This window comes from Canis aureus, chromosome 8 (assembly GCF_053574225.1).
Source record: "Canis aureus isolate CA01 chromosome 8, VMU_Caureus_v.1.0, whole genome shotgun sequence".
NCBI lineage: Eukaryota > Metazoa > Chordata > Mammalia > Carnivora > Canidae > Canis > Canis aureus.
The window spans coordinates 648,917-793,095 of NC_135618.1; the positions used below are offsets into that span (position 1 = coordinate 648,917).

A 144,179-nucleotide genomic window follows, 5' to 3' on the forward strand; every position below is an offset into this window, starting at 1 on the left:
ACTTTACATCAGTATTGTCTGCATTTTCCTAAGTTTCTGTTACCTTCATAGTCATCATCAAAAGCTACATAACAGTAAATTTTATAAATGCACAGTAACTTTCTCAATCATTTCTCTTTTGTGGGAAATTTAAGTCATTCCTAATACTCCACTATAATAAAGTCATTTGGTAAATTTTTTAAAGACTAGATTACTTAACAGTGGAATAAATGAATAAGTTATTAATTTTCTGATTTCTCTTGATACATTTTTGCAAATTGTTTTCAGAAGGTTTGTACCACTCTCACCTGATACCTGATGCCAACTTGCTTTAATGAGAGGTATGCCTATTTGTAATTCTTGCAAAAATATAGGACGAAACCAGTTTCATTAGATCCTTGCCCTCGCTGGGTACTATCATGTTTTTATAAGTTTTATTTTACTGTTTCATAAGATGAAGTCTTCAGATTTTGATCTTGAAGATAAAACAATCTAATCTTAAGGCCTGAAAAATAACATATTTTGTTTGTTTCTCTCAATCACTTTAGCAGTGTGGTATGTGGTTATTGTGTGGCAGGAGCTGCTTACATTTCTAGCTTAACTGAGGAATAGATTGTAAACAAAATCAGTCTTTGTCCCTAGCTGGGCCTGCTCTAGTAAAAGCTGCTACAAAAGAAGATGTCTCTGTTGAAGAACTGGGAGGAGCCATTCTGTATGCTTGGTAGGAAAGGAGATGAAAAGCAAATTAGTTGCTCTCCAGGGTGGTATTCAAAAGCCAGGGTAAACTGCAGGCTGTTCTCAGGAAGATTGAGTAATTATAGTCTGAGGATTAATTATATGGATGAAGCAGGTTTTTTTTAAAGATTTTATTTATTTATTTTGAGAGAGACAGAGAGAGAGGGAGTGGGGGAAGGGCAGAGGGAGAAGGAGAGAAAGAGGATCTCAAGAAGACATCTGCTGAACATGGAGCCGGATGTGGGGCTTGATCTTAAGACCCTGAGATCATGACCTGAGCCAAGATCAAGAGTCAGACACTTAACCAACTGAGCCCCGCAGGCGCCCTCGGAAGGATCGGTTTCTTCTCATCAACTCAGGCTGGGCATTATGCAATGACTATAACTTAAGTGATCATCCTTGCTTAGGGATGTGACTGGGAGCTTCTCAGACAAAATCCAGAAGATTGCAGTCATCATACAAAGAATAGTTTAAGGTGTTATAAAAATACCAACAAATTGAAAACACAATAAGCCAGAGAAAGAAATAAATAGAAGCAGAAAATATTGAAATGTAAAACAAATATATAATAAAGAATTCAAGAGTAAAAAATTATCTCTCTGAAAACAATAATAAAATTGGCAAGTATCAGATAAAAATTATCAAAATAAAAAGTGAGAGGTTAAAAAAGTGAGAAAGAATGAAAAAGAGGATGTTGAAAAGATCTCAGAGGTGCATTGTGAACAAATTCATGTCAGAAAACTTGAAAATTTAAATAGAATAGATAAATTTCTAGGAAAATAAAACACCAAAAGTAACAAAAAATACAAAATCAAGGAATTCTGTAACTGCTAAAGAAATTTAATGGGTAAAAACACCTTTCTGTAGAGGAAACTTCAAGTTGACATAGCATCAGCAATGAGTTTTTCACAACATGTAAAGGAAGAAATAACGTATGTCACACAAGCTTTTTTAGAATATAGACAAAAAAAAAGAACCCTTCCCAATTTTTTTTGTAAGACTTGCATAACTCTTAAAACAAAGCCCGACAAGAGCTTGAAAAACAAATAAGCAAAAGCCCCTCAGGCCAATCTTTTTTATTGAACCTAGAATATAAAAATCCTAAATAAAATATTAGGACACCAAATCCAGGGATTTATGAAAGGAATAATAAAACCAAACTATCTGGGTTTATTTCTGTTAATGCAAATTTGGAAAATCAGTGAAATTCATCACATCAACATAGAGGACACATAGATTGATAGATCCAGAAAAACCATTCGATAACAGTCAACATCCATTTATAATAAAAACTCTCAGGAAATGTGAAATAGAAAGGACTATCCTTCATCTGATAAAGGGGATTTATACTAAAAAAAATAAATAAACAAAAGTGTTTCTGAAAGCCACCTCTCTGAGATCATAAATAAGAATATTTGGCATTGTGATGCCTGGGTGGCTAGGCCGTTGAGCGTCTGCCTTCGACTCTGGGCCTGATCTCAGGATCCGGGATCGAGTCCCACGTCAGGCTCCCTGCATGGAGCCTGCTTCTTCCTCTGCCTGTGTCTCTGCCTCTCTCTCTGTCTCTCATGAATAAATAAATCAATCTTTAAAAATTCTTAAAAAAAAAGAATATTTTGTATCATTGCTTTAGCCTGATTCTGAGCATTCTTCCTAGCATAATAAAGCGAGAAAAAAATATAAAGGTTGAAAAGGAAGAAATAAGTTATTTAAAAAAGCATTTTAAAGCAGTTTACTAAGTTATTTGAAGTACAAGGAATAGTTAAAATGAAGAGAAATGAAAAGAAGATGGCAGAGAGGTGGGTATAAAAAATAGAACCAATGGCGAGCCCATAAAAGACATGTACCTCAGCATCACTGGACATAAACCCGGTTCTAACTTTGTTAACAACCAGCAGCAAAAGGAATTTGCATCAATTTTACAAGGCACACAAGGTAAAAACAGTCCAGTTGACCAGAGAAACACGATTCTTTCTGATGTCAAGACCAGGTAGGATTTTTTCTGGATGTAAAATATGTACAAAATATGCACTGCATATGTGAGAATATAATGATTTTCTAATCTAAGGGCTTACATTTTTATGTCTCAAATTGTGTTTTTTTCTGTTCATACTTTTATTTGGTTCCGTTTAGAGTTAGTGGTGATATTGACTATTTTATATCTACTGAAGAGGACGCCTACAACCAGGTTAAAAATATTTTTCTCAAAAAATTTTTTTAAAAATATTTTATCAATTTATTTGAGAGAGAGAGAGAACGAACATGAGCGGGGAGGGGCAGAGGGAGAAGCAGACTCCCTGCTCAGCAGGGGCGCTTGATCCCACGTCTCTGAGATCATGGCCTCAGCCAAAGGCAGGTGCTCAGCCCACTGAGCCATCCAGGAGCCTCTCAAAATAATCTTTTTTTCGCACATTAAATTAGGGATATCCACCTGAAAACCCTATGAAATGTAATGACCCTTTATATAGCCCCAAATTGCTAAGCGGACTGCAACTCAGGATTTTGAGTCTCGCTACAGCTTAAATTGGTAAGAGAAGAAAAGTAAACTTGTTTTTAGATGGATTGCATAGACCAACGACTAAACATTTTCATTAAAAATTAGGATGCATTTGGGGCACCTGGGTGGCTCAGTTGTTTAAGTGACCAACTCTTGATTTTTGGCTCAGGTCATGATCTCACGGTTGCGAGGTGGAGTCCTCCCTGGGGCTCCATACTGAGCGTGGAGCCTGCTTGAGATTCTCTCTCTCCCTCTACCCCCTACCCCCGTCTCCTCGCCACCTGCTCACATGCCCCCCCCCCAAAAAAACCCCACCAAAAACCAAAACCCAATTATAGTGCATTATTTATTCCAAGTATTTAGAGGAGTTATAAACTGTGGCACCAGAAGTTAAAGCTTAGTGATAGGGAATAATTATCCCTTTTATAAAGACACGATATAAATAAATTTTTGTATTTAATCAACTAAAGACTAACTTGAGTTATAAGCCTGATATATTTTCAAGCTCATGCCAATTTCATGGGATTTTTATGACTCCTACAGAAATGTGACTTTTATATTTAAACTCCTAGTACATTTTAAATTCCTGGGCAAAATAAACCATTAGATAGAAAAGTTTGAGAATCTATGACTGCCTGTATAGAGTTAGAGGATTCCATAGGATTCTATGGAAGTAGAGAAATAATGTCAGGAAAGAGAGCTTTGAAATGTAGGAGTTCTGGGGGGATTATCAGGCAGGGATGAGCTCTTAGAAAAGCCACGAGACTCACAAACAGCCTTTGGAATTCAACGATCCTGGTTTTGAATCTCCTTTCAGCCACTTATAACTGTTCACCCTTAGTAAGTTCTTTACTCTCTAGGTCTGTTTATCTATAAGGTGCATCCAATAGTAACATCTATTTCATAAAGTTATTGTAAGGAATTAATCAAATATTTGTGTAAATTCCCCAGCACCATGTTAAACCACAATAGCTATTATAAGTGATGGTGAGGTACATGCGTCAACCCTCAGGCAGGGAATTGCTGTTATTTATAGAGCAAGAAAGCAGAGGACATGGAGATTAACTTATTGCTCTAAGATCTCTGTCCTTTGGAGGGACTAAAATATATTTGTTAAGTAAATGAATGAATGTCTGGATACAATGAGTTTTTAAACTGTTTTTTACTCGATTCATAATTTCCTCAGCAGACAATCATTGAGCACCTACTGTGTGAACTGACTTGGCAGGCGTCTTGGTAGAGGAGGCACACATTAACTGAACTAAATTACACGTGAATTTAAAACTATAACTAGACTTCTGCAGAGTGCATCGCAAGAACATTTAAATTAGTTGAGCTATGAGTGCATCTCGTCATGTGTCTTTTGTAGATTTTGAGCTGGTTGGCAGATGGAAGTTGATCCCATAGTTCAAAGAAGAATACTGGACAACACTTGTAACAGGTTTTACTCATCCGGGAGGGTAGGATTTACTTCTCTCTCTCTCTCTCTCTCTCTCTCTCTCTCTTTTTTTTTTCTTTGATAGAAAGAGAGTGAGAGAGCCAGCGCACACGCCATGTGAGCAGGAGGGAGGGGCATGGGGAGAGGGAGAGAGAGAATCTCAAGCAGGTTCCACAGCCAGCGCAGAGCCCAAAGTAGGGTGATCTCCCAACCTTGAGATGGAACCTGAGCTGAAATCAAGAGTCGGACGCTAAACCAACCACGCCCGTCAGGTGCCCCGAGGGAAGGTGAGGTTCACTTTGCAGGAGCACGTCCTTCCCGTGAGCTAGGCTGCAAGAGGACCGAGCACTCTCCCCTTCTGCTAAAGCTGATCTTTTCAATCGTAATCTAGGTCTAGTTCTTCTAAATCCCGTCTTACCAACCATGTGAGAGAACTAAGCATCTTTGTGGATGAAATAGAACCTCAGGGAAAGTCCCATTAGAGAGAATGATACGATGAATATTAGTCCCATTCGCGGGGTTTGAGAACATTCTGCAGCCGGAAACATCCTGCAGCATCCAAGTATTCAACAGCTCAAAGTAAAAATTTAGGCTGCGCTGAGTGCTATGCCAGTTGCTTCATAATGCTATGCTTCTCTTCTGTCGGGCAAACTCATTTTCTCCGGAGGAAGCTCATTGTTTCCTGCTTAAGTTAAAATTTTTCACAGTAATTAAGAGGCAAATTATACTGTATCATGTATCATCAGCCTAGATATTTAATGAGTATCTACTGGGCATGTTTCAATATGCTGGACACATGATCAGTGTTGAGTTTACAGAGAGGTGTAAGAACAAGTGGTCTAATAAATCCAATGTTTTTATGTAAATATTTCATTGCTTATGTTATTTTGGAGGGACACCAGAGCCTGTTGGATCAAGAATTAATGATTTTCCCTGATCGGATGTTCCAGGAAATAATTGAAACAGATGCCATTAAAATAAGCTGCAAACAGATTTTCAGATGACTATATGAATTGCCCCAACTGAGATGGTAACAAAAGAACATATATTGAATTCTTACTGTGCCAGGACCTGTCATTAATGCTGGCTGGCTATCTGTCTATCTATCTATCTATCTATCTATCTATCTACCTATCATCTATCTTTATTTAATAATCAGAATAGTCCTATGGAGCAGATATCACAATCACCCTCATTTTATGGATGCGACTAAGGCACAGAATAGTTGAGTAATGTGCCAAATCAGTACTAGTGAGTGCTGATGTTGGACTTTGCGCCAAGTCAGTGTGACCTCAGAGACTGTGCTTTCACCCCGAATATTGTAGAAGCAGTAGGAGTGGAATGTGGTAGAAGGAGGAGGAGGAGGAAGAGACTAACCGGAGGTAGAATTAGTACAACAGTAGCCGCTGCTGGACACTGAGGAATAGTGGGGCTGGTGGGTGAGAGTGAGGACTGCAGCCAGCCTGCCTTGGTCCGATTCCTCACTTCCATCCTAACGAGAAGGGAGACCTTAGGCAAGTCATATAACATCTTGGTGCCTCTGCTGTCTCACCTGTGAAATAGGTACTGGGGAAAGATGAGATGCTACGATCCATGTACTTGGCATAGAGCCTGGCATGCGACAAGTGCTCAACGGATGTTAATACTCATATTATTGCTAATGTTACGCACCTTTAGGAAAGACACGCACAAGGAATCCTTATTCCTCTTTTTTCTCTGCTCATCTTTAAAATCCCATCACATGATCCTTCTTAGTATAGCATGCTTCTGTTTCTCTTCATGCTAGGGTGAATTTTTCAGGACGATCTGATTTTCTGGTTCCTGGACATTTATGCCTCACCTGTCTAGATATATTATAAATTTCTCCAGAGCTTGGTCAGCAACACATTGGAAATATCGAGTTCCGTAGATGAAGAGACAAACCAGTCTTGGTGTAATCCTAATCTGGCGCTAGACATCTATCCTGGGTGGACAAGCAGAGTTCTCTTAGGGGTATGATGGGAGCATTTTCTCAGCTAATTAGAGCAAGTTGGCCTTCCATGGGGACATATGAAAATTAGTCTAAGGCAGAGAGTGGCTTCAGGGCTGTGTCCTGACCCTTGAGAAGAAAGGGTAGGGGTAGAGAGAGGCGACTTCGATGGAGGCAGGGGATGTGGTTTGGAGACTGGGTTTCCCTGTTTACAGACAAGCCAATTAAAAATTCAATTCCTTAGTCACATGGACCACATTTGAAGTGCTCAGTAGCCATATGTGGCCATTGGTTACACTATTGGACAAGATAGAATAGTTCCACCATCGCAGAAAGTTCTACTGGCCTAGAGAGTACTAGGAACACAGTGGTTACCCAGTACATAGGAGCTGAGTGAAAGGCATGCATGAACAAAAAATATTTACCTTGCCTACCTTGCAGAGGTTTTTGAGGATCAAAAGGTCTTTTCAAATGGTGAATGATCTGGGCACATTGAACGGCTTTAATTGCTATTATGGCCTCCAAGCAACTACTGCAATGGATGACTTTTTGTTCTATGGATGTATGATAAATTTTTATTGTTGGTTATGTTTTAGGAATGGTGTTTCCTTATGGCCACTATTCCTGCAATTAAGCAAAACTTCCTTTTTGACTGCAGGAAATAGGGTGAACTTGACATACCTGGATGGCCCTGTTCTTCCCTTTTCCAACAGGCCCCCTCAACTTTTCGATTCTCTATTCAAAGCCCCTTTGGGACCACTCCTAGGAACATTTTGTGAAGTGAGTCTGTGATAGGAAGTATTATGAAGTGTGTGTGTGTGCGTGGGTGGTGGTGCTGGTGGTGGTTGTGAGCAGAGCCTGGCAGTCAAGGGATTTGTAGTTTGCTTACGGCGGTTTCCCAAGCAACCTGTGTGGATAACAAAAAGTCATTTTAAAAAAAAAAATTATTTATTTATTTATTCATTCATTCATTCATTCATTCATTCCTAAGAGACACAGAAGCAGGCTCCCTGCAGGGAACCCCGATGCGGGACTCGATCCCGGGGTCACGCTCTGAGCTGAAGGCAGATGCTTCACCACTGAGCCACCCAGGTGTCCCTAAAAAGTTGCTTTCAATAATAGGAGTAAACTTGACTTGACTTCTTTGGTATTTGCCTTTAATTTTTCATTAAGCTTTATACTTAAACTTCACTCCTAATGGAGACATTTATTACTCTCAAAATTCACAGTTGTATTCTTTGAGTCAGTGCCTTAGATCTTCCTCAGTCACCAGAGATGTTCATGTGTGTCATCTTACGTGTCCTACAACAGTCTTAGAGGCTGATAGGGCAGACGTAATTCTTCCAACTTTGTGGACAAACTTCAGAGCATTTTGTGTCAGTGGCTGACTTCAGATTATGGGGCTTATAAGAAGCAAAACAGGTGTGGATCCTACAGCCTCTGACCCTTACTCCTTTAACTGTGCTGCCTAATTTACTTTATGGGGAGATGAAACCATTGATAGGCTTTGCAGATGTAGACACTAAGGTGATCCATTGCAGTTTCTTCAAACACCCTTTTAGCCGGGTTCTGATTTTGCCTTTCTTTTATCTTCACTTAATGTAGATGCAATGAAGGATGATAGAAAAGGATGGACTTTGAAGTCAGACAGGTTTGACCCCTCCACTACTCTCTCCTCCACTACTTACTAGATGAGTATATTTGGGCAAGTTACTTACATTTTATAAACTCCGTTTTACTCATTAAAAAAAATAAAGAAGAGGCATCTGGGTGGCTCAGTTGGTGAAGCATCCAATTCTTAGTTTCCTCTCAGTGGTGACCTCAGGGTCCTATGTTGGCCTCCATGCTCAGTGACTCTCCCCCACCCTTTACCTCTCCCCTCACTCTCTCTCTCTTTCTCTAAAATAAATAAATAAATCTTTAAAAAAATAAAGAAGCAAATAAAGAAATTAGGGATATTATCTACCTCACCAGTATATTGTGACAATCATCTCTTGAAACTTAGCCAGCTTTTCACAAATACCGTAGTCGTTCTCCCTCCTTAGAACTAAAAAGTGAATGTAGATCTCAGATAACGTGTAGGCAGTGTACAGGCTCCTGAAAGATCTTAGAGTGAACATTTAGAATAACTAAAATCCCATTGAAATCAATAGGTATTCATTAAGCATCGACCCTTTGCCTGGAAATGTGCTACACAGAGCTCCTTGGAATGTAGTCCTTGTGCCCCATCTTTTGAGATTTTGAGCACAGTCTATCAGTTAGTAAATAAATATTATTTGTTGAGAACTCAAATTGGGCAGTGTGTCAAGATGATATGAAAAGAGTAAGATGTGGCCATCTCTTGAATGTACTTTACTTTCTGGAGAAGAAAACAAGGTATTTACCACTATTATTCCCATTTCACAGATAAAGATATTAAATAAATTGTAAAGGTCACAAAGACAATTATGTGGAAGAATGTGAATTCGGATCCAGATCACCTGACTCTAAAACCCTCTCTGCTGCTTGAGAGAATGTCTGATACGACTCGAAACCAGTGATCCCAACATGAGCCAGCATCTGTTCAGCACTCCCCAAGTTCGAGATACTGCACTTGACCCTTGACGTGCTTTGTCCCCTTTTATCCTGACAGTAGACAAGTGAGGTTGGTACTTCCCTTGGTCCCTTTCTACCAATGGGACACCAGGACTGGCTCGGAAACGGCACAGGCAGTCTTCAAACCCAAGGCTATCTCCAAACTCTAACACTTAACCACTCACTGATAAAGAAGTTGCCTTAGTTTTTTTTCTTTTTTTTTTATCACCTTGCACACTTGGCAAAGTAGCTCCCTTACATTCTACGCGCTGAGGCTTTGTGTGGATGACAACTGCTCTCACGCATAGTTCAGAATAGCATTCCTTTAGATAACCGAAGAATGCTGCGTGAGCTACTATGCAGGAAATTTAAATTATGTTGCTGGACAAAGCGTTCAACCCGAAGCCAGTATTTTGGGTTTTTATAGATGATAAAAATCTGGGTTGCCAGAGAAGCAATGTTTATTTCCTATCATGCCTCAGTTATATGGATGTATTCTTGATACTATGGAAATAGGAATTTTCAATGCTGTTTGTTAGCTACAGGACAGGTTCAGCTATGCAATTTCACCTGTATTCTTTTCTGTCAAAAAACAACTAGTTGGTAACAGTTCCAACCATAATGAAAAAGAGACTAGACTGAACCTGGGCTGATACTATACAAATAATGTGATTCATTCATTGAAGAATCAATAATGATTCTCTATAGCCTAGCAGATAAAACCCCAAATCCTCACCCAAGTCCGTCTGAATTTGTCCAGATATTCCATTACTGTTCCCTGTCATGAGCCCTGTTTAGGCTTCTCAATATCCTCAAGAGGATACTGAGCCTGGATTTCTTGCTTATAAAAATGCCAATTAAAAATTCAGTTCCTCACACACTAGCTACACTCAAAGTTGTTTTGCCAACAGTGACATATGAAATGACTGACAGTCAAGATTTCAAACCAATAAAGGATAATCTTGCCTCATTACACATGGTCATATATTCCTGGAGATTTCTGTGTATATTCAAATCAAGAAAAAAATATACTAGGTTTTTTTCTTTGGTAAGATTGAGTTATGTTCCAGGCTCTGATAATTATGAGCAAGTTTTTCACTCACTAAGTGTCAGGATATTTGGTTATAAAGACTACACTGCCCCTTATATTACACGAAAACTGGATGGGCTTTACCTGTCATCAGTGTGTCCCTTTTCTGTCTTCATAATGACCCCATGTGTGCCACATAGTTCCAAAACCCCCCTGAGGTTGTCTCAGCCCCAAAGAGACTTTCTGCTCTGGAGTATTTTGGTCTCTGAGATCATGAGTGTTTAGAGGATGGCTGTTTGGCTCTAGGTGAAAAAACAACAGTCTGGGATGGTTCCACCACGAAGGCTGTAGCTGTAACCACAACGAGAAAGGGCAACAGCATGCTGACAGTTAATTTGCTTCTTAGGATGTTTAAACCTTAACCTTTTATTTTCTTAGATGCTACTAGCAGTACTCTAACGCCACTTGCTTAGGAACTGAGGACTCCTTTAAGGATTGAAAATATACTGAAATATGGATTATCAGCAACCCTCATGACAAGAGAATAGCAAATGGAGACTGAGTCTATATTTAGAAAATTATGCCGATAACCTTGCAAGTTTCTTACACATTTATTTGGCCTTTGGAAATAGTCAAGTAGATATTTAAGGTCAAGACACTTACATTTAAATTTTTATATGTGATTTTTCTGCATGGGTACAAATAGCAATTTGGTTTTCATTCACTTTTCATTTATGTACTCAACCAATGACTCTTTAGGTCCTTATTAAGTACCATCCACTGCGTTAGCTATAGACACACAAAGATGAATAAAACATGGATCCTCTTCTCAAGATATATATATAGTTTGGCGGAGAAGACAGAGAAACGATAAAATAGTAGGTAAATGCTTTAGCGTAAAGGTGTGTGGAGCATGTGGGGACAACGAAAAGCCTCATCTACTGAGAGATTGTGTGTGTGTGTGTGTGTATGTGTGTGTTGTGGATGGCTTGTTGGGTAAGTCACAGATGACTTGGAGAAGGTGATGTTCATGCTGAATTTTAAAGGATGAGTAGAAGTAGCAAGGGAAATGCATAAGGTTGAGTGGAATTGGGCTTCTCAGGCACGGGGGAAGCAGCATGAGCAATAGCAAATGTGATCAATAAGGGAAACTAAGAATTATGATGTCACAGCAAAGTTCAATTTTGAGGTGAGAATATGGAGGTGGCTGTGACTGAGATTATGAATGATTGAGAGTCTTGAACTTGATCCTGAATGCAGGGAGGAACCATAAAAATTTTTAAATGTGGAGTGACATAGTTAGGACCAACAGTTCACCATGTTGTGAGAGCAAAAGACCACTTGGAAGGGGGTCAAGGCTAGTGTGAAGTTAGCATGTTTTAATTTACTGCACAGTAAATACGGACAAGGATTCTATACCAGAAGTTTAAATGAAAAGTTTATCCACATGCACATTGTGCTCTTGATTTCTGGAACATAAATAAAAAATTAGTTGTTCATGAAAATATTCTCCAGCCCATAAATTTCAATCTTTCTGCTTCTTATCATAATTTTTTTTGGATCTGAAGCTTAAGACAGTTTTTGGTAAGTAGGCAAAAAGTCACATTACTGTTACTGTAGCATTCTTTGAAAAAATTAAATCATTGCGGTAGTTGGTAAATAATTTTGTCATAACCAAAGCAACAATGGCTTTATTTTTCCAAAATCATACTTAATCTTCTTAAAATCAAAGTGATCATACACTTCAAAGAATCTTGAGTTTATATTTCTGAAGTAATTACTTTTATTTGAAAATAACATTTGACATTGAATATTGAAAATAATATTTGATCTTGCTCGTCAGATGGGTTAATTTACATTTGTTGTTTATATCTTTGAAAATATCAATTTGACATTTGATAAGCACCAAAAAGTAAAAGTAGAATGACATAATGATTGATTACTGCTTTGACAATTTTTAATATTGGATGTATTAATTTAAATTAATTTAAACATATTCTCTTGGAGAATAAGATGAAGCAACAAAATTACCTACCACTGTCTTTCAGACACCATCCCTGATTTAACTCTACTGAATGTCAGTTCCATTATTGAAATGTCTAAAAATATTTTTGTTAGTATTCAAGTTCTTTTTTGTGAAAAAAGAATTATATATATATACATATATATATATAAAACACATGAATATATATGTATCTATAAGTATATACTTACATAAAAGTATAAATAATACATTACGAATATCAAAATAACCCTGGTTCTCTGGAGCCTAGGCCTTCAGGTGATGATCTGGCACTGGGGACAGGCCTAGAGCCTGGGACCATGAGTGCCAGCTTAGAGGCTGGGTCTGCAGGGGCTGGTGTGGCTCCTGGGACTATAGGGGCTGAGTTTCAACATTGTACTCACTCTTTTTCCATATTTTTCTTCCTTTCTTCTTCTTTTTTTTTAAAGTAGATTCTATGCCTAGCATGGAGCCCAATGCAAGGCTTTAACTCACAACCCTGAGATTGAGACGTGAGCTGAGATCGAGAGTTGGATGCTTAGCCCACTGAGCTACCCAGGCGCCCCTATTTTTCCATCTTGTTGTTCCACCTGGCCTAGCCTTTGACCTAGTGCCAAGTGTCTCCATGCCAGGCCTTGACTGGAGATAGTAGGAAAGAAAAAAGAGGAGGATGAAGATGTCACTTACTTTTTCTGAAGGGCAGGACCTAATCTCATACTCTGCTCATGTACCCTTATTGAGAAGTTAACAAAAGCTGGAAGGGAAGCTGAGAATTGTTGTCATTACCTTGGGCGACCATTTACCTCCAACTTTCAGAAGTTCTGTGACTTTGGCAGAGACTCAGAGACATATGGAAATCCATTATTTTTTTTTTCTATCTTTATTGTGCCCTCTAGCTTTCTTCTGAATTTTTCTTGTCTTTTAGCAAGATTTTATTTTTTATTTATTTATTTTTTTATAAATTTATTTTCTATTGGTGTTCAATTTTCCGACATATAGAATAAACACCCAGTGCTCATCCCATCAAGTGCCCCCTTCAGTGCCCGACACCCAGTTACCCCCACCTCCCCTTCCACCACCCCTAGTTCGTTTCCCAGAGTTAGGAGTCTCTCATGTTCTGTCTCCCTTTCTGATATTTCCCACTCATTTTTAGCATAGCAGGATTTTAAAATAGTCTTCATGAAAATCTCACATGTTTCTTGTTAATTGTGTTTTACTCTGTGGTACCTTTTGTGTGAGTCTTTCATTTCTTGGCAAAATTTTGCTATACTTTTCACCTTTTTTTTTTCTTTCATCAATTTCATCAGTGTCTTTTTTTTTTTCTTTCATCAATGCTAGTCTCCTCTTAGGATTCATTGTTATGGATTGAATTGTATCGCCTCAAATGATATATTGAAATCCTAACCCCTATACCTCTGAATGTGACCTTTTTTTGGAAAATAGGGTCTTTACAAGGGGAGCAAGTTAAGGTAATTAGAATGGTTTTTATTTCAATATAACTGGTGTTGTTATAAAAAGGGGCAATTTGGACACAGAAATGGACATGCATAGAGTGAAGCTAATGTAAATACACAGGGAAAATGCCTTCTGAAGACTGAGGACCCCAATTACAGTGTCAGAAGCCAAGAAATGCCTGGGACCACCAGAAGCTAGGAAGATGTGAGGAAAAATTCCCTTCATAGGTTAGAGGGAGATTGGTCCTGGTGATACCTTGATTTCAGACTCCTGAACTGTGAGATGATAAATTTCTATTATTCTGAGTTACCCAGTCTGTGGTACTTCGTTATGGCTGTCCTAGTTGAGTTTGATTAATTATTGCATTGGATTTTCCTGGATTAGTAGTTTTCAGAGGGTTTATTTTTGTGTATTTGAGGAAAGTGGGCAGAGAGCCAAGGTAACATGCCAGCTCCGAGCCCTAATGAGACTCTTCTTTGCTGCTCCTTCAGAGACAGATAGTTTCCACAACTGTGGCTTGACTGTGCATGTAGCCCCAGCTTTTCACCTGATTTTTACCAAATAAATCTGGGAAGGCTTAGGTTGCCAGCCCTTCTTACCTTAGGTTTTTCACTGGCTTTTACAAGTTCTGTGCTTGCTATACAAGAGATGGTAATGGATATGTGATCTTTTGAATACCAAGACCTCTTTCACCTCTGCTTTTTCTTTTACTTCTTCCCTTATGCTCCATCTCAATGGCTTTTGTTAGCCCTATGCTTATTTTGGAGTTTGCAAATATATTGATACATTTTACTAAAAATGCAATATAAAGGATTTTTTGTTGTTGTTATTGTTTACCTGTTGCTTTTCTATGATTGATAGAAAGGAGAATGCAGATTTACACACCCTTGTTCATGGGTGAAGACTCGGCATGCACCTTGAAAGCTTTTGGCAATGGTAAGAACAGAAATAGAAATCGCGTAAGACTAAGGGGTGATTTTGTGTTTTTCTTTTACCAGGCAGCAGATTGGAATCGTGACAAATAATGGTGGCATCCCTTAAAGGGAGCAACTTTGTCAGTTTTGTGTAGTCACAGAAATATCCTGATTCTGTTTCTCCCAAACACAACCCACAGCATCAATATGCAACTGGTCTCTCACAGATATGTCACTTTAGATTTTTAAAATGCTGTCAGAAAAACGCTTGGGTCTTCTCAGTGAATGAGGTTTCTGTGTTTTCTATTTAAAACTTCAGCAAAATTAGTGTTTCTGATTCTTTTTGACTTGGAATCCATGGAATATTTTAGCATTCTTTCCTTCAACAAATATTTACTAAGCGGTTTCAGTTTACTTAGTTTTGTGGCTGGAGTGGGAGATAAACAATGAACAGATGAGATATTTCCATTCCTGCATGAAGCTCAGTTTAATTTCTTTGAGAAGGAGTTGCATAAAAAAAATTCCCTGATGGATATGTCATCAGAAACATAGGTTATATTTATCTTTTAGGTCTTTTTTATTAGCTGCATCAGTAAAATAGTGTCTAAGTCACCCTAAGTCACCTTGTTACTTAGTCCCTGGAAGAATTAGGCATGTTCTTAACTAAAAGTAATAAAGAAACCATGATAGCACTGTTATATTAAAGTTTTCACTTTTTTTTTTTCTCCGAAGAACATTCTTCATGCTTCAGGGAGGTTAAGATCACAAGGTTTGAAATGGGATAGACTCGGATTCAAACCCTAGCCGACCGCATAACTGGGAAGTTACTTAGGCTGAATGAGATTCAATTTCCTCTGCTGGAAAATGAAAATAATAATCCTAATCTCTCTAGTTTGTTAGGAGTATTAAACACACAAAACAGTATGAATCTCTTTGCACGGCACACAGGAAGAATAGTCTTATTGTTGGTATAGTTATTTATGGCACTGTGTTAAAGTTCATTGTCTCTTACACACTCCAGGTATGGCCTCCTCTGTATGGTCCTCTATTGTACAGAGATTTTTATTTATTTTTTATTTTTTTTCTAATAATAAATTTATTTTTTATTGGTGTTCAATTTGCCAACATACAGAATAACATCCAGTGCTCATCCCATCAAGTGCCCCCCTCAGTGCCTGCCACCCAGTCACCCCCACCCCCCACCCTCCTCCCCTTCCACCACCCCTAGTTCGTTTCCCAGAGTTAGGAGTCTTCCATGTTCTGTCTCCCTTTCTGATATTTCCTACCCATTTCTTCTCCCTTCCCCTCTATTCCCTTTCACTATTATTTATATTCCCCAAATGAATGAGACCATATAATGTTTGTCCTTCTCTGATTGACTACATTTCACTCAGCATAATACCCTCCAGGTCCATCCACGTCGAAGCAAATGGTGGGTATTTGTCATTTCTAATGGCTGAGGAATATTCCATTGTACAGAGAATTTTAAAAATCATCTCCTCTAACCCACAGTCTTATTTACTCTGTTCTTTATTTTTGTTCTTGTTGTTGATGATGGTGATCTATTTTGCATTGAATTTTGTTTTATTTTGTTTTGCTTTTCTCTATTTGTTTTGTCTTTGGCCCAGGGATGGCCATAAACATTTCTTAGAAAAGTAAGCCTTATAGTGTTAAGTCCTTTTAAACATCTATCCTCCTTGCAAGCAGAACTTTCTGGAGGTGGAAAGACTTTTATGAAGGCCACAGTTGCCTGTGCAGTTGCACCCAAGTTAACTCTGGTCATTGGTGGCTGTTTTAGCAGCAAAAGCTATACCATGGTCATGGATATGAGATATTTCGAATACTGGGTCGTACAAGATGAGTTTTAGTGGTTTCCCAAGCACTAACCAGGACAGAAGCAACTCCAAACAGTGTCTTGATTCCATGAACAATCCAACAAAGATGATAGAAATATTAATTTCAACCTCTCCTCAGTTATGGTCCTGCACTCAGAACTACCTCTGAAATCAAAGGTAGAAGTAGATACAGTTTTAAAAACATCGTTATCAGGGAAGATAATAATGATGGGTGATGGGTAGATGATGTCAAAGAAACAAGGACTACTGAGAGTCCTACGCTCTCTTATAATTCTGACTTTTTAAGTCTGTAGGTGGACTCAAGGGAAGTGATTATATTTTCCCATTTCTTTCATCATCTGAAATGTCACCTACAGTGTGATTAGACTCATAGACTCTGGAGCCAGACTTCCTTGTTACAAATATTGGTTTTTTGTATCTACTTCATTTAATCATTAGGATATAACCTAATGATTAAGTGAGCTAATGCAAGGAAAAATGTATAGAACATAGAAAGTGAGCACATGAAAGTGAGTGAGTGAGTAAGTGAGATGACTCCCATGTCAGGCTGCCATTTGGTAGAGGTCAAGAAAGTGTAAGACCGTCATCTCAACTATCACCAGCAAACCTCAAAGAGTGTCAGTGTCCTCAAGCTAAGACTGCTCTTCTATAGGATTCCTCATCTCCATCATTAGGAGCCAAGCGTGAGGCCCTTAGTAGTTCTTGCTTCCTGTCCCTAAACACTCATGACCTTTCAATCACTTTGTGCTTTTGGTGCATCAGAAGTGAAGTCATGATATCCCTCATCTCTGTTCATACTCTTTCATACTCTGGACTCTAGTTCTAGGGTTCCAGGCATTGCCTTTTCTAATCTGCCACAGGCCCAGCTCTGAAACCCTAGAATTCTGTGTGAATTAGATCCTTTTTATCTTCAGTCTCACTTGTGAACTTTCTGTTTTCCTTTTGCTGAAACCAAAACATGGCTAGAAACAAAACAAAACAAAACCCAAATACCAAACCAAACAAACAAAAACCATGACTCTACTATGATAATAATGCATCTCTGAAGCCTTTGCAAGGGGTGAATGCTTTCTTTCCCAAGTCCCTCATACTATGGGGCCTGGAATTTTCAGGCCATCCTCTCATTCTCCTTCACCCTTCCTTGGATTTCCTTCTGATGTCCTATCCCCTACTGCAAACTCTCCATAATCTCAACTGTGCACGTTCTAGTATGCCGATCTTGTACCCTGCACCTATGTGGAACTGTTTATTAGTTCTAATAGTTTTGATAGAATTGATGGATTCTAATAGTTTTTGATGCAAAACCATGTCATCCATGAACAGAGATGGTTTTATTCTTCCTTTTACATTTTATTTCTTTTCCTTGTCTAATTGCTGTGGCTAAAAGCTCCAGTGCAATGTGAGTACTAGTGGGGAGAGAGGCATCCTTCTTTTGCTCCTGATCTTGGGAGGCAAAATTCAATATTTCATAATAAAGCATCATGTGAACTGTGGATTTTTCATAGATGCTTTTTATTTGGATGAACAAATTCCTTTTTACTTGTAATGTTTTTTTCTGTTTCTCCCACGAAGAGTTGTTAAATGTTTTCAAATGCTTTGTCTGCATCTACTGAGATGATTGTGTGGTTTTGTCTTTTACTGTATTAATATGTGCATTACATTTATTGATTTCTTTTTTAGAGAGGGAGAGAGAGCGCATGTGCACCTGTGAGCAGTGGGGTGGGGGGCAGAGGGAGAGAGAGAGAATCTTGAGCAGACTCCACACCCAGTGCAGAGCCTGACTCGGTGCTGGATCTCAAGACCCTAAGATCATGACCTGAGGCAAAATCAAGAGTCGGACACTTAACTAACTGAGCCACTCAGACCAGTCACTCACATTTATTAATTTTTGGATGTTAACCCAACCTTGAATTTTTAGAATAAATTCCACTTGATTTGGTCCTTTTTATGAATTGTTGAATTTGGTTTGCTAGTATTTTTTGACCACTTTTTTTTTCATATAAATTACTAAGTGATATTGTTCTGTAGTTTTCTTGTGATGTTTTTGTCTGGAATTGCTATCAGGGTAATACTGGGCTCCAAATGAATTGGGAAATATCTCCTGCATGTCTACTTTTTGGATATCATCCAAAAGAATGTGGTAATCTAATGTCGAAATTGTGAACCACCTCCAAGTAGTAGTTCACTGTGTCCAACAGAGACAGATAGTATTTGGAATTAGATCACCATTCTGTGCGGAAACTTGGCTAAGATATTTAACATTATTGAGCTTCACTTTCCTCACCTGCAACATAGGATTATTAAATCTACACATAGGATTTTATGGATATTGATTAGTAGAATCCCTGGCATAATAAATACTTGCTATATGGTCACTATTATTTAAGAAACATTTGTGCCTACTAATCAATAGTAAGAGTTCCTGACCAGGTAAAGATTTTATTTGCACTCAGACTTGATGACTAAGTAGTATGATAGTGGTTGTATTTGAAATAAAAATGTTCAATAAGTAGAAATATTTCAGAAGGTATCAGAAACCAAATTTTCAAGGGGAACTGTTAGGTTTAGACTTGGTTTAAGTTTTGCTTTTCATTAGAAAAGTAACTTGACCTCCCTTCCCTCATCTTGAAAATGGTACAGGAAGTACCATGATGGGTATAGCATTGGGAGTGACTTTCACTTTTCTCTAAAAGTAAAAGGCAGTCAAAGAGTGGGAGTTTCCTTTCTTCCCATCTTTCAGAGATTGTTTTCCCACCGACGCTGAATTTTACCAGGTTTGGTGTTCCTTAGGGATGTTCTTTAGAGATTCTTTAAGAGCATATTTTCTTATAATCCCTAATTATTATTATTATTTATTTATTTATTTTAAAGATTTTATTTATTCATGGGAGACACACACACACACAAACAGAGAGAGAGAGAGAGAGAGAGAGAGAGAGAGAGGCAGAGGCACAGGCAGAGGGAGAAGCAGGCTCCATGCAGGGAGCCCGACATGGGACTCGATCCCGGGTCTCCAGGATCGCGCCCTGGGCTGAAGGCGGCGCTAAACCACTGAGCTACTCGGGCTGCCCCCTAATCCCTAATTATTGATACTCTTCCTATCAAGTTTACAGAAGAAAGCACTGAATTTTATTCTTTAGCCAGACTGTGGGATGATGGAATAATATTGTCACAGAATTCTTGGAAAGTAGGCTGGCTTTGCTGTCTATTGCTATTTTCTGGTTTAGAATATAGCACAGGGACTCTGTCTAGATTGTTTGCCATACAGCATTTACCAGTTTTTAATTAGCCTTTGATGGTATTTTCAAAAGTTTTATTGACTTGACTATGACAAATATAAGATGATAAAAATGAAAAAAGTAAAAGTCTCAAATAACTTTTTTTTTTAAATAACTACTACGAACAGGTTTATTTGTCTTAATTCAGTTGATTTTTTTCCTTAAACTGGATTTATTTGTTTGTAGATGGGATATGATTCTCTAGATGCTCCAAATGGGTAGCTCTGGTTCTTAGAAAGCAGGTTCCTTAATTTTTTCAATCTGAATTTCTAAGTTAGTCCCTCTTGCCTGACCTAAATCTTCCTTATTCTGATTAAAAATTGTAAAGCCCATGTTCCATTTTTGGTCTTAAAAGTAGCTCCTAAGCCTTCTTGGCATAATATTAGCAATGATTATATAGTGAAATGATGTTGGCAGGATGTTACTTTAGTTAGATCTGCCTCTCCCCTATCTTAACAAACACTGTGGTGATCTTCACAGAGCACAGTGCTCACAATGGGATCCTGCAAAAGAAGGAAAGTTGGGCACACCAAATTGCAAGGCTTGCTTCATGGAAAATGAATGGGAAGAAGGCAGGAAGTGGCTGGCAAATGTAGGAAGGGGCAGCTTTAGGAATTCTCTTAAATTGGAAGATTTTATCAAGCACAAAACTTAGGAATTATTCAGTGATTTATCCTCTGCATTTTTAAAAGAAATGGATAAATGGTCTTCTTTGTGGAATTGTGTCATATGCCATGTCTAGGGACAAAAACTAACAGGCTGGTGTTTATGTATGGTCACCCATTCCATGTGATTGTCTGGCATTTTCTTTTCTTTGGTGAAATTTCTAGTTCTAGCTAAGAACTAGCCACAATGAAATAATGATTACATTAACTATGGAAGGAAAAAAGATGGAAAAGAATAGTACCTAGTCTTAATAGTAGTTGAGCTTAGATGGGCTCTGTATGATTCTACTTTATAATTTCTACTTTTCTGTAATTTTAAATTTTCTTTGAGAAGTGTGTTTCAATGAGTATTTATAATTTTAAAAATGAGTTTGCATTTTATCTAAATAAGGAAATCTAATGGGTGCATCAAGTACCCGAGTCAGTCTGTTCCTTCAAGTTATTTTTACTTAGTCAAACACAATGCTGATTATCTTAAATACCATGATATATGTAATTTTCTTACTTAGCATAAAATGCATACCAGGATTAAGATAGAGAATATAATTATTTGTCAATCTCCATTTTTCAACATGTAGCAATAAGAGAGTAATTTTAAAAATAAGAGTATTTAAAATGTATTAATATCTGAATGTTAATTTTAATATTTTCTCTTTTTCTGTCTTTCACTTGGGTCAGCTGGTTGCACAGTGCTTAAATATAATTAAATATGAGACAACATAGTATAACCTCCTGACATGATCTTATACTCTGATTTTAAGTACAAATTATGTGTAAGTTATTTTTTTATGTGTAAGTTATTTCAAAAATTAGTCATTACTCTGTGTAATTGCTTTGATGTTATGTAAGCTTTTAATAGATAGCTCTAATCAAATAACATCACAGAGATTAAGTTGTCAGTTGATTAGAGAGAGAGGCTTTCTTATTGTAAAATCAGAAATAATCAGTAATTGCCTATATTAAATGGAAGTGTTGAAGGTCATAAAGCTTGAGAATCTTGTAACAATAATAGGAGTGTATATATATACATATACATACACTTAGGTATATATACACATACATATACATATACTAATTACTGGGATTACTCTTAGATGATAGTCCCTGGTTTGTGAAAAAGTTTGGTCTGACATTTAGTAATTTAGCCTTTTTGCATGGTACCGCCTTGCCTCAGCAAAGCCACATACCAATCAGGTGTAGAGAACTTTGGCTTTTAAATGTTAAAAAATAATTGGAGAAGATGGGCACCTAAAATACACTTTCATAATAGGAACAAGAAAGTTTAATAAATCTACATTCATTGTCTATTAGATTGCTAAATATATAAAAGAGTTTTTAGTTATGGTCTGCCTGTATCACAAAGAAATTATGATTATCTAAATCTCATTTTTTTTAGAAGGAATTGCTTGCTACCCTCTGTGCTTTCTGTAAAATATTGCAAAATCGTGTGCATCTGCAAGTTAAAACCATGTAATACAGCAGGCTAAAATTGAACAGAATTTGATTGCAGACCTCACTTTTTCTTGACTTTGTCAATAGAAATATAATTTGCTAGAATGTACTTAGGATTTTTTGAACAGTCCATGAAAGGTGACAGGGATGTTAATCTCCACTTCAGCCCTGGCAACTTCACTCAAATCCTTGGCATTCAGAATCAGAAGATAAGCAGGCTTTTGTCCTGCCCCAGGGCTCACCACCACACTCAGAACTACACCTGTTAATCAAAAGTAAAGCAATGTTAAATTAAAATTTGAAAAAATCCCAGAACCATAGATTAAATGTCACTGAAATAATATAGGAGATATTACATTGACAAATGAAGAAAACCGTATGATTTAATATCTTGTTCTGGGTTTTCCACCATCTGGCCGTGTGACCACCTGAGGGGGTCTTTCAAACTCTTTATATTCCCTAGACTATAAACTCCAGGAAGGGAGTGACCATATCTGACTTATCCACTGTTGTATCCCAATAACCTATTATAATCACTAGGACATAGTAGATGTTCATTAAATTCTTATTGATGGGTGGGTCTGTGCTCTTATCTGTAACATAAGATTTAACATAGCTTACTGCCAAAAAAAAAAAAAAAGTATTGTGACACTCAAATGAAAAATACATATTAAAAGACCTTGAAAGCAGTAAAGTAGATGAATCCTATACTCTCCAGGACCTAGCTAGAAGCCTACTTCCTTCCAACAAAATGGGAGCAAACCTTTGCAGTTTTGTCTGGATGGGCTGTCTATGTAAAATCATGTAGCATGAAATGGCTCCATAATACTTTATTTTACTCACTCCTCGGTGGTGTTCCATATTTTAATCCCAGAGGATATAATCTACCTTCGTGCCCCAGCTACTCAATAGTCAACAAAGACTGATGCTTTGTAATTGAGCTGCTGTGGTACAGGTGGGAGGTCCAGCTTGCTGAAAGCAGCAGCCCAAGGCCGGGTCACCCAGCCTCATTCTCATTTTCTTTGATCTGTTGCAATACCCCATTTCTCTCCTGAGAACTCTGTTCTTTTCCAGAAATTTACCTAGGTCAGAAAAGGCAAAACCCTACAACTCATGCTGTTCTTTCTTCATCCATCCCTCCTTCTAGAGCAACATGGATGTTCCATCAGGACACCAGATGGTGCTTTAACATTTTTCCATGAGTAATCAATGAGATTGGCCATAAGAGGACACCTCTTTTCAAATAAGTTTAAGTTCTTCCGTGCTGCATTACGTTAAGGCTCATATCAGAACAGCAGGGGGTTATCGCTGTGACTCCTCCTCTAACACACTAACATAGAGAACTCCAAGGAAAAGAAAGGGTTCAGACACATCCATTGCTTTCATTACCATCATCTTCTTCCAAGGCATCTGGGTGAGAAACAAAGATGGGTTCTGATGGGTATGAGTCGGGCTCTTGCCATACCCACGTTTCTTTAGTCTTGACGTTCAGCTTGCAGAGCTGCTTGTGAGAAGGAACAATCAACCAGTTAATCCGTCCATGTGCTTTACTTGACCAGGGTGTGACTCAAACTACTTTTCTCTTTTTTTTTTTTAATTTTTTTTTAAAAATTTTCATTTATTTATGATAGTCACAGAGAGAGAGAGAGAGGCAGAGACACAGGCAGAGGGAGAAGCAGGCTCCATGCACCGGGAGCCCGACGTGGGATTCGATCCCGGGTCTCCAGGATCGCGCCCTGGGCCAAAGGCAGGCGCCAAACCACTGCGCCACCCAGGGATCCCTCAAACTACTTTTCTAGCATTAGGTAAGACGGAGCGGTTACCCTGTCCGGAACGAAGTGATTCAAGCCAAGTCCATACGCGTACGTGTAAGGCTTCCCGCCATACTTCTGATAGTTGATTTGAGGAAACTCAAAGGCTACAAAATAGAGGATGTGCTTAGGAAAACCCAGTCAGTCTCTGGACGGGGAGGGACAGTTTTTTTTTTTTTAATAATAAATTTATTTTTTATTGGTGTTCAATTTGCCAACATACAGAATAACACCCAGTGCTCATCCCGCCAAGTGCCCCCCTCAGTGCCCGCCACCCAGTCACCCCCACCCCCCGCCCTCCTCCCCTTCCACCACCCCTAGTTCGTGTCCCAGAGTTAGGAGTCTTCATGTTCTGTCTCCCTTTCCGATATTTCCCCCACATTTCTTCTCCCTTCCCTTCTATTCCCTTTCACTCTCCCTTTCTCACATCACCTCACCTTGACGAGGCCCTGAGAAGAGAACCTCAGGTTCCAGCCAGATGGTCTCGTCGCTGCGCAGAGTTGCAGTGGCCGTCGTGTTGGGGAGGGTGACTAGGTTCTTGCCTGTGTCGGCCTAGGGAGAAAGGAGGACAGAAAGCTCAGTGAGAAGGAGGGGAAAGTCTCTCTGAGTGTTGTCTCCCGCGTCCGTGCCTTCTTACGTCCTTCCGACGAAAGCTATAGGAAGGCAAGCCCAGCAGCTAGCGCGGGAAAGCCTCCTGAGCCCCTGTCACCGGCTGTCCCGTAACCTCTAGGCCCTCACATGGGGACAACGAGATTGCCCTCAAGAAAACGTAGGGCTCTGAGGAGGGGCTTGTGTGGAACAACGGAAGGCTTCAAGCTCGAGGGGTTCATTTACAGGGTTTATCTCCTTTAGAGTTCGGATAGATTCTGATCTTGCTTGAAAGAAATCATACAGTTGTGTTGTCGAGAAGAAAAAAAAATACAAAGGAGAACTACTGAGTCAGATGTTGCCGAAGGTCTCTTGTCACTCCCTTACCCTGCCTGGTGGTTTTCAGATGATTTATGAAAGGAATGGGTACCATGAGCTCTTTCGAAGAGCACATTTGTTAACACCGGCATCAAATTCTTGAGTAGATGCTTTGTACTAGACTCTATGTTAGACACTTGGGATAATTCAGAGAACAGAGGCCCCGTACTCATGAAGCTTGCATTCTAGTCTGGGAGCATCAACAATAAATATCAATTAACAAAGTGTATGGGAAGAAAAAATACAGCAGAGTTAGGAGGATCAACGGTTTGAAGGGTTGGTGAGTTATAATTTCAGTAGGTGGTCAGGAGGAGGCGTGAAACCAAGACGGGAGTCAAGGATGACTCCGAGGTGTTTGGCCTGAACAATGAAGGGTTGGAGCTGTTGCTACAAAGATGGGGACGACTGCAGGTGGGCGTGATTTTTTTTTTTTTTTTTTTTTTGGCAGAGGAAGAGGAGAAATTTAGATTTCATCGCATTAAGCCTGAGAGGTCTGCTGGACACCCAGAGGGAGACATGGAGCTGGCAGGGCCATACACGAGCCAACGTTGCAAGGCACATTGAAAATGCAGACGTAGGTGGCTTTGAAGCGTGAGTGTTGACCCAGGGCATGAACGTAGGGACAGAAGGTAGGACGGAGGGCTGAGCGCTGGCGCCCTCCCCTCTGGGGGTGCGTAAGAGGAGTGCGGGTAGCCCGGGGGGCAGGAAGAGTCAAGAGAAGGATTGTGTAAGGGGGCAAAGTAATAGCAGGATGCGAAGGAGCCCACGGAAGGGAGGGGAGGTAGTGATAACGGAGAACGGGGAGCATTGCCCGCCTGGTGTCGGGGCGGGGGGGACGGGAGGAGACTGGGGAGGACCAGTTCTGGGCGACGACAGATGATTCACGCCGAGTACAGATGCTGGGGGTGGGGGCTGGAGTCGGCGGCAGACACCTGACGGGTTTAGGATTTCTTTCGGTTGTTTCCATGGAGTGGGCAGCAGAGGCATCAGCCGGGTACAGCGTGGAGGCGGGAGGTGTTGGAAGGTCGAGGCCAGGAGGCCAAGAAGCTCTCAACTAGCAAAGTGGGAGCGTGATGAGGTCGGGAATGTGGCCGTGGGCCGGTGCTCACGGGCTCCGAGATGGGCCAGTTCACAGGCTGTGTTCGGCCCTTAGCTGCACCCCGAGAGGCACAGGCGGACGGAGGCGGGAGCTGAGCCCAACAAGGGAGGGCCTGCGGGGCGGCAGGGGCGGCCAACGGCCAGGACGAGCCGGGGGACACGGGGACTAGGATCACAGCTGTTGACGGTGCGACTTCAGTGAAATGGTGAGGAAAAGTAAGTCCTCAGGGGACTGGGCCGTGTTGGGAAGGTCGCGGGGCCGGAGGGTTCTGGTGGGAGGCGCAGCAGGGCCAGTGATCTGGGGACGGGGGGACCCGAGGGTGCCCCGCGGGGAACGGAGCCGAGGGAAGAGCCACAGTCACGGGCCGTGCGGGTCAAGGGTCCAGGGGGAGGGAGTGGCCAGCGCGGAACGGAGATGAGGTCAGGGGATGAGGTCAAGGCCCTGAGAGGCCGGGTTGTGGGAAGCGTCGCCCGGGATGGGTGGGCAGAGTGACCAGGACACGGGGGGGGGCGGTTGAGGGGGGCCGGGTGGTGGTTCAGGGACCGCGGTCACGCGGGGGAGCACACGTGTGTGCCACGAGGCTGCATCCGAGGAGCGGATGGAGGGAAGGACAGACGGAGGGAAGGAAGGACGGATGGAAGGATGGACGGAGGGAAGGACAGATGGAGGGAAGGATGGATGGAAGGAAGGTTGGATGGAAGGATGGACGGAGGGAAGGACGGATGGAGGGAAGGATGGAGGGGAGGATGGACAGAAGGAAGGACGATTGGAGGGAAGGACGGACAGAGGGAAGGATGGACAGAGGGAAGGCCGGCCGGTCGCGGAGGCCCGGAGCAGGAGAGCACAGAGGCAACCCCAGGTCGGCTGGCCCCAGGCTGGGTGAGTGGCCGGGAGCCCCCACGTCCTCGGGAGAGCTGGGGTTTGGTTCAAAGAAAAAAAAGGTGAAAAAATAAAATAAAGAATAAGCTAAAGCCTGGCGACAGGAACCTCTGAGAAGAGGACAGAGCGGAGCCTCCTGGGGGGGACCGTGAATCCCGAGGAGGCAGCTGAGGATTCGCAGGACGGGGCTGGGCCAAGAGCAAGTGGGACGAAGGGGACGCTGCGAGACTTGGTGACACGGGGCCTCGAGGTGCCCTGTGGCACTGGGGGGGGGACGCATCACGTGCCTGTGTCACACGAGCCATTTACGCACGTGTGAGCTGAAGTTCCCCGTGTCACTTCATTCCCGTTCCCAGTTGGAATTTCTGGGCAGGACACGCGCGGTGTGGCCCCGGCTTCCCCTGCAGACCAGCCCCGCGTTGTCCCCTCCCGCGTCCGCTTCTCCAGCAGACACACGAGTGCCTCAGCCTGTCACTCCACCTCTGAGGACCTCGCCCTCTGGGCCCGGCCCGGGCACCACGACACTCGTCCCACGGGCCGGCCACGGGAGCACCTGCCCGCGGGGACCAGGGGCTGCACCTGCCCGCGGGGACCAGAGGCTACTGCGCGGGGCTGAGGACTGAGCAAGGCAGGCGCACGGCCGACCGGGCCCTGGGTGTGAGAGCGGCCGGTGACAGCGACGCGACGTAGGTGGTGTCCTCCTGTTTGCACAGACACACCTGAGACGCAGGAAGGCCTGAGCAGTCCCGCCCGGGCGGTGAGGGGGGGTGAATGGGGTTCACACGGCCGGGGGGCTGACACCTCGGGTCCCTGCCTTTCCCCGTCACTCTGGCTCTTGACCAGGTGAGGGCATGGCCGTCCGTGCAGAACGACACAAGCCACATCTGACAGGCGCCGCCGGTCCCAACTAGCAGCCAGGTGGCCCTGCGCCCTGTGCCCTCCAGCCCGACCCCTCCCACCACCGCGGGCCGCTCCCGCACTGCCACGCTCCCCAGCTGTGGACCCCCCGGCGCTGCTCACCGCCTGCCAGTCACTCCCCCTTGGCGCCTGGAATCCCCACTTCGTCGCCCTCCCCCTCGGCCCTGGGCCCCAGATCTGGCGGGGGCGGGGGGGGGAGGGTTCAGTCCTCGTCCCCATGCACCTGCTGGCAAGTGGCACCTGCCATCTGCGGCTCGTCCCCTCTTAGCTCCGCGAGGCCTCTCTGCCCCCCCTCCCTCTGCCCCCCCCCGTCCCCCCTGCTCCCCCCCCCCCCGGCTCTTTCTGTACGTGACACGCCCCACACTGCTGGGGCTGCCCATCTTTTCTCCTCCCGCATGTCCGGGCGCTCGGCCTCTTCAGGAAGGGGCGGCTGTGCGGCCCTAACCGTCCCGGAGCCCTGTTTGCCCTGCGGCCCCCTCGGGCTCTGCTCCCCTTCTTGAGCCTCATCTCGACGTCGCCCCTTCCACGGGTGGGCCTCACGGGGCCTTCACCGCCAGGGCCCCCTAGTGACCCTGTTTTGACGCTGACTTTAAGGATTACCCTGTGTCCAGGGCTCTAATGACTGACGTCTGTCCACTCCCGGAGCGGCCGCAGCAGGCCCGGAGGACGGATGCAAAGAGAAGGAAGTTTAAGGAGGTTAATGTTGCTCTTAATAGATAAGAGGAAACTTAAGGTGAGATCACCCAGTTAGCACGGGGCGGAGCGGAACCGCAGGCCCGGCTCCGTCTGACTTGAAGTCAACCTCACGGGGACACCGGGGTGCTCAGGGCATGACCCCGGGGTCCCGGGATCGAGTCCCGAGTCGGGCTCCCTGCATGGGGCCTGCTTCTCCCCCTGCCTGTGCCTCTGCCTCTCTCTCTGTGCCTCTCATGAATAAATAAATAAAATCCTAAAAAATAAAAAGGTCCACCCCTTCACCCTCACCGTCCCCGTCCTCACGGTCCCGCACTCCGCGCTGCTCTCCGCACGGCCCCACTGGGACCACCAGCACCTGCTGGGGTGGAGCCCCCGACGCCGGGAGGAGGCGAGCAGGGCCTCGGGGACACGAGACACCGAAGTTCTCCACGCGTCCCCGGGCGGGTCTTCCTCGGGCAGCGACCACTGCACATTTACGAGCATCCGTCCCTTTCCTTCTTGCCGGACGCGGAGAGAGCGGGGTGAGGGATATTCGAGTTAAATGATTTCATGTCCTTAATTTAAGGAGCGCTGTGACTTGACCGCCACGACTGGCCTCACTGGACTCGACCGTCGGGCGTCATGTGGGCCTCAGCCGGTGGCGGCCGCGTACCCGGTGGCACCTCAGCCCTCCCCACCCCCCCGCGCCTCAGCCGCCCTCATGCCGTCTATGCTGCTGCAGTGCCAGCCCCACCAACGACCTCGCCTTTCTCCATTAGCTCTTGCTCCTGTGACAGCTCCTGGGCCTCCTGGAAGCTCATTTACCTACTTCCCTGGGCCACCTGGAAGCTCATCTACCTGCTTCCCCGGGCCACCTGGAAGCTCATCTACCTGCTTCCCCTGGCTGCCTGGCAGCTCATCTACCTGCTTCCCCAGGTCGCCTGGCAGCTCATCTACCTGCTTCCCCTGGGCACCTGGAAGCTCATCTACCTGCTTCCCCAGGCCACCTGGAAGCTCATCTACCTGCTTCCCCTGGGCACCTGGAAGCTCATCTACCTGCTTTCCCGGGCCGCCTGGAAGCTCATCTACCTGCTTCCTCTGGGCACCTGGAAGCTCATCTACCTGCTTCCTCTGGGCACCTGGAAGCTCATCTACCTGCTTCCTCGGGCCGCCTGGAAGCTCATCTACCTGCTTCCTCTGGGCACCTGGAAGCTCATCTACCTGCTCCCCCGGGCCGTCTGGAAGCTCATCTACCTGCTTCCCCGGGCTGCCTGGAAGCTCATCTACCTGCTTACCCAGGCGCCACCTCCACGTTCACCCCCCCCCGCGACCCTGCGGAGACCTCACCAGCTTGCCTGGGAGCCCAGCGATCTCCCCCTAAACTGGGCTGCTTCTCCACCACCCCTGTGTGGCCTCGGGGACACTTACCCTCCGTGCACCTGCCTCACCCGCTTTGTGCGTGTTGTACGCCCACGGATGGCAGGGAGCGCTCACGTACCTCTCGTGAGAATCACGCCTGCCTTGGTGGTGCCTGGCCTTCTACCACTCTGAGACCTCTTGATGCTAATCCAAGAGTCTAGAGACACGGCCACTGAATACAGGGAGAGAAAGTAGGACTAGACGGTGACGGCCGAAGGCCATTGAGGATGCGCGTCCTCCACCGATACTTCTAGGAGTTTTGTCAAAACCACAATAATGGCCTGACTTCCCTGCGGGGGCTACTTTTTAACGCTTCGTTTCTTTGGAATTTCAAGTTCTTTAAATTAAATCACGTGTATCCCTGCCGAGGGTCCTAGGAATCCGTGGCCTGCGCTACTCACTGGGGAAATACGCTTTGCAAGGACGTTGCAAATGAGAGAACCGCAGATTCACCATTAAAACCCGGGTTTCCGTTGTGGCGCAGCTGCAGCCGGCTCTGGCTAAGTCGCGTCGCCCTCCCAGCCCCAGGGTCCTCGTCGTTCGGGGAGGGGAGTTGAACGAGCGTGTTTTTAAAGTTCCTTCCAGCTCCGAAATGGCAAGGTCGTACGTATGCGCAGAAGGCAGGCGGGCGGCCCGGGGAGCGCAGGCGCCCGATGGGTCTGAGACCGTGGAGAGGCCCTTACCTTGTCGATATTCAGAGGAAGCACGTATCTCCTAACTTCAGGCTGCGGAGCCTTTCTGGCATTTTTTTTCACCTCTTCCCAGTTCTCACGTAAATTGGCTAAATACAAGTAATTGTAGACGAATTCAAATCTGCAAAAATAAAAAGCCAGACGTGAGCACAGACAATAGCAAATAATCTCGGATGATCCGTGTCTTTTAAAAGAACGGGTGCCTGCTTGCTCTGGGGTGTGTGTGTGTGTGTGTGTGTGTGTGTGTGTGGTGTATTGATTTGCTCATTTTTATTTTTATTTTACTTTATTTTTTTGATTGATTTGCTTATTGTCGAGCGAGTGAGCAAGCGAGGGCAGGAGTGAGCCAAGGGGCGTGGGCAGCGGCAGAGGGATGGGAGGTCAGCGGCCTCGAGAGCAGAAGCTGGGCTGCAGCCAGGAGGCGGACCCCCACCCACTGCAGCACCCAGGGCCCAGCCCGTCTGCTCTTTTTGTTTTTTAAGGGTTTACTTTATTTATTTATTTATTTATTTAATGATAAATGTATTTTTTATTGGTGTTCCATTTGCCAACATACAGAATAACACCCAGTGCTCATCCTGTCGAGTCTGCTCTTCACCCCCCAAGCCAGACTCGGCTCAGGACGCCTCTCCAAGCGGCACGAGAACCTAGGCAAGCAAAGGACGCCGCCTCGCGGAGATGCTCAAGCGACAGCAGCCTTGGAGACCTCTGTCCTGTGTCCCTTTATCCTTTCATCTACATCACTAGGGGCCACTGGTGACTTGGTCTTCACGGGAAAGCAAGCGCGCCTCTTTCTCCCAAACCCAGAGTGAGCAGACGTCAAGCGCCCCAAGGGATCTTGTCTAGGTGCAGTGAAGTTAAGGTCACATTCGCTTATCAGGTCATACAGCACCTGATTTCCAGGTCGGGTTCACAGACCCGATCAATTTTCAATCATTAACCATGGTTTCCACGTTCACTTTGTGAGCGCTTCTGGTTACCTCCTACCCTCCCGACTGCTCTTTCAATGATACTCTGCGACCAAAGCACACTTCTGGCTTTCTGAGTTTTTTTTTTTTTTTTTTTTTTTTTTTTTTTTTTTTTTAGATGTAATTCGGATTAAATACTGAGAGCAGCATCTCCGAAAAAGGGGCCCTAATTTCTAGGCACGACCGGAGATGTGACATTATCCAATGTCCTCTCTTACCCTTTCCAGCAGCAGAGATCCACAATCAGAAACTCATTGTCTTCGTAAGTATTGATATGATGGAAGAGATTAAAGGAAGAGGTCCTGTACTTATTATTGAGATACTTTTTTCTTTTTTTGTCAGCGATGTGAAGCCAAACCTTGAAAAATGAGGAAAAAAAAAAAGTGAGGAAAAGGTTTTGATGCATTTATAAGGGAAAACAGTGCACACTATGAAACACCTTCTTCAGAATCATAAGCGTGACAAGTAAATGCCCGACTTACCCCCATGGTTTCATTGGACTCAAAACAATCCATGTAGTTGGCTCCCCAAAGACTCCACGAAGAAAGGAACTTGAGCAGGTTAATTTTGACTGGCGTCTCCACAAAAACAATATAGTTGGGAGTCAAACCAAAACTGTTTAGAGACACAAGTAGACTTGTGAACGGGAGGGGCTGATTCTCAAACCACAAAGAAATCTGTGCACGGTGGGTAGGAATCAACGGTGCCCACGTGAAATTAATTACATTTAAATCTAGGTTTCTGCAAGAAAATGTCGTGATCGGGATTGGTATCAAAGGTAGGCAAAGCAGATCTTTAAACTTGAGTTTTCCTGAAGATTCACAGCAGGGCCTTCAAGTTACCTATGGACGTACGATGGCTTGAATCGGTCGCTGCAGGGGAATTGTACGACGACCTCGGACTTGGTTATTGGATCTTCCTTGTCTGAAATAAAGCGGTTTTAAAAGGCTTCGGAAAAGCCTCTTTTTTTTTTCTCTCTTTTAATACAAAGCATTTAGAACAGCTTATGCAAGTAAAGAAAAACATTTGCAGATCTTGGGGCTATTTGTTTTTTTAGGGCTTCTTTTCATTTTCTCCATCATTGGCATTTCTTAGGGAAACTTCCCGGGAAGCTGCGGTCACCCAGGAAAATCCAAACAGCAGCAGGTTTGGAAAAGTGTGCTCAAAACCGTGTCGTGATGGGCAGAGGACAGTGGGGTCGCATCTCACAGTTGGAAGTGGTAGGTGCTGCCGGTGAGTAAGGCAAGACTTTAGTGGGGTCAAAATGCCTTTCGTGATCTCTCAAGTTGCCTGTGAAGTATGCTGTACATGGGTTTGTGTCCTCCGTTCCGTACATTCTTTTTTAAAAAAATATTTTATTTATTCATGAGAGACACAGAGAGAGGCAGAGACATAAGCAGAGGGAGAAGCAGGCTCCATGCAGTCCCGACATGGGACTCGATCCCTGAAATTTGGATCAGGCCCTGAACCCAAGGCAGACGCTCAACTGCTGAGCCACCCAGGCGTCCCGAGTAATTCTTAAGCACATTAAAGTTTGTTGACTACTATGTCAGTGGCCTTCCAACCTTAGCGCGCATCAGAATCACGTGAAGAGCTTCTTAAAATACTAACTGCAGGCCCACACCCAGAATTCCTCCTTTCGGCAACCACAGGTGGGGCTCTGGATTTCCAGCAGCTTCCCAAGTGATGCTGCTGCTGGTGCAGGGACTACACCTTGACAACCATGCTATGTAACACGAAACAGAGATCCACGTGTGTGTGTGTGTGTGTGTGTGTGTGTGTGTGTGTGTGTGTATATATATACACACACACACATATATTTTCAAATAAATCTGTTATTATATATAATATATATTATTCTGATTAATTATATATACACAAATAATTCTGTTATTATATATAATATGTATTCAAATAATTCTGATATATAATTATATATATACACAAATAATTCTGTTATTATATATAATATATATTCAAATAATTCTAATATATATATTTATATATACACAAATAATTCTGTTATTATTATATATAATATATATTCAAATAATTCTGATATATATAATTATATATATACACAAATAATTCTGTTATTATATATAATATATATTCAAATCTAATATATATATTTATATATACACAAATAATTCTGTTATTATATATAATATATATTCAAATAATTCTAATATATAATTATATATATACAAAAATAATTCTGTTATATATAATATACAAATAATTCTGATATATATAATTATATATACACAAATAATTCTGTTATTATATATAATATGTATTCAAATAATTCTGATATATATAATTATATATACACAACTAATTCCGTTATTATATAATATATATTCAAATAATTCTGATATATATATTATATATACACACAAATAATTCTGTTATTATATATAATATACAAATAATTCTGATATATATAATTATATATACACAAATAATTCTGTTATATATAATATGTATTCAAATAATTCTGATATATATAATTATATATATACACAAATAATTCTGTTATATATAATTCATATAATTCTGATATATATAATTATACACACACACACACACACAGAAATAATTCTGTTACCAAGATGGTTATCAAATCTTCTGGCAATGAACGGAGGATGAATGGAGAATTCTAAAGAGTTCTCTCCTTTCTAATATGAGTTCACAGATTTGTTTGTGTCTTTGGGAATCACACACACGCAAACCACTTAGCACCCTCTCATACCTGTGCGTGTGCTACTCTGCACACTGACACGTTTGTTTAGAAATTTACTTCTGCCTGGCATACGGAGGAGTCGGCCCTCAATAGCCACTTCCTGAATTTGAGTCTGACCCTTGCACGAGCAAGTAGTCCTATGCAGTACGTTCTCGAAACGCTGTGGAATACGACTTGGCCCCTTGCTCTCTGTATTTTCAAGCTGTCACTTTGTGCTCGGGTGCTCCTGCGCGCTGGTCCCTGGTGGGCTGGGGCAGGGGCAATCTGAGAGGCATTTAACTGCGCGTGGATAGTGCCCTCCTGACATTTCCAGGAACCCCCGCGTTTCCAGGAATTCTCTCACAGTATCGATACTCGATCTAAGACGAGTCAACTTGGTAAACTGACCTGCTTGGAGTGGAGGGATCTTTACAATATTGTAGGCAATCGAAAAATTTTTCCCAAAGCAATTACCAATGTTGTAAACAGTCCCATCATTTTCAATGTGGGGGTGAGCGGTGGCTCCATTGACAGAGACGTAGTTGCAGAGATCAACCTGCGGGAGGAGAGGAGGTGTCATCCACGGAAGGAGGAAGACTCTGCTACCCCTTCGTCCCCAGGTCTCACCGAACACGGCTTGCACCCTCACCCAAAGAGCATTTTCCCTTTCCTTCCATCTTTCTGGTCTTTACCCTCGTTCAAGGGTGCCTGAATTCCTATCTTCGGTGCAGAGCTCCCTCTGACCCTCGTGCTGAAGCCCCGCACCTCGGAAATCGTGGAGATCGTCATACACAGCTCTGCTTAGTTACTTTCCTTCTGCACATGTGGGTTGTCCTCAAACTGATCATTTGAATCCTCGGATTTCTTTCCATCCCCCTTATTGTACTAGATGAGTTGTGTGAAGTTGCTGAGATGTACAATAATTTTTATTTTTACAAAAATGGCAATTTTGTAGAGTAGTCCCTAGACACCAAATCCAGCGGCTTGCACAGAGTAGAAGTCTGGAACCGAAAGAAACCCCAGGATTCGACTTAGTATAGAGTCAACCTAAATACACTTCAGGAGAACCATGAATCTCCTGGAATTACACGCAAATGTTTGTGGAGAGAAGATTTAGCGCTTTAATTCAATTTAGAGTCTCATAAGAAATTCAAAATCACAAATCTAGCATAAATCTGTTTACAGAAAGAGAAGCTGAGGTCCGAGAGAGGTCACGTGACTTCTTCAAGGCTACAGAGCCACACGCTGCCAACATCAGTGCGAGAATCTCTCCTGTGACCTGCTCAGTACAGATTTATTGAATGGATAATTGATGAGGTGTGTATTTATTTAAACAAAATTCTTTCTATGTTATAGAGAGAGTTTGTTTTAAAGGAAAGTTTTTAGCATTCTTACTTAAGCAATAGGCAAGACATTCATTCATTCATTCATTCATTCATTCTCAAGTGCTCTTTGAGTTTCTGTTATCGCTGTGTTAGGGTCTAGGAGAAGAGGGACGGCCTTCGCTTTCGAGAACTGCAGTCTATGGGGATCCCTGGGTGGCTCAGCGGTTAAGCATCTACCTTTGGCCCAGGGTGTGATCCTGGAGTCCCAGGATCCAGTCCCACGTCAGGCTCCCTGCATGGAGGCTGCTTCTCCCTCTGCCTGTGTCTCTGCCTCTCTCTCTGTGTCTCTCATGAATAAATAAATAAAATCTTTTTTAAAAAAACCCTGCAGTCTAGACTGGTGCTGTCCAGTGTGGTAGCCATACGTAATCTGAGGTGGATTGGTTATGATTAGACAACACTTTAAATTCAGTTCCTCCATCACATTAGCCACTTTCCAAGTCCTCAGTGGTAGAAAGTTCTATCTGAGAGCACTGTTAGGCCAGTAAGCTGGTGTATAACATGCTGCATTGCTGGCAAAGGCAAAGGGTGTCTGTAGAGAAGGGTCATCTAACCCACACTGGGAGATTAGGCCGGGCTCTCAAGGGCAGTGCCCAACGGATGCGTGAGAGACGAGCAGAGATTAGCCAGGTGGAGAGGATGACAGGTGTTCCAGGAGCGGGATCCCTAATGCACAAGCATTGAATTGTGAAGTAGCAGGTGCTGGCTGGAGATGACTAGTCATTGAACGTGGCTGCTGTGAAAAGTGTGGCGGAGAAGAGAAGCAAGGACCCGCCAGCCAGCAGAGCCCGGGGTGGACTTTACCTTGGGAACCGTGGGAGCCTCGGGTAGAGTAACACATTCACACTCATCTTTTAGAAAAGTTGCTTCTCCCGAATCAGAGAAGTTGTGTTTAAGAGAATCAGGCTGGGGGCAAAGGCACTGATTAGGAGCCTATTTTAGTAATGGTAATTTTTAAAAATCTCAAAAAAAAAATCTCTAATTTTTCCGAGCATATTTTTATATGACGTCAAGGCGCGGTGATGCTCACGATGCGACTTGGCCCCCGAATAAAGGCTATTTTGGAGCTGTGCCTGAGCCTTACAGGTGCAGTCATATGACCATAGCAATGGGAGGACAGACTCACTTATCAGAGTTGAATGAGTGGTTTGGGATTCAGCTTCAGGTCTTCACGTGAGCTCACATATACGCTTATATGGTCACAAACGCACATTAAAAACAAGAAAGAGCTATTGAGAAGATATGTTAAGCCTTAATAAATAGTCTGCTGAGAATTACAGATTAGTGACCCTGAGACCCAGGGTTGGGACTATTTTCCTTTCTGTTTCTACTACACTGAATTTCTAGTTCTGGCCTTAAATTCCACCTCACCTGTCTCCAACTATCCCTTATCTCTTTCGTCCTCCCCTACGGCTTATGCTTGGCTTCCGGATCAAATATCCTAAAGCAGAGCTCTGCTTATACCATTTCTCTGAGTAAAAAGTTTCAGTAGCTTCCCATTAGCTAAACAGCTTCCCAATTTTTGACCTATCCGTGTTGTCTTACCTATTGATGTTTCCTTTGCCTTTACTAGAAGTTCTGATGCATGGAAGGGACTCCATAAATATTTGTGTCACAAATAAATGAATGAACATGTTAGGCATCTTATAAGGTTTTCCTCCAACCCATATAATATTATATTAATATAATATATATAATATACATTAATATATTAATATATAATATATCAACAATATATTAATAATATAATATATTAATATAATATTAAATAAATATTTAAAATTTTGTAGATATAAACAGTGCCTCGTGTCACATGGCTAGTAGTTGATGACAAAGCGAGGCAGCGAGACAATCTATCTGGCCCTCATGAGCTTTCCCCAAAATTGCAGTTAAATCTAAACTGCAAATTCTAAATTCTTGAGCAACGTTGCCTGAGCATTTCGTCCTACCTGCTTAATTGTCTCCAGGGTCTCAGGATTAATCTTTGTAATGAAGTTGGTCTCCGTGCAGGCGTAGTAATCTTCCCCTACTGGGTAGACGTTAACAAGGGCATTGTCAGTGACCTCCACTCCTCGGAAGTAAGAAAAAAACCTACAGAAGCAAACGGAGTTTTTCAGTCCAGTAACCTTCAAGCTGTGAAAGAAAAGGGCTAATGTAAAATGTCTTGATTCAATAACATGCAGTCAAGTTTCAATAACCTGGAAAATATATTCTTGCAGGGATCTGGGAACGCACAGGTGCCAAATTCCGTTATGACGATCCTTTTCTCGGTCATTGCCCGGACGTAAGCATCGGTGCGGATGAACCTGAAGGACACGGAGACATGGGAAAGGGTCATGGGCAGGGGCAACCCGTGTGGCCCACACGGAGCCGAGAATGGTCCTCCTGTGTGTCCTCACGACGTCGGGATCATAAATGACACCAGGAAGAATGAAGGGTGTGGTCTGGCCACTTTCTCAGGGTGACTAAGAGAGAAGGAGGCCGTGTGCTATGAGCTTAAATGTATGAAGACTTAAATTATAAGATATATTATAAGATAACTATAAGATAAATTATAAGATAAATTATAAGATAAACTTCACAGTGGCAGATGAGGAACTGGAGGCTCCTGGCTTGGACTTGCCGTGTCCGAGCGGAGAAGTCAAGTGATGGGCACATGGGAGGGAGCTGGGTTAGAGCTTCTCCGCCTCGCACCACGCAGCCTCCACGGTGGGTCACACACGGTCTCCGTGGACCCTTCCTGCGGCCTCTAACCCGTCAACCTCACACGGAAGCGAGAGATACAAAAGCTGGTGTGCCGAATTATAGTCCTTTCAACCTCCTTTATGTCACTCCTGTTTTTTCCTCATTTTGAAAGTTTAATTTTGCTAGTTTTGTCTTTTTTTTTTTTTATTTTTTTTTAATTTTTATTTATTTATGATAGTCACAGAGAGAGAGAGAGAGGCAGAGACACAGGCAGAGGGAGAAGCAGGCTCCATGCACTGGGAGCCCGACGTGGGATTCGATCCCGGGTCTCCAGGATCGCGCCCTGGGCCAAAGGCAGGCGCCAAACCGCTGCGCCACCCAGGGATCCCTGTCTTTTTATTTTTTTTAAAAAAATATTTTATTTACTTATTTGACAAGTGGGCAGAGTGGTAGGCAGGGGGCGGTGGGGAGGGACGCAGTCTCCCTGCTGAGCAGGGCTCTATCCTAGGACCCTGGGGTCATGACCTGAGCCGGAGGCAGACGCTGAACTGACCAAGTAACACGGGTGCCCCTAACTTGGCTAGTTTAACATTAATTATGTAATGCAAAATAATGATTTAGGAATTTTGAAATATTTGGGAGCAGTCCCTAAAGTTTTCGTAGCTTTATATCTTTTTCATCAAATGATTATTACTTTATGAGATTATGTATTATTTCTACTATGTAATGAACACTTGAGTATTTTTTTCTGTTACTATCTCTTTATTGCAGCATCATTTTTAAAAGTCCTCATCATTTTAACAACTGTTTGTTCTGTAATGATGTACTATTTTCAACTCCTCATTTTGATAATTTGTGACATTTCTCTTTTCTGATTGCTCTTGCTTGCAGTTTTTCAGTTTTATTTTTAAAGAACCAGTTTTCAAAAAATAAAAATTAAAAATAAAGAAAAAAAATATGTATTCTCGACTCCGGTATCTTGCCCCATCAGAACTCCTCAACCTTATCCCATATGTCTCCTAGGATTTCTCAGGTGGGAAGCCAGTTAAAATCTGATTTTGCACTTCCTCAATCCATATAATGAGATTTAAAATTTCACAGATGAAGAAACAAAAGTCACAAAAGGGAAAAAGTGCCAAGGTGTTTGGGCAACATGCGAAAGCTTTGTCTGACTTTTTTTTTTTTAATTTAAAGATTTATTTACTTATTTATTTATGATAGAGAGAGAGAGAGAGAGAGAGAGAGGCAGAGACACAGGAGGAGGGAGAAGCAGGCTCCGTGCCGGGAGCCCGACGTGGGACTCGATCCCGGGACCCCGGAGTCACGCCCTGGGCCAAAGGCAGTGCTAAACCGCTGAGCCCCCCAGGGATCCCCTTTGTCTGACTTCTTGGCTAAATTTTTGTTTGACCGGATCTATGTCTCTTGTGTTACAGTCTGAGTTATCCTGACGGCCTCAGGCCTCCACCCGCTCTCCCTTTGGGTGTCTCCTTGGAGTTCCTAACCCCTGCGGTGATCAACAAAGCATCACCCAGGTCTGATTATTAAAGCATAAGACAAACTATTCGTGGTGGTGGTAATGGGCGCTCGGAGCGATGGCCTGGGCCTTGGAGCCTTTTAGCAACAACCTCCTGTACTTAGAGAACTTCTCTTTCTTGTTCATTATGACGTAATTTGGTCCTTTCCCCTTTGTGCCACTCCTCCCTCCTTCCCAGGGACCTTTTGGATTATTAAAAAAAAGGAAAGAAGAAAGAAAGAAAGAAAGAAAGAAAGAAAGAAAGAAAGAAAGAAAGAAAGAAAGAAAGAAAGAGAAAGAAAGAAAGGAAAGAAAGAAAGAGAGAGAGAAAGAAAGAAAAGAAAGAGAGAGAGAAAGAAAGAAAGAAAGAAAGAAAGAAAGAAAGAAAGAAAGAAAAAAGGAGTCAAGAGAACCAATGGTCTAATAATAGTCACTGTAATAATAAGCACTTATTATTACTAATGCTTCCCAGGTACCTCATTTAATCCTCGTAATGAGCCCTAAAGTAGAATTTTATAGATGACAATGGGATGCCCCGGGGGGGCTCAGTGGTTGAGCATCTACCTTCGGCCCAGGGCGTGACCCTGGGGTCCTGGGATCGAGTCCCGCATCGGGCTCCCCGCAGGGACCCAGGGACCCTGCTTCTCCCTCTGCCTGGGTCTCTGCCTCTCTCTGTGTCTCTCATGAATAAATTAATAAATAAATCTTTTTAAAAAAGAATTTTATAGGTGATAAAAACGAGAATTAGAGAGTAACATCTTGGCAAAGTTTGCCCATCTAGGCAAGTGGTGTCTGGTAGGTACAGACTTTGAGGCCGGGCGTGTTGGAGCCGAAGGCCCTATTCTTGGTTTCACCTGTGCGGTGGCGCAGCTCCCGGGGACCTGGGACCATGGACTGGGCCGGTGGGTTCTGGCAGGAAGCGAATCCTAAGTCAGCTTTTGGGGTCGAGGAGTTGAGAAGGGCGTGGAAGGAGGAGCCGAGCCAGGTCCCAGCCCGGCAGGAGGAGGAGCTGGGACTCTTTACCTTCTGTGATAGGTGACGTGTCCTTCTTTAAAGTCGAACTTGTGCAGAAGGGCTTGTCCGTCAAACAGGTGGTAAAATGGTTCAGATCCAACCTCGAAGAGCCCCGGTCCGCATCGGAGGAGACTGCCCGTGAGCCAGAGCGGGATCCTGCCTGCGACCAAGGGGACACCTGGAGCGTCGCCGCTCGGCCGGCCCGTCGCTGGGCTGGGCGCTGCTCGGGGGCAGCGGTGGCGGTGGCCGCTCAGCCCCGCGCCTCGGTGGGGCCGGCGATGGCTCTCGTTGGCGGCCTGCGCCGCCAGCCCTCACTGGGTGCCCGCGGATACGACCCCCCTCGCTGGGAGACCACGCGGTGGGGGGCACCCCGGGGTGCCTGACCCTGGGCGCGAGGTTGGAAGGAGCTGAGGAAAAGCATCGCGGGGCAAACGGGTTCCTGCTCCTAACAGATTGTCCCCGATGCCAACACGTTTGCCTCTTTTGCCATCTCGCTTTTAAGAGGAATCGCAAATCTCTTGATCGAGCTGGATGGAGCGAGGGGCGGGAGGGGTGCACTGGGAGCGGGGACGGGGCGCTCGGGGAAGATGCTCCCGTAGCAGAGACCACTCGAATGGGACGAGAGGGGTGCTGGCGTCCTCGCACCGAGCTCCGTTCCTCGATCCTCCATCCTCCATCCTCGAGGGAGCGGCTCCCGCCGGGCGAGGGCGCTGGCCGGGGCCCCGCACAAAGGTCGGCCTAAGCGGTGAGGTTCGTGCCCTCCGAGCCTCCGAAGGGCGCCGTGTCTGCTTGGTCCTTACCAATTTTTTTTTTTAAACACATGGATCACCTCCTACAGTTCGGGTTCGGCGGCGGCTCCATAGGAACCTCTAGGTCGGGTGAGACCTGGAGAAGGTGAGGCCGAGCCCACGGCACATCGCTGGCCTGCGGGCCCGCTGTCACCGTCACGTGGGCCGACAGGGAGCACTGGCTCCCCCATTACTTTAGGGGAGAGGGCCCGGGGGGAAGGGACCTGCGAGCCCACGCCGCGTGTGCCGGGTGGGTCACGGGGTCCTTGGTGACACGAGCGCGTGGCCGGCGCTTGCTGACTGCAGAGCGGCCCCAGGTGAAGCCCGGGTCATCCTATGCGACCTGCACGACGTCCCCACGAGGTGAGGGAACTGAAGGTCGGCACCGTCAAGTCCCATGAGGGGTTCCCACGAGCGGGACGCTGCGGCTGCTGTGAGCCCTGCCCCGCGTGGCTAGGGGGGCCCACAGGCGGCGCGGCCCCGCACCCAGTACCCTGACCTCCCTGGACACGTGTCCTGGGTGCCCACTTGTCCCGACCCTGATGGACAGACGCTCCCAGGACGTGTCCCTGTGCCAGGCCCACATCAGGCACCGGGCTCGAACCCGGGCATCGCGGCCACACAGCATGTGTCTACACTAGGGAGGCAAAGCGAATGGTGGGAGCTGGGTTCCTGGCACAGCCGCCCTCCGTGTAGCCCCTGGGATGGATCCCCCCGCCCGCAGGTGCCGGGGCCCAGGAGTCACAGGGAGGGGCCTCCCCCCAAAGGCGCAGGTGGCTCCGGCCGGGTGAGACCCACCTGTCACGTGGGCGGTGAGCGGCGACGACAGCTCTTCCACGGTTTCAAACAGCTTCTTGTAACCGCCGGCGGGATGCTCCACTCTGAGAAGGTGGCGAGGGCGGGGAGAAGCCCACGTCGGCCCCCAGGACGCCGCCGGGCACCGGCCGGGCTGGGGGGCCTGGGGCAGCCTCGGGGTGGGTGCTGGTGTGGGGCCAGCAGCTGCGGCTGCGGGGCAGGGCTGTCCTGGGCGCTGTGCCCATGTCGGGGATGCAGCCTCCCCTCGGCCTCTGCTGTGGCCTGTGTCCCCAGGACAAGCCACATCCTCGGGACAAGCCACATCCCTGGGACCAGCCACATCCTCGGGACCAGCCACATCCCTGGGACCAGCTGCATCCCCGGGACCAGCCGCATCCCCGGGACCAGCCGCATCCTTGGGACCAGCTGCATCCCCGGGACCAGCCACATCCCCGGGACCAGCTGCATCCCCGGGACCAGCCGCATCCTTGGGACCAGCTGCATCCCCGGGACCAGCCGCATCCCTGGGACCAGCTGCATCCCCGGGACCAGCCGCATCCCCGGGACCAGCCGCATCCCCGGGACCAGCCGCATCCTTGGGACCAGCTGCATCCCCGGGACCAGCCACATCCCCGGGACCAGCCGCATCCCCGGGACCAGCCGCATCCCTGGGACCAGCCACATCCCTGGGACCAGCCGCATCCCCGGGACCAGCCGCATCCCTGGGACCAGCCACATCCCTGGGACCAGCCGCATCCCCGGGACCAGCCGCATCCCTGGGACCAGCTGCATCCCCGGGACCAGCCGCATCCCTGGGACCAGCTGCATCCCCACTGCTGAGGCGCCCAAGCCGGGCCCTCGGCCCCGCTCCCCTCTCCAGCTGGTGCCCCGCTCCCCACCTTTGCTCGGCTCTTCCCCAGCCGCAGGGGCCACAGTACAGTCTCTGACCGGGGGACCGGGGTCCTGCCTTTGTCCCCCGCCTCGTCACTCCAGGCCCACTTTGTGACTGGGAGGGGACCCTGCGCAGACTCCTCCACCCGGTGCCACACCGCACAAGGGGCAGGCGGGCCCCTAAGCTCACTCCCCCCACCCCCCGGGCTTAGTTCCCGGGCCTCTGCCGCTGCCGAGGCCGGTTGACAAAAATCCCGCGGCAACGTCGCCCCCAGTTCTGGGTATTTGCTTCAATCCATGAACAGGAGGAGAGTGTCCCCTCCGAGGCCCGAGGCCGTGAGCAGGCCGTCGCCCCCCCGGGGCCCCCCGAAGCCGCCGCTCACGTCGGCCCCCGCGGGCACTTGGAAACGGCCCCGGGCATACTCACTGGATGGACATTGTCTCCCAGGGCAGGACAGACGGTCGAGGTAGCACGAGCGGACGGAGGCAGCGAGGCCTGACAGCGGCCTTTATGCGCCCCGGGCCCCCCGCCCCCCCGACGGCAGCTCGGCCTCCCCGCCCCGGCCCAGGCGGGAACAGGAGCGGCTTTCAGCCCGGGCTGTGCCGCTCCCGTGGCGGCCCCTTGGCTGTCCTCCAGAGACCTCAATCCCTCCCGAGGAGACGGCGGGCGGGTGGGCTGGGGAGAAGGAGGCTGCGGCCCCGTTCACCGGCTCACGCGGCCTTGCACGCCCACTCCATCCCCCCGGAGGTGGGCACTGCGCTGGCATCGCGGGGGCTGTGACTCTGTGAGGACCACAGGAGGCCAGCGACTGTTCAGCCGGGTTCCCGGAGACCTGAGGTGGGGACGTGTGCAGGTCGGGGTCACACCTGCACCTGCACCTGCTCCGGGCACCCCACCGGCTGCGTGTCCCTCGGATGCGCCCTTTGCACGCCCTGCTGGGCACCTACCGGCCCGCTTTGCCCTCGGCGTCCGTCTGTCCGGCGTGTGTGCTGTGCGCAGCCTAGAGGGCACCCCGCCTTGGCGGCCGCTGACCCCCGGAGCTTTGCCAGCACAGCCGGGGTGCGGCCTGGAGCCCCTGGACCAGACGCGGTGCCCAGTGCACCAGCTGATGACCTCGGGGTTTCCTGGGACACTCACCATCCACCGCAGACGTAAGAGGCGGCTAGGACGGGCCACCCCAAGGCTCCTCCACAGAACCACTGACCCGAGCGCCCCCAAGTTAGAAAACAGGAGCTACTTTCCCAGCCCGCCTTTTTCTTTTTTCTTTTTTTCATTTTTTTTAATTGGAGTTCAATTTGCCAACATACAGCATCTCACCCAGTGCTCATCCTGCCAAGTGCCCCCCTCGGTGCCCGTCACGCAGTCACCCCCTCCCCCCGCCTCCCTCCCCTTCCATGGCCCTTTGCTCATGTCCCAGAGTTAGGGGTCTCCCATGTGCTGTCTCCCTGTCTGATATTTTCACTCATTTTCTCTCCTTTCCCCTTTACCCCCTCTCACTACGTCTTATATTCCCCGTATGAGTGACACCATATGATGACTGTCCTTCTCCGATTGACTTACGTCACTCAGCATGACCCCCTCCAGGTCCCTCCACGTCGAAGCACATGGTGGGTATTTGTCGCTTCCAACGGCTGAGGAACATCCCAGGGTATACGCGGACCACAGCGTCTCACCCATCATCCCTGACGGGCACTGAGGCTCCCCCACAGTTGGGCCCGGCCTGCCTTCCAGGGAGGGCACGGCCCCGCGACCGGCCAGCGGAAGGGGCAGAGGCTCCAGAGGGGGCACCGGCCGGCCCTCCGCCCCCCAAGGCCCGTGGTGTCCCTGTGGAGCCATCCCGCAGCGGAGCTGGGCATTAGCACGGCCTGGTACCTCCACGCCCCGCCTTTGGCCACCTCAGGGACTCCCCCAGCGACCTAACATTTAAACTGCCTGTGGGCCGTCCGCCTGAGTGGGGTCGGTTCATGGTTTACGGCCGGGAGCTCTGTGCGTGTCGACGGACGGCAGCACGGGCCAGTGGGGAGTCACGGAGGATGAGCATCATACCGGCATCTGGATGCGCGGGAGCCGTCTGGGGAGGTCTCTAAGCCAGGAAGGAGGCCAGGGGACGGGCAGGGCGGGGGTGTGCGGGCACAGCTGGCCGTGCTTGCCACGGTCGAGGCGCGACGACGACAGGATGGATGGAGGGGGCTGGGGTGTGCGGATGGAATGGGAGACGGCCAGAGAGGAGCCAGATTTGAGAGGACCCCGGGCCGGGTCCGCAGAGCTCTGTAAACCTTGTGGGGGCGCCGAGGCCCGAGCGTGAGAACGGAGGGAGCCGCGGGAAGGTGTCCTGCGGGGGAGCGATCCCACCGGCCGGGCGTTTAGTTAGGGCCGCTTGGGGCACACAATGCAACCCGCTGCAACCGGAGATGGGAGCGACCCAGAGACCCGACGAGTGGAGGTAACCGACGCGGGGATGCACCGGGGTTGGCGTGGAGTGCTCGGATCCGAGAGGAATTTCTGGAAAGGACCGACCACACTTTGTGATTGGTCAGCGCCTCGAGGCAAAGAAGGCAGAGAAAGGACGGCCGCTTGGGTTGTGGACGGAGCCACGGCACCCGCCTGACCAGTGCCCTCGACGGTACCAATGCCCCTCTCAGGTACTGCGGGGCCCGGGCCACGGTGCTCAATAGCAGGAATTCATTTTGGTGACCGCGGCATTTAATTCTGCATCGGTGGCAGCTTTTAGTCTTCAGCCTCTCTCCATCCTGGAAGCCAGCGCTCTGAGGGGCCTTTCAAAAATACAACTCCTGGGCGGCCCGGGGTGCTCGCGGTTGAGGGCCGCCTTCAGCCCAGGTGCGATCCTGGAGACCCGGGTCGAGTCCCGCGTCGGGCTCCTGCACGGAGCCTGCTTCTCCCTCTGCCTGGGTCTCTGCTTCTCTCTCTCTGTGTCTCTCATGAATAAATAAATAAAATCTTAAAAAAATTAAAAATAATAAAAATACAACTCCTAGCAACCCTTTCCTGGCAGACTTACAGGCTCATGGGGCGTGCGAGTCGTCAAGTTGGCGAACGTGACTGAAGTCAGAATGAAAGCTAATTACTGTGCGCTGCACCGCAGGGAGCCGCGAGCTCTTCAAGGTATAAAACAAGGAAAATATGCAAAAGCCTGTTTTCAGCCCCAAGTATTCTCTGTGCAGATATTCAGCGACCTTCCCAGCGCTTGTTCCTAGGGAGTTTGATTTCACGTCCAGCCTCGCAGCCAGCACCCCCGACCTCAGGGCCTGCCTACTTCTCCGTGTTCCCCTCGGTGTGAAGTCAGAGAACAGCCGCGCAGGATCCTCCCCAAAGCGTGGTCTTGACCCCCTGACCTCCCGAGCCCCAACCGCCGACCGCTTCCTCAAGTCAGTATCCTCCGGTCACCCGCTGTTACACGCTCCATCGCCTACCTGGTGCCACGTTTTCTTTCATCCTTTCCTCTTATTCTCTACCTCAATTTTTTATTGGCCGGAAAAATCGGATCCTCACGTTCAATTCATGTGTCTGCCAAACGAACTTTCGTTTTTTTAGAATTTAAATTTTACTTAACACACAGCACAACCCTGGCTTCTGGAGTAGAATTCAGTGACTCATGACTCACGTACAGCACCCAGCGCTCGTCTCAACAAGTGTCCCCCTCATGCCTAGGATCCATCTAGCCCCGCCCCCTGCCCCTTCATCAACCCTCAATTTGTTCTCTATTGTTAAGAGTCTCTTACGGTTTCTTTTCCTCTCTCCTTCCTCCTCCTTCCCATATATTCATCTGTTTTCTTAAAGTCCACATATGAGTGAGATCACGTGGTATTTGTCTTTTTCTGACTGAATTATTATTTTTAAAGGTGTTATTCATTTATTCCTGAGACACAGAGAGAGAGGCAGAGACACAGGCACAGGGAGAAGCAGGCTCCATGCAGGGAGCCCGACGCGGGACTCGATCCCAGGACCCCGGGGTCACACCCTGGGCCAAAGGCAGACGCTCCACCGCGGAGTCCCCCAGGGCCTCTCTCACTTACCATAATACAGTTTGGTTCTGCCCGAGAGTCATCGCAAATGACAAGATTCCGTTTTTTGATGGCTGAGTGATAGTCCTTTGAAACCGTTCCATTCTGATATATTTTGGTACATTTGCCAAAATGGTATTCCGTGAAATGAAACAGCAAAGCACCTTTCTTCAAGCAGAGGTTTCTTAGGAGCAACTGCTTCCACATTTCTTCGAAGAAACCGTTTTTCGAGAGTGAAGCCCTACAGGGTCCTTTTCTTTCATCTTGGTGTGAGGCAGGCCCTGCCGTGCTCAGAAGTCACGGTGAGGAGCTTGGACTAGACTCTTCTGAGGGCAACAAGAGGACATGAGGGGATGCCTGAGGCCACCTGACTTGCATCAGTCGCCCTGGTGTTGGCAGAACGGACCGGAGGGGTGCAGGTGGAAGCAGAGGACGCTGTGGTGGCTCGGCGGGGCAGGGCTGGGTATCAGGCTAGGTTGGAGCAACGCAGGCGGGAAAAGTGGGTACACGCGAGGTCTGCTTTGGAGTAGAAGTACGGGAGTTTGTGTTGCGCAATTGATATGCCTGGGATATAAGAAATTGGGGTCATGGGGCCTATCATCTGCCTACTGTAGCCCAAAACTCAAGCATCAGACCTCACTGTCCCACAACAGCAAGTGCCTGGGGTGGCAGGCGACACGGGCTTGCTGGGATTGGCTGCGCTTCCTCCCGCCACTGGCCGTGCCTGGCTGTCGGCTGCCCTCTGGGTCTCAGCTGGGGGGTTGGCTTCACCCCACACTTGTCGGGCAGGGTAACGGGGCACATTCTCCTGCCCACGGCAGAGGTGAAAGCGGGCGAGGTGACACTGTCACTTCCGCCGCCTTCTGTTACCCAGAACCAGTCAAGGGGCCCAGCCGTCCCTCGAGGGGCGTGACAACAGCCTCTGCCTTTAGGAAGGACCGTGGTGTCACACAGCGAGGTTGCGGGGCCCGGGAGGCATGAAGAATCGGGGCTGCTTTCGTGTTCAGGGGCACAGGGGAACCGAGTGGGAGTTTCAGCCACTGAGCGAGGGTCCTACTGATCAGGGCTCGCGGGGGTGTGGGTGGGGGTGGGGGTGAGGGGTGGAAACGGGCATATCAAGGTTCCTGGCGGCTCCGGGGCTCAGCCGCTCGAGGTCTGCCTTCAGCTCGGGTCATGATCTCTGCGTCCTGGGACCGAGCCCCCGTGTCCAGTGCTCTGCTCAGCGAGGAGCCTGCGTCTCCCTGTCACTCTCCCTTTTTCTGTCAAATAAATAATAAAATCTTTTTTTTTTTTTTTAAGAGCTCGTGATTACGTTTGAGACGGTAAGGTCTCCATCTCCTCCCTGGGACTTCGGCGTCCGTTCCTCTGCCTCCTGGCCGCCTCTGACGCCCTGAGGTCAGGTCCCTGAAGGAGCTTGCCTGGGGGGTGGAGGTGGGACTCAAACTCCGGGAAGCTTCCCAGCCCACTCGCCCCCAGCGTGTCCCAGCTGTTCCCCGACGGCGCTGCCGGAGGCCTCCTTCCTGGGGGAGCTAGACCATGTCCTTCCTGGGGCCGCACCAGGGGCCTGCACCACCCACCGCGCCCAGGCCGAGCACTTGAGCGCAGCCACGGGGTGCCCTGGCCCCGGTCCCTGCTGCATCCTTGTGTCCCTGCCTGCCACCCTGTCCCCCTGGAGGCGTCCCGGCTCCTGCCCACCGTGCGCCTCTCGTGCTTCCCCGGCTTCGCACCGCCTGGCTCCTTGGCCCGAGCGCCCGGGCCTCCCCACTCAGCTGACAGGTGCCTAATTTCTGTCCCAACCTAACAGCGTGAGGTTCCCGTGGGGCCTCAGGGGAGCGCTCTCTGTCTTGTACTTTTTGGGAAACTTCTATGCAAGTCCACTTTTGTACAGATCGCGCGTGTTGTCTCCTTGGTGGGCAGGGCTGCCCCCCTTCGTCTGTAGGCCCCTGGGTTGGCGCAGATTGAGGGAACGAATCGCCCGCACGCCGACGCGTGGCTACAGCACTCAACACCTGGCACCGTGGAGACTGGCAGCCACCCCACTGCTCCCCCGGGGGAAAACCAACAGACCAGCGATAGCTGCGCCCTCTTGGATTGCACCTCGTAAGCCACATGCGAGGCAACCTATCCCGCCCCCCGAGTCCCCCCACCACGGCCAAGACTCTGTCTGCCCGGACATCATTTAAAAATGTCATGGGGAAGGGGCAGCCCGGGGGGCTCAGCGGTTTAGCGCCTGCCTTCAGCCCAGGGCCTGGTCCTAGAGACCTGGGATCGAGTCCTGCATCGGGCTCCCTGGAGGGAGCCTGCTTCTCCCTCTGCCTGGGTCTCTGCCTCTCTGTCTCTCTGTGTGTCTCTCATGAATAAATAAATAAAATCTTTTTTTAAAAAAATAATGTCATGGGAAGCAGAGACATCCACAGCCCCCGAGCACACACACCCTGTCTCCCTTCGGGCTAGTGGATGTTGCCCTGAGCTTTGGCCGGAGGGTCCTGCTCCGCCCTCAGGGACTCCTCCTTGTTTGCACACACCTGTGTGAGTAATAGTTCAAATCATTTGTAGTCTTTGGCTTGGGCGCGTTTTGACGTCTGACATCTTAACAAGGTAGACTCTGTGCATCATTGTGCTCAGGGCATCAGATAAGAACTCCATAAGACTCGTTTGCTCAACCAAGTTAGTGTAAGTCACTAAAAGAACCGCCTTAGTGCCGGAGGCCTGGGTGGCCCAGGGCATGAGATCGAGTCCCGCTCGGGCTCCCTGCATGGGGCCTGCTTCTCCCTCTGCCTGTGTCTCTGCCTCTCTCTCTGTGTCTCTCATGAATAAATAAATAAAATCTTAAAAAAAAAAAAAAAAGAACTGCCTTAGTGAATTGAGCAGAAGAATAATCTTAAAATTGTGCTAATAAGTGAGTGTTTAACAATTTGGGCTTGTTTTCTCTAAAGAATTTTAAAATATTTTACTTAAAATCTCAATTGTAGCCTTATTTTAATGAACTAGCCCTTGATTCACACACACACAAAAGCACAAAAGAGGCTATGGGCCAGTCTAGTGGATTAATGGTGCCCCAGCTATTTAAGGCCTTAGTATACTTTTAAGTTCTCTGGTTCTGCCAGTTGGTACAAATGCAAAGAAGAATGGGCAGCTGAAATCTTCTAGAATGGACTTTTTCCACCCTCTCTGGGCCTGAGAACTGGCTTATTAGACAAAAGAACCTCAAACATGGATTAGGAATGACTTATCCTCTTAACTTCAGGCACATGAACGTAAGAAAAAAAAGAGCTATTCTACTAATAGCATTAGGAATCCTGGTTGTGCTAATCCAGTTTATGAAATTTCAGGGTGCTTATGGGTCATTCAGACAATAGGGAAATAGTTTTACTAACTGGAGAAAGTTGTTAACAATTGACCGGATGTTCAGATATATTTTTATTCCTTTACTTATTTTTATTCCTTTACTTAAAGGCTTTACCTTTAATACGTAAAGTGTATTATCTGTTTTTGTGTTTGTGTCCCTACTTAGAGAGCTTCTTGAGACAGTGCCTCTCTTTGTCATTGTACAGTAAAGCCCGGGACTTAGTAAGTAGTTATTAAATATTTTATACTATTGTAAATGGTAGTTTTTTTTACACTTGAATTTCTGCTTGTTAGGTGCCGGCATATGGAAATAAATTTAATTTTTGTGAATTCATCTTGTATCCTGCTTTCTAACCTCATTTATTCTAGCAGCTTTTAAGTCAATTCCATCACATTTTCTAGTAGAAGATCATGTTGCTATAAATAAAGATGGTTTTATGTCTTCCTTTCCAATCTGGATGCTTTTTATTTTATTTTATTTATTTATTTTTATTTTCTTGCCTTATTGCACTGGCTAGAGCCTCCAAGACAGTTGAATAGAAGTGGTGAGAGAGGACATCCTGTCTGGTTCCTGATCTTAGCAAATACTGAGTCTTTCACCATAAAGTATGGTATCACCTCTAGCTTTTTTCATAGATGTCCTTTATCAGGTTGAGTAAATTTTCTACTTATTGAGGATTTTCAATCAGGAAAGGATGTTAGATTATGTCAAATGCTTCTTCTGTCATCACTACGATTATCACATGAATATTGTTTATTAGTTTGTTAATATGGTGAATTATATTTAACCGTGTTTTAAAACCCATTTATGTGTTTATGTTTAAAACTGAATTTCTTGCTGGCTGATTATAGTTTGGTCTTGCTTTTTTTTATCCAGTCTGACAATATGTGTCTTTTAGTTGGGTTATGTAGGATGTGAGTATTGATGTGGTTAAACTAGAGCCTATCATCTTACTGTTTTCTGTTCATCTCTTCTGTTCTTTGTCACCTTCGCCTTCTTTTACTGCCTTCTTTTTGGATTAATCAATTTTTGCTGTTGTCGTTAATACCATCTAGTGTATCTTCGTATCAGACTGTGTAGTTTTCATCTTTAGAATTTCTATTTGGGTCTTTTTTTATCGGAACTTAAGTTTTTGAATGTTTTAATATGCCTCTCTGGTAATTATAACATATGTGTCAGTGTCAATTGACTGATTTTTTCCTAATAATGGGTTATATTTTTCTGCTTTTTTAAGAAGTCTAGTAATTTTTTATTGGCTACCAGGCATTTTAACTTTTACCTCATGGGTTGCTAGATTTATTTGTATTCCTTTAAATGGTCCTGTGCTTTGTTCTGAGACTCAGTGTTTTTGGAAGCAAGTCCTTTTGAGTTCTGTTTTTAAGATTTCTTAGGTGAGATTGAAGCAGTGCTCAGTGTAAGGGCAATTTTCCAATACTGTCCAAGTACTAAGGCAAAACTTTTCTGTGTGTTCTATCAAATGTCCCACGAATCATGAGATTTTCTAGTCTGAATAATGGGAATAGATAAGTCGTATTCTCGGCTCTGTGTGGGTGAGTAGACTGTTGTTACCTCTAATCCAGCCAGGTGATTCTCTTGGCTTTGGGTTATTTGCTTACAGAAAATCACTGATAAATATTTCAGCAGAGCACTAAAGGGGGACATGATGCAGAACCTCAAAATTCTCTCTGCGTAGATTGCCCCCTCTGTAGGACTCCTTGCTGTGAACTTTAAGTCACCTCATTCTCCTCATATTCTCAGTTTCATCTCCTCAACTCAGAGAATCTTCCAGGTTCTATCTAGGTTCACTTTCTGGGTATCACAACACAGAAAACTTTCATAGCACTAAACTGGTGCAATCGGATGGCTTACCTTGTTTACTGATCATCGCTTTTTATAGGGTGATGTCGAATATCTCGGACACTGTTGTTTTAATTCTTTTTATTATTTCAAGCAAGAGGATAAATCTAGTGTTTAGTGCTTAATTTTGGTTGGGGGCTGAAGTTCACCAATTGGTAAATACTTGTTTGAAATACATTTCAGGGAACTGCTTGAACTTCATATAGAACAGCTTGGGAGGCCTGGATTGCCTATCTTTGGAAGTGGGAAAGTGAGATTATGGAACTTTATGACTGAAGGCATTACATGTAATATGCTGGTAATGGAGGTTGGATAATTCAGGAAGCAAGAAGCTTAAAAAAGACCATTGTTAAGACTTACAAGATATAGTGTCATACACTGTCTACATGGTAGTGAATCAAAAGACAAAAGTCCCTTTCTTCATCAAACATCATTACAGTTTGCATGAGGACAAGTGTTTGATTGTCTAATTTATTATGTTTTGCATTCATTATTTTATTTCCTTAGGATAGACAATATGATCCCAAGGATGTACAACATATGATATGTATTACCTCCCAGCTTTGTAGTTCTCTGTTATAGCACCTGTATTATATTATGATTGGCAATTTATTTATCTGTTTCTCTAACCAGTCTGTCAGCTTCTCTACATCAACATTAGGGTGTCTTATCTAGCCTTTCATCCCCATTGTCTAACACAATGCAGAGCATATAGCTGGTATTAGTGAGTAAATAAACGAATTGACAAATAGATGAATGAATGCTATAAAGTTTCTGGATTAGAGTTGACTATCAAGGAAGTTTCGGATAAATGCATATTTTGGTTACTGTTAGGTCACTGCCCTCGCGCTTACAGGTCAAAATAGCAAACACATTCATTCTCAAGCCCAACTGAGGTGGTGTGTAATAATAACAATAGGGTTATGTGCTCAGTATGTTTTTATAAGTTTCAGTACTAATCTCTATTACAACTTTAAGGGTTTTTTTTTTTTTTTTGCCTTCGAATTTAAACAAAAGAACAGTAGTACTTCCTATATTCAAATAAGTGAGAAGCTAATTATATGTACACTTGAGCAGTATCCAGTATTTACTTCATAATATGGCAAAGGCAGCTCTATGATCTTCCAATATGAAGAATAAAATCAATCAATCAATCAATCAAATTTCTAAAAGTCAGTGGTTAATTGTGGACCATGTGCTGGACAGCAGGATTCTTGTCTGGGTCTCTAGAAGCAAGAACAATACCTAGAAATGAATGACTGAAGAGATGAATGAACAAAACCTCATCCTTCTCAAGGCTAATTCACTATGTCAAAATGACTCTGGGGGCATAACTGAACAAAAGAAAAGGGTAAGCCATTTAGCAAGGTAGTATCCGTATCTGATGACGATGCTATTATTACAGCGTATGAAGAGAATACCTATTAAAAAAAAAAAACCCTGCCTGTTCAATAAAGCAGGTATCTTATACCCAGGTGGCCTTGGGCCACGGCAGAAAATGGGCAAGGAGATTGTTTTTTAGGATATTTGTGGAATGGAACGCTTTAGCTCAGTTCAACCTATCTGAGCCATGATTCAATACCCTGAATTCCAATCAAGTTTGTAAAATGAGATGTCAAATTGAAAACCTCTGCCAGAATTAAGTTGCTTCTCAGAAGGCCCTTCCAGTAATCAGCAGAATAGTCCAAGGGCACACAGGGGAAGAGAAGGAGAAAAGCCATGCATAAAAGAAAATATGGTAAAGGTGTGCGTAAGTTATGGAGCTTTAATGATATTTTATAATTAAATATTTGGGCAAATATTTGATAAGGCATCACATTTAATTATGAAAAAGTGAAATATCAGGAAAAAAACCTTTAAAGATGCTCAAATCAGACTTGTTGAATTACTTATTTCCAAACTCTGCTTATCTTCTATATAAAAAAAAGGCTGAGGAGGGGAAAAAAACCAAATTAGTAGATATTAATAGCTTAGCATGAAAGCTTTGACGGTTAGTTTGCAATGCTGCTGATAATGGCACAAAAATGTGCATTAGAGCTGTGAGATACTCCATGAAGCTGCGACAATGTCTTTTTCTGGCATCAATCACAAATGCAGAAATTCACATTCAATCAGATTTGCTAGCTTTTTTTTCCACTGTAAATCTCTCATAATCTTTTTTTAGCTAAGTTAATCATAACTGGCCTGTTGTTTGCAGTTGAGGCAATTATTCAAAGAATCTAGGTCTTAAAAACCACTTCAATTTTTGGTGTTCGTACTTCTGAATAAATACTTTAAATTTTTTGTTTGAATCATCTCCTGTTTAGTTACATATTATTTTTAATATATTATTGCACGAGGACACATTTCTGAGTGCCAAACGTGTTGCTATTTACATTCATTAATTAGAGATGTTTTATTTAGTTTGGAAGTCCTTTTAATAACTGATTTAGAAAGGCTCCAGTTGCACTGAAATTACATTTTAACTGTTACATTCAAAAGATTTATTTTTGCTTTTTATGGCCGTGAACCTCATAACTAGCAGATCATAGATCTGAAAGAAGCAGTATAAATAAAGTTCACCTTTGAAATAGGGTAGAAGAAACGGGTGCCATCTCTTCTCTGAAGGGCACGCCATGAGTTTCTGTACTTTGGAATGTGTGAGACTATTTTATCATCCTTGGACCCCGGGCCCTTTCAGAGGTTCTGGAGAGATGAGAGGTGAAGAGGAAAGGAAGTGACCAGGAGTTCCTTCTTCCTCCCTGGCCCACCTATGAACTTGGATTAAGTTGGAAACATTAGCTGGCTTTGCAGAAATAAATAGGTGCGTTGGTCTTTATTGAATGAACCGGATTAGTAAAACTACAACACATTCAATAAACGTTTCGGTCCTCGCAATGGCTTAGGTTACTTGGCTCGACTCCTCTTGGAACCCGACATTAGTACGAGGAGCTTAGACGTAGTTTAGTATGAGCCTCCCATGTTACGTGTGAGGATATTAAAGTTCAAAAAGATTATGTATCTAACCTATTAGTAAAAGCCCAAGGTCTCACTGCATCTACCCTCAGTTTGGGCCGAATTGAAATGGCCTCGGTGTGGAACATAACGACCAGGTTTGGGGTGCGGAGGGCGTGTCTGTTTTCGTATCCATCAGTCTTCACCTTTTCCTCCCGTCAGAGAATGCCCGAGAGCCAGGGCCGGGGCGATGCCAGCTCGGCCCTTCTCTGCGGGTCCGTGATGAGCCCAGGGGGGGCTCCGGCTCTTGCCTCCTATCTGAGCTATGCCCGACGTGAGTGCAGGCTGAGCTCCCAGCAGAAGTTACCGATTACCATGGAAACCAGTTTTCATGACCGCAGCTTTAGGGCCCAGTCAAGCCACCCAGAGTCAGGCTTAGAGTCGGGCTAGATTCAGAGTCCCGGTGGTGGAAGCCGAGCTCCATGAGCCCTAAGGTCTCCCTAGGGAGAGGCTGAGCCCCAGGAGGCTGGGTGGATAGCCTGGCCCAGGTGGGGAGCCCCCGAGGGGGGGGGCAAGCCTGAGGGGCAGGAGCTGCGCGGTCAGGCCCAGAGGCCCAGCTGCAGGCCCCGTCACTGGGGGCCTCTGGGACACCGCCTGCCCTAGTGCCGCTAGTTAGCTGGAGTTCCCCTGGCCACGTGGCACTCTTGGGGCTGCTGCTCCCTGGTCTGGGGCCCTGTCCCCTGGTGCACCTCGCTGGGGCCCACTGGGATGGCCCCGAAGCCCTGCACAGCAGCCCTTCCCCTTAGAGGCCGCCTCCAGAGTCGCCTCCCAAGCTCAGGGGCCGATAGGGGCTGGTCCCGGGGCCACCTGCCCTGCTGGGTGCCCTGGGCTCCGCGACCGGCCCTGGCAGTGGCAGGAGGCTCGGGGCGTGCAGGCCTCCGACGCCCTGGGGGCCCGCAGGTCGCCCCAGCCCCCCGGGGCTCGGCCCCACTCCACCACCCTCCAGCACCTCCCTTCTTCCTCGTGCACCAGACGACCCCTTAAATGATTGCGCGTCCCTGGGACGTTGTTTCCTCCTTTGCGGAGCCAACAGTCGCCAAGCGCAGGTCAGGGAGCTCCCGGGGGGCAGCCGCGTGCTGGCCAGGGGCTAGGGGGCCGCCCCGCACCACCCCACGACGGCCCCCGGGGACCCGGGCCGCGGTGCGGGGGCAGCGGGAGGCTCGCCGCGCACGGGGACACTTGGCGACCCGCCTCCAGGCCCAGGCCCGAGGCCGGGCACTTCCCCGGGGGACAGGCAGCAGGAGGGGGCCGGGCCGGCCGCAGCCCCGCGCACCTGTGCCCCTGCCTGGCGGCGGGGTCGGCCTGCCCACGGCGGGGGGGGGGGGGGGACGCACGGAGGCCCCAGGTCACCCTCCCCGGGGGGACGCACGGAGACCCCAGGGCACCCGCCGGGGGGACGCACGGAGACCCCAGGTCACCCTCCATGGGGGTGACGCACGGAGACCCCAGGGCACCCTCCCCGAGGGACGCACGGAGACCTCAGGTCACCCTCCCCGGGGGGGACGCACGGAGACCTCAGGTCACCCTCCCCGGGGGATGCACGGAGACCCCAGGTCACCCTCCCCGGGGGATGCACGGAGATCCCAGGTCACCCTCCCTGGGGGACGCACGGACACCCCAGGCCACCCCCCCCCAGGGACGCACGGAGACGCCAGGTCACCCTCCCCGAGGGACGCAGGGATACCCCAGGTCACCCTTCCTGGGGGGGGGGGATGCACGGAGGCCCCAGGTCACCCTCCCCGGGGGGGTCGCACGGAGGCCCCAGGTCACCCTCCCCGAGGGACGCACGGAGACCCCAGGGCACCCTCCCGGGGGCGCACAGATGCCCCAGGTCACCCTCCCCAGGGGATGCACGGAGGCCCCAGGTCACCCTCCCCGGGGGGCGCACGGAGGCCCCAGGTCACCCTCCCCGAGGGACGCACGGAGACCCCAGGGCACCCTCCCAGGGGCGCACAGACGCCCCAGGTCACCCTCCCCAGGGGATGCACGGAGGCCCCAGGTCACCCTCCCCGGGGGGCGCACGGAGGCCCCAGGTCACCCTCCCCGAGGGACGCACGGAGACCCCAGGGCACCCTCCCAGGGGCGCACAGACGCCCCAGGTCACCCTCCCCGGGGCCGCACGGAGACGCCAGGCCACCTTGGAGGGGGGGACACCGCGTCCAGCGCCCGGGGACTGAGCCTGGAGGCTGGCGTTGGAGCGGACCTGTCCTCGGAGCTGCGCTGCGCTTCCTTGTCCCAGGCCCCTTCCCTGGGCCCCCCCAGCCTCCCCCTCTCGCGCCGCAGTCGTCCCGCCTCTGGAAGCTCAGGCCTGGCGGGAGGCGGCGCAGGTGCAAGGGTCTGGGCCCAGGAGCAGGGGAGCCCCGCGGTGGCCCAGCGCTGGGGTGGGGGGGGGGGGGGCGCGGCGCGCACTGGCAACAAGTGCCCAGCGGGCGGTGACAAAGGCTGGTCCCCGGGCACGGAGTCCGCTCAGAGGTCGGGGAGCAGGAGGTGAGAGGACTGCCCCGGGGCTGCTAGCCGTGCCCGGATGCCCAGGTGACCCGGACCGAGGGACCCACCGTGGAGCGCAGCCCATGCCTGTGCCAGGCCTTAAGGGCAGACCCGTCCGGGTAGCTGTACCCACGGGAGCTTTCCACGACGATGAGCAAATCCCCCCCAAGGCAAAGATTTTCCTGAGTTCTTCATAAAAACGTCTACACAGGGAAATGATCGTCTGCTACGTGATCCAGGTTCCCTTCAGAGGGTAGCCCATGACTTCAGAAAGTCTGTCCCAAGTCCGAATCATTCGGTGAAGCCTTCTCCCTTTCTGTCCTGTTTCATCCAGACGGGAGAAGAAAAGATTTGGGGCAGGGAGAAGTGATTACTCGTCTTTTTTTTTTTTTTAAGATTTTATTTATTTATTCATGAGAGATGCAGCAAGAGACAGGCAGAGACCCAGGCAGAGGGAGAAGCAGGCTCCACGCAGGGAGCCGGATGCAGGACTCGACTCCAGGTCTCCAGGATCAGGCCTTGGGCTGAAGGCGGCGCTAAGCCGCTGAGCCACCCGGGCTACCCCCTCCTTTTTTTTTTTTTAAAGATTTATTTATTTATATATTCATGATAGACACAGAGAGAGAGAGAGGCAGAGACACAGGAGGAGGGAGAAGCAGGCTCCATGCAGGGAGCACGACGCAGGACTCGATCCGGGGACTCCAGGATCTCGCCCTGGGCCAAAGGCAGTGCTAAACCGCTGAGCCACCCAGGGATCCCCCCCTTTTTTTATATGGATAATCTCATATATTTTCCTTTTTCAGATATTTATATTTATTTGCTTTTATTTGAAAAAAAAATGTTGTACATGATAGGATTTAGAACAGCTCCCAAGATATACACATTAAAAAATAAGCCTTCATACCCCCCAAATTCAGCAATCACTGTTTACAATTTCTTGTAAATATCCTGCAGAAATATTCTTTGCAAGTAGTCTATATAGTTTTAAAATTTAAAAGACGTAAAAATGAAAACAGAGGACAGGGGGAATAATAAGTATCCTATGAAGACAGTTCCTTCAAACTCCCCAAAAGTTAATAGCGCATATATATATATTTTTTTTTCTTTTAAGAATTTATTCACTTATTTGCCAGAGGGAGAGTGAGCATGAGGAAGCAGAAGCAGGTGGAGCAACAAGTAGAGGCAGAGGGAGAAGCAGGCGCCCCGTGGGGAGGCCAATGTGGGACTTGGTCCCAGGACCCCGGGGGCTCACCCTGGGCCGAAGGCAGATGCTCCACTGCCGAGCCCCCCAGGTGCCCCAGTAATGGTATATTTTACAACTCTTAGCTTGACGGGGTACAGAGCCGGTAGTCTTTAGATTGCTTGTTTGTTTTAAGGGAAAGGGAACTACTGTTCACTGGGGCACGTCGGCTGCATGTTCTATTTGAGGCACTTTACACATGTGAGTTCATTTGAGCTCTCAAAGATGTCAGGGACAGAGTACGATTCTCATTTTATAAATACGGAAACTTCATGTCAAAGAGATTAAAATTTTTAATGTCACACGGCTGGTAAGTAACGGAGTCACAGTTAGAACCCAGTGCTGTATGATCCAAATATTTATGTTCGTTCAACGTGCATTGTAGGTCCTGTACGTTATGTTGGCGATTATTTTGGCTATAAATATGAATATGACAATTGACATCAGCTCAATGGTTTAAAAAATCCCTAGCAGGGATCTGTACCGGTAAATGTATGCTTCTTAAGTTTATGCCTAGTATCACTTTATATTTGACATTATAAAGCCATAAATATTCAGTAGACTCCAATCCCTTTTGAGAATCCCAGGGACTAATACGAGCTGCGTCAGAGGAGACCTGTAGATGGCACTGCTGCCCGTGTCACCAACACCACACTTACTAATAGTTTGAACAAAAACAAAACAAAAGATAGTCATTTTAGGAATTATCCAACAGTGAACCCGAAAGTTAGATTCAACCAACACTTGGGTGATTTATAAATTGTGTAATCCCCGTCCAATTTATGGCCTGATGTGGAGACTTAATTTTCAAGGGAACGAACAGTATGACGCTGGATGATGTTCTAGTCTAGCAGTAGGTGGATTACAAGTCCTCGTGGAGGGGACACAAGAATACCAAGCTGGGAAGAGAAAGGAATCTGGACCCCGCTTGCACCTGAGGTGCCGCTTGACAGATCGGCTCATTAGGCTCGCGGGAGAGACGGAGCCTGCTAAACTCTAAGGATGGATGCAGCCTTTAGAATTTCCAGGTAACCTGGAAGCTGATGAAAATCCACAAACACAAAAGTCTGAGACACTGGGCAGAGTGAACAAGAACGGCAGGTCTTAGTCATTGCAGTTTTAGCTTCACCACGAACTTTCAGGAAAAACCATCATCAGTCTTTAATCCTAACCAATGGTAAACGTTTTAGAAGACAAAGAGAGCTACTTTGTTTTGAGTCACTGGGAGATGTAAAGTTCTGGAGAAAGAGCTCAAGATTTTCATAGGGTTGATTCTGGTTGACAAGACTATGGGTGATTTAAACGTTCATTCCCAAATCATCTACAACAGACATTATTTTTTAACAAGAGAAGTTAAAATTAGTAAACACTAAAGAAATAACTGAAAATTGGTTTTCACCACCTCTCCTCGCTCTGCCCTCTCTCTCATATTAACACAAATCCTTCCCCCCACCTTACTCCCCACTGCCTGCCTTTTTTTTTTTTTTTTTTTTTTTGTCATTTTAGTGCTAGGGATCCTCGGTGCTCCGCACAGGCCTCCATTCAGAGGAGGTTATACCTCCTCTTCAGAATCAACCCATATTCAGTGACTGGTTTATGGAAAGGTACAAAGGCCCAGCCCTTTCTCGGAGTTTGGGACAATTCTGAAGAGTCAGCTCCGCTTCAGAGCCCCTCGGGGGTCAGCTGAGGCCTCTGTTGCAACTGCATCGCGGTTTAACTTTTTCTTTTAACCCCATCTCACCCCTGTCACTTTCTTCTACGTGTTTTTGAGTTTACTTCCCAGTAACCTCCTGTGCAAATATTTGTCTCAAAATATGGGGAATATGTGACCTAGGGGAGAACTAAGACCAGTCCCAGGAAGATGACTCTACTGTGGAGCTGGCTCAGCCGATGGCTGGCCCGTAAGGAGGGAACATCATTGGCGGCTGGGAAAGGGCTGATAGTCCCTGCCTAAAGTTTTGTGGTGCTCAACTGCCCCCGACCCTCAGCCAGGATGGCCAATCTAAAATGGTATCATTCAGTTGTTCTCTGGGTTTGCAGGTTTTTGCAAGAATTCTACTGTCACTTTTATTTTTCTGTATAAAATGTTTTTCTCTGGATGCTCTATCAACAGTATTCAGCAATCTGGTTATATGTGTCTTGGTGGAGTTTTGTTTCTTTTGCTGGAGGTTATATGAGCTTCTGTGGGCTTATGATCTTCATCACATTTAGAAAAAATGGAGCCATTACTTGTGGCCAGTAATTTTTATGTCCTCCCTTTTTCTTTCTCATTCCTACATTTTGATTCTTTTTTTCTTTCTTTCTTTCTTTTTTTTCTTTCTTTCTTTCTTTCTTTCTTTCTTTCTTTCTTTCTTTCTTTCTTTCTTTCTTTCTCTTTCTTCTTTCTTTCTTTCTTTCTTTCTTTTCTTTCTTTTTCTTTCTTTCTTTCTTTCTTTCTCTTTCTTTCTTTTCTTTCTTTCTTCTTTCTTTCTTCTCTTTTTTTTTTTTAAGATTTGAGAGAGACAGAGACAGAGAGAGCAACACACATGTGTGCATGCAAGTGGGGAGAGAGGCAGAGGGAGAATCCTTAAGCAGACTCCCCACTGAGTGAGGAGACTGTCGTGGGGCTGGATCCCTCAACTGACCAATGGGATCATGACCTGAACCAGAACCAGAGTTGGACCCTAACCCAACTGTGCCCCTCCAGGCTCTTATTGCATGCATTATTCAATGTCATACTTTCCCACAGCTCACTGAGGCTTTGTACTTTTATTTTTTTCAGTTTTGTTTCTTCTTTATTTTGGGTAGGGTCTATGGGTTTTTCAAGTTTACAGACCTTTTCTTTTGCTGTGCCTAATTTGCTCTTAATTTCATTACACAGATTTTTCATTTGGGGTATTGTATTTTTAATCTTTACAGCTTCTATTTGGATCTTTTTGATATCTTCCATTCTATCACTATATTCTCTATTTCCTTTGTATTCTACAATATACTTATAATAATTATTTAAAGTGTTTGTTAATTCCATTATCTCTGTCATTCCTGGTATGTTTCTATTGACTGATCTTTTCCTCTGGTCGTGGGGAATAGATTTTCTGTTCCTTTGCATGTCTGGTAATTTTTCTTTTCTTTTTATTATTATTTTTCTATTGAAGTGTATTGGCAAAAGACATACTACTGTCAGATACACAGCATAATGTTCAATATTGTATCTATTATGAAATGATTGCATAAAAGCTCATGTCTAGTAATTTTTTATTAGATGCTGGACATTGTCGAATGCCGGCTTTTGTTGAATTTTTAAAAGTGTGGAGCTTTGTGAACAGTGCAGGTCCAAGCTGGGGGAGCCTATGAAATTTGGAGATTTGGAGCTCAGTCACAGGCTGGGTGAACACAGTTTGGATGGAAACTAGGGAGAGAAAAGTGACGGACTACTTTTCTGTGAGGCTCAATGAAGAGTGGGGGTGTAAACTTTCAGCTCCAGGGCTAGAGAAGAGGGCACCACCATTTTCATCCCCCCCATTGGTGCTCAAAGTCTTCAGGGAGCAAAACACCACATAGTAGAATCCAGAGCCACTTACACTGAGCCCTGCCCCTGGCCAGGGAGGCACATTTCTACACTGCAAAGGCACCTGAGAATCAGCACAAGCCCCACCTCCAGAATACTGGCAGGAACAAATGGCTAGCACCACGGTTACTGATCATGGAGAACTGCAAAACTTTAGCTCTTGGGGGAAATAGTATATAGCATTCATGTTTTTAAGATGATTCTTTAGTCTTCCAGTTTTATTTTTTCAGCTATTTTCTTTTTTCTTCCTTTTTAATTTTTAAAATTTTTATTTATATATCTATATATACTTTACTTTTGGCTTCCTTTTTTTTTTTTTAAAGATTTTATTTATTCATGAAAGACAGAGAGAGAGAGAGAGAGAGAGAGAGAGAGAGGCAGAGACACAGGCAGCAGGAGAAGCAGGCTCCCCACGGGAAGCCTGATGCGGGACTCAATCCCGGGACTCTAGGATCACACCCTGAGCTGAAGGCGACACTTAACCATTGAGCCACCTAGGCATCCTGGCTTCCTTTCATTGTATTTTATTTTATTTCATTTTATATTGTATATATATGTTTTTCTTTCTCTCCTATTTTGGGACCTAGATTCTTTTAACAAGCAGACCAAAATACACCCAGGGTCTGGTTTATTATTTTGTTCTGTCTTGTTTCTTGTTTTGACTTTTTCTTATTTTTTTTTCTGTTGTTGTTGTTGTTGTTGCCTTTTCTCTTTCTTCTGTTCTTGTTTGGACATAATAAGATGGAGAAATTCACCCCAAAAGAAAGAACAGGAGGTAGTAGTCACTGCCAGGGAATAAATCAATATGGATAGAAGTAAAATGTCTAAACTAGAATTTAAAACAATGATTATAAAGATGCTAACTGGGCTTGGGAAAAAGCATAGAAGACACTAGAGAATCCCTTACTCTAGAAATAAAAGAACTAAAATTGAATCAGGCAGAAATTAAAAATGCTGTTGCAGGATTTCCTTTTCCTTTGGTGCCCGCAGCTCTTGGTCACAATGCTTCGAAGAATGAAGAGGTAGACCAAACAGAGTGGTGGGCAGCAAAAAAAGGCTTATTGAGTGACGGTAAAGTTTATCAAATAACAGAGTACATGGCTCCCGAAGAGGGAGGGGACCTGAGAGAGTTGCCATGGGAGTTTCTAACGTCTAGGGGTTTTCTGCGCTTGCTGGCAGGCTGTTTTAATCTGATTAACCCCCATGAGCCAGGCATCCAATCGTGATTTTGTCATCTACCTATCACCTATCCTATTTAATTCTCACAACAATCCTAAAAGAGAGGTACTAATATAATCTTTACCAATAGATAAGGAATGTAGAATTCTGAGCAGTTAAGTAATTTGTCTGAGGTTACACAGTACAGCACAGTAAAATTCAAATCTGACTCCACAATTCATGTTATTAAACTGTTACATCAATTTTGTGATCTCAGTTGCATGCACGTTAGTGCAGATAAAAAGTTACTATGTCTTTACATATTTATGTATTTAATATCAATAAATACAAAAATTAAATTGTTATAAATTCCACAATTTTTACCTCGATATGCAACAGAATTCACATTACAAATCCTTACTCAAAAAATTTTTATTTATTTATTTGTTTATGTATTTATTTATTTTTATTTATTTATTTGAGAGACAGAGAGTGAGAAAGACAGCACAACGAGAGTAGGGGCAGAGGGAGAGGGAGAGAGAGTATCTCAAGCAGGCCTCACACCCAGAGCAGAGCCTGAAGTGGGGCTAGATCTCAAAACCTTGAGATCATGACCTGAGCTGAAATAAGAGTTAGACCTTAACAGACTGAATCGCCTAGGCACCCCATTACACATCTTTAAATAGGAAAAGTTGTATTATACAAACACCTTGAAAAAAGATCTAATTTGGTTCTTTAACTTTATAGCTAAGGGCAAAAGAATAGTTATCATTTTCTGTCTAGGTTTTTAATAAAAAAATAGTAATTACAAATGAAACACTGTCATTTTATATAGCATTACATTACATTGAGAAATCAAGTTATTGAATAGCAAGTGTCTATTACATTCCAGACACTATGTACATGTCTTTACACACAAGGAATGGATATTAAACAATCTTGGAGTAAAATATGGAAGAAAAACTGCTTCAAGTTGGTACTTGGTCAGCAAAGCAGAAATATGAATAATTTTGTGGTAAGATGATAAGCATTTAAAATTTGCATTTTCTTCCAATGAAATAAAGCCAGTGTGCCAGCAGCTTGGCATTTACTTAAATGATTATAAAAATGTTTAGAGACTGATTCTTAAAGTTGGCTGAATATTGGAATTGCCCAGAAAGTTTGAAAAATACTGATCCCTATATACCATCTCTTAAAATTTGGATTTAATTGATACAAGGTAGGGCCTGAGCCTATAGTCTTAAAACTTTCCAGGAGATTCTAACATGCAACCGTTTGAAAACATTAGCTTAGAGAAGTATTATTACGTAACTAAGGAGCTCAGTCTTCAGCTGTAGGCCTTTGCCCGACTTGATTTCAGGGGATATATTGTTATTTTAAGTATCTGGTAGGTACATCTCCCTTGATTAGAAAATAAATAAAGGAAGAGATTTTTGTGATTCATTCAACACTGTCTCTCCATATTGGAAAAATAAAAGGCACATAGTAATTGCTACATAAATATCTTTTGAATGAATACACGATTGCCTTATACTTCTTTTACACCACAATCTTCTAGTGCATACATGAACATAAGGTTGCAAAAGATATTTATTGAGAAACTGAATGACTGAAGCAGTTGAGATAAATGTTTAAAGCAAATTGAAGACTTACATGCACGTATCTTAAAAACACACACATATGTAAATAGATCAAAAGTAGAAAAATAGTATACAAAAGAATGCAACATTTAGCATAGAGGATTCACTGGATTTTCCAATATTCTTCACATTTTTATACTTAGAAACAAAAGTACCCCTTAACAACTAGTACTTTAGCCAATATTCACAAGCACATGTGCAGATAAAGTTAATTTCTTTTAAAAACAGAATTACAGCTTAATCTTGATGAACATGCCAGTCTTTAAAATTCAAGTAAGTGAAATTTTGGCACATCCCACAACTTTTACAGGTGTTGTTTGTTTCTGGTTAAAGTGTCTGGTACCACTTTTGTTATTTGCTCTCAGTTGAGACGTATTAGTTTCTTAGCAGTCTTACATTGATAAAAAAAATTACTTTGGTACCTCTTTATATATATATATATTTTATTTACAAAAACCTTATTAATAAATAGACTTCTTTTATAGAAGCTCGATTCTTAGATATGGCTTCATTTACCAAAGTTCCACAAGTATTACACCATGATTTTTAATTCAGTATCTTAGACTACGAAACTTTGTTTTTTTTAAAATTAGCATAGGTTGTTTGATTGTAGGTTTGTCAGCAAAAAGTACTGCTTCGCTCTCCATGGTGGGAAATCTTTTCTGATATATCAAGGGATATTCCTTCTGAAACTTAAAAGTGAGGTAAGAAATTAGAGGGTCTTTTACATTTATTATCCTAGCTGAAATCCAGTGTTCAACATTTTAGAAGAATTCAGTGCCTTTCTCAAACATGTATTTCAGAAGTGAGAATCCTTTCAATTTATCCTGCCCTCCCTTTGCTTTCTCATATATGAAAGGTATAATGTAAGATTTCTTAGATCCAAGTTAGCATTAATGGTCTAGGATTCTCTTGGGATGTATTCTCCTCCTAAATTCCAGATCTTCTTCCTTCCCATTGGTAACCTCTACGAAGGTCAGAATGATCTAGTATATTTCCTATTTGAGTATCTCAGATCTGGAATTAAACTTTCCAGAGTCATGTTGCTACTGGATTTTGATGGAGATAAAAATGCTAAATGGTAAAAATGAGCCAGTAAAAAGCTATGTATTATAATCAAAATGTTGTATTTGTTTTCCCAAACTAACCTAAACTATAATCATTAGAAGTTAAGAAAGAGTATCTGTTATTACTATTTTTATTATTCAGGATAAAGAGTAAAGACAGGCAGGTAGGCTATACAGGTGGCCTATATATATAGTATCTAAAATCTAAACATTAAAATGAGAAATTAGATTCTAATTGTTATTAAATAACAATCAGCAAGAGCATATTGAAAAATATTTACATGATTGAGACATTATTCATTCCCTTACCTGTTTTAGTTTTTTCCTTTTTTCCTTTAGAGGCAAACTCTTGTTTTTAATAATATTCTCCAAAAGTTCTGTAATTGCAGCTTGTGAGGTAGACACTTTTTGTTCATCAAACTCCTGAGCACTAATTTGTCTACAGTATGAATACGTTGGCAAAGGAACAATCAGTCCATCTCCAGGATTTTTAATCTGTTGTGAACAAAATGATATAGTCCAAGTCTATTTATTCTGTTCATGTTCCTATTTGCTGAGGGTTCTTTTGATGAGATTTAGTATCGATTTGCCACCAAACATTAAACAATTCAGGGAAACTGTATAATATACTACTGTATTATGCAGTAGAGTAACAGATAAATCCCAGAATCTAAAGACCCACAATCTACGAGCTTTGTAGCCTTCATTAAATTATTTTGCTTCTCTTAGTCTGTTTCCTCATCTGTAAAATGGGGATTACATGAGATAATGTATATATAGTGCTTAGCACAGAATAAATATTAAGTAAAGGCATCCATCATCATTATTGCCATTAACCGCCCATTTTATTCTTTTAACTACAAAACAACAAAAATAGAGTGACGTTTTCATTCACTTTAAAACATTAATGTTCTGACACAGTATTAGTATTCCTTTACTGTTTTTGAGGTGTAGGAGCATGGACAGATACTGTAGCATCTGCTGACAACCGAAGGAAATTGTAAGGATTATTACGAGAAGCCATGGCAATGTTTGGATGGTACCTATGGAAAGAAACATGAATATATATGCCGGGAAGCCAAAGATTGAATATAATAGACATCTATTGTTATTAGCTACTCAGCATTCTCCTTCTCTCCCTCTCGTAATGGTTCCTTCCCATTCCAGCTCCACTATCCTCACCGTTTCTTTTTCTTTTTTAAAGATTCTATGTATTTGAGAGCTAGAGAGAGTATGAGCACGTGAGGAGAAGCAGAGGAGAGGGACAAGCAGGCTGTACACGGAGTATGGAGCCCGATGGCGGGCTTGATCTCACGACCCTGAGATCATGACCTGAGGTGAAATCAAGAGTCAGATACTTAACTGACTGAGCCACCCAGGTGCCCTGTCCTCACCTTTTTTGAAGAACAAGTTCCCTTCCAATCTATGTAGAGCCAGAGTATGGCGCTGTCCCCAACGCACTCACCCTCGATCATGTAAAGGATGTGTATTTAGTCTAGGTTGGGCCAGAGTCCATGTGAAGAACTTTTCAAATTGGTAGGTGAAGGGGTAGTTCTTTTCTTCTTTAAATTAAAAATATAAGTCTGTGACTTAAAGGCTTTAATCAGCCACAAGCCCTGTATCATGTGGAAGAGCCATTTGTTAACTACAGGAGCACAATGGAAATAAGAGATGAAAAGACAGAAACAGCTTTATTGCTATTTGAGTCTCTAGATTCTGTCTATATTCCTGACTTTTAGAGGTTGTTTATGTGAGCTGATAAAGTCTTCCTTTTAATTAGGCTAGTTTGAGATGAATTTGCCACTTGTAACTGACTAAGGCAGAGAATTTTAAGATTTACAATACATACATAGCCCTTTCTTAAGTAGTCAAGATGTTTATCCACTGCAGCCTGTAAGTAAGAGGGTACTTGAAGAATTTCCTGGTGATGATCCATTAAGAAAGAAACTAATCTTGTAGCAAGAAGCTCATCAAGATCCACTTCTTCAGCACAGCACAGCACACATCGAGAAAACGTGTGTATCATCTAGAAACATATTAAAAAGACATGAATTCAAAAAAACCTAAGGCTTTATATAAATAAGAGTATCAGTAATTTTTGGATATCTATCATGCTGAAGTACTGAGATAAAGTGATAAGCAGGCTTCAGCTTAAAAATAAGGACAATTAATTACATTAGAAAGTGAAGAATCTGTATTCTTTTTAAAGTACTTAAGTATTTCCTTAATAGAATTCCAAAGGATCATAAAAGACTTCGTTTTTTCTTTAATTTTGTCACAATTTTATTGTAAATACCACGGGTTCTCTTAGTGTCATATAGATATGTCACTTAAAGAATGTTAAAGAACAATGACTTGTTACAAGAAATTAACCCATAAAACACAAGCCAGGAGAACACATAACACGTAAACATTAGTGGTTATGAGGTTGGTAGCATTTAGCTCTTGGAACTCTGGAAAACAGCTTTTAATCCTTATTCCATCAGTCTTTAAAGACAATGCATATTTATTTTCCATCATAAAGAATCTTCAAATCCTGGGATAAATTTTGTATTTCAAAATTCATGTACTCTCATTCATACCCATATTACCCATGAAGTATGATATACACAAACACATACCTCATTCTAAAATAGTTATCAGAATTCTGTTTTAAGTATTTTGTAGATAATAGATGAGGCACCCATGTATTGAACTGAAATATTTTTGGTTTTATTCCTACACATCAGACGTTTTTACCTCTCCCCTTCCAAGATTCAGTCCTCAGCTTTTTATTCTTCTTTCCTAGCTTTAGAGCTCATTTATTGTCAAAGCTCCAACTACCACCTTTCTCCAAACAATGCCTTCTGCCCTGGTCTTTCTTCATCAGGCTCACGTTCCTAATAGTCTGTTGGATAAATTTCAGTTGATGTCGTATAAACTCAAACTCAAGAAGTGTAAAACTGAAATTATCTCCTTACTAATCATGTCTCTTAAAATATATTCCCCTACAAACTCCTCTCTGCTTTCTAATGGTGTCACAATTACCCAAGAATAATTCTTCCTCTTTACATCGGGTCTATCATCGTTAAAGAACCGTCCCTACTGAGAATAGAGCTCAGCTCCAGATTCCTCGCTGCAGCAACACCATTTTAAGCTGCACCGAGGGAGTGGCAGCTCTTGAAGAGAGAGAGGGAGAAGGAGAGAGATAGAGAGATTAGATACTATTTTAAGCTCATTTCCAATCAATATCTGTATAAAATGCTTCCACTCTCATCCTCTTATGGAGTCTGAGGCTGCTTCACAGTAGTTTGTCCCAATTTCTTGCCCACAGTGATGTGCTACCCTAATTCATGTATTTCATCAAATACAACCTTCCCACTACCACAATATTCCTATTAATTCTCTCCTTCACAGAGTATGGTGCCCTTATGCTTTTTTAACTGTGCCTGTATCTCCTTTTCCTTCTCCACTGAACAGAATTGGCACAAAGCAATGGAATATGGTCAGAGAGTCTGGGTCAATTATTATCAAGTGTTAGGAGTGAAGAGGCAAAGCCATCAGACAAGATAAAGATCAGGATATGAAAGGATAGCATACTGGGCACAAAGGATTAATGCACCAACATTCTGCTAGTAGGAAACAGACTTTTAAGAGCCTATCTATCCAGAGAATCTAGGATTTTGAGACCACAGTATCACTCAGGTAGTACTTTTGGATGATTTTCTTTTCTTTTTTTAGTGTATGAACCAGGGCTTATTCTTTCCTTAAGAAATCAACTTACCAGTGATCTTGTACCCATTGCATCATGCAGTGGGGGCATATCAACATTTTGACTCATTCGGGAAATCATGCGCATTAAAAGTTGAAGCTTTCTACGATTTGGTGGGGGAAGTAACAAACAACATAACTGTAGTGCATCGATGGCAACCCTCTCTATATGAGGTTGCAGCAAACCTAGAAGGCAAAATTACACCCCACCCCCGCAAGAAATCATCAATGACACCAGTCGCTTTCACACTATGAGCATACACAATTACATAAAGAATAGTCATATAAATACTAAAATAATAATAATAATTAACTATTCCTAGAAATTTCCACATTCCTCAATAGCATGGTAAGATTCTCATTATTTTCTTCATGACCTATTTGAATATTAATTAATATCCTTTACCTACTACAACTGAAGTGACTCTGAAGTTAAAATGAAGTAAAAGAAAATAAGTGCTTTAGGTAAGTAGAATAAATATTGGTTGTGCCATGACAGTCTTTTACAAGAAAAACTTTTCCTTTTGCAGGAAAAATATAAAGCAGTTTCAGAGAAGAAAAGACAGGCAAACAGAACAGTTAGTAGACACTAAACGTTAATATCACATGCATTGAAAGCATCAACCTTACTTTGTGTGCCAGTCAACACAGAAGCAGCTGGAGGTAAAGAATTTTCTGAAAGTTCTACTGTACTTTTGCAGAGTCTCTTATTGATTGTGGTACTAGACTCTCCGAGTTCACTTTCCATAGCTGTTTGCACACTTGTGCTGCCTTGTCCAAGATCTGGTTTCATGATAATTTCTGCCACTGGCATATTGATAGAACTATTCCTTTTTGTACTACTTCTTAAAAGTAAACTCTGAGATCTACAAAGTTGTTTTGACTTGCATTTCCCATTACATAACTCCTCTTGGTCTTCAACAGTCAAAGTAGAGGTTCTCTTAAAACCAACAGAGAGTGACTTCTGATTACTTTCCTCTGAATGAAGATTCGTTAGGGATTCCTGTTTGATCTTAGGCTCTAAAAGCTGCTCATTATTTTGTCCTATATTCAGAACAGATTGATGGAAGGCACTGAAGATCTCTTTACTTGAACTCCCTGGTAAGTCTGTAATTCCTTCTAAAGAATAGCACCTTGGTTTGATGTTAGAGGACAGAGCATGCATACTACTTAAGCCTATTAAATTATGACAACTTCCTCCCACTATAGCATTAGCACTGGCTCTTCTATCTTTAAAATCAACTAGCTGCATTTTCTTAGCACATTTTTCTTGAAATCCTTGATCACTTATCTGCAGTCTCTTAGTAGTATCTGATTCTTCTTTGTTTTTGTCTTTATGAAGTAGACTGAGAAGAAGACACTCTGTTGATTTGAAGGAATTCAAATTGTTTAAGCGAAGGATTTTTGAAGACTGTGGATCATCTTGGATTTTATGTATCCCACTGGGTCTATCTGAAACTGTGACGTAGCCACAAACAACTACCAGGAAATGAAACAAAAATTAAGATGCAACTGTGTGATGGTAGACAAAAATAAAACAATAGTAAAGTTAAAAAAAAATAAAGCATCACTATAGTATACTTTGTTAGTATAGTACAAATAGCAGTTGCTTAATTCAGAAGCCACTTAAATAGGACACATGCAACATTCAGTTACAAAGTGCAAGACTGGCTAGAGGTTTTCCAACTTGTGATATAAATAACTTTAAAATCTATTTCAACAATCTAAATTATGAGTCAAATACATTAAACAATAACTGGTTTCAGTCTATGTGTATTAGAAAGCTCTTAATCATAAGACAACTACAATACAATAAAACTTACATATTTGGTCCTTGTCTCTAGTACCTGGTATACTGCTCATAAGATGATTGGAATTTCCAGAGTGATAGGAGTTTCTTGTTATTTATAATGCACCTATTTGAATACACCTGAGTTTATACTAATGAGGTAACTTAGGGCTGGTCTTACCTAGAAGGTTGGAACTTTCAGCCTACCTCAGACCTCCCTAGAGAGGGGAATGTGGGCTGAAGAATGAGCACAATCACCAATGACCAATGATCTAATCAATCATGCCTATGTAATTAAACCTCAATAGAAACTCTGAAATAACAAGACTAAGGGAGCTTATGGGCTGGTAAACATATGGACATGGTTGGGGGGATGGCATTCCTGGAGACGGCATGGAAGCTCTGCACAGCCCTTACTCCCACATCTTGCCCTGTATACTCCTTCCATATGGCTGTTCCTGACTTGTATCCTTTATAAAAACTGGCACTCATCAAATAAACCAGTTTCCAGAGTTCTGTGAGTTTTAATCAATTAGGAAGCCCAAGGAATGTTGTGGGAATTCCCAAACTGGTAGTTAGTTGGGCAGCAGTGTGTGTAACCCTGTGGACCTCATTTATACCTGGTACCTGAATGGATGGCAGTCCTGTGGAGCTGAGCCTTTCATCTGTAGAGTTTGCATTAACTCTGGGTGGTTATTATCAGGACTGGATGATTTTGTCACTAACTTGTGGCGTCTGGTCTAACTTTGATAGGTAGTCAGTGTCAGAAATGAAGTGAATTGTAGAACACATAAATGATATGGAGAACAAATATTGGATGACATATTTGAATTATTGGAAAACAACATAACAGGAACCAAAGTATTCCCAAAGTTTAAAATAATTCAGAGCATGAAAAAAAAATTCATAGCATGCCACCTTCATATTTACCTACACTTTTAGATCTTTTAATTTATGGGAGACTTGAAAATGTTAATAAAACAAATTTAAATAATAAGTAAAAATACATACATACCCAAAATGCTTACAAATAATTCATAATATTCAAAGGTAAGCAGAGGTTCAGGGAGATCTAGAAAATAATCTGCTATTGTTCTGAATACATCTCGTTCAAATCCAACATAAGTTGGATTATTCAGATCATTACTTCTTGGCCCTAAGAAATAGGAAGCAAAAAACAATAGGTAAAATATATTTTATTTTAAATAAAATTTCATTTTGGTATTTATTTATTTATTTATTTATTTATTTATTTTAATTTTATTTATTTATTCATGAAAGACACAGAGAGAGAGGCAGAGACACACGCAGAGGGAGAAGCAGGCTCCATGCAGGGAGCCCAATGCGGGACTTGATCCCGGGGACCCCGGGGTCATGACCGGAGCCAAAGGCAGAAAGATGCTCAACCACTAAGCCATGCAGACACCCCTATTTTAAATAAAAATTTAAATATACTTATAAAAAGTACAAAACCTTTAACCCATGAAGGAGCAAAGTTTAACAAATTCTGTCACAATTCAAAACTTTAGAGTTGTGTATATCTCATTCTTTCTCACTATGTTTTCATTAGAAATCACTGCAAGCAACTATTAGCATTTTGTTTTAATATTTATAGACCTGAACACTGTATATAAGGCAAAATTTGAAATCTATTTTAAAGTATTAAGGTTATTTAATAAGATTTTATTTTAAATCATTTATAAAACAAAGAATACTTAGATAATACAAATAATTCTTCCAAATTATCTTTTGTAAATTTACATTTTCATGAACAAATTTTGCCTGACACAAAGCATCCATTGATTTAAATAATGTCTTTACATTCCCATTTCATTAGCTTAGTGATCTTGAAAGAATCACTTCTGCTAGTTAGTGTTTTACGGAGGAGTAAGATCTGACCTCATGTTACAGATGAGAAAACTGAAGCTCAGAGTAACTTGCCTAAGATGAAAGAGGCATTGGTGGCAAAGCTTGAGCAAGAACTTAAGAGCAGTGTAAAGTGACAGCAAGACCCAGGGCCCTGAGGTCTATTAATAATAGAAGTTCTCCTGTACGGACCAGAATTTATAGAGGTGAAGCTAATAATTACTGACTTAGAAATGTTAGCTTCTGGCTAATTTAGTAGTTTCCAAAAGCTGATCTGGGAATCTTCACTGTAAGAATCTTCTGAGGTGTGTTCGATCAACTGAATGAAACTGCCTAAGGAATCAATCTCTGGCTGGCTTCCCTCGTTACTGTGAAACACACTCAGCTTTGAGAGTCACTATTCTATCTTTCAAGTTAAAAATCTTTCCCTTTCCAAACCCAAATAATCTCTCAACTTCTCTGTCTTCCAATTTTTTTTTCTTAAGATTTTGTTTATTTATCCATCGGAGATACAGAGAGAGGCAGAGACACAGGCAGAGGGAGAAGCAGGCTCCCTACAGGGAGCCCAACGCGGCACCCGATCCCAGGACCCCGGGGACACGCCCTGTGCTGAAGGCAGACACTCAACCGTGGAGCCCCCCAGGCGTCCCTATCTTCAAATTTCTGTATCACCAGACAAATGTTACACACACTGGAAAAGGATTAAATACATTTAATAGCTTAAAGGCTGGTAGGGATTTTGTGTAGAGCAAAATAAATATCTTTTTAAAGAGGGTAAGAAAAATTATTAATATGTAGAATAAAAAAATTTGATAATCAGTACAAAATTTTCTAAGACCAAACACTTTTACTAGAATTAAAATTACAGTTTATAGTTAGAGGATCTAGGTTTGAATCCATAACTCTTTATAGATCAGACTTTCAAAAACCTTACTTTCTCTTCTAGAAAAAAACTGGGGAGAATATATTAATCACTGATTCCCGTATGTTACAGGATTACCATAGGGGATTAAATAATAACTGAGTCTAAATACTACCTCTGGCTAGATACGTTGTTAAACTGGAATCTAGTATTGTATCTTTGGTATCATTTAGGTTTAACATGGACTAGTAAGAAAGGGAAGGAAAAAAAAAGAAAGCCCTCAACATGGAATGTCATGAAATCCCTGAAAGTGTGAATATCTGAGTGGCAAACCATGAGCCAAGGTAGGAGACCTTACAGTTAAAATCTTAACCTCAATTTGATAAATAAAATCTTTCTTTCACTTACATTATTTACTGTATTGCTACCAATTCTGTTATTTTGTCATATTGACACCCAGTGGACAACAAGGGAATATATACCCATCTTGAACATTATTAAAACACTCATTTCATAAGAACTGGAAAAATCCTTTTGTAACAAAACTATCAACACATAAATTTAACTTTTGATGATTTAGAAGCACATATTTCTGCATAATTTTAAAATAGATTTTAAAGCAATTAGTGTTTGGTTCTTGAACTAGGGTCTCAAAAATCAATAATCACTGATCATTATGGAGAAAGCTTGATGAACAAAATGCTAAAAAAAAAAAAAAAAAGATCTGCTGATTAGTGACAGATCATTTTATCCCCCATAAACATAAAAGTCCCATTAATAGTCTTTACGGAGTTACAAGCATGTCATGAAGCACTTCAGTGCGGAAGCCTCGTATGATGGCAACAGGGCTGAGGCGGATTGCACGCGACTTTAGTTCTGGTGGAACCTTTCCGGCTTCTAAGAGCTACGCTGCCTACAAGCTGCTTCTTGAACTCTATTGGCCTCACTAAGGCAACAGATGTGGGTTACATCTACAAGGTCGTTAAGATCCACTAGCCTGTGATTTTATGATTTATGAAAACTGAGCCATAAATGATGGGCTTGAGTTATAAAACCACCATCTGCAGAGAAAAAGCGAAGGACTCTATAGCATATTCCACACGCACAGAAATATAATCAGTTCCACTAGACTGTCCTTTAAACATCAAGAGAAATTGGCAAACTCTAAGTTTATCAGGACCTCTATAAATTATTTTTAAAATTCCTTTACTTCTTATTAAATATGATGAATAGAGAACACATATATATACATACATATTTTGCTCGTTTACTTACAATTTGCCAGGCACTTCATGGCAGATAACACCCAGTGAGGAAGGTCGTCTATACAAAAAAAATTTATATTGCTTAGTAAATCACACTATTTTTGATAGTATATTAAAACTTTACACTAATTATACCCAAAAACATATATACACACGTATGTATATATATGCATGTTACCAGGATTAAAAATCTGAGTATTAGGGTGCTTCCACAGTGACGCTTACTTGTTAAATCTTCCATTAGCCACTACCTGAAATATGCTGCCTAAAATCTAGCAGTTCTTTGATGCCAACATAAAAGCCATACTTTACTTGAAAAGTTTACAGTTATAAAGAACAGAAAGTTTGAATAAGAGAATATACTGTTAAGTGATTTTAGGTAATGAAAGAAGGGACTGGACCAGAGCTAGATGCATATACAACATAATCCTTAAGTTTTTGCTTTCGTTCTTGCCAACAGGAAAAAACTCAAGTAATGCGTGGCAGTTAATTCTACAGGCAGCAACTGATTATAAAAAATGAGGCAACACTTTGAGATTTACTGACACATTTCTTGAAATGCTAAGTTTTGTAGCACATCTGGCTTGAATTATATTCCTCATTTTTCCATCTTATACCTAAAATTAATACATTATAAAAGTATATGTAATAAAGTCAGTAATCTTTAAAATATCAGCTTTGAGACTTTGGGCTTATTTTATTGTGTGTTAACTCAGTTTTGCATGTATGTCCTGACCCACGTAAATTTATATGTAACTACTCATGTAAGCTCCAGGAAGGCATGACCATTTCTCTCTTATCACTAAATCTTTAGCATAATGCCTGATACACTGGGGGTCCTCACTAAAATGTAGTTAATCAATAATTTTATATGCATACCTTGTGGACGTCTAGTCCTGCCATCCAAAAATTTATGCATAAATCCACTCAGTAGCTAAAATAATGGTATGAATAATATTCACTTAAAATGATTACTAAAGGGGTGCCGGCGGCTCAGTCAGTTAAATGTCTGCCTTCTGCTTGGGTCATGATCCCAGGGTCCTGGGATCGAGCCCCACTCTGGGCTCCTGCTTGATGGGGAGCCTGCTTCTCCCTCTCCCTCTGCCCTTCCTTCTGTTTGTGCTGCTCCCCCTGCTTGTGTGCTCTCTGTCAAGTAAATACATTAAATCTTTAAAAAATAAATAAGATGAGTACTAAAGCACCTATGATAAAACAACAGTCTCCCCTCGATGGTCTCTCAGTTAAAGTATTGTGCTTTCTATATTTTGAGTCTCTGCACCCCTCCTAGAGCTGCAATCTATGTTGGCAAGTTTAAAAGATATTCCAACTTCTGTCATTGATACCAACCTGATTTGTCTTGCAGTATAACTATTCCGTGTTTGCTTGTATTGGTCATGTTGTACATTATGTACTGAGGAACTACTTGCTTTGGATTTACGACTTCTTCTAGGGATGGCACACCTAAAATGGTTTGCAGGCTAAACAGAAGAAACAATATAAACTTCTTTTTCTCCATAAAATTAAGTGGAATAGGATATAAATATGAAAGAGTAAGAATGGCAAACGAAGCCATCAGAATATTTCTCTCTTAAACCAAACTTACAAGGTTTATATTTAGTATCCATTTTCAAATATATTTATCTTAGTAACCTTGAAAGGATTCCAATATAAGACCCCAAACTATAGCTATAGCTTTGATTCAAAGAAAAAATAAACCACACTGTAAACATTCTATTTCTATTATACTAGAACTATAGCAAGAATATTTATTAAGAAACACATCTGGGTTACATCCTAAGCCTTTTTGCATTTGTATATCTTGATAAAAATGTCAAATTAACATACTAAACACCTCTGGAACTTTGTTAGGGCTTAGCTTTAGCTTACTAGATCAGAATAACAGATCTCCAAACTTCTTCAACATCTTCCCGGCTTATCTCTCTATTATCAACTGAGTTTTCTTGATCTTCATGGATTATTTTATGGTTCATTTTCTCTATATTTTCCTGGAAAAAAATTACTTTGGTTTAATATGTTATGCTCGAATTAAGGAAATCCTGAGCTGGTGTAATTCCTAGTATTTCGTAATTCTATTGGTAAACAGTCTACTGTGAGGCTATAAGCAGGTGTCAGCTGGAGAAATAATGTTAACATACGGTAATAGAGCTCTCACTCATAGCTGCCCCTACTACCCTCAAATCAATTTAAAAAAAAAAAGTCTTAAATTACAAATACTATTTCAACTATGTTTCACTACCATTTTTATAATTATTCCTATGGGTTCTATTATTGTACGATAAAATTATACACATATTTTTGGAAAATAATGTAGGTTAAGAGACTTCAGTATTGGCTTCAAAGATTTATATACTTTTAATGATTTTATAATTAAGTACATGGTAATTATATTTAAATTAGTAATTAGTAAAATGGATATTTTACCTGAGAGAAATGTAATCCAAGTTTTTTAGGAGTTCTACGAGATAAATTTCGTAATTTAAAAATGCTATCTTTATCTTTGGAAAAGTTTTCTATGCTGTTTTTTCTCAATTCTGGATGCCTTCGTGGAAGACTTTTAAGCGGAGAATTTGCAGGAAATCTGGTGTGAGAATAATAAGCACTTAAATAACGTGAGATCAGAAACAGATTTTTAATGCCTGTTTATCTAAAGAAAAAAAAATACGTCACAAAAAGAACTGAATTTATTTATATTCTCAAGGAATAAAGATTCTACATAAATCGATTTTCCCAGTAAACCTTTGAAAAATATTTTGTTTCCTACTTACCTTAATATACTGTACATACATATTTTAACTTTTATATCTGAATAATTCAGAGTTACTTGGATCAATTCTGTTGAAGACTAGTTACATTTTCTAGATTTCTTTGATAAGCTATATAATTTATAAATATTTTCTGGGTTTTGTTGCTTGTTCTGATTTCCAGACCTTGTCTCTGTTACTCTTTTTGATTATAATGCTTTTTCCCCCTGCTCCAGTATAATAAAATATTTCAGATACAAAAAAGTACAGAAAATATAAACATCCATGTATGTAATCATCAATCGAGCAATTGTTAACATTTTACTAAAGACTTCATTATTATTTTTTGAAAAAGCAAAGAATTTCTTTGCTTTTTCTATTTTTCTCTCTTTTTTAGGGAAGCCATTAACTTGCAGTTAGTATATTTCCTTCTTGCTCATGTTTTTATATTTTTAATATACATAATATAGGGTTTGGTGTATTGTATCTTACACATTAAAAATATGCAAAAGTTTTTAGTGATCTCAGAAATTCTTTCTATTCCACAGTCCTAAAAATATTTTTTTTTATATTCCTTCATAAGAGTTTCATTTTCATATTTAGGTATTTATTTATTTTTAAAGATCTTATTTATTCATGAGAGAGACAGAAAGAGGCAGAGACACAGGCACAGGGAAAAGCAGGCTCCCTGCAAAGAGCCTGATGTGGGACTCGATCCTGGGACCCTGGATCATGACCCGAGCCAAAGGCAGATGCTCAACCACTGAGCCACCCAGGTGCCCTTCATATTTAGGTATTAATCCATGTATAACTTATACCAATTTCCCATATACAGTTGATCCTTGAACATGGGTTTGAGCAGTGCAGCTCATTTATACACAATTAAAAAAAAATACAGTATAGTAGGGGCGCCTGGGTGGCTCAGTCAGCTAAGCATCTGCCTCCGGCTGAGGTAACGATCCCAGGGGCCTGGGATTGAGCCCCATATTGGGCTTCCTGCTCTGTGTAGAGCCTGCTTCTCCCTCCGCCCGCCGTTCCCCATTTGTGCTCTCTCTCAGTTGGAGGTTCTCTTTTGCTTAGGTCATGAGTGACAATACAAAGGCTGCATTGGAGAATTGCTTGTATAGATCTCATAGGCTTGTTTTGAGAATTATTATATATGAACATGCCTGAAACAGTGGTTGGCACAAAGTACAAGGTGTTAACTATATCTATGTAGATCTCAGAAAACGATAATCCTTACTTGTAGAAACTCATTGTCAAATAAATTAATAAAATCTTTTAAAAAAGTATATAGTACAGTATGTTGGAAGTGTTCTCTTCCTTAGGATTTTAATGACATTTTCTTTTTTCTAGTTTCCTTTACTGTAAGAATACAATTTATAATACATATAACATACAAAATGGGGCAGCCCAGGTGGCTCAGCAGTTTAGCGCTGCCTTCAGCCCAGGGCATCATCATGGAGGCCCGGGATGAGTCCTGCATCGGACTCCCTGCGTGGAGCCTGCTTCTCCCTCTGCCTGTGTCTCTGCCTCTCTCTCTCTCTCTGTGTCTCTCATGAATAAATAAATAAACTCTTTTAAAAAAAAAACCATACAAAATGTGTGCTGGTTATGTATGTTATTAATAAGGCTTCTGGTCAACAGTAGGCTATTAGTAAAGTTTTGGGGGAGTCAAAAGTTAAAAGTTATATGTAGATTTTCAACCATGCAAGGAGTCAGTACCTGTAACCCCTGCATTATTCAAGGATCAACCGTATGTATGGGTTTGTTTTATTAGTACTTAATTGCTTTAAGCCCAGATATCAAATAGGGCAATTCTCCCCTCCTCACCTCAAAATAGCCTTGAACTTTTATATTACTAAATGAACTTCAGAATCTGCTTGTCAAACTCTAAAAAAAAATTAAATGGAGTTTTGAATGAAAATGCGCTGAATTTACATGTCAATCTAGGGAAAAATGACTTATTTATGATAGTAAGTCTTTTGATTCATCAGCAGGCTATCTTCCTCCACTTACTACCTTCAATATAATTTTATACTTTTGTCCAGTAAGGCCTTACACATTTTTGGTAAAGTTTATTTCTAAGTACTTTATAATTTTGTTATCAATGTAAAACACCAGAGGCAGAGAAACTAGTTGAAGAATTACGGAGAATTCCAGGTAAGAGAGAAAAATGGTCTAACAAAAAGAACCATCAGAGTGGATGGACAGATAGAGAACTACTGAAGCAGTACAACAGACACGGTTTGTTAATTAAATATCACTTAAAGGGGAGAAGAAAAGAATCAAAGCAGCTCTAGGGGAGACAGTGCCATTCACTTAGGTGTGGATATAAGAAGACAGATTTAGGTTAAGAGATGACACTGACTTTTCTGTTATATCTGAAATGCCTAATGGGCAAAAAAAATGGGTCTAAAGCCCAGGAGATATATTTGGGTTGGAAGTTTGAAAGTTATAAGGAGAGTAGGTGAAGACATGGCAAGAGATTGCCCAGGGAGAGAGGTGAAGCGAAGGTAAGCCTGGGGCCTTGAGAACCAGTAACAGCCACCTGATGACTAACAGCAAAGGTGCTCACAGAGGCCACTGAGCAGCAGCTGAGAGAGGACGGATTTGTAGAGAGTCACACAAAATGAACTGTCCATATGCTTGTTATTGCAGTTTAGTTGTCCAGCATAAATCATCTTTGATACATAGGAAAGAATCAGCTTCCAAGACATTTCATTTGAACAGGACTAATTTTGCAGAGAAAAAAATGCAGGGGTTTAAGAATCCAAGGACCTTGTGACCTGTGTCCTGTGTGCGTGAGAGAAAAAGCAATTGTGCTGGCCTGAGGGAGTCAAGAGGCTCCACCTCCACCGGGAAAGGCACAGTAGCAAGGTCCGGGGAGTAACCTGACAAAGGTCTACAGTGTTTCAAGGTGGAGGAACCTATGTCAGAGCCATCTAACAGGATTTAATGAAGCCTGGTTTCAGGGCTTCATCTCATAGCTCCCAAAAAGGAGCTAATACCTATCCTGTTTAACTATCCAGGGACTGAATAAGAAAATATGTGAATCATAAAGCAGGGTTTCTGATACATGTAAATCCTTAATAAAAATTTGCTACTATTTATTTTACCACATGTATTCTTAGATTATATAAGGTTGTATGTTACTTGAATACAAGGACCTGTGAAAATTTGTCTTATGGTTCTTAAATCTGTGAAACTAAAGGTTAATTACAATTTGTTCTTGAAATGGTATAGACTTCAGAATACGTAGAAGTGATAATATCTCATTCTTTTTTGTCCCAATGGTTATTTTATTAACATATAACATTTAAAAGTCTTAATTGTGCAGCAATTAACTTTAACTTCTAAGTGCTTTTAATTGCACTAAGAGCAGTACGTTTTATAAAGAAGACATTATTTCTTCCGAAGAAACTGCAATTTTGGGAAAAGTATTATGGAAGTGGAGTTAAATTTTATCAAATAATTCAGTTTTGCAAATTATTTATCTGTTCAGTACCTGAATAGCTGACTGTTGTCATCAAGATTTTCTGATCCCCATCTGCCTTTGATATCTTCAATTACATGATTCTTAAGGAATTTTCTCAACAGTTGGAGAGTCTGTTGCCTTGTAACTTCAGGACCAAAATTGTTATTATTTCTTAATAGGTCATAAAGCCAATCCACTGCTTCTTCTGCTGTAAAACAATTGCCATATTTTTTAAAGTGTTGCCTGTGTTTTCGTAGAGGCATTCCTGCTCGGAAAGATGTGGTAATTTCATTCCACTGCAGAAAGAAAATATATAGATTTTAAAATTAACAAAGAATATCTTACCGATTTGAAACAAATCAAAGAAAATTATTTTATTTCATCTGATTACATCATAAAAATTCATGAAGAAATCATTCATCCTATTTACTACAGAAAATTTTGTATCTTGTATTGATTTTTCTTTATTAATCCTAGTATTGTACTAGTGTTTCTTTGTAATAGTTTTTGACTAAAAGGCTAGTTGGCCTATTTAGGAAACCTGCAAATAATGAAAGACTGCAATGAACCTGCCTCTTAGTGTTTAACAGGGAAGACATTCTTTTTTTTTTTTTTTTTACACCTCAACTAATATGAGTAAAATGCTAGTTGCATTTGTGTCAGACACTGCTTTACATTCATTAGTTCACTTTCATTCTCACGATTCTATGAATAGGTACTAAGGTGGGGGGGGATAATCGCATCACTCTAATGGAGAAATCCTATCTTAGGGGTCAAGACCTCTGACCTCTAATCCCAACTCTGCCCCACAGCTATGTCATCACTCATCTGAACTTCGCGGCCCCCACGCCCACAGCACAAAATTTAAGAGTCGAAAACACAGAATTCTTTCCTTCCCAACTCCTCGTGCTACGTTTACTTGGCCCAGAAACCCACGGAGCCGTGGCTCGGCCAGGGACCCAGACCAGAGGCCCTTGCACAGCGTGTCCTCCGGGATGTCCTCCCCGGGGCGTGGGCGTCCCGAGCCCCACGTTACCAATGTGGAAACTGAGGCTCAGGGAGTGAGGTCGCCCTCTAGGGCTCCTACCCAGTGGCGCTGCGCCCTCTTGGACTGAAAATGTCGATGCACAAAGACCCGGCGGAGTACAAGAGCGCTGCCCACCAGCCGCGGCCGCCGCCCGGCCCTGGATCCCCGGGAGGGCCCGACTGTGCTTCTGGGCCTAGCTTTAAAAGGTGCGGCTGTGCCCAGAGCAGGTGGGTCGGTACCGCCCGCCTCCAGGTAGCAGGTGCAGCGGCGCCAAGCTGTGCCCCTCGGGCTGACTCCTCGGCTGTCCCCCCTGCGCTGTGTTCCTCGGCCTGTCCCACCCCCCGGCCTGTCCCCACCCCGGGGCTGTCCTCCCCGGGCTGTCCACCTCCAGCTGTCCCCCCCCCCCCGGCCTGTCCCCCTGGACGGTCCCCCTCCAGCTGTCCCCCCCAGCCTGTCCCCCCCGGGCTGTCCCCCTCCAGCTGTCCCCCCCGGCCTGTCCCCCTGGACTGTCCCCCCCCGGGCTGTCCCCCTCCAGCTGTCCCCCCCAGCCTGTCCCCCTCCAGCTCTCCCCCTGGACTGTCCCCCTGGACTGTCCCCCCCAGCTGTCCCCCCCGGGCTGTCCCCCCCCAGCTGTCCCCCCCGGGCTGTCCTCCTCCAGCTGTCCCCCCGGCCTGTCCCCCTGGACTGTCCCCCCGGCCTGTCCCCCTGGACTGTCCCCCCCGGGCTGTCCCCCTCCAGCTGTCCCCCCCGGCCTGTCCCCCTGGACTGTCCCCCCCCGGGCTGTCCCCCTCCAGCTGTCCCCCCCCAGCCTGTCCCCCTCCAGCTCTCCCCCTGGACTGTCCCCCTGGACTGTCCCCCCCAGCTGTCCCCCCCGGGCTGTCCCCCCCCAGCTGTCCCCCCCGGGCTGTCCTCCTCCAGCTGTCCCCCCGGCCTGTCCCCCTGGACTGTCCCCCCGGCCTGTCCCCCTGGACTGTCCCCCCCGGGCTGTCCCCCTCCAGCTGTCCCCCCCAGCCTGTCCCCCTGGACTGTCCCCCCCCGGGCTGTCCCCCTCCAGCTGTCCCCCCCCAGCCTGTCCCCCTCCAGCTCTCCCCCTGGACTGTCCCCCTGGACTGTCCCCCCCAGCTGTCCCCCCCGGGCTGTCCCCCCCCAGCTGTCCCCCTCCAGCTGTCCCCCCGGCCTGTCCCCCTGGACTGTCCCCCCCAGGTGTCCCCCCCGGGCTGTCCCCCTCCAGCTGTCCCCTCCGGCCGTCCCCCCCCCGGGCTGTCCCCCCCCGCCCCCCCCCCCCCCCCGCTGTCCCCCGGGCCGACCCCCTCTGCCACCTCCGGGTACCGGGTCCGTCTCCGGGGCGCAGGGCCGAGGGCGTGGCGAGGCCGGGCGGGGAGCGGTGCCGTGGGAGGGTCGAGCCCTCGGGGCGCGCGGGGGCCGCGGGCCGGGTCCCCCCTCCCCCGCCGGGGCTGGACTTACCAGTCTGGTGGCCCGGTACGGCCCGGGGGGCACAGCCCGGCCCTCCATGCGGCCCGTCAGCGCGCCCCGCGGGGCATGGCGGGGGGGCGGGGCCCGGGGGAGCCGGGGGAGCGGAGGGGAGCCGGGGGGAGCCGGGGGGTCAGGGGGCCGGGGAGCCGCGGGCCCAGCAACCGTCCTCCGCGCCGCGGGTTTGAACTGCGCTGGGGCTGCGCTGATTGGCCGGCCGCGGGGTCACGTGGGGCGGGGCCTTCCCGGGGGGCGGGGCTGCGGCCGGGGCGGGGCGGGGCGGGGTCCGGAGCGGGGACCCGGACGGCGACGGGGGCGGGGACGGGGACCGGGACGGGGACGGGGACGGGGGCGGGGAGGTCGCGGTTCCCCCCGCAGCGTGGGGCGCCCGGTCCCTCCCGAGCTGCGCGCGGCGCGGCCTGGGGGGAGGAAGGAGCCACCCTCGGGGGAAGAGGCGGGGGGAGCGCGAGCCCGGTCCTGCAGCCGCCCCGACCTGGGTGCCGGGCTGGGTGTGGGGCTGGGTGCGGGGCTGGGTGCCGGGCTCAGTGGGAGGCTGAGTGCGGGGCTGGGTGCGGGGCTGGGTGCGGGGCTGGGTGCCGGGCTCAGTGGGAGGCTGAGTGCGGGGCTGGGTGCGGGGCTGGGTGCGGGGCTGAGTGCGGGGCTGGGTGCGGGGCTGGGTGCCGGGCTGGGTGCGGGGCTGGGTGCCGGGCTGGGTGCCGGGCTCAGTGGGAGGCTGAGTGCGGGGCTGGGTGCGGGGCTGGGTGCTGGGCTCAGTGGGAGGCTGCGTGAGGAGCTGGGTGTGGGGCTGGGTGCGGGGCTGGGTGCGGGGCTGTAGCCAGAGCGTCGCGGGGCGGGGGCGCCGAGTGTCACCGCCCTTGGGCTGCCCCGAAAGCCCCGGGGGGGGGGGGGGGGAGGCTGTGGGCCCCGCTCCCACCGGGCCTGCGGAGAGGGACCCGAGGCGGCCTCGGTGACGCCCCTCCCCCCGCCGGCCGGGGCCTCCCGCAGGAAGGACCTGCCCTGTGTGTCCGAGAAGCCTGCTTCTGCTTAAATCCCCATCGTACACTTAAAAACTCCGCGGGCTTTTAGCAAACGTGCAACAAGCGTCGTTTTCCGGGTGAGGCGCGCCAAGCCCGGAGCGTCCAGGGACTCGCGCAGAGTCCAGGCTCCGGGCGGGGTTAGGCTCCCGCACCACAGTCCGACACCCCCTGTGGGCCACCGGGAGGCTACAGAACAGTTTGGAAATTAACCAGCAATTTATTTATTTATTTATTATTATTTTTAGAGATTTATTTACTTATTTATGGGAGAGAGAGACAGAGAGAAGCAGGGGAGAAGCAGGCTCCACGCAGGGAGCCCGACGTAGGACTCGATCCCGGGACCCGGGGGCTCGCCCTGGGCCCAAGGCAGGTGCTCCACCGCTGGGCCCCCCGACTGCCCTTAACCAGCAATTTAGGAGGATAGGACTGAGCAGGCAGGGCAGGTTCCCAGGGAAGGTTTCCCAGGGAAGGAGGGCAATGGCCTGCAGTCCGCCGCAGCCAGGGACCCCGGGGCCATTCAGACGGATCTGCTTTCTGAACAGGATCAGGGATGGGAACTTTCAAAAGCCACTCGGTGAACACCAACCATCTCCTCAATTTCGTAGTTTTGTGAAGCAGTAGATGTTACAAAGTGACCTGAGCCACCATTTACCTGGCTTTATGACATTGTCCTTTCTTTGGCCTCCTATTTCTCTTCCGAGGGGCGTGGAGGTGAGGATGTGACCGCCAAATTCACTTTGCATTTTGGCTTAGCTCCTTCGTGGAGCACGATCTCATTGCAGCCTTTCATATTGCCTCACCTCCCCTAAGTTTCTAAGACATAATGGTGCAAAACTAACTTAAAATGATAAAGTGTCCTCTGACGTGTTTCACAGGGAAGCAAGGAAAGTAAATCCAAACTTTTCACAGCAGAATGGTTGGAGAAGTTCTAAAAAGGCATGCAACGAGATGTAGGTGTCACAGCTTGGGAAAGCCTCCGAGACTCTTCCAGCTGCTCCCATTGCACCTTTGGACTTGCTGAGCATCATTCACCTTCATGTGGACTATTTGTGTAGATAAGAAAATATCTAAAAGTTAGGGTTTTGTCAAATACTGGTGGTTTAGATTTCCTTCGTAAACTTTGTATATTTCTACTCTTAGTAACTATTGATATAGTAGTTTGATTTTTGGAAGTAATTTTATTCCTCTTATTCCCTGGTTTTTTGGATTCCCTTCACCATTTTTTCCCTCATTCCCCTCCCCCAGGATTTCTCAGGTGGGTAAAAGACCACCTCATTAGGATCACCATGGATACCTGTTACACGCTGATTCTTGGGATTCCCCAAATAGTTTTGGGGAGCATGCGTGTGTGTGTGTGTGTGCATGTATGTGTATATGTGTAGTAGGTACAGGGTACATTCCTAGGGATGGAGGAGCTTGGATTTCTCAAGATTTTGTGGAGTGACCTCATACAGTGCTCACAGGCCACCTACCTGTAGACTCTATGAGAGAAATATGAACCTCTGTTAATTCAATTGTAGATGTGTGTGAACCTAATCCTAATTGATAGAACAAATAAAAAAAAAAGATGTAGCATCACCTCTTAAATATGATGAAACAAAATATGATGAAACACAAAATTTTCCTACCCATACAAAATTATCTATCTCAGCAAGCTTTTCTTGCGTTGCCTGCAGTTTCCTTTAGTCCCACTAGAATATAAGTTCTTAGAGCAGAGACTTTATCTAGTTTGTTCACTATTCATTCCAGATGCTAAACAGCCCGTATGAATTTAATAGGAGTTTAAATAAATATTTGGTGAGTGGATGAGTTTTTCTTCATATCACTAAAACAAAGATTGTATATGGGTGATATGTATCCAATTACCTTTTCTTCCTAGGTAACTTTTTATAAAATATTTCTGCACATTTGTAAGATTCATTTATTTTTGATGTTTAGCCATTCCATCATTCCATATGTTTAGTAATGAGCCTAATTTCATAAATCTTAACTAATATTTGGTTTGGTCTGAGAAAATTTCCTCTTTTTATTTTGAATTGCTCCAGTCTGTTTTCCTCCCTGCCTTTGAAAGTGTTATTGGCTGTTTAATGTCCTGGTTCTATCTTATTTTTCTAATGTCCTTCCTTCTATAATTTTCATTTTACTGTTTTTTTTTCCTGTAAGTTTTGAGATAATTCTTCCAACTGAGCTTTGAATTCAGTGGTCCAATTTCCTTTACACCTTTATATTTTATAGTAACTCACTATAAAATGCTCAAAATGATCTTCTTTGAACCTCTGGGTTTTTAAAAGATTTTATTTATTTATTCGAAAGAGAGAAGATGAGCCAGGGGAAGGACAGAGGGAGAAGCAGACTCTCTTCTGAGCAGGAAGCCAGATGTGGCTCCATCCCGGGACCCTCAGATCATGACCTCAGCTGAAGGCAGACACTTAACCAATTGAGCCACCCAGTGCCCCAACTGCTGATCTTTTTATTGTATGCATTGATCTTCTTTAATTTATATATTCTTGTAAGAGATTTTTTTTTTTTAATTTGCCATCAGTAACTGATGACTCACTGAGATGAGTCCTAGTAAATACTGGGTAAGTCCGTGAAAATATTAAAATAGCTTTTTTTTTTTTTTTTTTTTGCAACCATCCATTTCCCAGATCCTGCATTCCCAAGTATGTAGACAGCTGTTATATTTTAGGGTGGAGGCATAGTTGGCCCTCGTTTTGTCTGTCAATTAGCTCTCATTTCTTTTGGGAACTGCATGCCTTCTCACTTGGAGAACTACTTCTACTATAATGTGTATTCTGAACGGACTCTTGTATGTTCCTTGCTCTCAGGAATGAACCCAATATAACTGAGTTATAGCATTCAGTTATAGCTCCGCTGATTCAGTGGGGTGCTCATGTGACCAAACTGAGTGAAGGAGAGTCCTTTGAGGTTGTTTTGTTTTGTTTTGTTTTCAGATTGGGTCAAGAGGGAAGAGCCATCTTTTTCTGGTCACTACATTGAGAAAATACAAACCAGGAGCCAATGTTGGCTATAGTTATAGCTGAATGAGACTTAAACTCTATAAAATACACTGATGCTTAAAGAGGAAGAGAAATGTAAGCTAGAGAGTACTGGTTTTATTCTTTCTGAGGGTAGTTAACATCTCTAGAATTCGATTACATGGTACAATAAGATGTTTGTTTGCATGGATTTTTGTTACTTACCATCCAAAGATCTCCAGTAAAAGAATTTTTTCAAGAGGGCTAATGATATTTCTCAGGAAGGATGCCATTCAACTCCCCAGTAAGGTCTCATGTCATTTCAGTGTGTCACTGAGCTCTATATAGATGACAGAGAAGCCGTGTACCTACATTTGGGAGATTCCTAGAATTGCTCACAATCAGGTGCTGGGCTTCCTGAAGAGCTTCTCACATGTTTGACAACTAAGCTAATTTTGGGACCTAAGACTTGTCTTTATGGGTGGGGGGGTTACCTCCTGAGATTTCTAGTCTCCTACCTAGTATATAGTATATGAAAACCCCTAACTCACTTCTCCAGAGCTTCTATGAAGTCCCAAAGTTTCAAGCACAATATACAAGTCTACTGAAACTTGGGAAGAAGAGGATGACAGGGACCTGTGGTTAGGTGGCCATATTCTTTTCTGTGTTGTGTTTTTATGTAGTTGAACAATTTATAGTAAAGAAACTTTTGGGGTTAAGAAGACTATGAGGAATTCAATTATGTGATTTTTCCCCCCTCATTCAAGATTGTATTAACCAGCCTCAAGATTGTGTAAGACAGCCCCCAATGATTCATGCTTCTTGCTGTTCATGTCCTTAAGTCGCTCCATCACAAGCCAGGTAGGGCCAACCTGGGTAACCAACAGGATGTTGCAGAAATGAGCATGAATCTTGACACTAGATCTTAAAAGGAATTCCTGTTCCTTCCATGCTATCTATCCTTGGATCATTTGTTCTAGGGGAAGTCAGCGGCCATATCGTGGGGCTCTGACAAAGGGACGGTCACTCTGGCAAAATAACAATGTCTTTCTCTTGGAGATTAAAACTTGCAATTGGTCATGAAAATAAAGAATTAAAATTAAATATAAATTAAAATATAAGAATTTAATGGCAATAACGGAGGTATCTTTAAAATGCTAAGACAGTGTCAGAGGAAGACAGGGAAAGACGGGAGGTTTGTAGCTGAGGCCTAATGGGGACTAGAAGGAGAAGTAGGAATTTGATGTTCAGCTGATGAACAAGACCATGATAATAAAAATAGCAGTGATCATCCCGAGATCTTTCATTCATGTCTGGGAGAACTCAATAGAAGGGGACGGTGGATGCTTTCCCACCTTTCTCCCTGTGGTTTATGTGTAATTTTTGCATAATTGCACATTAGATCTCGGTGGCTTGCCTCTGGAGTTCTCTGTTCAGTAGCACGTCAGTGTACTGCTCTGCGCTTGCTCACTCCTAGACCGTACACACGTACGGGTGTTCAGAGGCAGGGAATTGAACGTTCCCTTAAAAACTAATAGCTACATTTAATAGCTTTTCACATGGCAATACTGCATATGAATGTGTAAACTAATCTCTGAAAACAGAATCAGTATATCCCGTGTGTGCGTGTGTGTGGGTGTGCATAAGATTGAGATTCAGATTAAAAAAATAATTGGGTGTATATGGGGTATTCAAGCTAATTTGAATTTCTTTGTTTAACTAGAATACTATTAGCTTCAGCATTATTGTTGAAAATCTTTCTAAAATAAATCCCTTTTCTTTGAGGTCTTGTTGATGCTTAGAAATGCGTATTAGAAATTGCATGGGAAAATTTTTAATTCAGTAACTTTCGATTTTATTCTAGTTAAGATTTTACTATACTTGAATATTATCACACTTAGGTCCCTCCCCTTGGATTCCTTCTGCTTGAATAATTCTAATTTGTGTGCGCGTGTGTGTTCAGTGCATGAAAAAAAAGTAATACGATGTCATAAATTATATTCAACCATTAATGTGGAACTTTATTTTTTTCCTCAAAGTCATTCATATGAAGTAGTTTCCCTTATATTTTCCTTCATTCTATTTGCTTCGTTTTTTTTTTTTCTTATTCTTTTGTCTCTTCTGGTGGAGAGCAGTAAGGGGGGAAGTGGTAGTCTAGTCTTCTAGACTTCTTTTGATATGTCGTTTTATAGACATAATCTACATTGCTTTGAACGTTAATGCCAGTTCTTTATTATTATTATTTTTTACTCTGTATACTATCCTGGATGGAGTAAGATTTATTAATGAGTTTCAGTAAGTATACAGAGAAAATGCTAATGTAATATATAACAATCAAATGTCCGAGTTTGCCCTTGTTTAATATGACTTCTATGTTTTTCTATTAAAGGTAATCCATTAAAAATTAATCCATAGCTGTACAAGTGTATGTTTCTAAGACATATCTTAGAATGTGGAATATGTATGTATTCTCTAATCAGAAAAAAAAAAAAAAAAATCCTGGGATCCCTGGGTGGCGCAGCGGTTTAGCGCCTGCCTTTGGCCCAGGGCACAGTCCTGGAGACCCGGGATTGAGTCCCACGTCGGGCTCCCGGTGCATGGAGCCTGCTTCTCCCTCTGCCTGTGTCTCTGCCTCTCTCTCTCTCTCTCTCTGTGACTATCACAAATAAATAAAAAAAAATTTTTAATAAAAAAAAATTTTAAAAAAATCCTTTGGTGGACTGCCCTGTAACCACAGTATGTGCATGAGAAATGTGGTGAACTCAGGGTGTGACAATTACATTGGGAGAAGGGGGTTATAGAGGAAAGGGCAATTTGTCAATGTCTTGGTGAGAAAAGGCTACATGAAGTTTGTAACTGACTCTTTGCCTTGCAGGACAGTCATGGATCCAGGAACGTGCTCTCCTAGTATGGTGGATGTTTACCGATGGATTACACAGCTCTGCTTTCCCTTTTTCATCTTTATAAACCCAGAGCATTCGTATACCTTCCATCCCTTTGATCCATGGCCCATAAATTCAGCTGCAGGTGTAGCCCTGGATTGCCTTAAGCAACTAAGAATATTAAGTTGCCTTGGATGCAATGAATTTTGATTGGATTTAAGCCAATGACTATGTTGAATGTGCCATGTTTTGTAAAAGTCCTTCCAGGTCCTATAGGAGGGTTTTGGAGGCAAGGAGACACACAACTGGGGATGGCTAACGACTACAAAACATTTGGCAGCTTCCATACGTAAGGGGGAAATCCCAAAATCGTACTCTTGTGCAATTAGAATGTGAGAGTCAGGAACGGGTTCTAGAATCACAGACATGATTAGGAAGTTGTCTTGCATTTTCAGCTGTAACAATAATCATTAGTAGCAGGTTCAAGGAACTTAACCTGTGAGGTTCAAGGATTGACACCTAAAAATAGCCCTTCCTTAACTTTAATTCTTCCCTATTGCACATTGTGCATTACAGGACAATTATTCCTCAGGGTAAGTATAATTGGGGACTAATTTAAGAATTCAACCCAATTTAAAAAATTATTTCTAGGGAAAACTGCATTCCCAATTCTAACTGAAAGTGATTTATAAATGAGTTTTTCAAATACAACCCACCTATAAATTTAGAATTTATTGTGTCTGTGAGAGGCTTAGTAGTGTAGCAAGCACTGCTCTAGGAAGGAGTCAAAGAACATGGAATCTCTCCTAGCTCTGCTCTTAGGTAGCTATGAGGCCTTCACGAGTCACTATCCTGGTTCTTTAGTTTCTCGTCTGAAAAATGAAGGGTTAAAGTAGATTTCAAAGATTCTTCCTGTTTCAGTAATTTACAAAAAAATTGTCAAATGCCAGACACTCATTTACTTGACAGTGACTTTAATACTAAGTTTTACAAATGTGTTTTGAAAGACATTTTTTCTTCCTTTGATTTTGTTCTTCTGCATCATTAAGTATTATTCATAAGAGCAATTTTACCTTTGGACATTTAATACATTAGTTAGGATTGTTCTAATAATGGTACCAAGATACATCCTGATAAGTTTTTTTGGTTTGGATTTTTTTTTTTTGAGAGAGAGAGAGAGAGGCCATAGTGGGCAGAGGGAGAGAAGGGAGGGAGAGAATCTTAAGCAGACTCCACGCCCAGCATGGAGCCCAACCTGGGGGCTCAACCTCACAACCCTGAGAACGTGACCTGAGCTGAAATCAAGAGTCAGACACTTAACTGACTGAGCCCACCAGGTGCCCCTAGACATAATCTTAATTTTTTTTTTAGTGACTCTAAATGACTCTGAATCTTTTCATTTATTTTCCAGTTATTCTTGTGATACATCGATTTGAGAGGACTTTTGTCATTTCCCAAACTAATTATTACTGATGTATAATTTCATTATGTTACTGATTTAATAGTGTTTATTAGAAATTTTCAAACAAATAATTAGTATTATACATGTACAATGTTATATGCATGTGACATTAGGCATGTAAATAATAATGTGATTAACATTACATATATCTCAAAAAGGTGTACATATATAAAAAATACTATCTATATTGTCACTTTTTTTTCAAGATTTTATTTATTCAGGAGAGACACACAGAGAGAGAGAGAGAGAGAGAGAGAGAGAGAGGCAGAGACATACGCAGAGGAAGAAACAGGCTCCAGGCAGGGAGCCCGATGTGGGACTCGATGCCAGGACTCCAGGATCATGACCTGAGCTGAAGGCAGATGCTTAACCACTGAGCCTATTTTATGTCAGGTACTCTGATAGGATCTAGGTGCAAAAAAACATAGAGTTACTGGTTGCAAGGAGCTTATCGTCTTTTGAATAAAATAATCAGGTAAAATGACAATATATGAAAAAATATGCATTGGATGTAAGTGAAATAATTATTAGTGAAATAATCAGGAGGATGATAAATAATATATTCTAGTTTTGAAGTTCAGATAGTTGATAGTATCACATACAAAGCAGAGTGCGGCAAAGGGATGCTGTTTTGGAATGATTATAAATCTTACTCCTCTTTATCTCTTTACCCTGCTTTATTTTTCTTCTTAGACCGTATCAGCATGAACATGGTATATGCTTATATGTATCTGCTTTTATCCACTGGAACATGAACTCCATGAAAGAATGGGTTTACAATGTTTTTGTCCACTACTAAATTCTTAGTGCTTATAGTAGTGCCTGGCACACAGTAGGCATTCAGTAAATACTTGTTGATTAAATGAGTGGCATGCAGATCTGTTACACAGTAATAGCAGAATTCAAGCAAAACTGAAAAATTCCACTTTTTTTTTAAAGGATGTAGCTTATAAGAGTAAATGATTTTTGTGCACAAAAATGTTCACTTTGAACATTCTTTAGTGAAAAAATAGAAAATAAACTAAATTATTATCAAAAGAGGAATAGGTTGCATAAACTGTGCCACGTCCATGCTCTGGAGTAGACATATGTCTACTGACGTGGATAGAACTTCAGGGCGCACTTTTAAGTGGAGAAGTGGCAAAGCAATGCAAATACTCTGATCCAATTTGCATGTGTGCAATTATGTAAATTACCAGGAAAAAAAAAACCTAGAAAAACACACATCAGAGGATCCCTGGATGGCTCCGTGGTTTAGCACCTGCCTTCAGCCTAGGGCAGGGTCCTGGAATCCTGGAATAGGGATGGAGTCCCGTGTTGGGCTCCCTGCATGGGGCCTGCTTCTCCCTCTCCCTCTGCCTGTGTCTCTGTCTCTGTCTCTCTCTGTCTCTCATAATAAATAAATAAAATCTTAACAAAAAAAACACACACAAAAAAACATGCATCAGCCTAGGAAAAGTGAAAGATTATGTACTGTTACTCTATGTAAAAATTTTATTCTTTTTATCTACAAGGTTTTTGTTTGTTTGACATTTTTATATTGGGCATGTCTCAGTGTACTATTCAAACACCTGACTGCATAAGCAGATAATACAGTTTCCCAAGCACCATGACAACCATACTGAACCCTGTGAGAGGCATAGGAAAGTCATGAAATCCATCTTCGGGCGGGCCTGGGTGAGGAGGGAACACCACGGCTTATCTTGACAAATAAATTGGACTTACCCAGGTGAAGAAAGGAAAAAAGGAAATCTAATGAGAAGGAATAGCTTATAGAGAGTCACAGAAGTGTGTGAATATAGAGTATTTGGGAGATTGCAAGTCATTTTTATCTGATAGTACAGGAAAGAAAGAACGCGCCGCAGCTGCAGAGGGAAGCAAGGTTCAGATCACGAAGATGCTTGTATGCTACCGAAGGATTTCACATCCCCCCTCCCCAGTCTACCCCTCAGCTATCTTGCTTCTGACGTTGGAAGTCATTTTCCTATAGTCACATTGCAAATGGGAGTCTGACATCAACTTTTGTCTCCCTAGGGTTTCTTTTTTTTTTTTTTTAAATTTTATTTAAACTCAGTTAATTAACTAACATATAGTGTATCAACTTCAGAAGTGAGCTCAGTGATTCATCAGTGGCACATACACCAGTGCTCATTACGTCACGTGCCCTCCTTAGCTCCCGCCACTATTCAGCTATGTGCTCTCGATCACAGAGTTTTTACGAAGAAAGGATGCTGTATTTCATTAAATGCTTTTCCTGCATCTCTTGAGAGGATCATATGGTCCTTGTCCTTTATTAATGTGATGTATCACATTGATTTATAGACGTAGAACCACCCTGCTGCCCAGAAATAATCCTTTTACTGCACTATTGGACCCTATTAGCTAGTATCTTGGTGAGAATTTTTGTATCCATGTTCATCAGGGATATTGGTCTGTAATTTTCCGTTTTTAGTGGGGTCTTTGTCTGTTTTGAGGATCAAGGTAATGCTGGCCTCGTGGAATGTGTTTGGAAGTTTTCCTCCCATTTCTATTTTTTGAAATGGTTTCAGAAGAATAGGCATTAATTCTTCTTTAAATGTTTGGTAGAGTTCCCTTGGGAAGCCATGCAGCCCTGGACTCTTATTGGTTGGAAGATTTTTTGATTACTGTTTCAATTTCTTTGCTGGCTATAGGTCTATTCAGGTTTTCTATTTCTTCTTGTCTCAGTTTTGGTCATTTATACGTTTCTAGGAATGCAACCATTTCTTCCAGATTGCCTGATTTGTTGGCATATAGTTGCTCCTAATACGTTCTTGTAATTGTGTGTATTTCTTCATTGTTGGTTGTGATCTCTCCTCTTTCATTCATGATTTTATTTATTTGGGTCCTTTCTCTTTTCTTTTTGATAAGTCTGACCAGGGGTTTATCAATCTTATAAATTCCTTCAAAGAACCAGTTCCTAGTTTCATCGCTCTGTTATACTATTATTTTTTTTGATATCTCTATCACTGATTTCTGCTTTAATCTCTTATTTCTCATCTCCTACTGGATGTAGGCTTTATTTGCTGTTCTTTTCCCAGCTCCTTTAGGTGTAAGGTTAGCTTGTGTATTTGAGACTTCTTGTTTCTTGAGAAAGGCTTGTAATGCTATATCTATATACTTCCTTTGTAGGACCACCTTGCTGCATCCCAGAGGTTCTGAACTGTTGTTCTCAACTGTTGTTGAATCTGCATTTTCTTCCATGTATTTTTTTAAATTCTTCTTTAATTTCCATGTATTTTTTAAAATTCTTTAATTTCCCAGTTGAGCTATTCATTCTGTAGTAGGTTGCTCTTTAGCTTCCAAGTTTGGAGTTCTTTTCGATTTTCCTCTTGTGATTGAGTTCCAGTTTCAAAGCATTGTGTTCTGGAAATATGCAGGGAATAATCCTGATCTTTTGATACTGATTGAGACCTGGTATGTGACCTATTCTGGAGAATGTTCCATAAGCACTCAAGAAGAATGTGTATTCTGTTGCTTTAGGATGAAATGCTCTGAATATGTCTGTGAAGTCCATCTGCTCCAGTGTGTCATTCAAAGCCCTTGTTTCCTTGATGATCTTCTGCTTAGATTTCTGTCCATTGCTGTGCGTGGGGTGTTAAAGTCCCTCACTATTATTGTTATTGTCAATGAGGTCCTTTAATTTTGTTATTAAATGGTTTATATATTTTGTTAATATGTTTGGCTGCTCCTAAGTTAGGGACATAAATGTTTAAAATTGTTAGATCTTCTTATTGGATAGACTTTTATTATGATACAGTGCCCTTCTTCATCTCTTACTACAGTTTTTGGTTTAAAATCTAATTTGTCTGATATAAGGATGGCTACTCCAGCTTTCCTTTGATGTCCATTAGCATGATACATGGTTCTTCAGCTCTTCACTTTCAATCTGGAGGTGTCTTTGGGTCTAAAATGAGTCTCTTTAAATAGCATATTGATGGGTCTTCGGGTTTTTTTTTTGTTTTTGTTTTTTTTTAATGGGTCTTGTTTTATATCCAATCTGATACCTTGTGTCTTTTGATTGGAGCATTTAGCCCATTTACATTTAATAATTACAGAATAATTATTGAAAGATGTGAATTTAGTGCCATCGTATTACCTCTAAGATCACTGTTTCTGTATATTGTCTCTGTTCCTTTCTGGCCTTTGTTACTTTTGGGCTCTCTCTTCACTTAAAGGATCCTCTTTAATATATCTTGCAGGCCTGGTTTAGTGATCACAAATTCTTTTAGTCTGTATTTCTTTCCTGGAAGCCCTTTTTCTCTCCTTCTACTCTGAATGACAGCCTTGCTGGATCAAATATTCTTGGCTCCATCTTTTTCTCATTTAGTATGATTAGTAGATCATGGCAATCCTTCCTAGCCTGTTTGTTTGGGGTCTCCAAATTTTAAGCACTCCTGTGGCCTGCACATGCACTGGTCCTCCTGGGGGAGGGGTGGGGAGGGTGAGAGGCTCTCTCCTGCTTCTTGCTGGGCCCCTGCTCAGGGAGTGGTTGGTGACTGAAGTGTTTTGGGTTCATGGAGACCCTGAGCAGAAAGCCTGTGCCTGAGCTCACTGACTCAAATCAGCTTTCCCGCCCCAGCACAGGGGGACTCTGCAGCCCTCAGGCACCTCCATTATTCTTGTGACCCTGGGGATCCTGAGCCCATTCTTTCCTACCTGGGATTCAGCCTGGCTTCACCTCCTGAGTAACTTTCAGGCAAAATTCTAAAAGTTTGAATTTTGCTCCCTGCTGCTTATAACACATTCTGGTACCCACTTACTGAGGCTCCCTCCTGCCATGGTTTATCATCCTATATACCCCCTCAGGTTCATGACTCCACACCTCCTACCTTGCAAAAAGTGGTCACTTTTCTATTTGTAGAATTGTAGCAATTCTTTTCTCATGGCTCTGGTTGATTTTGCAGGTGGGTAGGTTCAGAATGATTTGATAACTATCTAGCCGATTTCCAGGGGCCAGACAAAATCAGGGTCCCCTACTCCTCTGCCATCTTAACTCTTTCCCCTAGAATTTATTTTCTATAGAACAGTCAGTTACCTTTCTACCGTGCAGTTCCCTTTATTATCCCTCTCTATATTGTGATGGCCTGATATTTTATATCTACATACATTAAAAACAAAATGTTTTCAAATATCAAGCATATTTAAAAGAATTATAGAGGATAAGAATAGTCTGTTATATTTTCCCAGATATTTACCATTTCTACTGCTCTTCTTCTCAATGCTATAGGCATCTTTTGGGTATTATTTCCTTCTGTCTGAAGAAATTCCTTTAACGTTTCTTTTGGGACAGATCAACCAGCAAGAAATTCTCTTGGTTTATCTACCTTCATCTGAGACTATCTCTATTTAACCTTCATTCCTAAAAGATAGTTTCTTTGGATATAGAATTTTGGATTGATAATCATTTTCATTCAACATTGAAAGATGTTATTAAATGCTCCATTTCCTTTTGGCCTACGTGAGACAGAGTTATTTGAATAATATTTCCCTGTAAATGATGCATAATTTTTCTCTTGCTATTTTTGTGTTATTTTCTTTGTCTATAGTATTTAGCAGTTTGGTTATGATGGGCCTGGGCATAGATTTCTTTGGGTTTATTCAGTTTTGGTTAACTGAATTTCTTGAACCTGTAGGTTTATGTCTTTCCTTCAAATGTGGGTACTTTTTAGCCATTATTTCTTTAAACAAATTTTTTAATGAACATTTTCTTAATTCTCTGTGACTTAGATGACACCAATATTGGACCTTTTGTTATTGTACTACATATTACTACATATTCCTGTTGTTTTGTGTAATTTAATTTAATTTTATCAGTCATTTTCTCTCAGTTTTTCAGATTATAAAATTGCTATTACTCTATCTTCAAATTTACAAATTTTCTTTCTAATCTCTGTTCTGCTAGGGAGTCCATCCAGTAAATTTCTAAGTTTGTTACTGTATTTTTCAGTTTTTGCAATTTCCATTGGATTCTTTATATATTCTATTTCAAGATTTTCTACCTTTCCATTTATTTCAAGATTATTTTCCCTTACTTGTTGGGCCATTTTTATAATAGCTACTTTAAAAGTTTATCAGATAATTACATAATCCCCATCATTTCAGCATTACCATCTGTTGTTTGTCTTTCTCAATATGAGTTGAGATTTTTCTGGTTCATCTATCATATGTTAAGTAACTTTGAATTATAACCTGGACATTTTGAATATTATATCATGAGACTCTGGGTCTTGTTTAAATTGTATGGAAAATACTGATATTTTTGTTCTCGTCAGCAGTTGGCCTATTTGGGTTCTGTAACCAGCTTTCTGCAAGTTGTAGTTTCAATATCGGTTTTGTTTCCAAAGTTTTTACAGTGCAAAGGATCTGTTTTGTGTATGTGTCCCCTTCAGTGGCTAGTGTGAGATCTGGGCAGTGGTCTCTATCATGGTTCACTTTTTAGAGTTGTTGGTATGCTGTTTCAGTTCAAATATACACATATGCAGCTGGTAGGTGAGCACAGGAGTTCATAAACAATTTATGGTTTCTTTTCCTCACATTCCTCATTCTGCAATTTTCTCTGTACTTTTCTGTTTCCTCAGTCTTCCCTTTTTGGTCCTCTGGCCAGAACCATAGGTCTTTACTCCACTCACATGCTTCCTGTGATTCTCTCCACATTTGGTGCAAAACAGCAGGAGGACAGCAGTGGGTGAGTGGGGGGCAAGGAGAGTTTCCTTATCCTTTTGGAGCACAGCTTATATGACTGGAGATGAAGATCCCTGTCACATAAAGTTTTAGGCTCCCACTCTTCCACCGCCACCTCTGTTACAGTCACTGAGCCACCATAGGATTGCTTTGGGGCTGGGGCATGAGCCAATGGGAAAAAGAAAAAAAAGAACAGACTTCTTACTCTTTGTGAATCTTAGTTTTTTCTTTCCTTTTTAAAAGATTTTATCGGAGAGGGAGAGAGAGAGAGAGAGAGAGGGAGAGAGAACACAAGCAGGAGGAGGGGCAGAGGCAGAGGGAGAAGCAGACTCCCTGCTGTGCTCAGAGCCCAGCACAGGGCTCCATCCCCAGACCCTGAGATCATGACCTGAGCCCAGTCAGACACTTAACTGACTGAGCCCCCCAGGAGCCCCATATTAGTTTTTTTTCTGTGCTCTGAGGTCCTTGATCCAGAACTGGAAGGATTCTCTTGGCACTATCTCTGACCAAATTCCATTTCTGAGTTTCAGGCTAAGTTGAGCACAGGCCAGAGCATTCCAGAGTAAAAATTAAAACTCACTGTCAGTTCAGTGGTACTTTGATTTCTAGTTTTTCTTTATTGATCTTCTTTCTGCTGTTTACTTTCCAGAGTCCTCAAGTAGCTACTCCATGCATTCTGTTCAGGTTTTACAGCTGTATCTGGTATAGTAATGAATTGTTAATAAATAACTGGTTGATTGATTATGGTGAGAGATTATCATAGTATCTCAATTGAGAAATTTTTGAATGAACTATTCTTTGGAAATAATTTATTTTCTTTCATGAGAGGAAATTTAATTTCTCCCTTGTAAAAGTCTTCTCTATATATAAACAAGTTGTTCCTTTTTATCCTGAAAGAAATAATGTTCTTCACAGAATTATAATTGTTTACTCCTCAAAGTATTTGCTGCAGGTTTAGTAAGTGATTGATTTTTTTAAAATTCTGTTTTATATATCTCTTCAGTATGATTTTGTCCATTAATATATTTGCTTCCTTTTTTCTTAAAATTGGTAGTTTCATTCTTATAGTTTGAAACATAAATTTAAAGTGAAATTCTTGTGTAATTGAACATAAAGAGTAGAGACCATTCTTTAAACTTATCTTAAATGGAAGGATTTATAAGTAGAAAACCACTCCTCAGTAAACACGCTAGCTTTTAAGGAGTGGGGGAGAGGGAGGAAGTGTTCATATGTATCAAAATAACCAAGACTCAAAATGACCAAAAAAAAAAAAAAATGACCAAAACTAATTTATTTCTGAGTTTGTCTCTTTTAGAACATAGCTAAGGTACGGTTACAAGCAATTGGAAAGGGATTGTATTGTAGCTAATACTTTAAAATTTATGAACATTTAGTTATTCTATCTTAACTGCACCTCAGAGACTTTATAGTCTTACTGGGTTTTAGTCATTAGAAGGAATCCTAAATATAGAAAACATAGTGTCATGGACACTGTAAAATTGGACTTTGAGAATCAGGCTACTGCAGGTTGGATGCTTACTTCCTAGAGGCCTAAGCTTCTAATAGGCATACATTTCTTAGGGACCGTAATCCATTTAATCATAGCCTTAATGTTGACGTTAATCCGTCCTAAGATTTTCCAGGAGTACTTATCAGGAAATAACAGATGTTTTTCTGACTACATAGTCTTGACTCTTTGGTAAGTCATCACTTCTATCTAAGCATTCATTCATTGCTTTAGTAAATATTTATCGACTGCCTGGGATTCTGGGATTTTGCTAGATCTGGGGTTATATTAGTAAAACAAAGTTTTTCTCAAAGTTATGTGCAATCTTGCAGGAAATGCAAGCCAATAACACAAAGCTTAATTGATGTTGTGTTAGAAGTATATGTGGAAAGAAAAAAAGTGTAAGATATTATGATGGTACATAAGGGGGACATGTAACTCAAAGGTCTAGAATAATACTCAAGACCAAGAACAAAATAGGCCAGTGAAAAGATGATGGAGACTTTTTCTGACTGTGAACAGAGAGATTTCCCTGATAACGATGGCCTGTAAAAATAGTGATGCTTCAGTGTTATCTTCTAAAGAGTGAAGACTTGGAAAAGTTTATATACATTTTTGCTACTCTAAGTGAAATGAAGAACCTAATTAATATGGAATTATGATCAGGTATATAAATTAGTAGAAGTTATTGATCATAAATGTTATCATACATCATTTCTTATTACTAATAATTTTATATGTTTACAGCCTCATAAATCAAGCTTATTATAATGATTCTTGATGACATCCATCAGCAGCTTTCTTCCTTTGTTTTCTTATCTGACAGTGGATCCATGTATCTATTTGCTTTGAGTTTTGTTTCCAGAGTCTTTCCATTTTTCTTATCCATATTGAATAAAGGGTAAAAATGTCAATTCCAAAATATCCTTGTCAAATTTCAATACCATTTTTGTCAGATTCATTAATCATCTTATCCTTAGTTTTACAAATAGATCACCATGGCTTTCAAGTATTGGGTATATCAATTTAATATCTCGACTAACTGTTCTTTGATATCTTTTTTTTTTTTTCCTCTTGTCACTGGAAGTTCCACTTCTGACTTTGATCCCTTCAAGTTAGTTTCTCAGTATCTTCCCATAGCATAGAGAGAAAAACAATCTGGTTTGGCTGGACAACACAGAAGAATGAATCAAAGGAGAGGAGAGAGCATGACCAAAAGGTGATGGTGGAAGTGAATATTTCTGTCTTCATGGACAAGAGATCTTTGGGACATGATGATAATTTATTTGTAGGTTATTTGCAGGTGAACTCCAGACCTCCAGGAGAATGACAGCATGTGGATACTCTGATGAAGAACCTGGGTATTACAAAATGTATGTGTAGATGGGCTTGTACTAAGTTTAGTGCTTAAAGAAAATAACTGAATTTTCTTAAGTTGTGTTTGAATGTGCCATGTTCTTAAGGATGTGATGAGCTTGAGTGTTTGGGGTATGCTTATTGGACTGCAGATTCCATGAAGGGGTTGATAGACATTGTGGCTATTCAGTAAATGCTGTGGACTTAAAAAAAAAATGGCATAAACTGCAATACTGAGCTCTTCTCAAAAGGGAGCCTTGTCTCTCTCTTTTTAAATAGGCTCCACACCCAGCATGGAGCCCAGTGTGGGGCTTGAACTCATGACCCTGAGATCAAGACCTGAGCTGAGATCAAGAGTCGGACTCTTAACCAACTGAGCCACCCAGGAACCTGTGTCTCTCTCTTCAGAGAGATCTAGGTTGTACCCTCATGTGAAATAAAATAAAAGTTGTACCTTAGAGGTTTTCAATGTGTATTTGTGATTAAGTGGGTGGTTTGAGGCAGTGTTGGAGAGAGAAATATACTTGGATAGGATAGCATTTGGTCCCTATGAGCATGGCCACCCTTATAAAACATTATAAACTAAAGAGATTTGTTTACTCTGAAAGCAAGGTGCCATCAGGAATTACTACACAGAGCTGAACTTATGTTGCTTTTATTAATATGAAAACTTCTATGAAGCAATAACTAAGAATAATCTATGATTAATGGTTTAAAACAAAAAATGAGATGGCTATGAGAAGATAGCTTTTCACTTAAAAGATGGAGATGAGACGATAGCTTTTCACTTAAAATAGTTTCTGATCTCTTATCCAACTTACTCATTTGTTTAGTTTTAAGACTTTATTATCTTTTAAGAATTTATTATCATAATTAATATAGAAAATGTGATGCATTTCTGCTTCCTAATTACTGCTTATCCAAGCACCCACAATCTTTTATAATTCTATTTGGTACTCTCATCATATTTGTTTTATAAATGAGAATTATTAAGTTTTCTATTTTAGTGAGAGAATCTTATTGTGGTACTTGAATAAAGCAGCATTAAATCAAAAAGTTCGAATGTTAATATACATTGATATTAAGACACGCACATGTTTTGGGGGGCACCTGGGTAGCTCAGTCAGTTAAGCATCTGACTCTTGGATTTGCCTCGGGTTCTGATCTCATGGCTTATGAGTTTGGGCCCCGAGTTGGTCTCCCTGCTCAGCGGGGAGCACTGATATCTCAGTCAACTAAGTTTTGCTTAAACTTGGAACTGTTTGTACTCAATGTTACGTGTGCTCGATGAAGAGGTTGTACAAGAGGGAAGAGTTTTGGACAAAATGAAGTTATTCCTGTATCAGCAGCAGAGGAACAAGACCTGCCGACGTCAAGTTCTCTAACCTACAAAGTTTACCTCACTCTGCTGTGAGGGATGTCGGGGGATGGTAGTCAAAGTGTCCAGCATGACTACTCCCAGTTGGTCTGGAGTTCTAGACCTGATGGGCTTGTGTGTTGAAAGGTCATACCATGGCCCACCTCCATCACATGCTAGGTAAAGTTGGGTAGAAGAACCTGGGCTGGGCACCTGGGTGGTACATCTGATTAAGCGTCTGCCCTTGGCTCAGGTCATGGTCCGTGGGTCCTGGGTTTGAACCCCTCATCGGCTTCCCTGCTCAGTGGGGAGCCTACTTCTCCCTCCCCCTCTGTAGCTCCCCCTGTTTGTGCTCTCTCACTCTCTTCCAAATAAATAAATACAATCTTAAAACAAAAACAAAAACAAAAACAAAAACAAAAACAAAAACAAAGAAGGATCTGGGCTTCTTAGGACCAGAGAGGAGGTATTCCTTTCCATTTCTTCTTTTCATGGGGTCTTGTCTCTGGCAGGGATTTTCCTGGAACTGGGAGGTTTTGATACCCCTATAAACTAACTTCCTGAAAATAATGCTACTGTGCATCCTGGAAAATATGATTCTGAAAGTGTTGCTAAGTTGTTACTGGTGGTGAGAGGTGATGATATTGCGGAATATTCTAGCTGCGTAACGTTCACTCAGGTTATTGGAGACGTTAAAGACTTACACGGGGGCATGCATTTCATTTGATGCTAATGGGAAGGTGAAATTTCGCTTTGATATTTATTTTAAAACCTTTTCTACTTTTGTACCTTTAACTTGAGTGAAAATTGTCATTAGAAATAAGCACATTTTGGGCAGCCCTGGTGGCTCAGAGGTTTAGCACCGCCTTCAGCCCAGGGCGTGACCCTGGAGACCGGGGATTGAGTCCCACGTCGGGCTCCCTGCATGGAGCCTGCTTCTCCCTCTGTGTCTCTGCCTCTCTCTCTGTCTCTCTCATGAATGAGTAAATAAAATCTTAAAAAAAAAAAAAAGAAACAAGCAAACAAGCACATATTAACATAAACCACACAGTAATGACGGAAGAATTTTCACGGCAAGGAAATTGGTGAAGTTGGGAGTAAGAGAAAGTTTCTTAGAGAGGGTGACCTTTCTTGAAGAGGTCTTGATGCAAATTGGCATCTATGTTATGATTTGCATTGAACAGCTCATTTAACCTTATCAAAGACTTTTCACATTTATCATCTCACTTTATCCAGATAAAAGTTCTGTAGCAATTATCATAGCAATTGGATTTTTGATTAATAAGGACACCAAACCATCAAGAGGTCAAGTGTTATCAAAGGACACATTTTGTTAGCTGAATATCTGGACTTGAACCCAAATCCCCTGTGTTCTGATTTTTTATTATTATTATTAATAATAAATTTATTTTTTATTGGTGATTTGTTTTTTATCCATAGGCTATATATATAATCTCTTCCTTACTTTGTCCCTCATTATATAAAAAACACAGAAAAGAAAAACACAGATATTCTAATATTTTTGCAATTAAGTTAAAAGTGCAAAAATACTAAGACAATAAAACTAAAGAAATAATTAAGCTTTTAAGGGCCACTTGGGTGGCTCAGCTATTTAAATGTCCGACTGTAGATTCTGGCTCAGGTGGTGATCTCAAGATCTCAGCATCGTGGGAGTCTGCTTGAGATTTTTCTCTCTCCTCTCCCTCTCCCTCTGCCTCTACCCTTGCTTGCACTTTCTCTCTCTCTCTCAAATAAATAAATCTTTACAAATATAAGTGAAGTCAGCTATTAAACAAAAAGAGTTATGATATTTCTGAAATATTCCCACAAAATTAGTGGAAATGAATTGCCACCAAAGATGAGGTCAACCTGAGGAGATAAAGTACCCTAACAATTCTTTTTTTTTTTTTAACATAATTTAATATTAACCATTCAAAGTTCAGTTCGTATAGACTGTTTTTTTTTTTTGTTTTTTGTTTGTTTGTTTGTTTGCTTTTAATTAACAGCTTGCTCCAAGCATGGTGTCAAGATTTTTGTAGCATGCTTGTGTCTGGAAATGGAACTGGGTGTGATGTCCTGGTCGTAGGCTCTCGTCCCTGAGGCCAAGAAATGTTAGAGTGGGGTTGGGTTGTCAGCACTAGCTCTAGATTGCTTTCTCAAAAGCATAGAGGGAGCTTAGCCCACCACCGATTCTTCCTCATATGACTATCGTCTTTGGGCTAGTTAAAAATGGCTTGAGAGCCTGCATTGCACATATTACCCTCATTCTGACTGTTTTGTTTGTAGGGCTTCAAACGTGGAAATCTTTCCTTTGATCCCAGCCTCCCTGCCTCATTCACATACCCTCCAACATTTTGTTTCTCCTGAGTCTGCTCTTTATCTTTTGACTTTGCTCTGGTATTTTAATGACTAGATAACAAGGCTCCTGCTTTTAGAAAATGAAGGCAAACCTGGTTAAAAAAAAAAAAAAAGAAAGCAAAAGTTTTAACTCTCGAGGAGTTCAGTCTACTATGATAAGCAAAACAAGCAATGGGTCACAAGATGGCAATACCATGTAGCAAAAAGGTTGTCAGAGATTGTTATCTCATTTTAGTAGTGTGCTCTTGGTGAACCGTATGAAACCCAAGCAGGGTTTTGAGACTAAATAGTCCAAGCCCCAGTGTACTTTCTAGTGCAAGTTCTATTAGCTCAGAACTTCATGGCTTAAAACAACATTATCTGGAAGTTTCTGTGGGTCAGAAGCCTAGGTTGGCTTAGCAGGTCCTCTGTCTCTGGGTCTCACAAGGCTGGAGTTGCTATTGGGCTGTAGTCCTCCCCAGGTGTGTCTGGGGTGGGTCTGTTCCGGGTACCTTGTTTACTTTGTTTGTTGGCAGGATTCGGTTTCTTATGGTTGTTGGATTGAAGGCTGGTGTTGCTGGAGGCCGCCTTGAGTGTCTCACCACGTGGACCTCTCTATAGGGCAGTCCATGGCCTGGCGGGGCTTCCTCAGAGTGAGCAAGTGAGAGGGCAAGAGAGGGAGTGTAAACTAGGTCATCGGGGCAGCGACACCTATCAATTTGCCTTAATCTGTTTGTCAGAAGTAAATCAGTAGGTTCAGCCCACGGTAGGGGAGGGGATGACCCAAGGCATAAATACCAGGAGGTGGTGATCACTGAAGGCCTTCTTAGAGATTTCCCAACACACCCAGGATAAAATAGTCGTCAAGAAGTCCATGAACTTTTACCTGTAGGGGGTAAGAGTTTATCCCTCGGGCCGGAAAGTAGCTTGGAGCTAATTGTTAAATTGACAAGTCACCTCGTTTCTCTGGAGGTTCAGCATGTGCTAGATGAGACGCAGCTACAAGAGGTAAAAGACATCGAAGCGTGGCAAGATGACAAGCAGTGACCACGTGGGGACAGGCTATGTGTGGCACTGTGTGCGGTGCCCCCGTACTTCCACTCGGCCTTCCAAACGGAGGGGGTGAAGTAGGGAGGCAGCCGTGGGCGTGGCAGGGGTGCTTTGCTGAGCCGCGTGGGGGGCCCTGCGGGACACCGGGGTCATCACTGGAGGCGGGAGGAGCTCGGTTGGGGTCGGCACCCTGGCCGGCCTTCTGGTTACATCCTTGCATCTGCGGCCAGTACTTCCTGACTCGCAGGGTGACCTTGACAAGTTACTTAAGGTCGCTAAGCTTTAGTTTCCTCATCGCCAGAATAAGGACTTGTGATAGTAGGTCCTCAAGATTGCTGGGGGGTTCCATGAGGTCCCCGTCCTCCTCCTCGTCACTCTCACTTGCTCTATGCTTACTAGGATCCAGGCGCTCCTCTAGGTGTTTTGAAGATATTAATTTTCATAATAACTCTGTGAAGAAGTTATATTTTAAATTTTTTTAAAGATTTTATTTATTTGTTAGAGAGAGAGAGGAAGAGAGAGAATAGAAGGAGAGGAAGAGGGAGAAGCAGACTCCCTGCTGAGCAGGGAGCCCGATGTGAGGCTTGATCTCAGGACCCTGGGATCATGACCTGAGCTGAAGGCAGAGCTTAACCCACTGAGCCCCGCAGGCGCCCCAGAAGATCTCTATGGTCTCATTTTTACTGATGGTGAAACTAAGGACTGGGAAGCTAAGTACTTTGCCTAAAGTAGTAGAGCTGGGAAATGGTCCAGCTCCCTGTGCACTGCTCGTTCTGGAGTCCAGACCACAGCATGGTGGCCAGGACCTAGTACCTACTCATTACGGGCTCTTGTTTTACCTTCATTTTGCTAATGGAAAAGCAAAGAGTCTGAAGTGGTTAGGTTAGTAGCTTACCTAAAGGGAGACCCAAGTCGTGAGTAGGAGAGCCAATCCAAGGTACGTGGTGTTCTTCGTTGTCCTTTGTTTTATTCAAAAAAATTATGCCAACTTTCAAGCGGTCATAGTCTAGAGGAAAATGACCTGCGTAGCTCCTTGGAGTACTGATACTTTAGAGTGCACCAAAAACACTCTCAGGATGTTTAAATCTTCCTTTTTTTTTTTTTTTTTTTAAGATTTTATTTATCTATTCATGAGAGACAGAGAGAGAGAGAGGCAGAGACACAGGCAGAGGGAGAAGCAGGCTCCACGCAGGGAGCCCAACATGGGACTAGATCCCGGGTCTCCAGGATCACGCCCTGGGCTGAAGGCAGGTGCTAAACCACTGAGCCACCGGTGCTGCCCTCTCAGAACATTTATAAGATGAACCTGGGCCACCGAGAAAAGGTACATTTTACATAATGTAACTTCTGGATAAAGGACTGGAAGTATGTATTTTAGAACATTTCCATCGAATTAATTAAAGTAGAGTCAGTTTGGTCCTACAGTAGGTAAGCTTCAGCTCCCTGGAAAATTGATTTATGTTGCACGTCTCCTTCCTGAGCTGTGTCAATTAAATGAAGTGTGACTACGCAAAGTGAGAAGGGAACTGGATGCAATAGCTTTGGATGTTTAGCTACAAATGGACCTTAGCAATTTTAGTCCAGTTTTTCTGCATCGCACCAGAAATATAGAATGTTCTGTAACTCATGAAGTGAATTGCATTAAAGGAATGTGATCCATAAAATATACTTCTTTTTTTTTAAGATTTTATTTATTTATTCATGAGAGACACACAGAGAGAGAGAGAGAGAGAGAGGGAGGGAGGGAGAGGCAGAGACACAGGCAGAGGGAGAAGCAGGCTCCATGCAGGGAGCCCGACGTGGGACTCGATCCCGGGTCTCCAGGGTCATGCCCTGGGCTGAAGACGGTGCTAAACTGCTGAGCCACCAGGGCTGCCCAATACACCTCTGTTTTTGAAAAGGTATAGACACCTGTCCTCTAGCCATACCATAGGGTTTCCATACAGGTGTGTGTGTGTGTGTACAAAAGTTATCAATCATGTAGTTTATTCTGTGCTGCTGCTATCAAGGAATAGAGAGTGGAACTGATAGATCAAATGTCACAGCATAAAGAAAACAAACATTTTACTTGTGAAGACCTATCGACCACCAGCAAAGTAGGTGTCATTATAAATTTATGTTCTTCATTCTAAGTTGGGCCTCAACAATGCTTTGGAAAACAAACAAACCAGACTTTTACATTTCTGTAATGACTCACTGTCTTCATCTTACAAAATATCTAAGTTAACTTTTCTTGTTTTTTTCTTTTTTTAAATTTATTTTAGAGAGAGGGAGAGCATGAGTGGCAAGAGGGGCAGAGGAAGAGGGAGAGCGAGAATCCCAAGTAGACGTTGTGCGGAGCACAAAGCCCAGTGTGGGGCTCAGTCCCAGGACCCAGGACCCAGAGACCATGACCCAACCAAAATCAAGAGTCAGATGCTCAGCTGAGCCACCCAGGCGCCCCAACCATTCTTTTCTTTTCATCTTTTCTTCTTATTTTATGTATCTCTAAATAATGACATCTACTTTTATGTTGTTGAAAATGTTCAGAAGGCCGCTTGTTGAATTCAATCAAGGAAGTGGCCTGGCCAATCGAGGCAGAACTACTTTCATTTAGATACCTTGTTCCGTTGTTTACCAGCTAAGAAACTGGGGCAAGTCCTTTACATTCTATGAATTTAATTTTCCTTCTATATAAAATGGAAACAAAGTGGTATCCACTTTGGTATATTGGGTATATTAGAATGTCCTAAGGATTAAATTAGCTAATCCACGTAAAACTCTTAGTATTGTGCCCGCAAGTAGTTCAATAAATGTTACTTGTTACCATGAATATTATTATTATAATAATATTATATTTTTGTTATTGTTGTCTATTGGTGATCTTTTAGGTGCTGAGAGCTTTCGAATCGCTGCCTTTAGTTCAGATGTCGCTCCGGCAGGCCTGAATGCCGCATCCAGCCTCCAGTGACCAATCTGCTTAACTCCACTTGTATTGCCGTTAGCTCTCCTCATGACTGGGGCCAAGCTCTGGGGAGAGCAATTCCGTTCGCTCCGCCTAATGCACTTGTGAGTAGACTCTAAGATCACAGGCTCTTTCAGTTATTTCAACAGTCCTAGTTCAGCCTCGACCATCTCAGTCTTGGAGATTTTAAGACTTCTGTCTCAAACTTTATCCGAAGCTCTCTCTCTTCTCTTAAAAGCACAGCTGGGACTCTCGGGTCTTCAATAGCTTTGAACACAGTTTCCCCATCCGACTTCCTCTTCTAGGTGCTAGCTCCTCCCTTAGGTTCTGGTGGAGAGGAACGGGAGGGAAAAAAACCCCAAACCTCTACGTATTGAACTGAGCGTGGAGGCACTGACTCATTAACTCTCAGAGGCGGTCTCCTTGGCTGCCATCGGTCACCTCTGTCATGGTGCAGAGGACTCTGCAGATTCCCTGACGATTCCCTGGATGGCGGATCCAGCTCTAGTTTGGTATTTTCCGCTTCCTATACCCTTAGGTCCAGGCTTGTCCCAGAACATCTTACTGGATGCTTAGGTCCAGGGTTCCTCTTGTGAGAAGTTCCTGCGAGATAAGCTCCAACTCAGCTCCTCCTGAGGTGGTCACTTGGCTCGGCCTTAAACGCAGTGAGGGCGGCATCGTTGCTTCTCTCTTTTAGCCTCGTCTTCTTTCTCTCTTCCCAGCTTATGGTTACATCGGGGTAGATTAGTGAGCCCTTTGGTTCCATTAGTAGACAGCTGGGAACAAAATGTTTTTCCCCTTTTCTTGTAGTGTTCCTATATGTACAAGTGATTTCCACGAAGCTCCCTGTTCCCAGTAGACTTTGGAAGGAGGAGCCCTCGTGTAGCTGTATCGGGAAAGGAGGACAGTTGCCTTTCTCCTTGGGTACTGCACGTCTGAAAAGGCAGTTCACTCCTTCCCCATCGTCTGTGTGCGGTGAGGGTCAGAGATGATGAGCCCCGAGCGCAGTAGAGACGATGTTGGATTCTTGCCTCTCATTCGGCCTTGAATAAAAGTGTGAGCCCAATTGCTAATGAATTTCTCAGCTTTAGAATGAAAGAACTGTGTAGGTTTTGCATGTAATTTTGAGCCTTTGCAGTAACTCCCAGAACATAGAACAAAACCTCTTATGGACCTCCCGTTACACTCCACTAAGTTTTAATACCAGAAATCTGGGACCGTTGTTCTACTCTCATTTTATGTATTGATTTTTGTGATTTTAAACTTTTAATTGCAGCTTAGTTGGCATATACTAGCTTCAGGTGCACGACATAGTGATTTGATTTACATGCTTTATATAAGTGTGTCTATATATGTAGAATCATATACATTATGAAATGCTCACCATAACAAGTGTAGTTACCGTGTGTTAGCCACACAAAGTTATTGCAGTATTATTGGCTATATTCCCTAGGACATGCCTTGCATCCCTGTGATTTGGTTATTTTATGACTTGAAGTTTGTGACTCTGAATCCCCTTCACCTGTTTCGCCCGTCCCCCGACTCCTTCCCCTCTGGGAACCACTGGTTCTCTATACTTATGAGCCTGTACCTCTTTTGTTAATGCTGTTTGTTCATTTGTTTTGTTTTTCAGATTACAAACATAAGTGAAATCATATGGTGTTTTTCTCTGACTTATTTTACCTAACATAATACTCTGTAGTCCACCCGTGTTGCCATGAATGGCAAGATTTCACACTTCCTTATGGCTGAGTACTATTCCATCATGTATACATACCACATCTTTATCTGCTCAGCTACCTGTGGACACTTCCCCTGCCTCCGTGGCTCAGCTGTTGTAAATAATGTTGCAGTAAACCTAGAGGTGCATTTATTTGTTCAAATTAGTGTTTTCATTTTTCCTCTTCTCATTTTATACCTCCAGCGTCCCACGGAGTATCTGCAAAATTGTAGACGTTCAATAAATACTTGCCAAATGAATGAAAAGCCAAACAGGACACATAGAAAAGCTGATTCTAATCTCTGTGGCACACGATAGGGAGAGAAGACACCATCTTGGCAATAGGCACCCAGAAAAATTGCTATCAAGATCTTAATAGCTTAAGACACCTTGATTTCTTAAACTGGCCCCGTTGATACTGTTGTGTGCATTTCTACACTTCCATACTTTGGTTTCACTTTCTGCTTACAAGTTAAATAATTATAAGAATTGTGGGGATATATTTAAAACTGCCCTGTGTTTCGGGGATCCCTGGGGGGCTCAGCTGTTTGGTGCCTGCCTTTGGCCCAGGGCGCAATCCTGGGGTCCCCGGACCTCCCTCTGCCTGTGTCTCTGCCTCTCTCTCTCTCTCTCTCTCTTTATGTCTATCATGAATGAATAAATAAAATCTTAAAAAAAAAAACTTTCCTATGTTTCTACGGAGTTCTGTTATAATATAAATACTATGAAATGATTTCAAATCTACTCAGAATTATTAACAGGCATGGTCTACGAAATGTTATTTTTCTTCATTCTTTTCCAAGTCACATTAAAATGATCCCCTTTGCATTTAGGTGACTTTGTTAAGAGTTTTATACTCACTTTAAAATGCCATATTCTAATTTTTAAAATTTCTTTACCAGAAACTTGATTTCCTAGCAAAGTATTCAAGAGAAAATCTAAATCTAAATTCAGTTTGTCAGATAAATATGAATAAAATTTGGTGAAAAGTACTGAATGCTGTTTTTTATATTTTCTTAAAAGGTTTGGGGATTTTGCTGGGTTCCCAAGTCGATTTACCTGAGAGATCAGCCACGAGCCATCTTAAGGTACCTGAGCTTGATACAAGCAAACCTCTACATGTCGGTTAAAAACACAAAGAAAAATAATCATAATGTTCTGTTCCAATACATTTCAATAATGTTTAGAATAGGAAAAAAGACATAACTTTTTAAGAAGTCCTGTTTAAAAAAATAACTAGGAGTTTACAGAGGTTGTTAAAAAAATACTTGCACACTCAACCAAATGCTTGGCTATTTCAGGTTCTTAGAGGGATTGGGCTTAGTAAGGCAAGTTACCAGGGAAACCTTCTCCTCACTGGAAAAGGATAATTGTGCACTAGCAGTCCATGCCTAGCAAGGCTATAATCTTGCTTTTATTCCATCTGGGTTAGCCACAGAGGAACAAACATTGTAGAGACGAGAGGCTAAGAATGCAGAAGAGTAAAAGCAATTTTTATAACCTTAAGTTGATCATTCATACTAATTATGGTGTGAAGAGTAGTGCTGATATTATTAATAAAAAGAATTATAAACATTTGTAAATCGCTCTATAGTTTATTTTTTAATTTATTTTTTATTTTTTATTTTTATTTTATTTTATTGTTTTTGTTTTTTTGATTTTTTTTTCGCTCTATAGTTTAAAAACTGCACTCACATAAATATATCTTTGGGGAGATGCAATTGTCACCAGCCTCATCTTAGATATGAAGAAATTAAAGTTACGTGCATGGCCCATGACAAACAGGCATTAAATAGGAGCCTGAAAGTTGTACCCAGCCTTCTTGATTCCAGAACATTTACCTTTTATGAATCATCCATTAAGCGAATTCCTGGTCTTTTTAGTGAGAAGATGCAAAGGTAGGTTTAGTGTGAATTAAAGGAAGCATAGTTTTAGGGCCTCTCACTTACTTGGGATCCTATTAAAGTCTTAGGATGGGCAGCCCCAGTGGCTCAGTGATTGAGCATCTGCCTTCAGCCCAGGGCATGATCCTGGAGACCAGGATGGAGTCTCACGTTGGGCTCCCGGCATGGAGTCTGCTTCTCCCTCTGCCTGTGTCTCTGCCTCTCTCTCTCTCTGTCTCTCATGAATAGATAAATAAAATCTTAAAAAAAAATATAAAGTCTTGGGAGAGGCTCTCACAGGACTCACATATTTTTGTAAAATTTTGCAATATTTTTAAAAAGTAAGATCTCTTCCATCTATACTCAGTCTTTCCACTGCATCTTCATCTCTGTCTTACTTCCTTTTGTGTTGGCTTGGTATTCAAGTTGCTGTGGGTAGTTTCGGAATCTGGCTTAGAGGAAATTGATTTGAAAATATACTTGGTTTGATGAAATTTATTTATGTGATTTGCATTTTCTTCCCCATATAGTTAAATCATTGCTAGCCATGCTGATGCAGAGATGTTTTCTAGGAATATTACTATAGTCTGCTGTGCCGACTCAATCAGGATCGAAACAAAAAATGCAGCATAAGCAGTTATTTATAATATGAATTAGTGGAATTAGTGTTACAGCGTCAGCCCCTAAAGTATGTTGGAAGAGGAGGACAAACAGAATAGTTCAGAGCCAGAAGTTAATTTGTAGAAAATTCTTCCAAATATCAGATGAGTAAAATATAAGTAGAGAAATGGACTCTCATCAACCCCTAGTCAAAACAGCTTTCTTCTTGTTGGAGGTTTTCCCAAACGTGACAACTATCCTAAAATTTTGCATCTTGTTACTAATGACAAATTGTGAAGCTGAAAGTTTATTTAGTAAATGAAGTTAAATGATAGAAATATGGCATTTTCTTACTTTATATTTTTGGTATTACAACTTAATACAGTTTGTAATTTGTCCTGATTTATTTTTTCATTCTAAATATTTTTTATCAAGGATTTTGTATGTATAATTTTATATAATTTTTTTGTTAAAGAGGCTCCTTTTCACCCAGATTGTGTTAGATTAAGCCTGAATTGAATAAAGCTTGGATCTTCCACTGAAATATGTGTGCCCAGCAAATACTTGTTGAATGAATAATAAGCTTTGGGAATTTTGCCAATCAGGATTTTGCCATCAGGAATTGATGCCAAAATGATCTGATACCCTGAAGTTCTGACCTTAAGGAATTTTGTGTGGATTTTCTCTTGCAAACTATGAGGTAGCTCCATACTTTGTGAATCGTTTTTATTATATTTCCATTCCAGTACCTGCCCAAAGCTAATTACTTGCATTCTATAGTCAGAGATTTTCCCTCCCTCTCTAGAAACTTAGTTTATTGCCTTCACAGGATGTCAAACAGAACCTTTATTTTTGAAAACCTAGGCTCATCAAGGTGATGTGAATGGATTGTTTTAGACTAGGAAGGATTCCTTTGGAAGTGGTTCTTTCTGGGAGAGATGGCCTTGAGTTTGGTGTCATAAATGATGGAAGGCTGTTGGGAGTAACCTCGTTCCCCACAAACTCACCGTTTTTGGAAGTGATGGTTTTTCTATAAGGCTGAGATGATTGTGGCACTAGAATTCATAGCTTGAGACACTTATTAATGATTTCTGAAGTCCTGAGTTATCACACAGTAGGTAGAAACCCTAGTGTATTAAGGGGTGGTTGGATGATTGGACAGTTCATACCATAGGGGAATCATCCAGATGGAAGATCATAGTCTCTTTTTCCTCATTTGCTGAACTATCTGATCACACCATCCCATCACTCCAATCAAAGACTTGTATATATAATGACATTGAACTGGTAATTCTCAAAATACGATCTCCTTTCCACATATCAGAATTATCTGTAAACATTTTAGAAATAAATTCTCAAGCCTACTAATCAGGAACTGTGGGGAGCAATGCTGTAGAGCAAATTTATATGTATACATATGGATTCATAGTATTTCACCTGAGTGAGGAATAGGAAGGTCAATGAGGCCTCACAAGGGATGAGAAACAGAAACAGAAAAGCCATCAGAAGACAAGGCAATGACAAAAGCTCTAGACACAGAATAGAATAGTCTGTCCTAACTTTGCTCTGTGAATCTGAATTTCTCCTTGTTTAAAGATTTTTGTCCTGTGTCTCTATAAATATGGCTAAAAAGTAACCCTCCTTTTGTTCCACAAGATCTCAAGCAGCTAATAGAGGCTGACTATGACTCTGAAACCCAATTTTAGAAGAGAGATTTGATTACCTGCATTTAGAAGGGTTAAGGTTGGACTGATATGATCATATGGGACAAACAGCGCTATGGGGCCTCACGCTCGCGTGTTGGTGAGTCAGTTTCCAGAAAAGGGGCTCATGTATCAACACAATGATCATCAGAATGCATAGGACTAAAGACTATTAATATTATGGGTTACATTTCTAATTTTATTAAATTTCTTGCCTTCAGATTGATTCTTTTGTACCTTGACTAAGTTCAGTACTCATTTCCATATGCTTGGATATATGAAAATAAATCCAGTGTGGCAAGAAAGTTAAATTTCTGCTGCAGTAAGAGGTAGTTGGAGGCTTGATTTTTATACTGGGATTTTTATTGCCTGCTTAAGACATAAATTGTATTTCCTCCAAAGCTCTGAAATAGCAGCTCAATAAATAACTACTAATACTGCAGTTCAAGCATTTTAATTAAGAATCTTTAACTTCCACTACTGTAATATTCAAGTAATGTATGATGCAGCAAGCCTGTTTGGTTGCAAAACTGGAAGCTTTCCAGTAATTTAAGCAACACTTCAAATGAATTTAATTTTAACTCAGACTCCAGGTAACTAAGAATTATTTTTACTAATATCTAAAAATAATCACAGGTTTGTTATACTTTTAATCTTTATTTGGTTTCTTTATTGTTAATAAACGGTTATTTTCAAGTCTAAGTTTTTATTTATTATTTCTTTATAGCTAATTATGGTGAATTGTCAATTCTTTTCCCCATTTTTTCCCTCTTCTTCCTTCTTTTGCTCCTTGTCCTCTTCTTTTTTCTTCTTTGTAACGTATTCTTAGCTTATGGATCATATAAACACAGGCTGCAGGCTGAGTTTGGCCCGTGAGCTCTAGTTTTCTGACCCATGATTACAATCCAAAAAGGAATTTGAAAGTAATTGAATTTTCTCTCTCCAAACTGTCATGAATTATCAGTCATCCTTTTGTGATCGAATTATATGATCGGATTGTGGTGTAGAAAGAAGGTGAAACATGCAGAGCAAGGGAAGGGAGAACAAATTGTTAAATGACTTCAGAATTAATAATAGAGAGGATATTTATAAGCATCTGTGTCATGCCAGGTACTAAATAAGTATGTTTTTCACTTAATCTTCCAAACTACACTGGTAGGTTTTAAAATATCCACTTTATAGATTAGAAAACAGATGTGAAGAGGTAATATTACTGAGTAACTTAAACTATTTGTCAAGATTCAATTTCATGTTTGTGTGGCACAAAAAACCCATCTTCTTTGTGATATACTTCATTGAAATCCTTCATAGAGTGGAGACACACCTCGCCACAGATTCATAGACATTTAAAAAACCGCCTTCTAAAAGCATCTTACAGTGGGGCCCGAGGGGCGCAGTTGGTTAAATGTCTGACTTGGTGTCAGCTCGGTCATGAGATTGAGCCCAGCATTGGGCTCTTTAATGATAACAGATTGTTCTTTCATACTACGTAGAGTTTGAAAGTTCTAGTTTCTAATAAATTCCAAAGTTCTAGTCCTAATAAATGGAAATAACGCATTGCCTAAAATGATCATACACCTGTTCCCTTTCTCCATATCGGTAGGCTTATAATCACAATGTATTCATAAAATATGCAAGATAAATGTGGAACTATTGTTCTACTCTGTTTTCTGAGGCTCTGGAACATGAAGGAGCTGAAATGAACTTGCTTAGTCAGTGGCGAAGCTGAGACTGCTGTTAGAATTATATACATACCCTTAAGCTAATGGATATTTTACTAGATTGCCTCTTGTGTGTTGCTTTATGTTTTAGGGAGAGCATTTTCCTTAGTTCTAATGAATATACAGCTGGACCTACTTTTCTCAAATTAGCTTATCATCAAGGCTATTATTCCATAAAAGTGCATCAGATGTTACTTAAATCTAGCTTGATTACAGATACTCCCTACAGTTTTATTCAATTGCTTAACTCTAAACATTATGCCATCAAACCATTTAATTTGACGATCTCCAAAAGTTTTATTTAAATTGTTTAATATTATGGGAATTAGATAACTCATTACCCAAGCCATAAAAGGGAGGTCATAACACAGTAATAATATTACCATCTGAATATTATTTTTCCTAAGTCTCTAACATAGTAATAAAATACCGTATCAACTCTTAACATAGCCTTGTGAGGTATAGTAACTACCAGATTATATCTGTACTTTATAGATGAAGGACTCATAGTGGTATATTGATTTGGATTAAGCATAAAAATAACTCAAAATACTTCATAACTTAATGGCCTTTCACAGAATAAGAATGTCTTGGTCTGTTTGGGCTGCTATGACAGGATGCTACAAACTGGGAGCCTGAAACAACAAACACGTGTCTCTCACAGTTCTGGAGGCTGGGAAATCCGAGATCAAGGCATTGAGAGAATTCTTGTAAGAGCCTGCTTCTTGGTTCAGAGACAACCATCTTTCTGCTGTGGCAAAGGAGCAAGGTCTCTCTCTAGGGCCTCTGTTACAAGGGCACTAATCCAATTCATGAGAGTGGAGCCTAATTACCTTCTGAAGGTACCTCCTATTTTTTTATTTTTTTATAATAAATTTATTTTTCATTGGTGTTCAATTTGCCAACATACAGAATAACACCCAGTGCTCATCCCATCAAGTGCCCCCCTCAGTGCCCGCCACCCAGTCACCCTCACCCCCCCCACTCTCCTCCCCTTCCACCATCCCTAGTTCATTTCCCAGAGTTAGGAGTCTTCCATGTTCTGTCTCCCTTTCTGATATTTCCTACCCACTTCTTCTCCCTTCCCTTCTATTCCCTTTCACTATTATTTATATTCCCCAAATGAATGAGAACATATAATGTTTGTCTTTCTCCGATTGACTTATTTCACTCAGCATAATACCCTCCAGAAGGTACCTCCTAATACCATCACATTGGGAATTAGGGTTTGTTTTTTTAGACATAATGCTATTGCGTACTTAGTAGACTATAGGATAATGTGAACATAACTTTTATATACATAGGGAAACCAAAAAATTAATTTCACTTGCTTTATTATATTTTATTGTAGTGGTCTGGAACTGAATCTGTAATATCTCTGAGTTTTGCCTTTATATATTTTATTTACTTTTACTTTGTGTCAGTGCAAAATTCATTTTAGGAATCTTATTAAAAAGAATGCCCGCAGGTGGTGCGGTCGGTTAAGTGTTTGACTCTTGGTTTTGGTCAGGTCATGACTTCATGGTCATGAGATTGAGTCCCACATTGGGCTCCCCACTCAGGGTCTGCTTGGGTTTCACTCTCCCTCTCCTTCTGCCCCTCAACATTCCACTCTCTCAAATAAATAAATAAATCCTTTTGAAAAAAAAACTAAATATAATAAGGTCAAAACAAGTTACCAAGGACAAAGAAATGGAGACATAAATAAGGAAGCAAGAAATCTGTGCAGAGTTTCTGAGAGTCAGGAATTCATGAACATCTTAACTAGCATGAAGTCTCTAATAATGTTGCAGTCAGGATATCAGCTAGGGCTGTAGTTATCTGAGGGCTGGAAAATCTGATTTCAAGGCAACCCAGTCAAGTGGCTAGAAAATTACTACTGGTTTTGGTGGGAGACCTCAGTGTCTCCCCACATGAACCTCTTCAAAGTCTAGTTTAGCGTCCTTGTTACAACATGGTGGTTGGCTTCCTCCCTGGTGAGTGATTTTAAGACCATAGGGCAAAAGCAACAATGCCTTTTATGACCCAGCCTCGAAAACCACATATTGACTCTTCTGTTATATTCTGTTTGTTACAAGTGAGTCAACAAGACTAACCCATATTTAAAAGAAGTAAAGTTAAGCTACAACTTTTGATGGGATAGGGATCACAGAATTTTCAGATATATTCTAAAATAATCATATTATTTTTTGCAGATTTTAAATATTTCTTACAATTTAAAAAATCCATGAGCTCAGATTAAGAAGAAATTAAATGAAAAAAAAAATTATCCCTGAAATGAAGATCATGTGACTATAACAAAGGATAATAGAAACTATTGAAAACATGATAAGAGTGGGTGAAGCAAGCAAAATAAACTGGAAATGACCAAGTAATTAAAAAGGATTTGTGGTAAATTGAATAATGGCTCCAAATAGATACAGATCCTAATCTCTGGAACCTATGAATGTTATCTATATGGCAGGGTGACTTTGCAGACAGGATTAAATATCTGAAGATGAAGAGATGATCCTGGTGGCCCCTAGATGTAATCATAGCTGTCCTTATGGGAAGGAGGCAGAGAGAGATTTGACTATGGTGACAGCAAAGGAGAAGGTGATATCGTGATGAAGCAGAGATGGATTTAAAGATGTCATGTTATTGACTTTAAAGATAGACGAATGGGCCACAGTCCAAAAGATGCAAGGAACACAGGTCTAGAAGCTGGAAAAGGCAGGAAAGCAGATTGTTCTCTAGAGCTTCCAGAGGGAGCACAGCCCCACCCACACCTTGGTTTTGGCCCAGTGAAACCCACTTTACACTGCTGACCTCTAGAACTATAAGTGAATAAGTGTTTATTGCCTTAAGCCACTAAGTCTATGGCAATTTATCACCGTAACTGTAGGAAAATAACAAAGGATTGGAGAGAAATTTGTGTGGAAGAGAGACAAAAAGAGAATTCCAAGCACCCACAATTGTTTTGACTGAAGAACAGAAATAAAAGATTGAAATAAAAGATTGAATAAAAGATTGAACAGAAATAAAAGCTATAAAATATAGCTCAAGAAATATTTATAGAAACAAAATATTTGAAAATAAAAGAACTAAAATTTTTGAGTCAAAAATTAAAAAGTAATGTTATATCCTAGTGTCACAGAAAAATCCATATCAGGACTTTAGTCATTCTGACAACTCTACATTTTAATTGGTATGTGTAGACTCTTCATATTTAATGTAATTTTCAGTATATTTGGATTTAAGTCTACTATCAGCTATTTATTTCCTATTTCTGGCATCTATGTTCTTATTCCTACTTTTTAGCCTTTATTTAGATAGTGTGTTCTAATATTCTATTTTATCTCTATTATTGCCTTATTGACTATGCTTTTTTTTTGGCTCCAGAGTTTAAAATCTTTAAAATATATTTAATTTACCATAGTTCACCTTCAAGTAATATTTAGACCACTGTATAAAGACCTTACAATAATATACTTAATACCCCCTCCTTTGCGCTATTTTTTGTCATATATTTTACTTCTACAAAGGTCATAATTCCCACAATACATTATTGTTTTTGTTTGCAATATTTATCTTACCATTTTTTAATGAAGAAAAAAAGTCTTTTTTATTTTGTCTGACGTTTACTGTATGCCAGCAATAAAAATAAAATGTTTTGTGCATACAAAGAGGTTAAAGTTATCCAAGGACAAAATATACCAAGCTGGCCACAGACTTCCCAGTAGCATATATAATATTGGAAGATTGTGATCCAAGACTTATATATCAGTCCAAATATTATTTAAATAGAAGTGGGAGAAATATTTTTGAATTTACATAAAGAAGAAATTATAACAATTATCAGTCACATTTGAAAAAAATCCAGAAAAAAAGTTCTTGAAATGGAGAACTGGGTATTTGATACTAGAGATAATATGGATGAGTTAAATAGCTTAGGAGACTGAAGAATCTGAAGAAATGAAAGAAGTAAAACAAAAAGTGAATAAGTAATGGGAAAATAAAGAGAAATTAAGATATGTGGAGAAATGAGAAGGTCTAAGTATATCTAATCAGAATTCTAATTTTTCAAAACAAAGGAAAAATCTTTACAGCACCCAGAGGGTTACTTACAAAGAAATTATAACTGGTCTGACAAGTGACTTCTTATTTGCAGCAAGGGAAGCCATAAGGGAGTGGAATAAAAATCTTCAACGACTAGAGAGAAAACAATTGTCATTATGGAATTGTAAGGTATATAAAAAGAGAGAAAGAAAACTTACTGTTAACCTCTCACTAAAGAACCTTTAAGAGATATGTGTATATGGTATCTTTTTCCAACTGACTTGTTTTGCTTGCTCCATCCATGTCATCGCAAATGGCAAGATTTTGTTCTTTTTATGGCTGAGAAATATTCCATTGTGTATATATACCACATCTTGTCATTGGACACTTGGGCTGTTTCCATAACTTAGCTATTGTAGGTAATGCTGCTATGAACACCGGGGTGTGTATATCTCTTTGATTATTTTTGTATTCTTTGTGTAAATATCTATTGTGGCGCAATAGCTGTATCCTAGCTAGCCCTATTTTTAACTTTTTGAGCAACCTCCATGCAGTTTTCCAGGGTGGCTGCACCAGTTTTCATTTCCACTAACAGCACAAGAGGGTTCCCCTTTCTCTGCATCCTCACCAACACTTGTTGGTTAGCCATTCTGACAAGTGGGAGGTAATATCTCATTGCAGTTTTGATTTGGATTCCACGGATGATCAGTGACGTTGAACACCTTTTCATGTGTCTGTTGGCCATCTGGATATCTTCTTTGGAAAAATGTCTATTCATGTCTTCTGCCCATTTGTTTACTGGATTATTTGTTTTTTGGGTGTTGAGTTTTATAAGGTCTTTATATACTTTGGATACTATCAAAACAGACTCTTCATTGGAAGATTTAGCTATAATTGGCTAGTTTTGGGGAAAAGAGCTATATTGGAGTTGGAGAAGAAGTAAAGAGTAAATCCAAATTTTTATTTGACTGATTTAATCATAAATCAGAATATAAGCTCAACTATATTCAGACCAGGGTGGGTCTCCTGTGGAGTCCTCTATGGATTTTCTGGAAATTTTTGCCCATCAAACTATGACTTTCTTAGTGGGCAGTGCCTCTTCTTCAGATAATGCCCTTTTATCATGTGCCCCTGGCAAGACTTTTCTCAGTCTTTCTGTTATGACCGTCTTATCCTAGCAATAAGCTGACTTAACTAGTGACCTTTAAAAATGATCCCATACTAAAAATAAATAATAAATAAACAAACAAACAAATAAATAAAAATGATCCCATACTGACATTCCAACCATGAATTTCACAACTCATCCTTGGGATTCAAGAAACTTTTTAAGAGTTGAGTTTTTAAAGCTGTCGATTTTTAAAACTTTCATCAGACATGAAGTCGTTCCCAAGCAGTTCCAGAACAATAGGATAGTGATGGACGCCGCTTGTCTCCCATAGTTCTGGCTAGGGAGATAATGATCCCAAATCTACTTAGAGCTTGTTATTTACAGCATAGTAGGCATCGTGAGCTCCACGTTCACATCAGTTTCCCTTTTCCTCCAAGTTTTCAAGAAATGATCTGGAAGTGGATCCAGGTGGATTCTGTGCCCAGCTGAGGAGCCCTGATCTTAGGAAACCTCCAATCTTATAAAAGAATGCTGGCAAATCTACCCATCTTCCCCCTTAAGAGAGACCTTATCTTTATTACCTTATGTTTTCAGAAGAAAAGATGTCTCTATCTTTATTACACATAAATGTAAATAAAGTTTTTTCCAGAGCTTCTGTTTCTGTTCTGCTAGGGCCACCTGAAAAACATTCCTGAAAAAATAGTTATGGAGCAAATGGACTATTAATGCCTAGACATGTGTAAATATGAAGATACGTACAGAACTGTTTCTAACCTTTTTTTTTTTCTGTCCATGGTGATAGTGGAAGGGCAACTCCTAGCAGTACAATGAATAACTTCATTCTTATTAAATCCTATCTTTCGCTTTTGCTATGTGTTGATCCTCCATGTGAGCAAATAATTTTTAAAATGTGAAACCAGTTCTCAGATCCATCATTTGAAAATCTAGTCTTGCTGCGCCCTTTACTTTGGAATTTCCTTTCTGTGGCATGTTGATGTCACTCTAAAAAGCTTTCATATAAACGGCCTGCTGCTTAAATGTCAGATAAGATAGATCTTAAAACAAAGTATTAGTAAGGAGAAATATTATACCTTGACAAAAACTTTTCTTCACTATGAAGACTTAAAATTCTAAAGTTGCATGCACCTAATATCTAGTTTTAAATATATGTGAAAAAATTGGCAGATCTAGAAGAGAACTGACAGATGTACCATCCTATTGGGAAATATTAGACTTTCCAACTCATTTTATGAGGCTAGTAAGACTTGATACCAAAAACCAATGAGAAAAAAAAGAAGACATTATAAATGTATTTCACACAAAAACACACAAAACAAGTATTAGGGAATAGAATACATCAAAAGCTAGTGCATCATTATGAAATTGGAATTATAGGAATACAGCATTAGAATTAGAATTAGAAAATCAGTGTATCTTACTCTAATCATTTAAAGGACATGCATGATATAATCATCTCAAGATATAAAATATAATTTTAAAAAGGTAACACTGATTCAATATTTTAAAAAAAATCTCATAGAAAGCAAATTATGGAAGAGAACTTCCTTAGCCTGCTAGAACCATCCACAAAAATTCCTCACAAACATCACTCCCAATAGAATTTTTTTAAAAATTAGAAACAAGACTTGTATGCCTGATACCACTTCAACATTTTTCTAGTTATTAGCTTTTTCAATGAGTTAAATAAAAGAATAACATTTGGAATATATAGAAAAAAACCCAAAATGATTATTTTTAGCCAATATAATTGTCTACTTGAGGAACCAAAAGGAATTTATGGAGAAATTATTAAAATTAATGAGTTTTGCAAGACTGCAATATATGATATTGATATTTAAGTCAATTTTATTTTTCTATCCCATCACAACTAATTAGAAAATGTAATTTAAGATATTTGCAATAGAAATAGTGTTATTTTAATATAACAAAATGTTAAAGATTGCTGTGGAGACAAACAGAACCTCTCATCGAAAGACATTGTTAAGTAATACCTAAATATATAAAATGCTATATCATAGTCCTGGGTCTATAGGACTCAATATTGTACAGAAAGTTCATTCCAAAATGACTAGTTAAGTGTCCTAACTAGGAAAGCTAACTATATGGACTATTGTTTTTTGTTTTTTTTTTTAAAAGTCTTATCTATTTATTTGAGGGAGAGAAAGCCAAGCAAGGGGACAGACATTGTGACGGATGACCTGTTTAATGTCAAGTGCCGTTTATGTGGCAGACACAGTGCTGTCGAGGATGAAATAACCAACACAACGTTATGGGATCAGGCAGCCGGGACCCCCATCCCGCGTGGAGAAGCTCATGCTGTTTAAGGAAGGCTCCCCTGAGGAGGCAGCGTTCACATGTGACCTTCACGAGGGGGCTCTTGTTTTGGGGTCGGTTCTCAGAGAAGGATTCCGCTTGGAGCTGTAGCTCCTTTGCTTCCAGCAGCAGGTGGATCGAGTGTCCCCAATCTGCAGGTGGCTGGGTAGCGCCCAGCAGGGTGTGATTTGGGTAGGGTGGGGGCTCTCGAGCTTGAGGATACATTGGAATCATCTAGGGGATTTGTTCTCATTTTTAAAGATTTTATTTATTTATTTGACAGAGAGAGAGAAAGCAGGGGGAGCAGCAGACAGAGGGAGAGGGAGAAGCAGGCTCCCTGTTGAACAGTGAGGCTTGGCCCGAACCCCGAGATCACGACCTGAGCCCAAGGCAGACGCTTCACCGACTGAGCCACCAGGTGCCCCAAAGGCTTTTCAAAACACCAACTGGTAGGCTCTAGTGTCAGATTTTCTGATTTAGTACATCAGGAGAGGGGCCCAAAATTCGCATATCTAACAAGTCCCAGGTGATGCTGATGCGGCTGGCTTAGGATCCACACTGTAGGAGCCACTAACATGGAGCAAGCTGCATTCGAAGTGCCCCAGGGTGCTGGTCACCAGTAGGCAAAGTCGTGACACTGTTTATGGACTAAATATCACCAAGTTCAAGAATCCTACTTACCACTGAGGGAGAAAGAAAAAACATGATTGTAGTACGATGTGACAGGTGTCGTAGAAGTTAGTGCAAAGTATTCACAGGGTCGGAGAAGAGAACGGCTGACTTTTCCTTCGTGTGTCTTGACAGGTGAGTGGAAATCACCTCTGGCTGAGTGAACTAATCATGAGTAAATTATTGATTGTATTTGCATTTTAGTTTCCCTATGAGCAAAATGGGGGTATTAATGATGATATCAGGGGTCGCCTGGGTGGCTCAGTTTGTTAAGCGTCTGTCTGCCTTCGGCTCAGGTCACGACCCTGGGTCCTGGGATCCGGCCCCACATGGGGCTCCCCGCTCAGCGGAGTCTGCTTCTCCCCCTGCCTCTGCTCCTTCCCTGCTTGTTCTCTCTCTGTCTCTCTCAAATAAATCTTAAGGTCGTGCTGTCAGAGGGTGGTTGTTAGGGTTAATAAAGGTCAGACATGTGAAATTACCTTGTAATTTAAACTAATACTCTTTTAAATTTAATTTCGAGTTAGTTAACCTATAGAGGAGTATTGGCTTCAGGAGTAGAATTGGTGATTCATCTCTTACATGCAGCACCCCGTGCCCATCCCAACAAGTGCCCTCCTTAGTGCCCACCACCCAGTTACCCTGTCCCCCACCCCCCTCCCCTACAGCGACCCTCAGTTTGTTCTCTATAGGTAAGAGTCTCTTAAGGTCTCCCTCCCTCTCTGTTTCTACTTTTCCCTCCCTTCCCCTCTGATCCTCCGTTTTGTTTCTCAAATTCCACATATGAGTGAGATCACATGGTATTTGTCTTTCTCTGACTGACTGACTTCACTTAGCATAATATACTCTGGTTCCATCCATGTTGCAAATGGCAACATTTCATCCTTTTTGATGACTGAGTAATATTCCATTATACACATGGAATATACACATTATTTATACACATAATGGAATATTATCTTTGTGCATCCATCAGTGGGTGGGCATCTGGGCTCTCTCCATAGTTTGGCTATTGTTGATAATGCTGCTCTTACCATTGGGGTACCTGTGCCCCTTTGAATCAGCATTTTTATATCCTTTGGATAAATACTTAACTAGTGCAGTTGCTGGGCCATAGGGCAGCTCTGTTTTTAACTCTTTGAGGCCCCTCCACACTGGTTTCCAGGGTGGCTGCACCTGTTCACCCACCGACAGTGCAGGAGGGCTCCCCTTTCTCCACATCCTCTCCAACACCTGTTGTTTCCTGACTTGTTAATTTTCCCCATTCTGACAGGTGTGCGGTGGGATCTCATGGTGGTTTTGATTTCAAAAAGAAAATTAATATTCAAAACTCTAGCTTTTGTTCTTTGCTTGATTATCTTTCTAAAATTCTTTGCTTGTTTGCTTAAGTATCTATGACTTCGTTGCTGTGGTAAAAAATGATACCTGTGTTTTCAGATTTCTTCTATTGTTTTACTGGTAATGCACAAGGAAACAGGATGGAAGTCACCATTAACAGTTAAATTGAATGAGGAATTAGAGTTTTCCTTTGTCATATAAAATTTTGCCTTTATTACAGGAATTTGGTAAAGTTGCAAATTTTTTACAGAGACAGGAATATTCTCTAAATGATATATGCATGGATATCATTGGTTATATTTGGTTAGAACTTCTACTTGTGGATTTAAGTTTCATCTCTGGAATTTTTTTTCTTTTTTAAGAAATTTAATCTCTTTTGCCACATGATGGTAGTATTGCTTCTCTTGTTAAGCCACAAAAATAGATTTTAGATGCCCGGTAAAAATCATAAAAAATTATATTTCTCCAAGGAGACCTAACAATAAAACATTAGTTTCATAAAGAAAAAGGACTCCTACACATTTATGTTATTTTTAAAGAGCAGGAAACATCAATGCCAGTGTTTCCTGAGGAGAATTGCCATTTCTTCTTTAGGAAACAGGTCTTTGCATGTTAGGAATATCATTTCTCTTCTTACCAGAATTTTGTTTTAGTCACTGTCTTTCAAATTACTACCCCTTCTAATTGGGTTGACCAATATAATTCATTTCCTTAGATATTTATTCTTGAAGAAGAGAAATTTTAAATGGCACTTATATTGATTGTATTTTGCATAATCTTTTATATCAGATTCAGAATTAGAAGCCAACTTGGACGTTGTCTGGTGTGACCCTCTTTGCATGCAATAATTTCTTCTGCATCATCCAGAACAGATGGCCATGCAGTTTCTCAGCTGCCTCTAAAGATGCCCTTCAAGGCAGCCTCTATTCTTTGCAGGACCCCTAGTAAAGGAACTTGCTTGCTGTTGTGCTCAACATAATGTGGTGTTGCTTGGAAGCTGTGAAGCTTCTGTTTGCTTGAATTCAAAACCATTTCTTTTGTCTGGAGGCAACCATCTTGTTGAGAGAATGAGTCATAGGATAAAATTATGAAATGCAGTTTCCTGCATGCTGTAGTCAGTCACAATCTGTCCCACAGATCAAAAAAAATATCGAAGACCTATAACAAGCTACATTTCATAGTCTGAGCAATCTGGGTTTAACATGTCAGAAATTTATTTTCTTTATGACCATCATGGATTTACTGAAGTGTTAAGACAATTAGGATTTTGGGTTGTCATTTCACAATAAGCAGGTGTAGCAATATTAGGTCTTTGTCATCTTGTCAAATGGGGGTGTGTGTGTTGAGAAGGCACATATGTCTCTGTAGGGCTTTGGGTATTTTGTCAGAGGACCCGTTTCTCATCCCCTAGTTATCCAGTGACGGTAGCCTGTTGCGGGTAAGATGGTGAGGGAGAGGTTCGTGCAAAGTTGTAGAGTGAGCTTACAGGAATCTGAATGAAAGTAGAGTCACTGTAGGTCCAGAATGCATCCCTCAGCTTTGCGGGTTTAGAAATATCCTCTTATTGGTTCAGCAAGGGGCTGATTATGCCCCGGGGAACCCACCAAGCTGACTGATCTCAGAAGAGAATGTGATATAAGTCTGAACGCTTCTTTATCCTGTTTCCCACGAGACGTTCACCTGGAAGATAACTCACAGTGGTCATTGCCCATGCCATACTATTTCAGTGGGTATTATAATATCAGCTCCCTGAGGGGCACTATGCCAAGGTATAGAGATGAATCAGACCTTATGGGATATGCTCCTTCTGCAGATGGCTAATTACTTCCATTTTGTACTCGTTTTGTTGGTGATAATTTCAGAGGGTGATATTTCTGACTTTGACCTCCTGAAGCTACTTATGCACGACAACTGCATAGATTGTTATTATTGTAGATTTTGTGATGTCTAAATCTAGAAATTAACTATGAATTATGTATTTTTCAAGTGCATGCCGTTTGTAATGATTTTTTTGTTATTACACAGCATTTTGACCAGAAAGATGAGGGAAAAAAAATTGAATTTCCTCATATTTTGATTAGACATGGCAGACACTAATTAAATAAGGTATAAAGAATGAAAAAAATGGAGTAGTAATGTAAGAACAAAGAGATAACAATTTAGTCTTTAAGAGGAAGGTCAAATAAAGATTCATATGATGTCCATCTACTTTAAAATATCGCTGTTGACTTTTGTTTTTTTTACTTGATGAGGGGCATCTTCTATGTTTACGACATGGTGGGAGAGACTAACAAACAGCCAATTCTAATTAAGTAGGACATAGAGAAACACACAGTGCTACTGGAACTAATGAAAGTGTTCAAACTAGCTTTTATATTCGTCAATAATGCAGGGAAAGCATATTGTAGTAAATATTTTCTATACGTTTCCATACTCTTCCTCTCTACAAGATTTAAGATAAAGTAGATGACTGTCCATAAGAGTGAGATGCACTTATTATATGTATTAATATGTTGGTATCATCAGGGCCTTGATTATGGAAGTGATGGTCTCCAGAGAGTGAGGGAGATAGATAGGTAGATATCATCAAATATGGATTTACCACTGGGGTGGAGTTGTAGCAATATTCTCCCAAATTTTCAGTGTCTTGTCTAAACTACTCCACATTAAATATCCAATGTACATAAAAACAGGATGCTTGGAATGTAGGCACAGCTTCAGGCAAGTTTCTTAGAACCTGACCTTTGCTTACCACACACACACACACACACACACACACACACACACACGGGAACTCATTCAACCAGAGTGCTGCCTCCAAGCTCCTCCCATTAAGAAATTTGGAATCTGCTACTGTATAAACATCTTTGTATGATATGAAGCAGGACTCACTGCAGCAAAAGTAGAATATATGCTATTTCTGTATGACAAGCAGCGTTATTGCCCAAGATGTCAGAGTCACAATCACAACATTCCTTCCTTAGACTATAACATTTTAATATCCCTACTGTGGACTAACAGAACACTTTATTGCACTTTCCAAAACTTCAGAGAACACCACCATCGGGCCAGTATGGATCCTTCTTCAGCAGGCTGCAGAGAATCTGTGCTCTCAATCTGTATCATAGGGCATAGTCCCATGAACTCATCAGCTCCTATCAATCACTTGGCTGGCATAAATGCTATTCAATAAGATTTCATCTACCCATTACCTGCCCAAATGGCATCTGTCAAGCTCCTGTAATGTTCTGGGTGCTGTTGCAGATGCGGGGGTTCCGTGAATGAATAACATGTGATCTTTATCTCCAGGGAGTTCTCATTTGATCATGGGAGGTAGATTTACTAATGATCTATCATGTAATAAGTATTATAATTTTTCTTGAACATGGTACCACAAAGAGTAGAGAGAAAGGATAAATATTGTCTTTTATGGGTGGAAAAGACTCTACAGAGAGGAAGCTACATTAATACAGCTTCTTGAAGAATGAATAAGAATTTTCTAGGTGGTTAGAGTGAGACATATTGGGAAAATATTATGAAGTAAATCACATATGATTCATTTATTCTGTTTATTTTAAATTCTATCTTTTAGAAATTTAGATGACTAAAAATCTCTATGCTTGGGCTGCACCATCTTAGCTTTCTGCAGAAATGCCTCCACTGGATTTGTTTAATATTGTGGTCCTAGATTTTCCTAAGAAATGGCTATGTAATGAATATGGTTGCATTATTTGTAAAATGATTTTGATTAGTATCACATACTGGTTTTTCCATCTGAGCAGTGTTTATCAAACCTCTTCTTCACACTCATCGTAGGTAAATATCTTTTCTTGATGTTAAACTGTCCTTACCCTTTATCATCTTTCTTAATTGAGATGCATGTACTTCCTCCTTATCTCACTTTTTTTTTATGGATAAAATAGATCCTATCAGATATGAAAACTATCAAAATCCTTCTCCTTGAACCATGAAGTTTTTTTTTTTTTAATCTTCATTTATCCTTCCCACTTTTCAAAGACTAACCTTTCTATAAGAGCCTTCTCAACTATTTTCAAACTCATTTTTTGGATTTCATGTGGATCAAATATTGCCTCTCTTCTAAAATCTGTATCTTTCTTGGTCAACATCACTTATCAGGGAGATAAAAATCAAAATCATGATGAGATACCACTTCACACCTGTCAGAATGGCTAAAATTAATAACACAGGAAACAACTTATGTTGATGAGGATGTGGAGAAAGGGGAACCCTCTTGCACTGTTGGTGGGAATGTGAACTGGTATGACCACTGTGGAAAACTGTCATGGAAGTTGCTCAAAAAGTTAAAAATAGAGCTACCCTATGACCCAGCAATTGCATTACTAGGTATTTACGCAAAGGATATAAAAGTGCTGATTCAAAGGGGCACCTGCACCCCAATGTTTATATCAGCAGTATCAACAATAGCCAAACTATGAAAAGAGCTGAAATGTCTGTTGACTGATGAATCCATAAAGATGATGTGGTGTGGGGGCACCTGGGTGGCTCGGTGGTGGAGCGTCTGCCTTTGACTCAGGTCATGATCCCGGAGTCCTGGGATCGAGTCCCACACTGGGTTCTCTGCAGGGAGCCTGCTCTTTGGGATAATGTCCTTTGGACTTTGAGCATTGCACTTCTTCTTCTTCCCATTCCAACTTGCCATACTACCATTTGCTAGTTTTGGTTTTTGATACAACTAACCGGTTGTAATTCCCTCGGCATACTCTTTACTTAGAGATATCTGGAAAAGCTTTCTTTTCCCTTTGTGTTTTCTTCAAGGTTCAGATCAGTTATGTGAAGACCTCCAGGATTATCTCTGAGCAGAATTAATCTCTCCCTTCTTTGCCTTTCCTTGGTACTTTAGTTTATGACTGTCAAATAGATCCTTCGAAGGAAGACCATATCATATTTATATTCAGCAGAGTGCTAGTTGAATGAATTTTGAATCTTCTTAAAATCTTTTTGGACATATCCTAGGTATCAATCATGTGGTAATAAAAACAAGGTGATAGTAACTGTTATGCCTTATCATCTAGGTTTTTAATCATTTAAAGTATTGTTTCCATTTGCTGTGCATAATTAAAACATTCTTGAAGTGTCTTTCTCTCAAAGATCTGGACATAATTCAACAAACAAAGTTGAAGTCTTCCATTGTGCTGAGGAGGGCACTACTGTAAAATAGGGAGAAAAGCATCTTCCCGTTGTGCTCCTATTATTTTCTAGGACAGAATATCCTCAGGCTGCCAATAGCCTAATGTGATTGCTGGCATAAAGTTTGGTAGTGTCTTTCAACACCAGCATAGCAAAATCCTGGATGGGCAGCACTCCAGGAGCTGCTATAAAAGCCCCTAAATTGCCACTCCTACAGAACTTTCCGTGTTGTGCTGACATGTGCTGGCTGTGGTTTGCCCCTTTTAGGACTGTGTAGTAACCCGGAGGTGCACAGAAGATCTTTCTCTTCTGGGTACTCAACTACCCACCCAACTCCCACATCTAAGGTAGGAGACAGGGTAAGACCAGCAGTAGCATGAACATTCATGTGAAGTAGGTCATGCTCTGCTTGGCTGGGTTCTCTGTCTATCACATGCATCCTGAACCCAGAGGAGATACAATCTGATGTTAGTTTTTAGACTAAATAAATTGCTAAGTAGTTATGAGTCATATAATGTACCATATATAGTACCTGAGGTTCACCCTTGGACAAGGAAGTATCTCTGAACAGGGAGATAGATGCATTATCGATAAAGGAAACCACATGCAAACAACGTGTAAACCAGTGTTGATGAACTCTGAGTCTTCCAAATCTTTGTCATTAATGTCAGGCTCTAAGGGAATGATACAGGTGTAATTAAATCTGTGCATAATGTACATTTCTGAAAAGCCACTTATAAGACCCATTTCTATGTGATTCTTATGTTTTTACTGAGTTCCAGTTTTGGAAATTAGTATAGCATATAAGCTCTGCAGGGAAGAAACGGAAAGAAATGGTAAGAAGAGAGCTCCAGGTCTAGCTCTAGCAAAATTAAAACACAAACAAAAATGTTAAGGGTGATAGGCTCCAATCAGCAAACCTGGGGGTGGATATAAACTTTATTTGCTCAAGTTGGCAATGATCGAAGGAAGCATAAAATGGCGGTGGGAGAATGACTGCCCAGCAATGGCAACTGGCAGAGTTCTGGTTTTAACACTGACATTAGAATTCTCTGCTGCATAAATTCTCCAAGTTGGAATTTTTAGAGAAAATATTCTCTTTTCTGATTCTTTGAAAGTCTTTTATCCTCCTTAAGAAATGTATACAGTAGCTTTAGGCATTTTTGTTTCATGGGTGGCCAGTGGTTTCTAACAGTCATGCAATGGATGAGTCCTACGAACATAAAACAAAGAATAAGGTCCCAATCAGGAAAACCTCTAATGATAATGATCAGAAAAACATTGCTATCCATCGATTTAGTTAAACTTTAAAGATACTATTTTGTAAAACTGATGCTCTTCTGGCTTCTATAGTAATTTTTTTTTAAAAATAGTTTGTCCGGGAAAATTGTGAAAGACTGAAATGGGCAAAAAACAATTATTGGATCTTTTGTCTAGTGTTTTTTTCCAGGTTATTTCTGCCTTTCATTGTCTCTGAGCTCTTTTATGACTCTGTAAAGCTACATAATACAAATAGTAATGCAAATGATTCTTGTCCATAGAAATGCAGATTATGTACCCCAGAGAACGGGGTTGGTTATTGCTCTGTGGGTATTAACCAGTTTGGCATCTACTAAGCAAGCTCATTTCAGCATTCCTTACAGTCTAGTCTACGTGTGGTGCTTCCACTTCCCTTTTGTATCATTTGTAACCTCCTACTGGCTCCTTCATTTAATGAGTTAAATAAAATCTTTGGCACATGTGTTCTTTTTATATTTGTGTGTGTTTAGCTTCTTAAAAATTAACTGCTGGTACTTATGGCTTAGCTCAGTAAGGAGTGGTAGAGTGGTTCTCTTCCTCCGTCCCTTGTCCTGTTCTGTCTCCCATCCCCTCTTCTTTCTCTTCTCTTCCTCACTCCTACTCCTCTCCCTTCTTTCCTTCCTCCACTAAGCATTTATTGGGTGCATGCTATGTGCCAGGCATTTTAAGAGGCATGGACACACAAAGTCCAATGTGAGTATTCCTGTAACTTTTAGATTTTTGATTATGATCTGCAAGGGGGGCAAATAAGACTATATGAGGTAATAAAAAGAAGAAGGCCTTAAATCACAGAATGACTTAAGTGTAGACTCTACCTCTTTCCTACTCTGTGACTTTTGACAAGTCACTTTTCTGAACTTCATTTCCCTCATTTTAATAATTGGTTATACTATACTAAAAGTAAGATCATGTATGTAGTTGGTCGGTACTTAGATGGTTCCTCCTTCTTCACAGCTACCCAGGGAATGTCAATTCCCATGCCGTACTCCATGTTTTCAACCTTCTTCTCTTTCAATCCTTTCCCCCCACCTACTGCCCCCAAGAAGTTATAATTGCTGTTCTTATTTGATTGGTCCTGGAATGAGTAGGCCAAACTTAATAAACAAGAATCTCAAATACTCAAAGTCCTTGATTCAAGCCTAAAAGAAAGAATAAGTTCACAGCCAGGAAACCCTCTAAAGTGTTCAGAACCATGCTCTGATTAAGGGACGAATAGTATTAAATGTGATTGTAGGAATGACCTTATTGCAGAGAGCATGATATCAGTCGACCCAGACAATTACAGATCAAGAGTGGAGAAAGCCAGATTTGTCCTGTCCAATCACTACAAGTGAGTGCTCCCTTTCTTGTCTTTTTTTTGCCCACAGCATTTATTTACCCAGTTAATGCTCCATCTTACCTCTATTATTTTCTCCTCCAGCTCTGCTCGTCAGTTTTCCTTTAGCAGCCAGGCATGTTTGCACCCTTCTCTTACAATCTTTTCCTGGGTAGTTTAAAATTTTAAGTAATTTACAATCCAGATGAATATTTAATGGAATATTTATTACGCATCTTCCGGTTGCCATTTTTCTATTACCGCAGTGACACTGAGGGATGGCAAAGATGCAAATGCCTATTTCTTGTGAGTTTAATCTATCTCCCTCTGTCCTGATAAATCTTATCATTTTGTTTGGTAATTAGACTATTCTGATGATGCTGTAAAATACATCTCAGTTGTAAAGGGAAAAGTCATTATTTATCATTAGAGGGTGGGGAATATGCTCATTTTTCACTGCCCTTACCTGGGCAGCAAGGACAGAGTGATGTAATTTCAACTTGGAGGCCTGTGCTTGATGTGATTCTGGGATGGAACAAATAGGCATGAAATTAATCTGAGAATGTTCAATCATCCCCGTCCCAGGGCTTGGCTAGCATCATCGCGGTATATGGAGTTTAGCTTTCCAGGCTCTCGGCTTCCTCCAGAGCATGAGCAAAGCAGGGGAAGATTTGTCCCTGTTACGTATTGTCCTATAAAGGGTGAGGATTGGGGCCAAAAGGAAACAAATTAATGAGGGGGGAAATGTCTTTTGAAGCCAAGGGACTATATGGTTCTGTCAGTATTGTGTTTAGGAAGCAATGCTGTTTACCTGGTGGGGATTGGGGAATAACTCGTGTAAGTGTAGTTCTGGGAAAAGCTTAGAACAAGGCTTGACTCAGAGATTTTAAATGATAAGGAAAATGAAAGAAACCTAAATGTTAGATGGAGGTCACTGGTTTTCAGGAGAAGACGGTGTCCCCTTCTGTTCACTCATCCAGCCAATCCTTACCGAGCTCCAGCTAAACACCAAACACTCTCCTGAGAAGTAAACGTTATTCTGGACTTTAGTAGGTGTAGAGACTGAGTCCAGCGCAATGGGGGTTGACTCCTTAATTCTGTAATTTACGATGACATCCTTAACCCCTTCAATTATTTTGAATTTTGTATTTTCGTCTACGTGTAAAACTCTATTTCCTTCTTCCTCAGGGAAGATGATTTATTCAGCTGCTGCAGGCCTTCCCTTCCTTGCTCCTGTTGTCAACCGCCTTCGTGATAACGGCCGGAGGAGCTTTCCAGGGCAGAGAGTTCACACACTGTGAAGCGATCAGTATTTTCTCTACAGATGCGTGGGACCCCCCAGGAGGGCGTCCTCGGGTACCCACGGTTGGGTGAGCAGGAAACTCCGGGGATTGCCAGAGAGAAGACCAGTCCGTCATCCCCACGTTGCTCAGGGTTGCTCTGGTTTATTCTGCTTCTTGATGGTAAGTGCGGCATCAGTGTTTTATGTCATCTAAATGGGTGAATATTTGTCAAGTGCCCAGAAGAAGGTCTAGGACTTGGTAAAGAGGCACGACCCGGTCGTCCCTGGAATGCGGACACGCCTCTAATCTCAATTTCGTGCATCCCCCTGGCTGCTCAGGGCTTCCTCTCTTTCTGGGTCATTCCAGCATTCTTTGGATCCAACTATCTTTCAGCCCTGTTTGGAAGACAGTCCTCTGATCTTATTTAACACTGTTTTCATGATGTCACCTTACTTTTTACCCAAATTAGTTGTTATTTTCATTCAGTAACCGTCCTCCTTCTACATGTGCTCCTGCCCTTTTCTCTGTCATATATTTTTGTGAGAGTCTTAACACTGGTTAAATCTAACTTAAGGTTGTTTGCTCCAATGTAGATGAACCAGGCAGGGAAAAAAAAAACCCAAAAGGGCATGGCTGATAGCTCTCATTTGAAATTCATGATGCAGACTTCTAACGCTCCCTGTCAATCAATATACTTTCTGATGCAGCCACTTTCCCAGTTCCTTATTTAACTATCTTGTATCTTCTTCACTTTCTTCTAATCTTCCAACCTTTTAACTCTTTGTTCTCAGTGGTTGACTTTCAGAATGTGGCTTTCACAGTCTCCCGCAATCAGCTTTAACCACTTGCCACCATTCCTTTACTCGTACACTTTGCCTGACACCTGCTATCTTTTTTTTTTTTTTAATTTATTTATTCATAGAGACACAGAGAGGCAGAAAGACAGGCAGAGGGAGAAGCAGGCTCCATGCAGGGAGCCCGACGTGGGACTCGATCCTGGGTCTCCAGGGTCAGGCCCTGGGCTGCAGGCAGTGCTAAACTGCTGCGCCACCGGGGCTGCCCCGACACCTGCTATCTCATAGATGAACTGTCCCACCTGTATCTATGGATGGCGTCCCCGTTTGTGAGCTGGGTTCCATTATTTCTTACACAAGAACATGGTCCCAGCAGTTTTCTTCTTCTCTCGTACTAACAATTTCCTCTTCTTTATTGATCATTCCTATCAACATAAAACATATGTTGGTTTTGTCCCATTTTAATGAGAAGCTCTTGACCTCCCTTCTTCTTTTTGTAGCAAAACTTCCAGCAAGAGTTTTATATCCTTTTGTCATTTTCCCCCTAGTCATTCTTGAGCTCAGTTCAACAGCTTTTGTCCCCAGTCATTTTACCAAAACTATTTGCCAGGGTCCCAATAACCTTCATGTTATTGACCAGTCTCGGCTATATTTAATTTGAACTATCAGCTGCTCTTCATAGACTTAGATTATTTTTTTTCCTTAAATTGCTTTCTTTACTTCTTGCTAACAATACTACATTTTCTTGGTTTTTCTATTACTTCTTATTTTTCTCTAAAGCTCTTATCATCTTCCAATATATGATAACATATAATTTAATCAGTTTTTCTATCTCCCCACTTACTCTTAGACCATGAACTCTGTGAATGGTTTTTTTTTTTTTTGGTCTATATTTTTAATATTAAATCTTCAACACCTATAATAGTGTGCTTGGCCTCAGTAGATGCTCAATAAATATTCATTGTGTACACAGACAATAGTATTAGCTATATTATTATTTACGTTATCCAAAGAAGTATAAAGAATATCTCTGATTAAATGATTGGGCAAGTATTTGAATTTTAAATATATTTCCTCTAGTGAGTGATTGATATTTCTGGGTTGTTTCATTTGAGGAGTGAAGATTAATGTATTTGCATTTGAAAACTTCAAATATTTCCATTACTTGAGTTTATGAAATTGGTATAGGTTGTGTTAACATATCACTTAAGATAAAAGTTAAATTGGAAGAATAAACATTGAAATAGTAAGTAACACTTTGTGCTCTTTTATTTTATTCTCCATAATATTTTCAAAGTGATGTTTCTAAAACACAAAACTGCCTCTATCATGTCCTTGATGTAAAGCCTTTTTGTTACAATTACCTAGAATGGAAGATAACATTCCTCTGGGTCTAACGTTTACTGTAATTCCAGTTTTAGCACTTTACCTTTGCTTCAAACATATCATCCCACTTGTAGTTTCTGGGATACTCCACAATCTTTCATATGTTTTAAAATTATTTCTGGAAATTCTAGCTTCCTTCTACCAGCAGCCTGTCATAAGACTCATTTCAAATGTTATGCTTTCTCCTAGACACAGTCTTTGATTTGAACTGTTCAGTGGTTAGTCCTTGGGTTTCATAACACTCTATATCTCTTTTTACACTTATCACCTTGTAATATTGTTTTATGTGTTTTTTCCCCTCATAGACTGAGTTCATTGAGATCAGGGTTAATCAATAATCCTTTTTTTTCATCTTTTAAATTTAAATCTTAAATTTTTAGTTAAGACTTGCAGAAGAGTTGCAATTTCACTCAGGTTCCTCTTTATATTAACATCTTACAAAATCAAAGAATATTTACCAAAACTAAGAAATGAATCTTGGTAAAATATTATTAGCTACATAATTCATTTGGAGTTCATTGAGTGTTTCACCAGTGTTCCTTTTTCTCTTCCAGGATCCCATCCAGTATTTAGTTTCATGTTTTCTTATTCTTTCAGCTGTGACAGCTCTTCAGTCTTTGCTTGTCTTTGATGACGTTGATACTTTTGAAGTGCTAGGCAGTTACTTTGCAGAAAGTCTCTCAATTTGGGTTTGTCTGATGTTTTTTTCATGAATAGGTTGGGTTATGCATTATTGGGAAGGATGCCACAGAAGTACTATGCCCCGTTCCGTGCATTTTAAGAGGGATTTCACAATGTTAACTATATTAGCAGTGATATTAACCTTGGTTAAATGTTATCTGCTGGGATTCTCTAAACATTACTGTTTTTTTCCTTTGTGATTTATAAAAATCGTGGGGGAGTTACTCTAAAACGATGTAGTTACTCAATTTCTCTTAAATATTGTTCTCTAATTACTATCAGTGGATCTTTCCTGAAAACAACATAGTGTCCCGTCCTAATGGTGACTTTCTATTTCCTTCATTCTTTCTTCATTTCTCAATTGGAATCATTCTGTAAGAAGAGTTGTTCTTTAGCACTTGTTTATTCGGTTATTTAGTTATGTCAGTGTTGACTGCTGGATGTTTTAAAAATCATTGGGTTATAATCCAATACTCTTATTATACATTTCATTGTTCAAGTTGTTCCAAATTTGGTTATTGAGAATTCTTTCAGGTTGGCTTATTTATACTAGTTAATGCATGACACAGATCTACATTTGTACGTCTGTGCTTGTGCGTTTGTAAAACTGTGACTCCCTACTCATAGTTCTGACTTCAGTCCTACTCCACAGTTCGTTTTAGCCTTCAGTCATTCCTTATTTTTAATGTCTTTAGTCCAACAGTGGAAAAGATGCCTCTCATTATATGTTTTTGCTTATTTGTTCAAATCTAGTCCACAAATAAAGTGCTTTGAGAATTGGTAACACATGCCCTTGTAGGCAAATTTACTATTATGGGATGGTGTTTGAGTGTAGTTTCTTTTGCCTTTAGCTTTACAATATTCTGTAAAAATGGTGTTTTCCAAAGTTATCTAGTTCAGTGCCTTTTTTCCAGTTCTCTTTGAGCTTATGAGGTTCATTGGTTATATGGTTACATTCATTTTGGTCTGGATTCCATCTTCCTTTTGACATCCTACTTTTAAATATTATAGGCTTTGATATATCCCTTCCATTCTTTGTGCTTTGTTGTTTTACATTTTACTTTCAGATATGCTCAAAGACAAATACTGTCGCAGCTATTTTTGCTTTGGACAATCACATTTTTTTTAGAACAAATGAAAGTAAGAAATATTTTATTTCCATTTTGTTAACAGTATTCTAGTCTTCATTTCTTTGTGTAGATCGCATATTCAGTGCGACATCATAATCATTCAGCCTGGAGAACTTGCACATAAAAGTAGGTAGAGTGCTATGATAGCTCCAGTATATGCCAATCTCTAACCTCTTTGTTTCAAGCTTATTTCCCCCATTTGTATCCTGTCCTTTTTTTTAATTACTAGCATATAGATATTTCTCTGTAAATTTCTCTTCTTTTGGCCCCACTCACCAGAATGACCCACTTCTTGACACTTGACTGTAATAGATTTAGGTAACATTCTAACTACATATGAGCTATAAAACCTAGCATGTTTACTGTTGTTAAAGTGTTAAAATGAACTTAGCTCTCTGATTTCTCAACCCATTGACAAACCACGCTGGTTCCGTTTAGCCTCATCAAGTAATGTGGGATACCAAAAGGTGAATATTTGTGACACTTAGTTTATGTTAATGATAGGATCAAGTATGTGGGATACCAAAAGGTGAATATTTGTGACACTTAGTTTATGTTAATGATAGGACAAAGCAATTTTACTGTGTATTTGTGTTTTTATGAGATCAGATCATTTAAAATTTAAGTTGAATTTTTAATTGCTATTTTACTTCAACTTCCATGTAACATAAATTTTTAAAACTCTTGCAAATTAGTACTTCATATACAATTAAGGATATGACAGGTGTACCTGTAATTTATGCTAAACAATTATGTTAAGAAGTCAGAAGATAAAATTTAAAAAGAGACATTTATGAGCATCTCCTTAAAGTAACGTTATTAATGTCTTTGCATTTGAAATCACTATTACAAAAATATGTTTTAATTAGAAAACTTAAACTTATTTCTCAAAATACTAAAATACACTCATTTAATATCTTAAGTCATTTATCCATTTATTAATATGCATTTATTGAACTGTATGTTAGGCATAGGAAAATAAAAAATAAGATACTCTGTGAACAAGGAACTTATAATTTGGGATATAAGCAGCTAAAACATGAGTTTTTTTTTTTTTTAAGATTTAATTTATTTATTCATGAGAGACACAGAGAGGGAGAAAGAGAGGCAGAGACACATGCAGAGGGAGAAGCAGGCTCCATGCAGGGAGCCTGATGTGAGACTCAATCCTGTGTCTCCAGGATCATGCCCTGGGCTGAAGGTGGCGCTAAACCACTGAGCCACCCAGTTGCCCCAGCATGAGGAGTTTGTAAGGTGAAGTTGGGAGAAGGGCATTCTAGAGAATGGGCATGACTTAGAGAAAAAATGTCATAATTCTTGGAAACTGTAGGTAAATACTTGAGAACAGGACCTATGTCTAGTTGTTTATTATTATATCTTTAGCATATAACATTACAACTGTTCAATACATATTTCCTGATTTGAATGATTGATAAATACGGTAGCAGATAAAGCTGTAAACCATTTCTAAGTGTTTTTACAGGCTATTTTGTTTTATAGCCCAGTATTCACTGAAATATATTCTATGGAACACTAACTCTAGAAAAACAAGAGGTATTAAGGGATCAAAACAAAACAACCCTAAGAAATACTGATTGCATAAATCAAAATAATTTTCTTTAGATAAAGACTTCTCACACTTTAGTATGCTAATGTCAAATGTTGATTGTGATCACTGAGAGGTTTCAATTCAACTGTTTCTCAGACTTCTGTACCTGGGACACCCTAATCTGTGCACTCATACGTTGTCCCCAGGACTATGCTTGGTGGTGTGTGTGTTGAGAAAGTCTACTCTAGGCAACAGAGATCCATTTAAGAGTTTTAGGTAGGAATATAAACTATGGTCATAGCTGTTTTTTAGAAAAGTCCCTTTACATGTTAAGGAAATAGAATGAAGAAAATTTAATAACTAAATTGATATGGAGGTATTAGAGAAAATGAGTACCTTGGATGATTTCCAAGTTTCCTCCTTGACTAACTTGGGGATGCCAATAAAAAAGGATATGGTATATAGGATGAGAAGGAGTTTGGGAAGGAAATAATACAAATAATTTAAGGCAACTGTGTTTAAAGTTCAAGTGGACAGCCTAGATTAACTATTTAGATTGTAGTCAGATGTGTTTGTATCTCAGAAGAGATTAGAGATCATAGCGAAAGCTCTGGGAATGGCTTTTTAAGAGCTCAGAATATTATTTTCTCTCTCTCCCGTAGCCATTTAGATATTTAAGGTTCGTTATCATGGCACCCATAAGTTTTCTCCTCTCTAGGCTAAACAAACCTAGTTGCCTCAGACATTCCTAGTGTGAAATCCTATGTGGGCCGTTTTATCTGTGCAGTTCCTTCCCTTGAATGCACTGTAAATCACCAATGTTTACCATAAGACATGGTGCCTCCTTGAACCTTATACTTCTAAAATTTTATATATTATTGCTTTATTGAATGCATTTTCCTGTATATCCATAGCTGTCTTCTTTAAACTGGCCCTAAGCCATTTGCTACTTCCTCCTACAGAATCCTTAAGCAGCCAGGGCCTTTGAATTACAACCCCTTTTCAGTAAATCACCACCACATAAAATATCTCCAGTATTTGCCTCTGGAATTCTTACGTTGTCTTGCTTGGCTTAAGTGGTGAGCCTTCCTGTTGGAACTAGATGTTTGTACGTGATGTTTCACACTGTTCCTTATTTCCTAGTAGCTTCTCTTAAGACTTTGACTTCAGGTTACATTCTGCGAGGTCTGCAGCAAAGAGCCCATTTCATGTACCACTACTTCTGACTTTAGTTTCTGTGTGTCCATCTAGGATCTTCCACTTAGAATCAACCAACTTCTAAGACTCATCCAGAATAGGTTAATGACCATTTCCTTGAGAGCAGAAGCCATATATTACTTTTTAAAGATTATTTAGGGGAGAGAGAATGAGCAGGAGGAGGGGCAGAGGGAGAGGGAGATGCAGACTCCCTGCTGAGCAGGGAGCCCAAGGTGGGGTTTGATCCCAGGACTCTGGGATCATGACCTGAGCTGAAGGCAGGTGCTTAACCAGCTGAGCCACCGGCCAACTCCACCTCAGAAGTCATATATTATTGATTTGTACTCCCAGTGTCTAGTACAATGCCTAACACCAATGATATTAAATGGGTGGATGGGTAGTTGAAAGAAGGAGCTATGCTTCTGACCATATTTTAACATATAACATTTTATGCTCCTACGTAAAGTTTTGCTTAAAACAAGAGTTTTGATACTAAAACTACTGGGAAACCAGTGCACTATTAGGAATTACCCTGATTAACTAAATTAATTTTCTTTCCTAAGACTAAGGAAGGAGAGATTGCTGCAGGATTTAGACTTTTTTTTTTTTTTTTTTGAGGTCCTACTACATGGAAATATTGGAGCTAGCATTCTTCATGTAATTTTCACATTATTCTGTGAGGTACATATTATTATTCTCATTTTACAGATGAGAAAACTTAAGCTTATCTTAAATGGCTGAAGCTAATGAGTGGTAAAGGTGGGATTGAATCATAGGTCTTTTGACTGATTCAGTTTTTCTTCACACTCTGAGTCATATTCTCAGTATCTTTAATAGGCACTACATCACATAGACTTATTTTTCTTTTATGTTTTTTTTTAAACTTGAAAGACAGAACATGAAAGGCTGAGAAATATCCGAGAATTTGCTTTACAGGAACATTGATTGTTTT

The 144,179-nt window shown here is 42.0% G+C and overlaps 2 protein-coding genes and 1 long non-coding RNA gene across 9 annotated transcripts; 1 reads left to right on the forward strand and 2 right to left on the reverse strand.

The window, feature by feature from the left end:
- Nucleotides 1–21,479: 21,479 nt before the first annotated feature.
- Nucleotides 21,480–43,505, reverse strand: RPE65 (retinoid isomerohydrolase RPE65). 2 transcript variants are annotated; one of them, XM_077904986.1, is made up of 14 exons: nucleotides 43,495–43,505; nucleotides 42,180–42,262; nucleotides 40,603–40,753; nucleotides 37,580–37,687; nucleotides 37,331–37,472; nucleotides 34,405–34,552; nucleotides 32,114–32,195; nucleotides 31,754–31,886; nucleotides 31,490–31,629; nucleotides 30,295–30,424; nucleotides 24,093–24,207; nucleotides 23,668–23,762; nucleotides 23,234–23,345; nucleotides 21,480–22,106 (listed from the first exon to the last, which is right to left on the reverse strand). In XM_077904986.1, the coding sequence occupies exons 1-14, from the start codon at nucleotides 43,503–43,505 to the stop codon at nucleotides 21,955–21,957; spliced, it is 1,602 nt and encodes a 533-aa protein (XP_077761112.1). In that variant the 3' UTR covers nucleotides 21,480–21,954. The 2 variants fall into 2 exon arrangements, with proteins under 2 accessions (XP_077761112.1, XP_077761113.1); XM_077904987.1 differs by lacking the exon at nucleotides 37,580–37,687.
- On the forward strand, nucleotides 32,365–38,464 carry LOC144318248 (uncharacterized). The gene is made up of 3 exons (XR_013384048.1): nucleotides 32,365–32,504; nucleotides 35,182–35,313; nucleotides 37,601–38,464. It is a non-coding gene; the product is annotated as an uncharacterized LOC144318248 (long non-coding RNA).
- Nucleotides 43,506–63,072: 19,567 nt separating the features above from the next.
- DEPDC1 (DEP domain containing 1) lies at nucleotides 63,073–84,844 on the reverse strand. Of its 6 annotated transcripts, none has more exons than XM_077904990.1 (12): nucleotides 84,693–84,844; nucleotides 82,232–82,497; nucleotides 78,404–78,560; nucleotides 77,849–77,967; nucleotides 77,309–77,439; nucleotides 75,972–76,019; nucleotides 72,984–73,124; nucleotides 70,810–71,658; nucleotides 70,193–70,365; nucleotides 68,279–68,455; nucleotides 66,739–66,924; nucleotides 63,073–63,281 (listed from the first exon to the last, which is right to left on the reverse strand). In XM_077904990.1, exons 1-12 carry the CDS (start codon nucleotides 84,738–84,740, stop codon nucleotides 63,234–63,236), a joined length of 2,343 nt encoding a protein of 780 aa, XP_077761116.1. In that variant the 5' UTR covers nucleotides 84,741–84,844; the 3' UTR covers nucleotides 63,073–63,233. The 6 variants fall into 6 exon arrangements, with proteins under 6 accessions (XP_077761116.1, XP_077761115.1, XP_077761117.1 ...); XM_077904989.1 differs by having other exon boundaries at nucleotides 63,073–63,286; XM_077904991.1 differs by having other exon boundaries at nucleotides 63,213–63,349.
- Between the last annotated feature and the right edge of the window lie 59,335 nt (nucleotides 84,845–144,179).

Excerpts from the sequence above, each read along its gene's own strand:
- RPE65 (XM_077904986.1), bottom strand. Across the intron at positions 31,630-31,753 it reads AGTCCAATGAAACCATGGGG|GTTTGGCTTCACATCGCTGA; the intron begins GTAAGTCGGGCA and ends TCATTTTTCAAG. Across the intron at positions 22,107-23,233 it reads TGCCTTGGAAGAAGATGATG|GTGTAGTTCTGAGTGTGGTG; the intron begins GTAATGAAAGCA and ends TTTGATTAACAG.
- DEPDC1 (XM_077904988.1), bottom strand. The coding sequence starts at position 84,740 with ATGGAGGGCCGGGCTGTGCCCCCCGGGCCGTACCGGGCCACCAGACTG. Across the intron at positions 77,440-77,848 it reads AGATCTGTTATTCTGATCTA|CCTGCAAACCATTTTAGGTG; the intron begins GTAAGCTAAAGC and ends TCTTCTGTTTAG. Across the intron at positions 66,925-68,278 it reads ACTACTTAAGAAAGGGCTAT|ATTAAAAATCCTGGAGATGG; the intron begins GTATGTATTGTA and ends TGTTCACAACAG.